General features: G+C 46.4%; 4 protein-coding genes across 8 annotated transcripts in view; 3 read left to right on the top strand and 1 right to left on the bottom strand.

Moving 5' to 3' along the window:
* Nucleotides 1-32449: 32449 nt before the first annotated feature.
* On the bottom strand, nt 32450-49738 carry DIPK1C (divergent protein kinase domain 1C; the record flags this gene model as incomplete). Its single annotated transcript, XM_080684124.1, has 4 exons — nt 32450-34445; nt 37605-37769; nt 42594-43259; nt 49532-49738. 4 exons carry the CDS (start codon nt 49736-49738, stop codon nt 34239-34241), a joined length of 1245 nt encoding a protein of 414 aa, XP_080540250.1. The 3' UTR covers nt 32450-34238.
* Nucleotides 49739-62106: 12368 nt separating this feature from the next.
* On the top strand, nt 62107-84882 carry CNDP2 (carnosine dipeptidase 2). 5 transcript variants are annotated; one of them, XM_080686245.1, is made up of 13 exons: nt 62126-62180; nt 62385-62933; nt 64752-64873; nt 66123-66266; nt 68352-68514; nt 70267-70355; nt 71789-71989; nt 73190-73274; nt 81082-81242; nt 81746-81910; nt 82876-83017; nt 83262-83409; nt 84257-84882. In XM_080686245.1, exons 3-13 carry the CDS (start codon nt 64814-64816, stop codon nt 84324-84326), a joined length of 1428 nt encoding a protein of 475 aa, XP_080542371.1. In that variant the 5' UTR covers nt 62126-62180; nt 62385-62933; nt 64752-64813; the 3' UTR covers nt 84327-84882. The 5 variants fall into 5 exon arrangements, with proteins under 5 accessions (XP_080542372.1, XP_080542371.1, XP_080542375.1 ...); XM_080686246.1 differs by lacking the exon at nt 62385-62933 and having other exon boundaries at nt 62107-62180; XM_080686249.1 differs by lacking the exon at nt 62385-62933 and having other exon boundaries at nt 62135-62180; nt 64785-64873.
* A 3705-nt stretch (nt 84883-88587) lies between these two features.
* CNDP1 (carnosine dipeptidase 1) lies at nt 88588-118119 on the top strand. The gene is made up of 12 exons (XM_080684540.1): nt 88588-88768; nt 100979-101104; nt 103253-103402; nt 104101-104263; nt 104940-105028; nt 108052-108252; nt 109796-109880; nt 112507-112667; nt 113634-113798; nt 115066-115207; nt 117345-117492; nt 117677-118119. The coding sequence occupies exons 1-12, from the start codon at nt 88745-88747 to the stop codon at nt 117744-117746; spliced, it is 1524 nt and encodes a 507-aa protein (XP_080540666.1). The 5' UTR covers nt 88588-88744; the 3' UTR covers nt 117747-118119.
* A 9802-nt stretch (nt 118120-127921) lies between these two features.
* The window catches only part of ZNF407 (zinc finger protein 407), a 403634-nt gene continuing 388181 nt past the window's right edge, over nt 127922-143374 (top strand). The window contains exon 1 of the mRNA XM_080683401.1: nt 127922-128048. The gene's annotated coding sequence lies outside the window, so the exon portion shown is untranslated. The remainder of the gene's footprint in view (nt 128049-143374) is intronic.

Below are 143374 nucleotides of genomic sequence, written 5' to 3'. Positions count from 1 at the left end.
GATACATTTACCAGTCCCTGCTCATTGACACTTTAGTTCTTCCAGACTTTTCACTATGATAACAGTGTCATGTGAATGAATAGTCTTGTACAGATGTTTGCAAAATAACCATTTATATGATTAGTTTTGTTAGTTAAAATATTTTTATTTTGTCCTTACTACTTTTATTATTGAAATTTTCAAATCACACAAATTATAGATAATAGTATAAAGAACTTCTAAGTACCCATCATCTAGCTTCAACCATTATTAATATTTTGTCACTGTTTCCTCTGCTTCTCACATATACTTCTTTACTATTGTAAAGTACATTACAGATAGCAAATAAGGGGTAGCATATTTTTTAAAAGAATGTCTGTGTATGTGTATATATATATATATATATATATATATATATATATATGTTCCTTTGTAGTGTCTGCCATATTTTTATTGACTCACTAAGTTTCACTTTAGTTTAACAAAACTAATAGGAAGCCTTCAGTAAACATTTCAGAGAAGAACTAGAACCTTCTGGCACATAGCAAACAATTGGAGTAGAGGTGTCTTTGTTCAGACATGTCCATTGCTTGTGCTCTGTGCCGGGCAGGAGGTGAAGCGGGGTTGCTGAAATGACAGCACCGCCATAGGCCACAGTCTGCTCTCAAGCAAACCCCTCTAGGTTCCTGGCAAAGACGTGAGAGCACCTGTGATTTGAAGCAAACATTAAGAATGAACTTTCGGTCTGTATTACAAATAAATTGAACATGTAAGATGAGAGAAGCAGAAATAGAGCTGCTCACTAGGATTATTCTGGCTTTCAAATATTTTAGATGTTTAATTTACAAAATGTGATATAATTGTTGTGGTAAGATACTTTAAAAAAATCTCAATATTCCACTGAAGTAATCCTTCATTAAATTTTGAAAAAAATATCAGAGTCAGCATAAGTGTAATTTTTATTTTTTAAGTATGATTTACTGTTTTTGCTATTTCACTAAGCCATTTCAATTAAATGCAAATGAACATGAACTCTACTTCAAAGCTATAATATCATTCTTCCTCTTGAAATTGTGCTTGGCTAACTAATGCACTACATACATTTACTGTAATAATTGCTGTTTTCCAGATTTATCTCTATTTTACAGTATTTTACCAGTTTCATAGGGAAACACATCTAGTATGAAGCCCATTCCGAGTGTGCCTTTCTCGTCCTGAAACTTGTATGGTAGATCATTAGTAGACTGCAGTCAAGATTGGACTGCCATCTTGTTTCTGGGGCTATGGTGAGAACATGTTTTACAAAAGTGCAGTTGATAAGAACATATACTGGGTCGCTCAGTTGTCCGCAGCATGTACTCATTCTCAAAACCGGTCTTCCCCTGCTCCTTGTGTCTTGGGTGCCCTCCTAGGACTGTCCAGCCATCATACTGTAGGTAACGAAGACTTACATCGTTAGTGCACTAAATAGAATAATTAAAAGGTAAACCCACTGTTGAACTAGTGTGTAGTATCTTTCAATTCAGAATTTATAATGTAGTATTTCATTTAGACAAATGTTAACCTACATGACAAAGCCTGTGTTAGTATCTGTCTGTTTTCTGGTGTAGAATTAGGTTTGATATATATATATATATATATATATATATATATATATATATATATATATATATATATATATATTTATTTCAGAGAGAGGAAGGGAAAGGGAAAGAGAGAGAGAAACATCTATTGGACCCTCCTGCATGCCCCCTACCAGGGATTGTGCTCTGACCAGGAATTGAATGGTGACCTCTTGGTGCCTGGGTCAACGCTCAACCACTGAGCCGGGCAAAATAGGTTTTATTTTTTTCTTAGAGTATTTATGCTAATGAAAGTTTACTCCCCCCAAAAAATGTATACACACTTTACAGCTAATAATTCAATTGATGTTTCTTTTCAGATTTAACCTATTGGAATTAATAATTATTCAAAGTTTGTATATATTTTTGGGGATACCCAGTATATGTATGATTTACTGTAGAGATACATGGACAGATTAATTGCTTATTTACTATCCATGTTCAGATTATTTACTCTCCATGTTCTAGACCAATTTGATATGCTAGGATTCACTAGAGAAATCAAGGAAAACTTTGGTTCATTTTAAAGATTATAATTTTAAAAGCCAGAATAATTCCAAATCTAACTAAGTAAAACTAATTGCACTTCAAATTTTTGGTGATTCATATGCATGTGGACATCCCCCTAACCTGCTGCCAAGTCATTATTTACATCCGAATTGTATGTTAGTTTTATAAACATTATAATTTTAAAGCCATAAATAAGTTATTTTTATTTATCAAGAATCTTAGATCAGCATTGCATTTAAACTATGGCAGTCTGCCAAAATTAATGCTGAGAATTCATCTTTATAGGAATGTAAAAATACTGTACATATACTATTCATATTTTAATTTTTATAGTATTTGTTGATTACTACATTTGTATTTGTTTTTATTTAATATTATCTGTAATAATTATACATTATTATATTTTTTATTTATTGCTTACTATAACAAATTGGTAAAAAATACGGTTTTGTCAATTATTAGCTTTTATTTGACTAACCAGTTCACTAACCAGGTCTTGCTCTTTTTCAAATTGCTCATCATCTGGCGTTATGCTGGAACTGTATTGGGTATTTATTGATACTTAAAAATGGGCAATATTTATAAATGTTTAATGATGTCATGGTCATTACATATTGATGCTTAAATTGTGTTGTGTCCTACATACTGTCTTATTTTAAATATAAAATAAAGATATTTTAAATAGACATATTTTTCATATGTCACAGTGTCTACATAGGCATGGAAAGGCTTGGGTAAATTACAGTTTTTACCTCTGTGGTTGCATTTCTTCACATGCATTTGCTGCTGGAATCAGGTAAACTAGTTGAAGTCTCCACCACTTCGCAGAACTTTTATTCTGAAATGCCCTTCACTTTTCCATTGGACTGGTATTTATTTAATGTCTGCTATGTGCCAAGCATGACTGTAGATGCTTGTGATGTATCAGTGAACACTAACCTTATATTCTAATGGGGAGAGATAGACAACAAGCAAAATAAGTTTCATATATATATAATAGGTGTGTGTGTGTGTGTGTGTGTGTATGTGTGTGTGTATATATATTAGAGGCCAGTGCACATATTCATGCACCAGTGGGGTCCCTCAGCCTGGCCTGTGGGATTGTGCCAAAACCGGCTCTCTAACATCCCTCGAGGGGTCCCGGATTGCGAGAGAGCGCAGGCCAGGCCGAGGGACCCCACTGATGCACGATCGGGGCTGGGGAGGGACTCAGGAGGTTGACCACTGGGGAGGGACCGCAGGAGGGCTCCAGGGCATGTCCGGCCCATCTCACTCAATCCCGATAGGCCAGACCCCAGCAGCAAGCTAACCTACTGGTCAGAGCGTCTGTCCTCTGGTGGTCAGTGCACATCATAGCGAGCAGTTGAGTGGCCTTAGCATATCATTAGCATTAGCATATTATGCTTTGATTGGTTGGATGACTGGACACTTAGCATAGTAGGCTTTTATTATATAGGATATATATAGTAATATATATATATATATATATATATATATATATATATATATGTGTGTGTGTGTATATATATATATATATAGTATTAGAAAGCAACAAGTATAAGGGAGATGGTCATGGTAGGCTTCCTTGGGCAAAGATGTGAAGATATGAGTGAGCCACATGGCTGCTTGAAGGATGAGTTGTCCAGGCATAAGGAACAGGCTCTATCATCAGGAAGCCCAGAATGACTAGGAGAAATATCTGATCATATTGGGCTATGGCAAGAACATTTACTTTCATGCCGAGTAAAATGGGGTTGAGACAAGAGGGTGACATAACCTAACTTAGGTGTCAAAAGGACCATTCTGACCACTTCACTGAGAATAGACCAGGGGTAGAGAAGAGTGCGAGAGGACATGGGGACCAGCTGGGAGACATGGCAGCGCCCAGGCCGAGATGAAACTAGCTGGTCCACTGGTGGCGGTGGGGATGAACAATGACTGATTCTGGCTGTGTTGTGAAAAGTAGGGCCCCCTCAACTGGGAAATTGAGAGGAAGAGAGGTGTTTGGCTAGATCACATGGGAGAATGGCGGTATTAGCATGAAGAGGAGCAGGCTTTGAAGTTAGAGGAGGACTGGGATCGAGTGTCAGATTTCACAATTCAGAGGTGATTGATACCTGAGGAGCAGTTTCCTTGAAGCAAGAGCCTGACTGAGTTTAAAGGAAAGGGGAAGCATGGTTTGGGGTTTGGAAATCACAACTGTAGAGAGCTCTTTTGAGAAGGGTCACCAGTGGACTTTTCTAAATCCTTGCTTTCATTTACCCCTTGACAATATCGTCCTTTGATTGCCCCTTTCTGTAAATGTATTCTCCCATGGCATCTATATTTCTTATGTTTTCGGACGCAATTTCTCTGTTTCCTTTACTGGTTGAATACACCAAAGACCTTGAAGGCTGAACAGTAGTTATGCCAGACACACTGGGGCACAGGAAGACTGGAAGAAGGGCATTCCAAAGAGAAGGAACACGAGCAAAGGCTTGAGGAGGTACACACAGGACAGATACTTGGTTCTCTGATAGTTAGAACAGCATCCTGTCTGCTAAAACACATTGCTCTGTGCTGTTCACGGACTCTTTAATGCAAGCATGTCAAACTCACAGCCGGCGGGCCGCATGCCTCATTTATTTGGCCGAGAGTTTGACATGCTTGCTTTAATGTGTGACATAAAAGCAGGATTTACAAGACATGTTGACCTGATCATTTTCATGGGTATCAGTCATCTCCATATACATAAAACTTCAAAAACCTTTCTTTAAATAAGTTCTCACATAAAGTCACTCCCTTAGGAACTCACTCAGGGAATCTCAAGATAGAGAGTGAGGGTTTGGGGTGGTGTGTGTAGCTCATATGTTTGAAGAAGCCCTTCAAGAACCGAGGTGTGTAGGTGGGGAGCTCCTTCCCACTTCTCCTCTGAGTACTTTAAGCATCACTTGATTGGTCCGGGCTGATACTGGCCTGAATGAAGGTCTTCCCAGTTTACCCAGAGAACGAATTGAGAAGTCAGTGTAAATTCTGTTATTATAAAGGCCTGTCCTCTCGGAGATCATGGTCAATTACTTCCAGAGTCTATCTAGTGTCAATATATGTCCCATGCTAACTGTTCCCAGGCGGTGCAATTGCTTTGTAGATAGTAAAGCCACAGGGCTGGTAGACCTTCCCTGCCCCCTCACAGCCCATGTGACGTCCCATCTCAGGAGATCCCTGCATTCAGCGAGCTTGCTGCAGCACGCAGTATAAATTGGCGTTAATGATTATGACCTAGACTTTTATGACATATCTATAAAACAAAGAACTTTTATATGGTATAAAATTGAGTAAGCTCTGTGTTTCCCAGAGCAATAAATTCAGCCTGCCTTTTTCCTCCTAAGACTAGTTTTAGTACTTTGTAAACTAACATAAGCCACACTATATTTGTGGCTGCTGAGATGAAACAAAGGAAAGCATTTTTAGTCATATTTCTCTTTAACCAGATTTACTGCATTTCATTACTTTGCTGCCTACTATTGCTCTGTTGTCCCCAAGGAAATAACTAGATGAAACTGAGAATAAAAGCACCATAAAGTAGGATATTTAATACCCCAGGTTACGTATAGCCAGCTAATCAGGTCACATGATGATTAAATTTAGCTCGAGTTAACCTGATTTCAAGCACAGTTCAGTTCTGGGGGTTATGAGAGATAGAATGCTTGTTCTACCTTATCAGAAAATATTTATATTGAGACATATGGTTTTGAGTTTCCCTGCCACGTAGGAACATTAGCACACAACACACATATCACTGAATATTGTGTGTGAACTACCAACTTGACAAAGACTTGATCTGGCCAGCAAGAGCATGAGCCCAGTGTGTCTTGCTGCTTCCTGTCCATATTCACATGCTACCTTAGCTTCTCTGCCTGTTGTGCTCTCAGAAAGGGAACACAGTTCCATCTGGAGGTTGGGAACTATAACATTTCTAACAGGCAGTGTATTTAGATTTCATCTCCCCAAACTTCAACCTTGAAAGTATTGTCTCGTTAGAAAGAGGCCCCAAAGTGAAGAGCATCTGTGTAAATCAGAAGAAAGAATTTTCAGACATTTAGAGTTGATTATGTAACAAGGCTGTGTAATTTCTTCCTGGGGAAAGGGAGGGTAGAATTTCCAAGTCGAATCAGTTCATTTTGTCTGGACTGGTTTTAATTAACCATTCTGCCGGAAAGTATAGAGATAGACCAGATGTCCTCTCAAGGTTCCTTCCAACCTGCCTACTTTTTGCTTGGCCCATAGTCCAGTTACCTCACTTAACAGGGAGAAGCTGAGATACAAGGAGAAAATGCAGTTTATACTCATAATTATGAAGAAAAAATAACTATGTTGCTTTATGGTCCCATTTGCTCTTAAAAACCCATTTTTGTGAAAAATATTATGAATTCAAAAATTTATCAAGTCTAGATGTGCAACATAAAGAATAAAAATGAAACAAAGACCTTATGCTTTTCTTTTTTAAAAATTATTTTTAATAAGTTAAATACACATCTGTGTTCCGTGTACAGAAACTTCAGGAAGAAGATGCATCAGAACATTACTGATGGCTACTCTCTGTATCATTTTAGGTGATTTTTTTCTTTTATATACTCTTTTTAAATGTCCAAATTGCCCATATTAAACATGAATTATTTGTATTATCAGGAAAAAAACAATTGGTGTTATTTTTTAAAATAGATGGAGAAAGACACAACATTATCTCTTTTAACCAGACAGCCATTTCCTTTAGCTTCATATATAAAAAATATCATAGGAGTAATATCATCGGAGTGTTTAGAAAACCACTTTGGTTTTCCTTTTTTATTCTTATCTGTTTCATCTCGGACATGTGCCAAGTTATTGCTGATGCTTTCTAGGGCACTGGGCAATCACCCAGATGATGTTAAATAGCCCTACCAGAAAAGCATGATGGGAATGCTGCCAGGACCTTCACTCAATACCTTTTCTAATAGGAAGATGACAGAATGTGAGGCCCTGGAGTCATATAGGGAATCCCAATAACTTATTTAATTGAGAAATTGCAGTTTCAAACAATTGAAGCCACAGAGAAGATCTGCTTTCTCAATGGTGAGTATTTATGTAACTACTGGAACCAGGGTAAGTACATGCTTTGAAGGAACCACACGGATCCTCAAATAGAATCCAGGGCTGTTGTTAAGTTGGAAGAGCAAGTGAATGCCAGGAAATGACAAGTGTTGACAGTGAGCTATAACCCAAAAATCCTGATCTCATCGACCTGTAACCACAAAGACCACTAAGATCACTGCTTCCTCTCTATACTCACATGCTTAGTGGTCTTATTTCCACTAAAATGCTATCATTCTGCCCAGCTGGAGTGGCTCAGTGGTTGAGCATCGACCTATGAACCAGGTGATCACAGTTCAATTCCTGGTCAGGGCACATGCCTGGGTTTCGGGATCCATCCCCATTGGGGGGCATGTAGGAGGCAGCTGATCAATGATTGTCATCATTCATGTTTCTGTCTCTCCCTCTTCCTTCCTCTCTGAAATCAACAAAAATATATTTAAAAAAAATAAAAGATAAAAAATGCTTTCATGCTGATATTGTATATCTGTGCCCTAACATCTATTACATGCCAGGAACTGTATTAGGGTACAGATATACAATTATTAGATACAGAAGACTCAATCACTGTTCCCCACTCCACTGGGGAAGAGAGACTATGAAACAAGTTGAGACAAGATGTTAACTGCTAACACAAGGAAAGTACAGTGAGCTACTATAGAAGCTATAGCAGAAGCAGAGCTCCCAGAAAGAAGAGAAGTGTAAGCTGGGTTATTAAGCTTGGGAACTAGCAGTATAGTAGCTTGGAGGTAGAAGAGTGGGCGAGGCAGAAGAGGCTGTGTGAGAAGACCCAAAAGAAGGTATGATAGCTAAGAAACAAGAGGAGGTCAGTAGGGCTAGAATGCAAGGAGAAGTGGTAGTGAGCCATGTGGCTAGACAGAAGGAACTAGAGATTTGAAATTGGAGGAAAGCAAGACTGGAGACAGGGATTGGTTAGGAGGCTGTGGCAGCATGATGGAGAAAAGTAAACTAATTAAGAAATAAGTAGGGCCCAGCTGGTGTGGCATCAGCCTATAAACCAGGAGGTCATGGTTTGATTCCTAGACAGGGCACAGGCCCAGGTTGTATGCTCAATCCCCAGTGGGGACCTGTGCAGGAACAGCTGATCAATGACCCTCTTTCATCATTGATGTTTCTATCTCTCCCACTCCCTTCCTCTTGGAAATCAATAAAAATACCTTTAAAAAATATTTAAGAAGAAAAACCAACAAGACTTAGTAATTAACTGATGTCAAATCTTTCTCTTTTCTATAAGCATTTAGTGCTATAAATGACCCTCAAAGCACTTCTTTAGCTGTATCCTACAACTTTGATATGTCTTTTCATCTTCATTCAGTTTAAAATACTTTTAGATTTCTATTTAGAAGCTTGTTTAATTTCCAAATAGTTGTGATATTTCCAGATATCTTTCTTTTATCACTTTCTAGTTTAAGTTCACTTGGTTATTCATTTTGAATTTACTAAGACTTCTCTGGTAACCCAGTATACAGTCTAGTGGTGGGCCATCCCTAGCCCTGTTGATTGGCTTCCCTTTTTTTTATCTGTCCTTACCTTGCCATACCTGACTTTTCCTTCTTCTTTCTCTTTTTCTTTGTCAATGGTCTCTCTTCCAGTGCAGAGAAGTGAAGAAAAGGTCAGGTCTGCATGGATTTCCTGTAGTCTGGGGATCTTTTCTCAACACTGCCTGTGAGGAACTATGCACCCACTCAGAAAATAAGCAATAAAGTATTGGCACATTGTAGTCTAAATCCATATTTGGGAAAAAAAAATTACTCTAGAGAATCATGATCTGCAGAATGTGATTCCAAACACAATAATTACAACCTTTACATTATTATGCAGAGGAGTTTAGCTCCTTGGAGCCAGAGCCACATGGTTTCAAATTTCTTCTTCCCAGAAGAGGGTCTTTCCCATTGGGGTGGCTTCTCAGAAGAAACAGACATTTGGCCTCAAAGACAAATTCAGCCTCATCTCTTAAGAGGCAGGAAATTGCAGGAACTTTAAAATTGCAACTTTTTTTATCCTCTTCATTAAGGGTGTAGAATATACATATACATATATATATATATATATATATATGTATGTATATATATATAGTTATATATATATAGTTATAGTTATATAGTTATAGTTATAGTTAATAGTTATAGTTATAGTTTAGTTATATAATATATACACTGAGTGGCCAGATTATTATGATCTCTGAATGCATAATAATCTGGCCACTCAGTGTATTTGTATCTCAAATGGGTACCAAAAGTATTCTAGACTTTTGCTGGAGATCAATCACTTATTTGCCTTGAGCTTTCTATGAGCCAGTGCAAAGGGGAAAACTGATCAGGTGCATGATTTATAGTATCTTTGATATATCAAATAAATGAGGTACTCAAGAGAAGTACACTGAGTGGCCAGATTATTATGCATTCAGAGATCATAATAATCTGGCTACTCAGTGTATATGTCCTAATAATTTATATACAATTATATATATCCTTTTTAATATGTAATTTTTAGGTATATATATGTCAAATCTTGGTATGTGGTCTCACCCAGGGTCACTGTGTATTACTATTGTTCAGCAAGGAAGAGAAACATGTATTAAACTGGGAATTGTGGATTCTGCTTTGCTTTCTGTAAGTAGTTAGAACATAAAAATAACCTCTGGATCCCCATGGGTGCCTATTGATATCTCATGCCAGCTGATAACCCCTCCACCTTCTGCCCCTTTTCTCAGTACAGTGTGTCTAGGCCAGTGGTTGGCAAACTCATTAGTCAACAGAGCCAAATATCAACAGTACAACGATTGAAATTCCTTTTGAGGGCCAAATTTTTTCAACTTAAACTTCTTCTAACGCCACTTCTTCAAAATAGACTCGCCCAGGCCGTGGTATTTTGTGGAAGAGCCACACTCAAGGGGCCAAAGAGCCGCATGTGGCTCGGGAGCCGCAGTTTGCCGACCACTGGTCTAGACAGTGGTTGTTCCACTTAGTGCTTACAACACTGGACTCTAGTAAGTTTTGAGACCCTCGTCTTTTCTCCTTATAGAGCGTTGGAATCCTCTGTAATTGTATCAGAGGTACCTCTGGAGGCACTGCACAGGTCCCTGCCTTGAGAACCAATCATCGAATGAGCGGCTGAGACAAGTTAGTGAGCAAGTTCTGGGGTTGGTAGTCTGAATCCCCATAAGTCTGCAGTCACAAATTCTGGGAAATTTATTAATGTTTTTGTCATTCTGAATTCTGTTCTTTGAGAAAGGAAGTGGGATAGAGAAAGGATGTAAAATGGGATGAGAAGTCATGTGGTAGCCAGCAACTTTAATGTAAAACAGTTTGAGGGGACGTTTTGTTCTCTTTTGAAGGTTATTTCCTCCTTGGGTACTTACCATGATGTCTACCCATACTCCTACACTGGATGTCTCAGCCACATCTTCCCCACATCTGAGAAGGTCAACATCTTAAGTCGTTCTGGCCAGCTGTCTCACATTTTGTTCTATTGCTCCATCAGGCTCCACAGTCCTGATTTAACCACAGCCTAATGAGGGAAGCTGTCCCACATTTCTCTGGTCTCTCTAGTGAGTATCGAAACCTGCGCATCCCCTGTGGCTGCCAAGGCAGGGCCACAGCTCAGCTTCTCTCCAAATGACTATCCATAGCTCTCCTCGAACAACCGGCTCAGTTCTGTAACGTCACCCAGTAGTCACCAGCTGCCACAGTCATAGAGGACTTCTACTCACGTTTTCTAACAAGGTTGTTATCTCAAGGTCACTGTCAGCCAGGCCCACAGTTCAGAGCTCTGGGTTTTAGTCTGCATTTGTACCTTAAGATGTCCTGCTGCCTTTCTGCCGAAACTTCGTGTGCTCTCCAGGTGGGTTTGGGGTTTCTATCAGCACAGGGTGAAATGCTGTGGAATCTGACAGTTTATTCAAGATGATTATGCAGCAGAAATTAAGAGGAGAGCATGTTTTAAAGAAAGCAAATGTGGAAATTACTGGCTAGGGTTGGGTTTCCAGCAAGGCAGGCCATTGAGTCTGTTGTCTCAGTGCCTGACAACTAAGAGTCATCCACCCCAGACACCAAGAGTGCAGAGGTCGGGGGCCCTGAGCTAGGGAACTAGGTGTACTTCTGACCTTCACTCCCAGGGGTTACAGCATTACGAGAGTTACATTTCCTCTAACCCAGAGTTACAGAGAAGTGGGGCCTATTCCACAGGATATATTTGCCTGAGGAAAGTAACCATGACACACAACAGACCTAACAAAGGCTGATGAGTGCTCCAGGGTCAGGGGACAGAGTTCCTCTTGGGGTCTGTGCCGTGTCTGGGGTAGTTGGGGAATGCTACTCTGTGAACTTTAGATGAGCCTTGGGAAATGGACCGGAGAAGTAAAAGAAGGTCACTTTTGCAAGTGCTGCTGTAGAGTGGCAGATGCATTTGTGAGCAGAGGGCGGACCAGGTGGACAAGAGTCAGCTGGTGAGAAACTGGGTTAAGGTTGCAGTGGTGGGCTGGGGTCCAATTTGGACTTAATTCATCATGCTTATATGATAATTAGTGAGCAATTTTCTCCATTTTTAAAATAAATGACTTTATTTTAAAACAGTTCAAGCCCAGGAGCTTTGTGTACTTCCTCTAGACCAGCGGGGCTCCAGATGCCCCGGGTGTGAGCCATGCTGTGTGATGCAGTTCCCACCCCACCCCCATATTTTCTGTTTGCTGGATTTAAACTGATTAAATGAAATTATTTAGGGGAAAATTTTATGGTAAAAAGAGACTCTGAATGGCTTTGTGTTTTGTTTTCAAAGAAAATTCCTAGGCTTTGAAACCTCCACCTTTAAGACGGAACGGTATCCACACATCCCTGGTGAGTGTCTCCAGCTCCCCAAGCGACGTGCTCTTTTTCTGCCTCCCAACCTTAAAATTCACATTTCCTAAGCAACCACGGAGCTTATCTTGTCTTCCCAGCCACAGAATTACATTACATAAGGGCTGTTATTCTTTAAGGGAAGAGCAAAGAACTATTAAAGAGCCCAGTCTAAAAGGGAAAACCATAGGTATGGAAATGTGACCTCCTACCACATTCCTGCGCTTCCCAGAAACCTTTCCAAAAGCTCCACCTGCCACAACACCACCTCCTGACTCTTTACCCACAGCTGCATTTGGGGAATCAGCCAGAAGAAACTTCGCCCCCCGAGGTCCTTCCTTTCCCTTCCTCTGGAAAGTTCTGGGAAGTTTCTCCTGCAATCAAAGAAAAGGTGAACGTGAGTTGGGAGGTGGAAGTTGATAATAGAGAAGTCGAGGTAAAAACCAAAGAAGGTGAAGGGGCACATGGCCTTTCTGAAAGCAGACACATCTCTCTGTTGGTAGGTTAATCGCCTGAGGATATTTTCCCATTGATTTTTAGAGAGAGGGGAAGGGACACAGAGAGAAACATCAATGCGAGAGAGACAAATTGATTGGTTGCCTCCCACACTAGCCCAGACCAGGGCCTGGGATCAAGCCTGAAACCGAGGTATGTACCATTGACTGGAATTGAAACCAGGACCCTTCAGACCAAGGGCCAACACTCTATCCACTGAGCCAAACCGGCTAGGGTGAGAAGCTTTTTATGAGACTTAGTGAATTCCCACTTGACTTGCCATCTTGTCATTGGGTTCAGTGCCTGTGTTGGATTTGGGGGTGGGAAGGGCAGAAACTAAAAGGGTCAATACAGGCCTTGCTATCAGGGTCTCAGGGTGCTCAGGGAGGGTGGTAGACAGGACAATGGCCCCACAAAGATGCCACCCTCCTCATTCCCAGAAACTGCGGATGTGTTACCTCATCAATATATATAAAAGGCTAATATGCTAAGTGTCCCTCCACCCATCCGACCGGTCGCTATGACACGCACTGACGATCAGGGGGCAGATGCTCAACGCAGGAGCTGCCGAGCTTGGCAGCGGCAGTTCTCCAGTGACACATCCCAAAACCAGAGAAGAGGGAGCCCGATTCCTTGTGGGGCCACGCAATTCCACCTTCAGCCATGGGTTATGTTGTTGCTGGGGCATTGTCGGCCCTGAATCTGGTTTACTGCACACTTGCATTTGTGTTCCACACCCTGTACTACAGCAACTTTGCAGAGTGCCCTCTTACACTCCGGGACCCCTCAGGGGATGTCGGAGAGCCAGTTTCAGCCTGATCCCTGCAGGCCAGGCCGAGGGACCCCACCTGCTGGAGGGACCCCGCTCACTCTGCAGATGCCTTTTGAGCCATGGTGCTACCCCAGGTGCAGCAGGCTGGGAGGAGATGCGGGAGGTTGGCTCCAGGATGTGTCTGGCCCCGTCTCACCCAGTCCTGCCCCACGAGCCACCTTCTAATTAATTTCCTTTCAATGTGCACGAATCTGTGCACTGGGCCACTAGTATGGCATAAGGTACTTTGTGGTGTAATTGAGTTAAGGACCTCAAAATGGGGACATTACCTTGGGATATTTGGGTGGATCCAATGCAGTCACAAGGTGACTTTTTACTTCTAAGGGAAAGAGAGAGGGGCAGGAGAGTCAGAGAAGGAGATGTGAGGACAGAACTGAGGTGAGAGAGGGATTTGAGATTCTGTGCTTCTGGCTGTGAAGGAGGAGAGAGCCATGAGCCAAGAGACATGGGTGGCCCCTAGATGCTGGGAAAAGCTGGGGAACGGATTCTCCCCAAGAGCCTCCAGAAGGCACGCCACCCCCCAACACCTTGACTTTAGCCCATCGGACCCTTTGAGACTTCCCCAGGACTGAAAGACCATTATCTGTGTTGTTTCAAGCCATTCAGTTTGTGGTAATTTGCTACCGCAGCAGTGGAAAACTCAAACAGAGGAAGAGGGAGTTAGAAAACATGCGACAGCCTGGGCCCGCCACACTCAGCCCCAGAGCAGGGCCTGGGCATAAGAACCCACCCTCGCCTGCAGCAGGGGGCACTGACCTGGATGTTCATCTGGAGTGTGGGTAGCTCTGCCCAAGGGTTTTCTTCAAAACATGGAGTTGGTTCCTTTACCCCCATCATTGACCACAAATCTTTAGGGACTCAAGGGCCTCATGCTAATCTGGCCCTGAGACATTAAAGACTGTGAAAATTCCAGTACAGTGTTTTTTAGAGCGTGCCCTCACTGTAAAAATGGGGTCTGAGAAAGGGCCCCTGCATCAGATAAGTACCTGGAATTCTCCGTGGAGCTTGGCAAACAGACCATGTCCAGCACCCATGAGTGGGGAACTGGGTTAGGGACCAAGATTTATGAACCAGAGACACTTTCCAATAATATTGTGAGTACAACATGCAGACAAGCCCTATATTAAGCATTCAGAACAGAAGAAATTGATTTAAAGCCATGCACTGAATGAGCCAAAAATAATTGCCCCGGAGGCTTGGGATAAAGCCAAGAAAAGCACAGGGCAAAGCCCACAAGAAGTGCATGCACTTGCGCCAAGATTAGTAGCTTGCAGACCCACTGAAGTTGGTCCTTCTTGTCCTGCACCCTTTTTTGAAGGAAAGCAAAGAGGAGGTGATATACAGCCCCCAAGTGCAAGTCAAGAGGAGTGAAGAACTCTCAGCAGCTCAGAATTGGACCTTGGTTCAGCCAGATGCCTTATGTGGCAAAGAGATACCACACATCATAGACTTTGGAAGCTGCAGTGCAGGGTGTGGCAACCAAAAAGAGGACCAGGTGTTTTAGAATTGAACTCTACCCATCACCCATCCTACATGTGTGCCAGATGCTATGCTGGGCATGGGGATGCACTTCAGAATCCCACTTTGTTAGGGGGGTAGGATGTGGAGGGACTGGAAAGATGTAAATAATTAATTACAATCTAAGACTCAAGGCCCCAGGAGCACATATGTGGTGAGCAGTTGATGGTCTTGTCTGCTGGGCAGACAGCTGGGCTGCAGGCCGACAGAACTCTGAGGGTGGGTTGGGGAAGGAGTAGTTGGTTAAACTCAAGAGGAGATTTGGAGGGTCTGGGAGAGGACTGGGGATAAAACAGCTGCTAGAGGGAAAGGAATCTTGGAGAAACAACAGAACTGCTTTTAAGGGGATTTTAGGAATTCATGTGCTTTGTGCTATGACATCCTTCCCCACAATTCAATAAAATCAGCATTACCCGAGCTTCTGAAACTTGTGGGGGAATTTTGGGGTGCAAGGATATGCAAGAGTTCCAGTCTCTTCCCAATGGATACACCCTTTAGTAATTCTTCCAAAGAGGACCTGACCTCACAAATGTTATCATAATGAAACAGTGAGTTTTTTACTTTTCCTATTCAGGACATTGTGTGCTTCTTCCACTTAAAGATTGTATTTTTTAAATTCTAAAGTCTCTCAGCCTTTATTTCTTTAAATAGTTCACCCCATGCTCTGCTCTGCTCTGCTTCCTTCTGAAGGAACCTTGGTGAGTTCAATCATTTCTGAGCCAGTTCATGCATCCTATAGGCCTGTCCTGAAGGTTTTCATTCTCTCTTCCATGTTGCTTAGGATCTTTTGCATTTTCTTTCTGTTTTGCTCTCTGTTCTGTAGGTGACTTCTTCAGACCTATCTTCCCATTCATTGGTAATCTCTTCCGTGGTGTCTGGCTTACTGTGCTGCCCATCTACTCGGTTTTCATTATAATAACCATACTTCCTATTCTTAGAATTTCTGCTCATTTTTTTTCTAAATCTTCCTGTACTTGTCTCAGTGCCTCTCCTCTCTTTTAAGACTATGAGCATGTTGGTGTTGATGTCCCTTCCAGATGGCTTCATCACCGGTGCTTCCTGGGAGGTTTCCTATTGCAGTTGCTGCACCTGCTCGTGCTCATGTGGCAGTTTGTTCCTTCGCATGGTGCATACCATTGGGCCGTGAAATCAGCTCCAGGATCAGCTGTTTCCACAGGTGGTCCTGCCCCTGTCCTGGGATGTGGCCATCCCTCAGCGCTCTCTGCTGGTTGAGTGTTGCCATTTCTGGACCCGGTTGACATGTTAACTTTACAGTTCAGGGTTTCTGTACCTCATGGGTAATGAGATTTAGGCCCTACCCCTGCAAGTGGCCCAGAACTTTGCTGACTCTTTTCCACCCATGACCTAGAGTGAGGAGTATGCTTCTGAGCCATGTCCCTACGTCAGATGGGCAGAATTTTCTTACCCCTGCTCGCAGATGAGGCAGCTCTGCCTGGCTCCCTGGAAAATGTCAAAGCACAGCTCTGAGCTGAGTATAGGGCTATGGTCTCAACTCATTCCTTCTTGCAGGTGGAGGTGGCATTCTGAGAGCCTCAGAGTTTCTATCCTGGTTCTCAGCTACGGCTTTGAGTGCCCTTCATTCTGACACTGAGGAATTTTCAGCCTGGACCTGAATGTCCAAGGTATTGTCATTTTATTGAGTTTTTTTAATGTATTTGGAGCAGGGCCACTATGTTAAGGAAAGGGCTCTCATCTCAGCTCCATCCACCATGTCCTATTGACCAGAAGTCTGAGATCATGGGGCAGAAGAGAATTTTTCAATTAATAAAACAACTAAGCAGCTTACAGAAACCCAAGGATGCTGTCAAGGTCCCAGCAGTTCACTCTCCCACCTGGAAACAGCTCTGCTCCCCTGGACCACTCTGCTCTCCTGAGGATCCAGCACCTGTAGGCCCAGCCGAAGTGCCCAAACAGCCAGCAACTGCTCCTCACTTATGCCTCACAGACATCTCCAGGGCTCAGAACTTCCGAAGCAGGTATGCTTTTAACCCCCATTTAAAAATACAGTGAGAAGCCCAACCTATGAACCAAAAGGTCACGGTTTGATTCCTAGTCGGGGCACATGTCTGGGTTGCAGGCTCGATCTCCAGTGTGGGGCATGCAGGAGGCAGCCAATCAATGATTCTCCCTCATCATTGATGTTTCTCTCTCCCTCTCCCTTCCTCTCTGAAATCAATAAAAATGTATATTTTTAAAAATACAGTCAGAGGAAGTCACTTGGCCAGGGTCACTCAGCCAGAAAGCAGCAAAGTTGGGAATTCTATCTGAGGTCTGTCCGAGTCCAGAGCCCATGTTTATTTTTTAATCACGACTGTACTCGGGAGCCTTCCACTTGTTTGTTGAACAAAGGAGTGTGGAAGAAGGAAGACTTACTCTACTTGGCCTCAGTAATAAAATAGATAAATGGGTAGAAGCTAAATGGAAACTGATCTTGACTCCGATGAGGACTTTTTATAGGAATTAAAGCATCCATCTGGGCCTCCTGGATGGTCCTAGTCCCTCGGGGGAGTTCAGACACTGACTGGAGAACCCGCAGGGGTGATGCCAGAGGGAAGGAATTCCACCGATTAGCTGAGCTGAGCCGCTTTCTGCCCTGGACTCTGGGACTCTGGCGAAAGCTGTTTTCACATCTATTCAGAGCCTGCCAGTCAATGGACTATAATGCCTCCTTTGATCTAATTGATGACCCAAATAGCTTTAAGTGGCTCTCAGCGGGTGGCCCCAGCATTATGCAGGGAATCCGGATCCGAGCTGCATGAACTGAGTAGGTTTTCTCTCCGTGGCGGCCCCCAAGGGTCAGGACAAAGGAGGTCTTTGGCTGGTAGGGCCCCAGCCTGTCCCCAAGTGACAGTCTCAGGACCTGGCCAGGGAACCAAGGGCAGCAGGAATGAGAAGGAGAGGAAGGAAGAGAAGAAAGGAGAGAAGGGGTGGGGGGAGGGCAGGAAGGAGAGAAAGCCCTTGGAAAGTGTTGCCCTCCACCTGCACCTCTGCAGAGGGCTCATTATGCATGTGCTGACACAGGCTCGGCCAAGGTATCCATGCCGTTACCCCCCAGCCAAGGAGGGCGATTTGCTTCCTGCTCCAGGGCCTTGGGCAGGACATGCCAGTCACCCAGGATTAGTGTGAATGCCCACCCCGCCTCACTAAGGAGCGGGGCTGCTAGGTAAGCTCGCTCTGGAAGTTTCTTTCAGCCACTCACACAGCTCAGTTCCCTGACTCAGCCCATGAGGCAGGGCCTAGTGGGAGCAGCTAACAGGTCCTCCACCTCACCTGTCCTGTCCTGCCTCAGTCTCCACACGGTGCCTTCACCTGACAGCCCTGCCTCACCTGGGGGCCTGGGTCTCAGTCCCTCCCCTACCTACCAGCCAGGGGCCTCGCCACTGGGAATACTCTCTTCCTGCCTCTAAGGAACCTCATCTCAGTCCCTGTCATATGGGTGCCCCAACCCCACAAGAGGCAGCAGGTGGAGCACAAGCAAAAAGCAACAACAACAACAGGTAACAGCACAAAAAGGCTGCTTTTGCGGATTATCTATAAAGAACTAGAATTATTACAAAATAGCTGTTGCTGCTGCAGTTTTTGCCATAACTTCCCCCTTCCCCCCCACCCCAGTCCTTGCATTTCCCCTGAGAGCAGGATGGCTTGGCTCCACGTCCTTCCTCCCAGCTCAGATGTGTTCCACACAGGGAGGCACACCTGCGGCGGGAGGAAGGCCAGAGATGATGCTGTGGTTCTGGCTCAGGACGCTCTCCTTCCTGAATCAGCTCAAGGATGGAAGCATCAAGGATTAGCATTTTAAAGAGGGGGATCTGAATGTTTGTGCCCAGGAGTTAAACCTAACCTCCAAGGTGATGGTATTAAGAGGAGATGAGTTCATGAGGGTGGCGCCTTCATAAAAGGACCCCAAAGAACTCTGTTGTCCCTTACCATGTGGGGTCACAGTGAGAAGACAACACTGTGAACCAGGAGGTGGGCTCTCACCAGACACAGAATCTGCCTGGATCTCAGCCACCAGCCCCCAGCACTGTGAGAAGTCAGTGCCTGTTGTCTACAGGGCCCCAGTGAGTGTGGGCGACTTTGTTCCAGCAGCAGGGACAGACAAAGGGTGACAGGATTTCTTTATCCCCGATACCACTCAACCTCAGGCATGGGGTGTGCTCCAGAAGCCTGTAAACAGCCTCTTAAATGTTGAGCAGGTTTCTCTGCTCATGGAGGCCAGACCTCCGCACCAAGTCAGCTAGTCCGAGTCGTCCTGACCCCAGCACCAGCACAGCCGGAAGAAGAACAAATACACTTCCCAAGATGGGGCAGCAGGCAGGAGATAGGCACCCTCTCCTGCTGGCCCAGGGAAGAGAGGGAAACAACGCTCTCTCATATCCTTTCATCTTATGACCGAAGGAGTCCATCTGACCTGGGGGGTCATAATCTTGACAGAAGTCACTCCTTGCCACAGGTTTTCCTAAAGAAAAAGACACAAGTGGCCCGAGGTACACTGGGCAGCCTCTGGGGTTGGGGTTGGGGTCGGGGTCATGGTCCCCTTGGCCTTTGCTGCCCCAGGGCTGGCGTGGCTCTGAAGGAAGGGTGCCCATGGAGCCTTGGCCTCTTGGTCAGTGGAGCAGAGACAGCTGTGAGGTTGTGATGGGCAGCCAGGTCCCCATGTGGCCCGTGGCCCATCTCTACGACAGGAGAGCTGGTCAGTGTGGGCATGAACGGAAGTTAGACCCGTGGGGGTGCTGGTTTTCCACACGGCATTATGGGCATTTCAGATGGCACAAGGTCCTCACTCTGGGGCTCCCGTGGTGGCTCGTTGGTACGTTACAGGTTCCCCCAAATACACGTTCTTAGGGAGACACAGTACTGTGACGGACTCACAGAGCGTGAGGGGCGCAGCCCTGCATTTCTCAGGTGGCCCCCTGCTCTCCTAGGAGGGCCCAGTGGATGGGACGCCCTTGCTGACGCTGCAGACACCATCACCTGACTCTTGCGAGCCTCTCTGTGGGCTCCTCATGGCTCCGCAGCGATCTCCCCTGGCCCCTGCTTCTCTCTGACTCCTACTTGAACTGGTCGAGGTCCGACCCAGAGCCTCCCCGATGTTGTTCTTGGTGTTCGGCCATGGACCCGCTTTCCAGATAAAACCCCAGAGCTCGGAGCCAGGATGGAGGGGCAAGAATCCCCGGCTCCTCCAGCGGATCCTCGGCAAGGCCCCAACCAAAGCAGGGCAGTGGGCAACCAGAGGGAGGGCCGGCACCCAGCTCCCATCTTAGAGGCCTGGGGGCGGGGGAGGGGCAATGTCTGTGTTGCTTAGTTTAGGGTGAAACAACCGTCCTCACATTACTGTGTGGTGTAGAGATGATAACCACCCATTAGCCATGAAATTAGTTAGTGGCCATTCCTTAGGGGGAGAGTCAAGTCCTGGGGTTCACAGCACTCCCGCCAACACCTTCCCTGCTTCCCGATCTCGGAGAGCTCTGCCTGGGAAACTGCATCCACTCGGCGCTCAGCCTACCTTCATTTGAGTGCCACCTCATGCCAGGCTCTATGCCGCCCCGGGGTGCAGACAGCAACAGGCCGAGGGCCCCGGCTTTGTGACAGGCTCTGATCCCAGACGGGGAAACTGAGGCACACGTGCACGTGTGGTGACGTGATTTGAATCCACCTGCACATATCAGCACTCTGCTTGATTGCCCTCAGGCCCCATAAAGTGTGGAGGCTCGATACAACGAAACCAACAAACAGAAACAGGGCTCAGTGGGTGTTTTCATCAAGGTCAGCTCACAGCCAGCTGCAGCCTGATGAGGGTCTGCTCCACTCAGCACAGGGCGACCCCAAGCCCGCAGGTCGGTGAGGGACCTCTGTTCTATGGGAGGGACCAAGGTTGTGTGGGAGAAGGGCAGAGGCTGCCTTCCAGTCCCGTCCACATGTCATCATTCTGGCACATTCCTTCCCCAGCAACACACAGAGCGTTTCTGGGGATTGTGCCGCTCTCCAGAGGCCCCGATGTGATAACCTCCCTGGGATCTGTCTGGGCGTCTTGCTGGTCCCACAGGAGAGAGAACACATTCCCAGACCCTCGGCAGGGCCTCCGACACTCATTTTTCAATCCATTCCAAGCATTAGCAGCTCAAAGCAGTTTTTCATCTTAAGTGACTTTATTTGGTGTCAGAGACAAAAACATGATTCATTTATTGCTTTAAGGAAAAGGATGTCTCTTACAAATCAGTTATTTAAGCTCAGTGACTTTCTATTCATCATCTTGAGGTGCTTTTAAAAAAGACTGCCTTCCTGCAGCCTGACCAGCGAGGCCTCGCTGGAGGCTCTGGGTGATCTGTAACCTGCTGCCTCTGCCTTCACATCCGCAGCTGCCCCGCTTAGGAACGCTCCGAGAAACACTCTCCGCGTGTTCACGTGTTCACGTTGGCGAAGTCGCTTCGCAGGAGAAAAATGTTTCTCGGAGCAGAGTGGCTTCAGGTGAAAAGGACAGAATAGACAACGTGAAAATAGAGCCTTTCTGTTGGGGACCCTGATAGCTCGTTGTAGGAATGAATGGTCCTTGTGTGCAGGTTGAAGCAATGATGATAATAACTAACACGTGGCTAAAGGTCTCTGTTCCCCAAAACGCTCACGACCCGTCCTGTCCTGGGTGCAGAGATGCGTCTCCCCCTCACACAGGTCTCTGGGGGGGGGCCTGAGAGTGGCTCTAGTGCTTGCCTGCCTCTCCTCCCCACATTGCACCCTGGGCTTTGCTTTCTCAGACCTGGGAGTTCCCTAAAATCTGGTGGATACAGCAGCCTGGGCCTCCCCTAGCAAAACCCAGCCCTCCCCTCAGCTCTTCAACTCTCCTTCTCATCAAATGAATACTCATCAACCATGCAGCTGGCTGTAGTTAAATTTAGAAAGTCAGTGGACTTGTTACATGACTGACCTTGTGGTAGGCAACTGGTGAAATGCCCCCCTCTCCCCCAGATATGTCCATGTCCTAATTCCGCAACCTGTGAACAAAACTTACGTGACAAAAAGGACTTTGCGGGTGCAATCAAATCAAGAACCTGGAGATGGAGAGATCCTCCTGGATCATCTGGAAGCCCTACCTGTAGTCACAGGTGTCCGTAGAAGAGGGAGGCAGATGGGTAATAGACTACGGAAGAGGAGGCGGTGATGTGAACACCCAGACAGATAGATGGGAGTGCTGAGGCCACCAGCCAAGGACTTGGGCAGCCACCCGAAGCTGGAGGAGGCCAGAGAGATCCTCCACATAGCCCTGCCCACACCATGAATCCTGCTCAGTGACAGTGACCTTGGACTTCTGTCCGGGAGCAATTTGTATGGTTGTCAGCCGCTGGGCTTGTGGTACTTGGTGACAGCAGCCCCAGGAGGTGAGCGCAGGTTACTGCATGGTAGTCTAACCTCCTGAAATGCAGCCTTTGCTTCTGCACAGAGGAGCCCTTGGAATTGGGGTTGAGTCTACAGATCACGGGGTACAGCAGTGAAGGGTAGACCCTACCTCAGCCCTTGGCCTCCACAGAGAACTACACCAAAGGCACTTTGAACAGACGGGCATTGGCTCATTTTTAAAGACGTTCCACTTGAGTATTTTTCCAACACTGGCAAAGCAGCCTGGCCCCAAGTAGGGATCACATGGGAAACTTAAAAACAGCAATTCCACAGTCACCCCAGAGAGTCTGATCTGGAAGGTTGGGACGGAGCCTGAGCATTTCTCTGTTGGAAAGTCTCACGAGCCCTGCGTATTCCAGCACTTATCCAGCACTGAGCAGTGCCTCCCTCTGTTCCCACAGCCGGCTGGACCTCTGCCGCTCTGCTCTCCTTGGTCAGATAATGCGAAGAAACCGTCACTCACTCTGAACACCCCCACATTTCTCAGGAAATGTGTTGACGTGGACCCACCTTCCCAGATGTGATTTCCTCCAGAGGTAGGATTTCGTGGTCAGTTCCTGAGGCTGAAAGCAGCCTCGGTAGGAAAATCCTCCACACTCAACTTAAATTCCTTACTCTGTAGATCATGTCTGGCTCATTCATTCAACTTATATTTGTTAAGCACCTATTATGTGCCAGGCACTGGGAATTTAAAGGTGAACTAAATGGACAAAAATCCCTGCCCTTCAAATCTAAATTTGATTGCTCATCCCATCCCCCACCAGTCTGAAAGACTCCTGGAAGGTGTTGGCCATTGTGTCTCAGATTTCCCTTCTCAAGGATGAGGAACTCTAACTCACCCTTTTCTTCCCTGGCATCTTCCAGGCCTTCCCTCCCCCTAGCCCACTTATCATCCTATGGCTCTTCTCTGCGTCCCTCCACGTTGCCCTTCTTCCTACACAAATGGACATAGGGCAGTAAACTGACTCTGGTTGATGCTGTAATAGTGGATGCATGCCATACATTTGTCCAAACCCACAGAGTAAGCATTAATGTAAACTCTGGACTTTGATGATAACAATGTGTCAGTGTTGGTTCATCAGTTATAACAAACGCACCACTCTGGTGGGGATGTTGATAATAGGGGAGACTGTGCATTGAGGGTGGAAGGGCAGAGAGTACTTTCTGCTCAATTTTGCTGTGGACCTAAAACTGCTCTAAAAAACAAAGTCTATAGATTTTTTTAAATGGCATTACTTGGTGCAGACCTAGAATAATTCAATTCAGAGTGTGAGCTTTCAGGGGAATCAGGAGACCCAGCAGGATTGTGTGAAGATAGCACTCCCCCCCACACACACACCTAATTGTTCCCAAATCATCTAACTTAGCAACATGTGGGACCTGCAGAAGAAGTCCTTCACAGACCCAAGGAAAGCCACCGTCCTTCTCCGTGAGCACTGAATTTTGTCACAGATTCTAGGCATCTTCCTTTGAGAGGAGCTTGTTCACATAGGTGAGCCCCACCGTGCATTAGGGAAATCCACTGAGACGTCTTCAGGTGTGCGTGACAGCAGTACCCACTTATACCCACTTACGACGGGTACTTTGCCACCTCCTTATGAGCGAGGGTTACAGTGGGCTCCCAAAAGGGTCTCACACCACCCTCACTGTCCTGCTCAAGTGTCTGCTCCACCATTTTTCACTGACTTTTTAAGTCTTTCTTTCCCAACCAGTTTCTTTGTTTTGGCCCCAATGAGTCTTCTTTTATCGATTCCCATTTATTTCTTGCAAGGAATGGTGAGGCTTCTTGTCAATTTCCACTTCCAAAGCTAGTTGAAATGGAGTAAAGTGCTTTCTTCAGATCAATACTCCTTCCCGACTTGACACTGAACTATCAGTAATTACGTGGTCTGCGATTTCACCAGGAAAAATAGAGGCCAATAGGATGACAGTACATGTATATAAAACTAGCTGGTCTTCTCTGAGACAGGTTTTACCGGGAAGCCCCAAATGCTCCAAAGAAGCAAATAGATGCTCTCAGCCACGGCATCCCCATTATCACTAAGCATGTGATCACATCACCGGGAATTCGGTCCATTTGGCAAGAATCCCTTCAGTGACTTGTTCTGTCCAGTGTATATGAACTCCTTATTTTCCTCTCTGATTTCAAATGGATGACTTTGCTGGCCAATTCAGCAATTGACTCAGCATTGTAAATTATTTACAGCCAATAAACAGGTTTCTGGTGATTCTACTCAAAATGTAAAATTCCATTACTCCTCCAGGGCTGCCCCTCCCCCCTCAAGTTTTCTCTCCAGAGCTCCAATCCCAGCCTTGGGGACACATCAGCTTCCTCTCCGGGATCCCCCTGCCTTCCCACCTCCGCCCTCCACTCTCCACATCTCCACCACAGGAAGTTGAAATTCTCCCTAAGGCAGTGATTGGCAAACTCATTAGTCAACAGAGCCAAATATCAACAGTACAACGATTGAAATTTCTTTTGAGAGCCAAATTTTTTAAACTTAAACTTCTTCTAACGCCACTTCCTCAAAATAGACTCGCCCAGGCTGTGGTATTTTGTGGAAGAGCCACACTCAAGGGGCCAAAGAGCCGCATGTGGCTCATGAGCCGCAGTTTGCTGACCACTGCCCTAAGGGTTAGAACAATAGCTAAGGGGAACTAGTACATCCCCCACTGGTCCAAGAGGAAGAGCACCAAGAAAAGTTTTCACTCTTCTCTGGCCCACAAAGCTGAGGGATCCAGGTGTTACCCCAGTGGTCCCCATCCCTCTGCTGGAGTCCGCCTTCAGAATACGCCCTGAGGGTGTTAGAGGACCAGTCCAGGCTGGTGTGGCTCCCTCAGTGGCCCCTCAAGGTCTTCTCATCTTTTTCTTCCAAACATGGAACTGGTACCAACTGGTACAGCACTCACACATGAAAACACATGCACACAAATGCACGCACATGTGTGCACATGCATGCTCACACACACACCCAATTTCAGCCTCAGTGAGGAGCCAGAGTCAGAACCGTGTGGAGGAATGCAAACACTTTCCTGAGTCCCACAGCTCCCAAGGTCACAGTGCCTGGGAGACACCAAGTGCATTGCTGATCTTTGGCTCAGCGTATTGGCTCGTCCCCGCCCCCACCAACCCTTTTCAGATTATGCTTCCCTGGGCCTGCTGAGCTCAAGAAATGGGCCCGTTTCTAAGAGGTCACCCTCTTATGGACTGCTGCCTTGACCTGAGGAAGACCTGGGTAGAGCTCTAAAATACCTGTGTATGCAGGCCTAGGAGGCTTAGCCATCTTCCTCAGGTAGAGGTGAGAAAGGAAAATTCTCATCTAAATCATCCTACCCTGACCACATAACTGGTTCCTGCAATCTCACCTGACCACTTCTTGGTTACTGTAATCTTGCCTGCATCAGTCAAACTGCCCAAACTGGAAGGCTCCCTTAATGACTGGAAGCTTAGTCTATATGTGAGACACAGGAACTAGGGACATGTCCATATTTGGGAGACAAAGGAGCTAGGGGGGATAAAAGGCCAGGCCCCACTGCATTCTGGCTCCGCCTCTGGAAAAGACTCCAATAAGCCAAGCATCGTTGCGAATAAAACAGTCCTTTTCTGAACCTCCCAGTGCCTCTGGTTTGTCGCTTCCCACCAGCCTGACTTCTGCCATAACAGAGGGAAGTAGGAAATTGGGGGCATGTGACTCGTTCTTTCACTTGTACATGGAGGGTTTGCATTTTAAAGGAATCCCTCCTGTGCTGGGAAGAGGACTCAGGGAAGATTTCACTCCTACCTCACAACTCTGCTGTCTCATTTCCCAGAACATGCTTTGAGGTTGCTCAACTCCAGTGCAGTTAATAAGACTTGGAAACCCCACTGTGAACAGTGTCCAGTTCCAGTGCTAATCTGTGTCATCTATACAGTGAGGATCTCTGTGGATGTTATTTCCCCCAACTAGTATCATCTCACTTCAGATTTTATTTCTAACTTCTGTGCAAGCTATTTCTTTTTTAAGGAACTACAATCATTCATAGATAGGTATGCATGGGTGGACCTGTGGATTAACAGGGTGATGAATAGCTAAGAGAACAGTTTTTCTATCCAAAGCTAGCACATGCCACCTATTTCCTTAGAGCAGTGGTTGGCAAACTGTGGCTTGTGAGCCACATGCGGCTCTTTGGCCCCTTGAGTGTGGCTCTTCCACAAAATACCACAGCCTGGGTGAGTCTATTTTGAAGAAGTGGCGTTAGAAGAAGTTTAAGTTTAAAAAATTTGGCTCTCAAAAGGAATTTCAATCGTTGTACTGTTGATATTTGGCTCTGTTGACTAATGACTTTGCCGACCACTGCCTTAGAGCAAGCACATAAACCTTCTGGCTTCTTATTGGTTGAAAATGGGCCTCTTGTTTTAATCTTCAGACTCGAGCTGGAGAGGAGATGGCTGCATGGACGATTTCACTAGGGATCTCAGGCCTGCATGTTCCAAGGACAACCCACATTAGAATTTGTTATGAGCCCACATGAACCCAGGGAAGGAGCAGGAATAGCTGTCTTCTGAGCCCCTGGCGATGGACCTGAAAATTAGTTGCACCATTGACCTCAAGTAAAAAGGTCTTCCCCGACCCTGCCAGGAACTTTCTAAGTCACCATATGACACTTCCTGTCCTCCTGTGAGCCCCTCCCATTCTGGCCCCACTCTGGGTTATTATAGTCCCAGGAAGCTTGGGAGAGCAAAAATGGATGCAAGAACAAAGGCATGGCCAAGAGCAGATGTGTTCGCACACATTTCCAGCAGCCTTCTGCACACACGCTAATGCTGGAGCCCAGCACACATGCTTAGTCAGACCTCTCCTCAGCCAAAAGGCTTCGGATGGATCACTGTGGTACACACAGCCTTTGCTCAGGCTTGGGAGTAAATATATTTTCTCAAGGAACCTTCAGTAGAAAAATCAAAAGCCAAACCAAAGCAAAACAAAGTTGATATCCCAAAGATTCACTTTGGGTGAATTAATGTCCCAAGTTCTACAAACCCACTTTCTTTAGCCACCATCTCTGTCTTTTCGACCTGTATCTTCAAGTCTGAAGAAAACACTTCAAGACTCCAGTGTCCTTGATCCATCAAGGACATGTCACTTGTCTCTATTTATATTTAGGTGTATGGGCTACTGGTCATTAAAAAATAAAATAGATTTCTTCAGAAAGCTGGAAAACATTAAAAAAAATATCAGAAGTAAAGTCAAATTTCATCCAGTCAACATACAAGAATGAGCACAAGTAGGTTAATAATAACAAATAATGCAATAATAAATAAATAATACAAGATTAAACTGTGTTTTGTGTACTCACAACTGTAAATCTATGTTTGCCCACCCCTGTACTTGAGTAAATAGTACCTTGAATTGCAAAGAATTTCAGGAATGAGCAGTGGATTCAAATAATGCAGTTTTCTCTCAAAATGAGCATTGCCTATTTTAGACACTGTGTTTATGTAGGGTCGTGTTCACAAATATAAAATCCAAGTTTCAGAAATCCAGCCCCTTCCATGAAAAGTATGAGAGCACCTCCTACAATACTCACAGACAGGCAGCACATATTTTGAGTGTGAGAGTAGAGTTGCTTTGCTTCCCAACTCACAGAGGAGTTCCGTAAGGAGGATCTGAGCAAAAATAACCTTGATTTTTATAGACTTGTACTTTTTTCCGAGGCCTTGGCCCATAATCTTATTAAATTTAACAGTTCCAACTAAGTTTCCCTGGGAAACTTTGAAAACCAACTCTTGGAAAACTTTGGAATCATTGACTTATAAAATATATATTGTTTTTAATTTTCAATGACCAAAATGATTATTACCCCAAAAATTAGAAATACACGATGCAGAGGGATATAATTGATGAAGTAAATTTTCACCTCCCCAAGAGGGTCACAGTCAGCTTCTTGTGCAGAATTTTAGACTTTCATACATATGGTTTTATATGTGTGTGTACACACCCATGAACAGATGTGGTTCTTTTCTTGAACAAAAAGTGATTTATATGCTAAGAGACAAGGTCTTTATTGTTCCTGCCACAGAAAATAAATACATAACATGATAGAGATGTTAGCTAATGCTATGGTGCTAATCATATTACAATATGTAAATGTATTACATAACGTGTTGTATACCTTAAACTTACACAATGTTGTACACCAGCGGTCGCCAACCTTTCGGACCTCATGGACCACCAGTGGTCCGCGAACCACCAGTTGGCGACTGCTGTTGTACACCAATTATATTGCAATGTTTTTAATGTGAAAAAAATTGAATTATAAAGTACCAACTGTTCTGCAGCCTTTTGTTTTCATTTAACAATTTATTGAGGATGTCTTTCCTGGGTGGTGCAATAGGGGATGATGATGTTGTGCAGGTGGGTGAGGACCTGGGGCTCTGAACCCAAAGGGAACAGAGCAGGTGAGGAGACTGGGGGCATTTGCTGCCCATGCTGGCCTGAGGATGCTCTTAACTGAGATGTTTCTAGAAGTGATTATGCCCTGATCCAGGGACTTGCCCAGTTTACACGGCAAACGGCCCTCAGGTGGAATGGGACTCCAACATGGGTCTTTGATCCCAAACCAGGCAAAGTGAGCTATGATCCAATTGGAACCAATACTCCATAGGGTAGTGGTGTGTCCACACAATCCAAATCTATTCTGCCATAAAAAGGAATGACATTTTGGTCCATACTACACCATAGGTGAGCCTCAAGGACATTATGCTCGGCGAAATAAGCCGAACACAGAAGGACAGATACTGTAGGATTCCACTTATGTGAGGACCTACAGGAGTCAAATTCACAGAAACAGAGAGCAGAAAGGTGGGTGCCAGGGGCTGGGGAGGAGAGAGTTCAAGTTTAACGGGGACAGAGCTTCAGTTTGGGAAGATGAAAAGCTCTGGAGATGGATGGTGGTGATGGTTGCACAACATTGTGAATGTATTTAATGCCACTGAACTGTTCACTTCAAAACGGTCAATTTTATGTTGTATGTATTTTACCTCAAGAACAAAAATGGAGTGCATTTGCTTTTCAAGGACACATATGTAATACCTTAATCAATAAAGAAAAAGAAAAAGAAAAAAAGGACAAGCTACATTTCTTCCTGTTCTTGGTCTCTTTTCCTCTCATTTTACTGTAGAAATTGACCCTTTGTAGAGAACGGTGTGGGTGTGAGGCCTGGCCCCAGGGGCACGGAGCTCCACAAAACGACTGTTCAAGAAACACAATAAATCTGAATTGCTCTTGAAAGCTTCTCAGTTTGTTTTCCCAGAACTGAGAGCCTAGGACGTTTGCACACTCGGAACAAGATGCTCCAAGACAGGAGAGGCCCTGGAGGCCCATCAATCCCCAGCTGTTGCAGGCAGTGCGACTCCAGCAGTGACTGTGAGAAACACTACACACTAGGGTGTCACACCCCATGGGGGACACACTCGGCCACCGCCCCCCACACAGAGGAGGCCGCTCGTGGTGGCGCCTCCACAGTTCTCTCCCCCAAACTCCATGGGATCCCTTCGTCTCTGTCGGAATCACCATGGGATTTGGAGAATCCCATGCACGTGACTCAGCCAAATGTTTTCAGAGAAAGCAGCAGAATAAAGAATGCAGCAAGAGAAGTTAAGCAGGAGTGTTCACAGTGGGGAGAGGCATCGACTAAAAACACGAATTTGGAGAATTTTGTGGCTCCCTCAAAATTACACAACTTCTTAGCCTGCACCCTCCAGTTTCATCTCCAGCCTTCAAAGGAGGTTGGGGAGGATAAAAGGAAAAGGGACTACAGAGCAGGAAAGCTGCAGCAAAGAAGGAAGGTTTGAAAAGCTGTGAGTCTGAGAGAGGAGGCTTCAGAGTCACATGGTGCCTCCAGGGGGCCGGCCAACTCTCTGAGCCCAGGAGCCCTTTCAAATGCCTGAAAATGGGTGAGGTGCCTGGAAGGCCTGGCCCTCAGATCCCAGCCTAGGGCCAGCCAGGTGCTCTCTAGGTACACAATCATTTCTTCAACACCCGCAGCTGTGCCTGGCTCAGAAGGGCAGGAGGGCTCTGAGTTTCAGGACCTCATCACGGGAAGACCTGATCCCAGGGTGGAAAGGAGGGCACGCCGATGGAAAGTGGAGTGGAAATGTCACTGGAAAACCCCACTCCAGCGATTGAAACGTCATGCTCTCTGGTTGACTGTGTTTTGAATGTGACTGCTGGGAAATGTGCTCGCACTCCGAGGCCCCATCAGGGGCTTTGTCAGGTACCCCGAGGCTGGCGATGCAGTGGGGAGAGAGCAGGAGAGTTGAAATGATCTCAATGGAGTTGCCCAGTGACCTTTCCCAATTAAAATTCGCACACTTTAGTGAGACAGATTTTCTGTCCCTGCCGTGAGCTATGGTGTTCTTTTAGGACTGGGAGGGGCAGGGAGCAAGGAGCTGTGGGAGGGGGACGCTTCCCAACTAAACGGGGACAAAATGGCACTTGCTCTGCAGAGACAGGCAGCTAGACTCAGGGCAGAGAAATGCTCCAGGACCGCCTGTGGGTTCCCAGGCCCCTGGCCCAAGGACAGGGGTCAGAGTCAACTGGCACTTGCACCTGGGAGTTTGGTGAACAGCGACTGCTGACAAGTAAGAGATGGAATAAAAGTAAGAGAAGTAAGAAGAAGGAATAGAAGTTGTAAGAATGGAATTCATGGCCCTAACTGGTTTGGCTCAGTGGATAAAGCGTCAGCCTGTGGACTGAAGGGTCCCAGGTTCAATTCCGGTCAAGGGCATGTACCTTGGTTGCAGGCACATCCCCAGTAGGAGGCAGCTGATCGATGTTTCTCTCTCATCGATGTTTCTAACTCTCTATCCCTCTCCCTTCCTCTCTGTAAAAAAATCAATAAAATATATTTTTAAAAAAAAGAATGGAATTCATGCCTCCAGGTCTATTACCCAAAAGTGATTGGTTAGAAAGCCATTGCTCTATTTAAAGATTATATTTTCTTAAGAAAAAAAACAACAACAACAACAAAACCTGACTAAATGCCCCTAACCTAGGGGAGCATGCTTGAGGAAAGACTAGCTGGGGATGTCACCGCCCCCCCCACCCCCCCAGCTCAAGACCAGCCTGGGTCACCCAGGGATGGTCTTCAGAATGAAGAAGGACTGGGCCAGGCCTAGGGAGCAGTGTTCTCAAACGTTGGGGTGCATCAAAAATCTCAGGTTGGGGGCAGCCTTAGCCCCAAAGACCCTGCTTCTAATCTGCATTTAGAAGAAGATTCCAGGTGATTCCGAAGCAGCAGTCTTCTAGGACCACTGGTGGAGAGAGAAACTCTGCCCATGGTTCTCTGTATCGACCAATCTTGTTCAGATGCAGCAGCTTGCTGCTCCCGCCCCGTGAGGAGGTGAGAATGGAGAGGAGGGTTAGATGTAGCCACGTGGTACTGCCAGGACGGCCACCCCTCCATGGTACTGAGCCGTTCAGGAAGCACGAGGTCAGGAGCATGTGGCCTGAGCTGCCCACAGTTTCTGTGCAGTTGATGTCTGTCATCTATAACCAAGTGGGGCGTGTGATCTGAATGGTTTCATCGCAAGGTAATGTTAACTATACCTTATCAAGATACATTGTGAAAAAGTATCTCCGGGAAGTGGAGATGAAGTAAGCACTGATGACTGTAACTTGGATGCAACTGGAAAAGGCATAGCCTGTGCTTGCTGAACCCACTTTATAAGCCCCTGATTCCCATGCACATTTCTCTGAGAGTGTTCTGTCTACTGTGCGTGTTTTTATAACAAAATATAGAAATCACTTAGGCCAGTGGTCGGCAAACTCATTAGTCAACAGAGCCAAATATCAACAGTACAACGGTTGAAATTTCTTTTGAGAGCCAAATTTTTTAAACTTAAACTTCTTCTAACGCCACTTCTTCAAAATAGACTCTCCCAGGCCGTGGTATTTTGTGGAAGAGCCACACTCAAGGGGCCAAAGAGCCACATGTGGCTCGCGAGCCGCGGTTTGCCGACCACTTAGGCTGACACTTGCCCCAACCGGGAGGGTGGCTGCTCATCAGATAAGCAAGAAACACTCTCACTTGTCACATTAACAATATTAAATACTGATACAACCGTGTTTGTTTATTGTATTATATAAAAGTTTTATTTTGCAAGGGATTGAAAACTAAAAGCAAAAAAATAAAAAAATAAAAGCGAAACTTTACCACGGATAGTTCAAGAAACACTGCTGTAAATGCAGTTCCGCAGGCAGGATAGGAAAAGGGCGTGTGAGTGTGTGTGGGTGTGTGGGAGACAGAGGTTGGGGTGGGGGGAGAGGTCAAACGCAAGGGGAAAGGGATAAAACTGCTCCTTTTCAACAATAAAAACACTATTGTGTTGGGTAAGTACATATTGCATAGTTTCCATGATAAACAAAAACATTTGTTTCCATTCGGGTCGAAATGAGAACAAATCTCTTCCCTTTCTGGAGCCAGACCTCCCTGCCTGGCCAGGGAGCTCCGGGCCAGCACTCAGGGCGGCTCTCAACCCGGTCAACCCGCCTGAGACTCACCGCCCTCACAGTGCCAAAGCCAACAGACCCCGAAGCCTGCGGCCCCTCCCTCCTCGCCCTCTGCTGCACACTGTGCGCATGGAAGCCTTTGGCTCACGGAGACCCCGACCAGAGGGCTGGTTCCCTGAGACCCCCAGCACCGCAGAGCCTCGCGCTCCGAGGCAAAGGCCATGCTCTTCTCTCTGGAATCAAACGTTAGTGTTCATTTTCTTCTGCCACAAAGTGACGGCCAGGAGTCCTGCTTCCTGCAGGGAGTACCGATGCAGAGGGAGGCGTTCATGTTTATGATGAGGGGGCCCTTTACAAACTTCATTCATGTGAGACAGTGCAGGGGGCTGATGAGCGGCCTAGCAGGTGACCGCGGGCCTTCAGACGCCGCTCAGGAGCCACGGAACTTAGAGCTGCTGGGCCTTAGATTGTTCTCCGCCTCACATGTCACCGCACAGAGCCAGCCGAGGTGCCGACCTAGGAAAATGTGTGCAAACAACACAAGCAGGCTGTTCCCCTGGGCCTGGATCCGAAAGGGTGGGCAAGGCACAGACAAATAGTGTGGGGTTTGTCACTGCGAAAGCGGCTCCCCGGGAGGACGGACTGCATGAAGGGGCGTGGTGCTCCCTAAAACACAGCCCACAGCGTCCACGGGGCCCTCACAACCAATACCAGCACGAGGTGTCTCTCACACACTCCAACACAAACCGCACTGCCTAACAAGGCAACTGCTGTTTTTACTGCGTTTCATTCCAAAGGCAAGGAGACTTTCTTGGCTAGCTTGGCCAGCGGTCTCACAGGACACACCGGAGAAACCACCTTCCCCCATCCCACAGCACACACACCTCACCCGCTCTCACACACCTCACACACTCGCCTGTTCACTCTCACCTGTCCACACTCACCTGCTCACTTAGGCATGTGTGCTCACATGTGTGCACACACACGTACACACAACTATGTACACATGTGCATGTTTTCACCCGACAACTATCTGCAGCGAGAATAGCTGGAAACGTCTGTTTTGAGTATGAGCACTTTCTCGAGAGCACTTGCACGTTGGCATTTGTGCTGTTTCGGAGGGAGGGCTCTCCAACAGCAAAAAGCTCTGTGCCCACCTCCCTCATATCACCTTCCAAGGAGTGACTGTCAGAGGCCAGGATTGTCTCTCCAAACAAGGAATCAAGCCAGGACAGGACAGAAGGACACGCACACCACAACAGTGGACGCACGATGGAGACGGCGTTATAGGTGGCCTTGCTCTTTGGGAGGCCACAGTATCTCAGAGACCATCATTTACATAGTGACAATGTCTCCTCTTTAAAACCACACAGAGGTCACCTCTCCTGAGCAAGCATTTGAAAGGCCGTTGTGGCTACTTCTCCGCCTCCCGCAGTTCCCTCAGCGCAGCTTGGAGGAGGCGCTGAAGCCTCCAGAACATGGTGGGCGCTGCTCTCTGGGGGCCGCCTGGGTCTGCGCACTCCTGCACGGCCTCCCGCAACTGCCGCTGGAGCTGGAAGGAAATGGCAGAGCTCTGGAGAGTCGAGGGGAACCAGTGTCGGAATATTTTGTCACAGACGACCTGAGGGGAAGGATAGGGAGACATTCATTCGGGGAGCGCATCCCCTTGAGAACCCAGAGCCCGCAAGTGGTCCTTCTATAGACCTCAGCTCTGCTCCACATCCCCAGGGGCCTTCGGGGAGGGTCCTGCAGATCCCAGTAGGTACCTTCCCTTCTGGAAATTAAGCACTCAGCCCCACGAATAAACTTTGCATCAGAGAGAAGGCTACCTCATATCAAGTAGAAAATTCCATTTCTGGCCTCAGAGCAGATGAGGAAGTTCTAGGTGACACTTCACAAAGGACTGAGTACATTTCCAAAGATGAAGGGAGCAGGAAGTCAGAGGCAGTAACTGCTGGGTAAGGAGCAGCCCCACGGAGGACCTGAGAATAGTCACCCTCCCCCCTATCACCACATTGCTGAGGTTGGGCATTCTTAGCCATACATTGGTCACAGGAACAGTGATAACCAGGACAGGGTGTCCTGAGGGTCCAATGACATGTTGGTGAGAGTAGTATGCACATGTGATAGCACCTTGAGGCTCAGGGGGGAAAGGTGGTAAGGCCTTCGAGATGGTTTAGTTTAAGCCATTATCTTGTGACCATTCATTCTAAGCAGGTATGGAATTCACTGATGTTGGAGCTCTCTTTACATTCGCAGTTTACACCTTCTGTGTGTTGCACAGCTGTCTGTTTCCTCTCGATTGGGAGAACTGGACTAGGAGCGGCATAATTAACACAGCTTCCTTTTTCTATATCGGCTTTATATTAGCTTCATTTAACAAATGCCTCCATTTTATGGAGCTGCTGTCTCACAGAAACAAATAACCTTAACTTCTGTCTCCCAGTGCCTGCAAGGGCAAGGATTCTTTTAAAGAAAACATTCTCTTGTTTCTTTTTTTGAGTTGACAACACATTTCATGTGCAAAAATGTACACTGTCCCAAAAGACAGACTGCACTCTTAGTCTCCATCCCGTCCCGACAGCCAGACACTGAACTCCGGCTCTGAGAGACGACCCCCTCCTCGACTCCCCTTCTCGAGAGAGTCTGTGCACACACACAAGCCTGTGCGTGCAAGTCTTTCTCCTTTACTTTCCATAAATGGGGTATATAATGCCCGCTGGCTTACAGCTTCCATTCCCACTTAACCAAATATCAGGGAGAGCCTTCCAAATCAGTTCTTATAAGGATATCCCATTCGTTTCAATGGCTGTCCCTCACACGTGTGGATGTATCATAAAGTACTTAATTAGTTCCCCATGATGGAAATGTAGGTTGTTTACTAACTTTTGCTATTATGAACAATACTGAAATAAATACCTTGCATATATGTCACTTCTGTGAGTGACTAAATTTCTAGAAATGAAGTTTCTGGGCCAAGGGGTCTGTGCATTTTTTCCTTTGATACGTCTTGCCAAACTGACCCCCATAGAAGTTGTACTAAGTTACACACTCACAGCCGTGTACAATGAGAATGCTCCTCTGCCCCACGCCCTGGCCAGCACGTATGTTATCTTTCATGTTTGCCAGCTGATGGGTGAGAAGGTTTAATTTGCATTTCTTATCAGTCAGGTTGAAAGCTATTTCTGCTTCCCTTCCAGTGAATGGTCAAGTTGATACCCTTTGCTCACATTTCCACCAGGTGTTGAACTTTTTCATATTAATTTGTACATGTTCTTTATATCATAAGGACCGTTGCCCCTTGCTTAGGTTGGTTTCTTGGGGAGCAGACTCTAAGAGGGAGGTTTGTGCACGGAGATTTATTGAGGGGCATCCTCGGGGACCACACTTTCACACTGTGCTTTGCAAATGCCCCACCCCCACTGACCAATCACAGGACACTGCCCCAGGGATGTGGCAAAGAAGCTCTGCTGGGCAGGGACAATCCTGGGGATACTCTCGGAGCTTCAGAGGCTAAGGGATAAGGGTCATCACTTGCCTCAATAGATCTATAAGAGACCTTTATATAAGAGGTGGGACAAAAGTAGGTTTACAGTTGTGAGTACACAAAACACAGAATTTATTCTTGCATTATTATTTATTAGTAATTGTATATTTTCAATAGGAACAACTATAAACCTGCTTTTGCCCCGCCCTGTATTAGGGATGGGAACCTTAGTCTCTCATTATGGGCAAAGGGTAGGTGGTTGCTGTTGTAGTGTCAATCATCTTGTTCCCGCCACTGAAGCAGAGGCTTTCCCTGCAGACCCGCCTAGGGTGTGCGTGCACATGAAGTTAGAGGCTGGGACAGAGAAGAGGCCTCTGAAGGCCATATCACTGTTGCATGCTTCCCACCCAGAGCTTTTGTCTGGCCTGGTCCAGGAATTCCAGATTCACACCACTGCCAGGTCTCCCGAGAACAGTCCTCCTTTGTTGCATGACGCAGCAGCAAGCTCTGGCCTGCTCTGGCCCAAGCCCACATCGCCAGGTCTGCATACTGCATACGGGCACACTGGCCTTTGGGTTGGAGGACGGTAGGGAAGAACAGCTACAGAAAAGTGAGTGGGGTAGTGGGTTGGATAAGTGAATAAGAGAGCAGGAAAGAGGAGGTGAGGCAAGGGCACAATCATGACTGACCACAGGCAACCAGGTGGTGGGCCCAGCTTCTCAGCCATGGGCTCTTCCTGGTTGCAGTCAACACCTAAGAGCTCAGGCTCATCCATGCCCACCTGAGAGCCTCAGGGGAGGGCTGAGGGCAGATAACTTCTGCCCAAAGAAGAGGGAGTGGTGGGGTCTGGAGCCCTGCTTTTGGGACCTCCCTGACTCTAGACCCTATCTGAGAGCCTGGACCCAGCATCCTTCCTACTTATCGCTGATTCCTGAACTTGAGACACACTCTCTCTTCTTCTATTACCCACCTGCTGGCCCTAACCCATGCCTGTCGGGACTGTGGCATCTGTCCAACCTCTCTAATTTGGCCAGTTTCTCAGAATGGCTTTGCATTCCTTTTATTCTTAGTACTCATTCTCAGTGTGTGTGGCAGGCTGCGGGGGGAGGGGCAGGGAACCAGGCTGACTTTGCTGGGAGCTGTATCCATTGGACCTCATGGCCAACAACTTCATGGGGCAGACAACAAAGAATGAAAGACCACCACCTCGCACCATCCCCACCCTCGCAGCACACATCAGGCCCAGGTGGCACAGGGTGGGGTGCTCCAGAGAGCAGTCTCGCCGCTGCTTACCTGCAGGTTGCTGTTGACTCTCTGCGCACCACACTTGTTGACTCTGAGATCACACTTTGAGAAACAGTCAAAGAAATTGCAGTCTTCATCTCCCGTGCAATTCTGCTCGAGAATTTCCCTCATTTTAGGTTCAAAAAAAGCCATGTCCATATCGATAGCCACGACCTGTAACCAAACAAGCACAGGGTAATTAAGGGGGCACTGGGCTCAGCACAGAGGAAGCCTGGGCAGCACCTCCACCTCTGTGTTCCCGAGCCGGGGTCACAGGGGGCCGGTCACAGGGGGCCGGTCACAGAGCTCTGCAGCCAGCGGAGTCCAGGCCATGCAACAGGAACAGATCCTATCGCAAGGCTTTCACTTCTAGAAGGACCTTTGCTGTCCCTAGCGCCGTGGTCGGCAAACTGCGGCTCGCAAGCCACATGCGGCTCTTTGGCCCCTTGAGTGTGGCTCTTCCACAAAATACTGCGGCCTAGGCAAGTCTATTTTGAAGAAGTGGCGTTAGAAGAGGTTTAAGTTGAAAAAATTTGGCTCTCAAAAGAAATTTCAATTGTTTTACTGTTGATATTTGGCTCTGTTGACTAATGAGTTTGCCGACCACTGCCCTAGGAAAGCCTAGGATTTGGGACTGTACAGAGGAGCATCCCTTTTCATCCTTAAACCTTTTTCAGCTTTAAAAGTAGCATCTCTGCAATGTCTTAAAAATGAATTGACTCCCCATCCTTGCTTTACTACTTTGGTCTCTGGCCTTCAAGGGTCAAGATTACAAAGCAGGGAGAGACAGGTCATCCACCCGCTTGAATAGAAGCAATAAAAGGAAACTACGTTCAAGAGGCAGGTCTGTGGGTGTGAAGGTGAAAACAAGGCCGACTGTATCTAGGTTGTCTTCCTACGGCATCTCTGTTACCTGAGTCAACTGGCTGGCAATTGACTCTTTGGATAGGCATGTGGGGGGAAAGGACAGCACCAAAGTTCTCAGATTAGGGTTGATATGTATAGAGTCCGATCCAATATCATCAGACACTACATGTCATAGTCAGCATAAGAATTGTGACCCCTGGAGTCTCAGATTTATCTTCTTGGCTTCAAACCAAAGAGGCTTCAAAACAAGAATAATATCTAAATTATGCAGATTTCCTTCACCACCTGAATTTAAAAAAAAAAAAAAAAAAAAAAGACCTCAAACCTGTGAAAACCTGGAGTTGGCCCAAATCAAGCTGTTTATAGCTTCAAGGTATTAAACAGCTTATAAGACTTGATGAATTTGAGGGAGTCTGTGGCATTTCACAAGCCTTCACAGGTCAACGTCAAAACATCATCCCTTCCTTCTCCCATTGGTAGCATCTCAAGAAAGGGTTCATTTGTTTTTGTTTCTCATTCAGGGTTGATGCCAATGGCAATAAAGTTTCTTGGGGAGTATTTCTTGAGGAGGGAAAATAATTTACTGCAAAATATGGGGAAAATAATGAAAAAAAAAGAACAGGGGAACTTTTTCCTTGTTAATAGCTTTGCCTAATTACTAATTCAGGCACAGCAAATAGAAATTATCATTTTAATCAGTTTTTCCTGTCTCATTATTTAGCCAAAAAAAATAGCTCACTTCATTATTTGCACTGGTTAATAGACTGAAAAAGTATGAGGCTATGCTAATGATCTACAGCCTTTCTAGTGTATTATTGGGGCTACAAGATCCTCCTCTTCCTTCTACAGTTTCTGGCAATCCCCCCAGCTTCTTCTGGGGCCCCAGATGGAATCTCAGCTCCTTGCAATTTCTCTCTTTACCATTTCTGATGGTTCCCTTCTCAACTCCTAGGAGAACCAGATTTATCTTTTAATTTTTGTGCATGGCATAGGATGGATTACAGCCATTGTGAGCATAACTATAAATACCAAAAATAGGAACAGTGACCAAACAAATCAGAAGACCTGCAGGAGGTTTCTCAAATTGTATCAGGAGAATCCTAAAATTCTTCCTACGTGGAGTGACCTAACTCATGCCACCTTCAAACTTCATCCTGCACCAGCCCAGAAAGGATCGATGAGAAGCATTTCATTCTCCACTGGGAAGCGTGGCTCTGGGGAGGAAACATATCACCTGCTTGAAAGGAGCACTTGCTGGCAGCAGTCCGGGAGCATGAAGCAATGATGTACCCTACTTGTCCTTGTGCAACCCCGGGATAAATCGTCAGGACCTGTAAGTGGGGACCTGGAGGAAGTGAATGACTTTGAGTCATCAATTCTTCCTGTCATCTGAGCAACTGCAACAAGGCCCGAAGGGAGGACCCGCCTGCTGATCTTCTAGCTTGTTTCTCAAACTCAGACGGCCACATCCATCCTAGGAGGTCTTGGGTAAAGGCGGATAACTTGCATTTCTAACCCATTTTCTGGTGATGTGGACACGGCTGGTTTTTACTTAAAGTCGTAGGTAAAATGGACTTCTTGAACCTCAGCCTCGTGAGGAAGGTCAGTAATGTCAGGGTCAGTACAGTAGAATCTGGTCCTTCCCTCCCCATCCTCACCCTCGCTCTGGCAGCAGCCAGGGCTGCATGCTTCAGGGCCGAGTGCTTCAGGCACAGCAAGTCCAGCCCGGTCAGGAGAGCAGCCAGGACTTCATTGAACAACTCTCTTAGGCCTATGATGCAGAAGATGCTGGAAGGCCCAATGGAAGTGGCCTGCAAGCCAGTAATGCCCCATGTTGCTCACTCCTCGGGAAGACCCATCAGCGCCACCTCCTTCTAAAGCCTTTCCTGGGAACCCAGCCCAGACAGCCGCTGGGTTCCCTCGACTGCCACCACTCACTGACATGCCCTCATACTTGCTGGATGAATAAACAAATCACCTCTTAACAGGAAGGACGGACCCCTAACTGCCCAAAGCTGGTGGTTGTATGTGAACGCTCCATGCCTCCTTGCCCAAGGCCTCAGGGTGGCTGGGTCCCCAGGACGGCTCTGAGGAGAGCCACAGCCCTCTGTGTTCATTACATAACCTTCCTGCTCACAAAGTAAGGAAGCCTTGGCCAGGACCTCAGCTCTGAGAAATAAGCCGGTGAGTCGGGGCATCCTGATTTTCACAGCTCGTCTGGCAGGTCTCCTGGGACTTCCCAGAACTCTCTGGAACCTCAAGGAACCACCCCTAACCCCCGCCCCAGCTCTTTCCCTCCCACACTTGGAACTACCTGGCTTATCAGCCTCTCTAGGATAGCCAGGGACAGAGCATTAAGACAAAGAAGTGGGGGCAAAATGCTATGACACCCTTCACCATGAGAAAGACTTGACAGGAGAAGGGCTCTATATTGATTTCAGGCTGTTATACCAAGGTATTCCTGTGGCTGTAATAGTACCTTCTATTTGTCCCTTATGTTTTGACTGGGGTGGATAAGAGGAACCATATACTAAACCTGGCAAGCTCAGGAGAGGCCTGGGTGGTGGCCTTACAAACTCAGACACCTAAAGTAACCACATAGGATGCTCTGAAATGAAAATTTTTAAACTAAAAGCAATTCATGGCAGGTAGTCATGTCCAAAGGCAGTATTTTTCCCTAACAAAATTCAATCTTTACCTTAATTGAGCCTATTATCTTTTTGCATCTCAGATAACATGTCTTTGGAATGTCAAAGTAATTTTCCTTTTTAAAAAAATGTATCTTTATTGTTGAAAGTATTACAGATGTTCCTCTTTCCCCCCACCTCCTCCCCATCAGTCCCTTCCTACCTACTCCTTCCCAGGCCTTCACCACACTATTGTCTGTGTCCATGGTTATGCGTATATGCATATAATTTCCTTTTTTCTGGACCCCTCAAAGCACAGGCACTGCTCTGCAGAGACCACAAATCCCCTCATCGTCATTGAGTTAATTGTTGTCTGTTAACAATCCTGCACCCACCTAAGTGAAAGAAGTATGTGTCTATCATTTTACTTTTTATCCAACCCCAGAGGTTTCTCCACTTTGCTTTCTCCTACCTCCCTAATCTATCACCAATGGATTTCATGTAACCCACTTACGTCTTCTATTTTTATTGTAATGTATTTTAAAAGATGTAAAACTGTCATTCTCTGGAATATAATCTCTAACTATTGAGGTTTTGTCATCAGTTTGGCCCAATAAACTCATAAAAATTCTCTATAGGTTTGAACATTTCTTACGTTGACAGAGCATAGTCCACCATGAGCCAGCCTCCACAATGCCCAGCCCACTGAGGTGGCCGGAGTGAAGTTGGCCTGGCCCTTCACCTGCTGGCACTTGCAGTGTAAGAGATGACTCATTGCAACAGGGGTGACCCCAGGCAATGGCCCTTGGGATAGAGCAGCCAGATCAGATAGCATTATTGTGACACCTGGGTTTACCTAGGGAGGGGGGAAGGAGAGCGGGGATCACCTTCCAATGACACTGCAGTCCCTCCTGCCACTGCAGCTCCTCCTCATTCAATTCCCCAGAGAGGGAGCAAAACTGCACCTGCCCTTCAGAGCAGTGCAGAGGCCACCATGTCCACCTGGGCAGGGTTGTCCCTGCAGGAGGCGCCCCACTCGAGTCCCTCTAGAAATATTACCCATGGAAGGCAAGCTAGCTAGAACCTCCAGGGAGAAAGTGCTAGAAAAATGTTGCACACTGTCATGGAGCCTGGACAGTTTGAAGACAGCATTATTGTCCAAAAGCCCCAAAGGCCATCCTCCTCATCATCCTGTGTGGCCCCTCATCCCTGAAGACTGCTTTCTGCTCTCAACAAGAGCTTGCTTTCCAGAACAGCCCCAGGGAGGACACGCCTCACCTCTGGGGCCTGGGCTCTTGCTGTCCAGCCTTTCATTCCACCCACCCCCTGGAATGGGGTGAGGTGTATGTGTCCTCTGAATTCTCCTGAACTCAGCTTGGGCTGGGTGGGCTGTCCAGGCTACAAGGCAGCATGATGCTACTGTGTGCCCCAGGATTTCAGAAAAGCTCCCATTTAAAACCATCCGTTCCCCACATGATGTGTCCACTCTGCAAGGAGCACTCACCGTGAAGTCCCTCCTGAGGGCAAAGTTCTCGGGCTTGACATCGCAGAGGTGGAGGCGGTGGGAGAAGTCGTTGTCGAAATGTCTCACCAGGTCCAGGAAGCTGAGGGCCATGTCGCTGATGGCCTGGGCCTGGCCCCGCGAGGCCCCGTCCAGGGGGAAGAGAGCCCTGTGGTGGGGGCTGCCCGCTGCCAGGTACTCCACAGCGTAGAAGTGGCCGCAGGAGCCTAGCAGTGGCGGGGCGTGCGGGCTGAGGCCGTGCAGCATGCTGAGCAGCACGAACTCCTCCTGCTGCGCCAGCGACCACAGGCTGGCCAGCTGGCCCTGCCAGCGCGCGCCCCGGCGCCCAGGCCACAGCGGCCCCAGGCTGCCGGCCGCCAGCTCCAGGCCCAGGGCGCTCTTGACCTCCCCCGCCACCAGCAGGAGCAGCTCTGCCTCCCGGAAGCCCTGGCCTCCGTCCTCGGCCTGGTCCTCCATCAGGCCGGGTGGCCGGAAGCTGGAGAAGGCTTCCTCCTTGGACTTGAGGATGACGGGGCGGCCGCGCCAGTCCGCCTGCAGCACCTTCTTGCCCCTCTCGTAGTACAGGCAGCGCCGGTACCGCAGCCTCCCCGCCACACACAGGTCCTCGCAGAGGTCGCCCGCCAGCGCCCCGCCCTGGTAGTCCCGGCACTGGAGAGAAGGGACAGTAGGTCACAAGGTGGTGGTGGCCGCGGGAGGGGGCAGGAAAAGGGCCCAGGTTGGTCCCTGCGCTTGGAATGCTTCTCATCAGCCCTTGAGGGGAACCTCATGAGCCCTGCAGGGTCTCTGGGAAGTCAGTGCATAATTAAATAAAAGACTTCAAAGTGCCTCATATTTATGTTTCTCAATCAGACCCGGGGCTAGATTCTCAAAATCAAAACACCCAGAGCCCAGAAGTTGGTCTCCCACCGTCCAGCTGTGGTCACCCCACCTCTACCACACTGCAGTTATCCCTAAGAAGACAGTCCAGCCAGGACTTGCTAGAGCAATGGCCACAGACAAGGCCCACCTGCCTCAGCCACACCTGGCCAGCTTCCAGTTAACAATGCCACTTTCCGAACTCAGTCCAGCTGTACGAGAGCTGAGCCTCCATCCAACTACAGGTACCAGGCTCCAGAGTTCACAGAACAGTGGTGGCTGCCTTTGAAACTCATCAATGATAGCGGAGTATGACATGGGCAAGGTAAGTTTGGGAAGTGTGGTTTGGGAAAACTGGGTTTGTCCCTGGGTTCTGCCCCTCACTAGGTGTGGGGCATGTTTTCAAATCTGTAATATGGGATGATAATACTGTATCACAGGAGGCCTGTGGAGGTCAACCAAGGTCATGAGTGCAGAGGACTTGGTTATCTCAGGGAATGCTAGTTTTATCCAGCCCTGGTCCTTAGAAGTCGGGAGCCAAGGAGGCTTCTTCCTGGAGAGATGCATCTGAGCTCACTTTTGAAAGACAGATTGCAGGTCTGCTTAGCAGACAAGGAGGGGGAGAGCAGTTTCATGGCAGGAAATAGCCTGTGCAAAGACCTGGAGTTGCACAGTAGCATGGGATGTTCAGAGAACGAGACCAGTTCAGGATGTGGAGAGCAGGTCAGAGCATGGGCCACTGTGTGACGGACTGGGGTGTCCTATCAAAAATGCCATTTCTGCCCTGGCCGGTGTGGCTAAGTTGGTTGAGCATCATCCTGTGCACTAAGGGGTTGCCGTTCCATTCCCAGTTGGAACGTATGCTCGGGTTGCAGCTTGATCCCTCCCTGTTGGGTGTCGTGCAGGAGGCAGCCAATAGATGTTTTGCTCTCCCATAGATGTTTCTCTCTCTTTCCCCCTCTACCTTTCTCTCTCTCTAAAAAAAAATCAATTTTAAAACTGTAAAAAAAAAAAAAAAAAAAAAAGCCATTCCTGCATCTCCACCTGGCACAAATGCTTCCTACCCTGCAAGGGTCAGATCAACCTTCCCCTGAGGCGGCCCTACCTGCTGGTGGGGATGCTCCTCTGTCCAGGGCTCTCACTAAAGGACCCACCCTTGCGCCATCCCCCCTCCTGCAGGCTTTCCACAGCTCAGCCTTCCCTACAAAACTATACTGCACTGATGAAAGCAAATTCAAATTGAATTGAAACCTATCCAAGATTTGCCCCTGCAAATTTGGAAGGCAATTCCAAACAGGAGTTGCAAGATATTTTGAACAACAGTCTAATCATTGAATTTGGCATACGGCCTATGGATTTTGGAGGGGAACATTAATGTTGGCTGTTTCCTGCAGATCAGCACATTGAGGCATGAGGGATGTGGTGTTAGGCATCGGCAGGGACAGGGAGTGGAGCGAGATGCCCAGGTGAGGTCTTAGGTCTGTGACCTCATTTATCATAGGAGACCGCTTACATTAGAGCAAAGCACACACATTGCAGTTATCACCCAACTGTTCTCTGCTATCATCCTTTAGGATTTGGGGCATTTCGGTTCCCACGCCTCTTATGTAGAATGTAAACTTTGTCCACAGCAGCTATTCTGGTCACCAGTGCCAGAGTGCATCTGCAGAGTCTTCACATGTCTGTGCATACTAAACATAGAGAAAAGCTTCATCTAGCATTTAAAAAACAGCAAATTTAAAGTATAAATTATGAGGTTACAAACTAATGAGTAATTGTCATCATGGTAGAGACAATCATTAAATTATTTTATTTAGCAGCAGGTCCTATTGAAGTTGCTCTTCTTTTTTTTCCCCTTCAAAAAAGGGTGTGTTTTTTCTATTTTGAGATAAAGAGGAAGGGAGAGGTTGAGAGAGAAACATTGATGAACAAGAATCATCAATCGGGTTGCCTCCTGCACACCCCTCATCCCCCTCTAGGGATAGAGCCTGCAACCCGGGCATGTGCCTTAACCAGGAATTGACCCCTCAAATTTTCAGTGCAAGGGATGACACTCAACCACTGGGCCACACTGGCCAGGGTGAAGAAGCTCTTTTTTAACTAAAAAAAAAAAAAAGTGCTTTTATTTCCTTTAATTCCATTTTAAAAATCCGTTTTCTCTGACTATGAGGAGATCCAAACTGCCAGTTTGAAGACAGGTGTGTTTCTGTACCCAAATGTGTGTGCCCACAAAGTCCACAGGTATACACTGAGAAAAAAGTCTCATTGTAGTTAAGTGGCATTATCTACTTAGTTGGACTCACCGTGCATTTGTATTTCCTGTGGGTTGTGTGAGAATATGCAAACACACATTTTCAGCTGCCCAGCTCTGCAGGAAGGGTTCTTAGTGGTTGTCGCTTAGAATCTCTCCAGCTTCTGTCATGCTTCTCAGGCAAAAGCAAAGCCTGTCCATTCCAGTTTGGGAAATGGTTGACAGGTCTCAGGGGTCATGCCTAAGATCTGGGTTTTCTGTGTGTTTGGTTTTGTTTTTAAGGAGTGTTGAGTTCCTATGTGGTTAGCAATCGTCACACAATGAGGATCCTTCCCCGGCAGTGACGCTGTGCACTGCAGACTCTCAGAACAACTGGCCAGTCCGCTGGGCAGCCTTCCTGACCTGGATGAGCACTCAGGAGAATAGTTATTTTCTGCTATAAAGTCTTTCTGGGCATGCGCCCTGGATATGCGCTAGGGCCCTAGGTTTCCATCACAGCAAAAAAGACAAGTCTGTCCTATTAAACAAGAACCCCGAATGTAGGCAACTAAATTAAATCACATCAAGCCTAACTAGCCAAAAGGGAGTGAAGCCTCTGAATAACAGCTGTGGGAATAGTTGTGAGATGCTTTGAAAGCGATATGCTGTGGAGGGTTAAGTATACCCAGTTGTTACTGACGGTTCTCATTACTAAAGAAGCCACTCGCTGTCACAGGGTCTGTCCTATCAGACTGCACATGGTTCACCCTGGCTCCACACACACTAACTGCATAAATCAGGACAAGCTGACCTCTCTAGGGCTCAGTTTCACCATCTGCCAAATGGGGATAGTCAAAGCACTGGCCTCCCAGAGGTTGTGGAGGGGATTAAGTGAAATTATACATGTAAAACTTCTCATCACAGTGCCTACCCTGAGAAGCAGACAGGCACCCGGAGCCCAGCCCTCTCTGCCACTGCATGAAGAACTCCGCCTGCAGAATAGGAGCAGGGTGCAAGAATTACCAAGCATGGCCTAAGGCTCACCAGCCTGCATGACCTCCTGGCACTGTTCTCTGGAACAGTAGGGCTGTAGCAACCTTCCAGGGCAGTCTAAGAGGGCATGTGGATGTCTTGATTATGGGATGAGCTGAAAAGCCGCAGTACAGAGGAGCACTGCAGTCTGACTAGGAAAATCCAAAGCTCTCAGACCCAGTGCTCGACTCTTTGGAACAAGGCCAGTTGGCTCTTCCAGGGCTGGGGAGTGCGGTGGGCTCCCTCAGGAGGTGGGCAGCTTGGGGCTAGCAGCAGACCTGGCTCCTGACTCCTCAGCTTCAGCTAGACTTCCCCCGCAGGCCACAATGCCCCTGTGCACTGGGGGCCTGGGAACACTCCAGGCCTTGCCCACAACTCTGCTGCCCCTGCCAGAGAGAGAGAGAGAGGGCTCCCTTTGACTCAGTTCAGTTACTCCTTCTATGCTCTGGTATTCAGAGGGAAAGCTAATGAGAGTCTGGAGGCCAGTCAGAAAACTAACAGCCTGTTTCATTACTGAGGATAAAAGCCAGGCAGAATGAATTGAAAGTGCTTGGGGAGCCCAGAGACAGACGCTCGATTCAGCTCGAGTCCTGGGAGGCCACAGTGCCAGCCTCTGCGGGGCAGCCAGGGCCCAGCAAGCGAGGTTTGCAGACTGGGTCTTATTCAAAGCTTGTGCTAGGGTAGTGTCCTGGGTAAAAGGGAGCCAGCGTGCTGCGTGGGGCTCACATCAACAAGTCAGAATGGAGAAGGTAGGAAGAGAGGGAGAGAAAGCCAAGTCCTGATCACGTGGGAGAAACCATGGCCTCAAACAAGGCGTGCAAATGATGCTCCCCGAAAAGTCAGTTCAGGGAGACAATGGCAGGTGAACTTCAGCAAGAGGGACCTGGTATTTCAAATCATTCTTTTGGTAACAGGAAAGGAGAGAGCCTCCAGAAGCAGGACCGACCTCTTTGGCTTTAGGTCAGACTAAAAAATGACCCCCTAGGGCTGCCATTGGAGATATAGTGGTAGAACCGCTCATCAGAACTGGCTTTAATTTATGGGCTGAAACGCTTGGAAAGTTATGATTTGCAATTACTTAATTTATATTAGGCTATTCATTTCCATTTGGCCTTTCCCACTTAGTCAAAGGTAGATAAATGAAAAGTGGAATTCATCTTTTACTTTAATCTAAAAGATTATTTTCTATTATTTTTGTAAACAGAAGTATTCCATCTTGGTCAAACTATTAATCTTTGTTCACTATAAACAGTCGATCAGCGCCCCCCCCCCCCAAAAAAAAAAAAGAAAGGAGTTTTTATATGGGTTCCTGGGAAAATCAATGAGCTCATGTAACTTAAAGAAAACTTGATAGAACTTCAGTGTAACCATCAGTGGGTGGGTGGTAGATGCATAGATGCATGGATGCATGGATAGATGATAGGATGGAGGGAATCAATGATGAGTGTCTCATTTGCATTATGGTCCATTCATGATGACACATGTCAGACTCAATTAGGGAATATGATTTATTTTAGCTTGTACCTTTCACTCATTATTCCTTAAATTTTTCCAATCTCACTTTTTATATAAAAAAATCATTTACTTGAAAACCTTTATGCTACCCCGTTTTGAAAACCTACAATCTCAGCTCTAGCCTGTGTGGCTCAGTGGATAGAGCGTTGGCCTGGGGACTGAAGGGTCCCGGGTTCAATTCTGATCAAGGGCACATGCCTGGGTTGCAGGCTCGATCCCCAGTAGGGGTCCTGCTGAAGGCAGCCGATCAATGATTCTTTCTCATCATTGGTGTTTCTCTTCCTCTCTCCCTCTCCCTTCCTCTCTGAAATCAATAAAAATATATTTTAAAAAACACAAACCTACAATCTCAAAGGGTCCACCCATATATAAGCAATTGAACTAAAAACTTCCCATGTGTTTCTCTAAGATTTCTTAGAAAACAGATCACTTTCACACCAAATGCTTAGATGCTCACTGTTTGGAGAGTGAATAAACACTTCACAAATCAATGTAACAGGAGTAGCCACTATCTTCATCTTTCTTGGCTTTCCTTTGGGGGATTTCTACCTTTGTTCAAATCTCCTAAAGCACGTAACCTTCTGAACTAAAATGACAGTAAGGAGCAGCCAACGTTTGGGAAGCAACTGATGAGCATCTGGGGCCCAGTGCGCGCAGACCGAACCCTGCGGTTCTGTCTCCCCGCCCCGCCCCGCCCAGCTGAGGAGCAATCAGGCCCTCCCGTGGAGGGACAGAGACTGCAGCCACTACCCCAGGACTAGGGCCCACGGGGGTCGGACCGCCTCCCAGAAGCACGCTGTGCCTGGGGTCCCACGGATGCATGAGGCGAGTGTGAGGCGAGCAAAGCTTGGGGCGCAGAAGGCAGGGCCCTGTTAGCGCATCGGGCTCGGCGTGGTGAAGCCCAGATTGGAATCACAGAACGGAGCCTAGGCCAGAGAACAGGGACCCAGGGACCCGAGAGGCATCTTGGTCCGCATCCTGGCCCCTAACCCGGCTGCCCCACACGGGATGGGCCACCAAGGGGTTGTGGGGAGACTCAGAGCCTACAGCAAACTTTCTTTAGGAGCGCGGGCTCAGGGGCGGCGGGAGAGCAGTCCGGCAGGAAGACTCTTGGGACAAAGGACCAATTTTGGCGATGTGGGGAGAAACACCCCTGCGCGCCCGGAGGGCTCGGGTGCACAGTGCCCATCCCACGGAGACTGGGACCTGCACATCCTGCATCCCACAACCCGGGTCCCACCCCTTCACCCTGGCGCACCTCGCGGGGCAGTGCGGCAGCGGGACCTACCAGCGCGGCCAGGATGCGCCGGCTCTTCTCGTCCGTGCAGCGCTCAGAGAGGACCCCGGGGTGCGCGCGGAGCAGCAGCGCAGCCGCCAGCACCCAGACCACGGTCCAGGCAACGCAGGCAAGCAGCGCGCGCCTCCCGCACCTCCAGCGCCTCCCGCACCGCCCGCACTGCCCTGGCCGACCCCGCGCACCCGCAGTCTGCGCCATGGCCAGCGCGCGCCACAGCCTGTGCCCTGCACTCCTGTCGCGGCTCCACTGCTGCCGGCTCAGTGGGGGAGGGGATGCGGGGGAGAGGCCACGCGAAGGGAGGGGAGGCCCCGCTGCTGGATCCCCTGCCCAGCAAGTCCTGAGGTGGGTGAGGGTGTCCGCTGGAGCACTGGGGAAGTGGGTGTGCGCTGGCCGTTCCCTGGTCGGTGCATGCTGGACGCCCCACTCCACCGCAGCACCCAGACACCCTTTCCGCTTTTTTTGCACCTTTGCCCCCAGATCAGCTCTCCTCTTAAACAGAATCCGCGCAGATTCAAACTCCCTGGTCTAGACTCCTGGCTCCTCGGCCAACACCTCTTCAATTCAGACAAAACCCTCCCCCCCCTTCTCCTCTGGGCGGCAGCTCAGTGTCTCAGATCTAGACCCCGGGGTTGCTCTCTGTCCCAACCACCATTTGCCTCTGTTAGATTCCTCCCTCCCCTACATCACCCTGCCTTGAAAGGCCCTCCACAGGTGAGACCCTGAGCCTGCGTAGAGTCCTGGGTCCCGCACAGTTTGTCACGCTGTGGCCACTGTCGCCCACTTTTCCCAGGCAGCATCCTGAATCCTGAGTCCCCCACCCCCCTGCCCAGGCTGCCAAAAACTCCAGGGTGTCCTTTCCAGGAGAAAAAGTGCAGCACTAAACATTTCTGCTTCCCCCTGGCAAGGAGAAAGCACTCAATAAACGTGTCTAAATCTGCATTTAGGTCTGTTTGTAGCAAGGTCTCAGGGAGTGAGCTTCAATGCTCTACCCCAGCCATTACATAAAATAGGCGGGCACCTCGGCTGGCAGACCTGTCCCTGGTTCTTGTCTCCTCCCCACGCCACCAAGTTGCTGCTCCCTGAAAGCCTGTTTCCTGCCCCCCCCACCCCCACCCCAGTCCTGATAGGTGGTGCACCCCGAACTGTCCCAGCTGAGGGCTTCTGCAAGTGCAGGCCCAGGGCTCCTGCCACTCACTCTGCAGGAGCTTATTCTGGCCCAGCCGTGGGCAAACTACGGCTCGCAGGCCGGATCCGGCTGTTCTATCCGGTTCTCTTGCTCTCCCCTCCGCTCCTTTACTTTGAATTTATATTAGTTCACACAAACACTCCATCCATGCTTTTGTTCCGGCCCTCCGGTCCAGTTTAAGAACCCATTGTGGCCCTCGAGTCAAAAAGTTTGCCCACCCCTGTTGGCCTGTTAGGTGCCAGCACACGGGGTCACACTCCCACTTGCACTGTGCCTGGATTTCACATATCCATTTCTAAGTGTGGGGACAGCAGGAATTACTCTGGCCGGAATGAAGCATTCTGACAGTCTCCCCTGGAACTGGCTTCCTAATCTTGTCTGTTCTGCAATCACACGTTTAACTTCAAGTTTCATAACTCAATGGTAGAGGTCTCCAGAAATTGTGAAACACCACATTAACAAGGAACACTCTGGGTACACCTCAGATATTCCCTTATGACCAGCCCTCCCACTCCCAGGGCATACCCAACCCCAACCCCAAGCACCACGTGGGAATATTGTTCTAGGCGCTGTATAAACTTGGTCATCTCGTTTCAAAATGGTTGTGAAGCACAGAAAGCATCTTAGGACTGCTTTCAAAGCCTGACTCGATGGTGTAAAGTAATTGATTTTCTTTCTCCAAAATGTTATGGGGGAGGGGCACAAATAGGAAGGAGGATGAGATAAAGAAGTGTAAATATTTATGGTTTCAAACCTAAGAATAAAAACGGGGAAAGCAGAACTTGAAATCAAAGTCAGGATTTGCAAAATGAGCGTTACTGGTGTAAGTTTTAAAAATATGTTAATAATCACACTTCTTTTGGCATTTTTTAAATTTTTTTTTATTGATTTCAGAGAGGAAGGGAGAGGAATAGAGAGAGATAGAAACATCAATGGTAAAGAGAGAATCATTGATCAGCTGCCTCCTGCACACCCCACCCTGGGGACCGAGCCTGCAACCCTGGCACGTGCCCTTGACCGGAATCGAAACCAGGACCCTTCGGTCCGCAGGCTGATGCTCTATCCACTGAGCCAAACCAGACAGGGCTCTTTTGGCATTTTAAAAAGAAAAGTATACAGAAGAAAATGATAAGCCCACATTGAAGAGAGCCTTCGAACATTCAGCATTGTTTTAGTACAGAAATCACGGCCCTCTCTGGAGCCGAAAGCAAACCCCTGGGAGGCAGGACCTGTGCATGACCTCCTGCTATGCGGGTTGCACACTGCAGGAAGCCACGAGAGGCGGGTGGGGCTGAAGTCCACCAGAGCCCAGCTCACTAAGCCCTTTTCCTGGGGGTGGGAGCTCACGGGGGGTGGGGTGGGGAGGGGGGCTTTTAAAATTATCTGTCCAAAGAGGGCTTTTTTGGGGAATTCACAGGATGGTGACTGATAAGCCAGCTGGTACAAAAGATCTTTCCCTGGAGCAGCAAAAAGATAAACAAAAACATCATTACATTAACAACACAATGTGAAACTTTGGCTTAACAAACAAAGAAACAGGAGTTTGGTCTCATCTTCCAGGAGCCCTAGTTGCTGGAGTTGGTGCTAGCAGCCTTGTGGGGCCTGGTCAGGATAAGAGTATGGGTAGAGCTAGGAGAGGGGCCTGGCCAGGTGCTGGCTTCACATCAAGTTGATTTGAATGAGCTTTGACTCCTTAACAAAAAAACAACTATGAAATTCAGGAACTACTTTCCCCTACTCCCTAACCCAAACTATGAAAAGTGAAGTCCTATTACTAGAAATGGCTGAGTGTGATGATCCCTCCAATCATACCTCATTCACACAAAAACTCTAAGGCAGGTTTCCCTTGTTCTGAAGGAGATGGAAATTTAGGTCTGTAGAACCGACAGGGAACACCCTGTGAGCAGATGAAAGGCACCCTGTGCTCCAGTCCGGAACCTATGCCCCACGCCCAGGTTTCAGGCACCTACCACAACAGAGCAGAGCAAACATATCACGTAATCAGGGTTGTCTGTTTTAATTAAGCACGTAGACTAGACTGTTTATTCATTGATTTCTTCCATTAGACAAGGGGCTGGAGACTGTCTTGTTTCATGTTGTAATCCCAGCACCTAATCTGAAGAAATGAGCGGAAGATGCAATTTATCTTTTTCTCTGAACGATCAGAAAACTCTGAGCACCCTGTGGAATTTTTCTTGACAATTTTTCTTTTAACACATAAACATTTCTCTCTGATTTCCTGAGGCTACATTGAACAATGCAGACACATCACTGGGTTACGAATATGTTTGAACATATCCTTTGGATTCTGAACTAATAGATTGACAGTTGAATTTGTTGCTGAGAACCGAATATGAATATTTTGCTTGTAGGCCATTACTGGAAGAAAGAGTACAATTCTGTAGTTTTCTGACTCTGATTATACCAAATAGCTTTATTAATGCTTGATTTGTTACATTTCTATATACATCGAGCTCATAAAAATATTTTTCTTTCTACAAAGACTGGCAACAAACACACCTATGCTTGTATGTACTTAATATGTTTGCATACATTAGCTCACATAATTCTCCCAGCGCCCCACCCAGATGACTGGGTGAATGTTATTACCTAAAACCTCACAGAAAAGGGCATGGCCTTTTGTATCTGATCTGTTAGTAGGAGGGACAGGTTAGAGGCCCACTCACTGCTTCTAGGTTGATGCTCTGATTCCTCTTTCAATGTTGGGATTTCCCATTCTAGAAGTGAGAGCATGAAATATACACATGTCACAATCAATGACTGAAATAATCTGCCACAAGCCAAGCACGTTTCAAACGTTTGTCAGCGTTACCAGTCGTTTGTCATCCAAGAACAAGATTTTAACTCCGGCTTAGCTTTCCTACGAGAGTCTTTATTGCCCATCCCAGCAGTGACTACCACATCCGCAGGGTGGTGACAGCTCAGGAAAGGGGCGGCTACCTTTCAGAAGGAGGCTTGTTTCTGATCCCCTGTTATGGGGTCATGGGGCAAGGGAGAGTAAGCCTGAAGAAAATGAGGGATAGCCAAAGTCCCCTCCCCACTCAAAAAAATGTCTCTACTCACATTCCACAGAGAAAGGTTAATGAGACCATCATTTGGGTTTTACTTTATCATTTGTCTTAAGTGAGATCAGTCCTATTTATAAATGAGAGTTTTGTTTGGAGGGGAAGGAGAAGTTATTTCCTAGTCTGGGGATAGCCCGGGTGGGGGTCCAGGTGTAGTTCCCTCTGGGATCCTTTACAACCAGAGGCCAGGGAGCCAAGAGGGCAGGAGGCAGGAGCTTAGAATGGTAAAAACAAAACAGGCAACAACAAAACAATGACTGGCTTCTTTTCAATCTTGCTTAGAGTGCCCAAATCATCCAGCTGGTAAAGCTCAATACATGTTTACCTTGATTTAGGAAAAAGAGCAATTTTGAAGAACATGGGCAAAGCTGTCCAACAGTGTTCTTTACAACACAATTTATGACAGCAAGAGTTGGAAGTAACCTACACGTGAATGGTGGGGATGGTGGGGATGGTTCAGTAAACCATGAGTGGAAAGAGGTATACTGCCCTCAAAAACTGTGACATGAAGTGCATGTTGATGGGACACGCGCTATAAGGGGGTTCACTACAGTCTTTGCTGTTCCTCTAACGCCTCTGCTATGTATTGAGATTGGCCAGAAATCTTCGCACAAAACGAATTACTGCGTTCCTTAGGGACTCACCTCCGTTTATAAGCCCCTGGGGTTTCTAACCACCACCACCACCGCCCCGCCCCCTTGCACCGCATTGTTTGGGAGTGAACTTTAGTAAAGTTCTAACCTTTTTTTGGCCTCCTTGCTTGTATTTCAGCTCCAGACACAACTGCCTGTTGGGCGGTCCCCCAGCCTGTGGAGAGGTGGGAGTAGCCACCCTCATACCCACCTTTGTCCCTCTGTCCTGCGCCCTTTGCCGAGGCACACATCTCAGACACAGCTGGGTTCATGCACATGTGCGCACAGAGAAGGCTGCTTCTCCAGCCTGTCCTATTCCGTGGAAGCACCACGTGGGGAGAAAAAAATGTATCATGCTATTTGGCCTTGAAATACAGGGGCCCTTAGGAAAGGGTGACATTCCAGAATATGTTATTTCCCTTTTGGTAAACAACATGCAACTGTTTGCAGAGAGGAGCGATCCACTGTGAAGCTTGCCTGAAACCGTCTGCAGCCCCAACTGCTCACCTAACGTGGCACTGGGTCCAACTAGGAAAGGAGAAGGCCCCCAACTCTCTCCGAAAAGCCTCAATGCTGTGGATGCAGCTGCTTTGTCAAATAAACATCCTAAAAATACTGATAGCTCTGGAATTAGATTCTCCTTACAAAGGTTTATTAAATGTCAGCACATGAGAAGCCAGAGTGTCAAAACACCCCCACTTTCTCTCACCCCCATTAATCTCTCCAAGTGCTGCTGAAAGTACTTGTACCGGTTAATTTATGCATCACCTACCAAGGGACGCCGTGGTTGCTTCTAAGTGTTGGCAATCGTGGATAAAGCTTATGTAAATATCCACTTGCAGGTTTTTGTGTGGACATAACTCCTTTGGTTAAATACCAAGGAATTCAATTATTAGATCATATGGTCAGAGTATGCTTAGTTTTGTAAGAAACTGCCAAAATGTTTTCCAAAGTGGCTGCACCATTTTACATTCCCACTAGCAATGAACGAGAGTTCTTATTGCTCCACATCCTGGCCAGCATTTGATGTTTTGGATTTTGGCCATTTTAATAGGTGTGTGGTAAATCTCATTCTTGTTTTAATTTGCAGCACCCTGATGACATATGATGTTGAGTGGATTTTTCTATGAGCATTGTCAGGGCTTATGATGGCACAAAAACTCAAACTATTTGTTCAAAGTACTGAAAAATCATCTTATCCTGGATATTTCATGAAGAGCATTTAAATAATAATCATGGTGAAAACTGAATTTGTAGGGCTTGCATGCAGTTAATTTCTGGTCGGAGGTTGCTTTTATGCTGACTTAGTTTTAGGAGAGTGCCACCAGCCTGTCCATGCTTTAGGCACTAATGGTCCTTACTGGCCCTCTCAGTCCTCATATGCTGTTAGCAAGTCCTATGTGTGGACACCTGGGTTGACCCACCTTTTGGCTATTGTGACTAATGCTGCCATGAACATGGATGAATAAATATGAGTCCCTGCTAGAATACCTCAGGAGCTAAAAGAAAATATCAGGTGCTCATGAAAGAGAGCCTTCTAATGAAGCATGGCAGCTTCTGTGACATCACAAAGTGGATTCTCTATAAAGCACAATGATGGTTGTTCTGATCGCAACTAACATATCTTAGGCCAACAATGTCTTCTTAAAGTTCCAACAACTGTATTGTGCATGCTTGCCAAGGCACAGAATTACACAGGAAGAAAACCTCACACAAAAAATGCCCGTCAGCACAAGGAATCGAGTAACTCTAACAACAACAAGTTGCCCTTCATCACACAGACCAATGAACTCAGCATCCTTTTCACTTAATTTCCTCATGCTGCCTTCCTCCAACACCATCTCCCTTTCCAGCCAAGTTCTTTCATTCTATCATGCCATTTTTCCCCTTATTCACTCACCCTTTCTGCCAAATGCACTTGCCCCTTTTCTTTTACATATTGCACTTTTAATGGGAAAGAAGTGCTTAGTTATCCAAAAGCCTGATGTGCCCCTGGACATCATTGCTGTCTTAGGCTGCAAATCCCAAGAGGACAGGGAAGGTCCTGGCTTCATTGACTTTGAGTTGGGAGCTTGCCTGCATTTCCTGCTCCTCTGACAGAAGTGGACATGTGAATGTGACTATGGGAATCAGGGTGAGGGTCTGGCAGCAGGCCCTCCTACTCCCCGCCCCCCACCCCAGCTGCTCTGTGGCCTCTGTCCCATCAGAGGGTGAGCATCTCATCAGCATAACCAGCTAGCTTGAATTGTTACCTGCAAACAGGAGGCAGATTTCTGGGTGTTCTTTTCCCCCCACAACATGTAGTGTTTCCAATCCTCCTGGCTGCTGACATTTCTGGCCGCTCTCAGAGCTTAGTCACTTTCAGTGCTAAACAATAGCTTCTTTCTGGGCAGAAGAGAGTCCAGTCCTGTTTAACATTAGCACTCCAGAGTTCATTTACAAATTCTCTCTTTCTTGGCTCAGGTCAGCCTCCGAACAGAACATCTGCACTTGGGAGGGTGTGTGATTTCTTTTCTCTGTATTTCTCAGTTTCCCTGCTTCCCTACATACAAATAATGATGGTTTTATTGTCATCCTTCCAATCCTCATGTGTTTAATATTTTTAATCTCCAGTCAATATTGCTTAGAAGTTGAAGTAGTTAAACATCCATGTCTTGTCTTTACATTATTTGTGTTCCTATGATGAAACCAAATATCTTATTTGTATAACTGAAGAAAATGTGCACCTGGCATTGGGAGCTTTGAGGAATTCTGCTGTAATGGGGACCTTGCTGATACCAAGCATTTAAAGTTCATGATAATCATCTATAAAGTTCTACCTGCTATTAGCTTCTACAATTTTATTTTATTTTATTTGTTTACTAGAGGCCCGGTGCACGAAATTCATGCATGGGGCGGGGGGGTGTCCCTCAGCTCAGCCTGCACCCTCTCCAATCTGGGACCCCTTGAGAGATGTCCAACTGCCTGTTTAGGCCCAATCCCGGTAGGATCAGGCCTAAATGGGCAGTCGGACATCCCTCTCACAATCCAGGACTGCTGGCTCCCAACTGCTCACCTGCCTGCCTTCCTGATTGCCCCTAACAGCTTCTGCCTGCCAGCCTGATCACCCCCTAACCACTCCCCTGACAGCCTGATTGATGCCTAACTGCTCCCCTGCCAGCCTGATTGCCCCTAACTGCCCTCCCCTGCAGGCATGGGTCCCCCCAAACTGCCCTTCCCTGCAGGCCCCGTCACCCCTAACTTCCCTCCTCTGCCGGCCTGGTCACCCCTAACTGCCCTTTGCTGCAGGCTTGATCGCCCTCAAATGCCCTCCCTTGCAGGCCTGGTCCCTCCCAACAGCCCTCCCCTGCTGGCCATCTTGTGGTGGCCATCTTGTGTCCACATGGGGGCAGTCATCTTTAACCACATGGGGGCAGCCAACTTGTGTGTTGGAGTGACAGTCAATTTGCATATTATTCTTTTATTAGATAGGATTAGGTAGGACAGAGGCCTGATGCATGGGTGGGGGCTAGTTGGTTTGCCCTGAAGGGTGTCCCAGATCAGGGTGGGGGTTCCCTTGGGGCGTGGGGCGGCCTGGGTGAGGGGCCTGTGGTGGTTTTCAGGCTGGCCAACCCCATGGCGACCCAAGTGGAGGCCCTGGTATCTGGGATTTATTTGTCTTCTATAATTGAAACTTTGTAGCCTTGAGTGGAGGCCTGGGCCGCCAGGGTGTGTGGAAAGCTTGGCTTCCTCCATTGCCAGGAAAACCCAAACCTCCTGCTCTCTCCGTGGCCGCAGTCATTTTGGTTGGGTTAATTTGCATACTTGCTCCTGATTGGCTGGTGGGCAAGGCTTGTGGGTGTAGCGGAGGTACAGTCAATTTGCATATTACTCTTTTATTAGATAGGCTTTTTTGCTAATCCCCACCAGAGGATATTTTTCCCATTGATTTTTTAGAGAGACTGAAAGGGAGGGAGGGAGGGATATATAGAGAGAAACATTGATGTGAGAGAGACACATCCATTGGTTGCCTCACACATGCGTCTGGACCAAGGCTGGGGATTGAACCTGCAACCTAGGTACATGCCTTTGACCAGGAATCAAATCCATGACCCTTTGGTGCACAGGCTGATGCTCTAACCACTGAGCCAAGGCTTCAATTTTATTTTTTAATTAACATACAGTAGAATTGACTTCTGAGTGAGCCAGTGTACCAGCTTATGAACTTTATCACATGTACAGATCCATGTGACCATATATACTAAAGAGTTCCATCACCCCAAAAATGCCCTCGTGCTGCCCCTTTACAGCCACCCTTCCTTCACCCCTACCCTGGTAATCACTGGTCATGTCATAAACAATGGGGTGCCAGACCTACTGACCATGAAGTCCTGCAGTTCAGAGGAATACATATTTTTGGGGTTGGACAAGTGGAGTGGCTGATGCCATGGGAACGGAAGCAGGGCAAGAGAGGCTGGAGCCAAGGAAACAAGGAGGCCATCTGTCTTCGTTCCCCCCTAACCCGATCTCCCTTTTCTTCCTAACGCTGTTCTACTCGGCAGGCGTTCTCTCATTGGTTAGCTGCCATTTCTCTGCACCTGGGTTTCTGGAGAATCGGCATGCTGTCCACAGTGGCCACTTGGCCCAGGAAAATTCTTAGTTTTCCAGGGTAATGGGTGGGCCTGTGGTCTGGGTGTTGAGTTAAGCTTGGTTAAGCAGAACTGCCTCAGATTCTGGAGACCAAGCTCTGTGACTGGTGCTGGGGACTGAACACCATGGTAATTGGAAGCATGATCTAATGTTTTATAAGTGGATCTGTAAACAATAGTAACTTTCATAATGCTTACACTTCTTAAATTCTCAGAATACGTCATATCACTTCTCCTTCTAAAGCAACCAGCCTCTGGTCATACTGCTTTCTTTGTTTTCGCTCATAGTGACCCTGTTCCCCAAAAATCCAGCAGAGAAGAGAAACCTAGCTCCTTCAGCCAAGATCAGATTTCTCCCTACCGAGTTGGCTGCAAAGCATTTTTTGCCCAAGAAGAAACGGATTGCAGTGTCACCTGCTGGACATACTGAACTGTGCACACTTATGTTTAAACAGCTCATTTACTTAATAGTCAACTGAGATACTGGGGACACGAGAAAAATTTTAAAGGAGGGCTCAGAGAGCTTTGAGGGTACCAATTTCCAGTTGTTCAGACTCTCTGTGTACTCTCTCCAGAGCATATAGGCCTGGGAACATGCGGGCAGTGGAGCTACTTGCTGTCTTCCTTCTTGCCTTCCTGAAGGTTTATTTCCCCCAAATTCATGTATTGAGGCCTGATCCCCAAGGTGATGGTATTTGGAGGTGGAGCCTTTGGGAGGTGATTAGGTCCTAAGGGTGGAGCCCTCACAAATGGCATCAGTGCCCTTATAAAAGAGACCTCAGAGAGCTCCCACTGGCTGTCTGTGAAACAAAAAGTAGGCTCTCACCAGATGTGAGATCTCAGACTTCCAGCCTCCAGAACTGTGAGAAATAGATTTAGTTGTTTGTTATAGCAGCTCGAGCAGACCAAGACACTCAGTGCCAGGCATCATTCTAAGTGCCGCATGTTTATTAACTCTTTACAAGCTTCAAACAGAGGGACAGTATGAAATACCATAGTATATTATTGCAGAACACCTCCTTAATCAAGGACACCCATCAGTTACATATTTTGTATTATTTCAAGGGGCAAGAGGTAGAAAGTGATAATTAACATTATATTTCCAAGTAAAAGAGTTCTGTATCAAGAATAAATTGTGTAGTTTCTTACATTTTTTAAAACAAGACCATCCTTTATTTATTTACTTTTATTGTTTTCAGAGAGAGAAAGGTAGAGGGAGAGAGAGATAGAAACATTAATGATGAGAGAGAATTATTGATCGGCTGCCTCATGCAGGTCCCCTATAAGGGATCTAGCCGTAACCCAGGCATTTGCCCTGACCAGAACTCAAATGGTGACCCCCTGGTTCATGAGCCGATGCTCAACCACTGAGTCACACTGGCCAGACATGTAGTTTCTTACAATTTATTCAGATTTGTAGGAGAAACATTATCATTACCTGTTGTCAAATGATTATTGGTACTGTAAGTGCATATTCACTTTTTACTTGAACCCAAGCCTCCTTGCTCTTGTTTATCAACAGCTTCTTTGCTAACTTAGTTATAACCACCACATAAATATAAAACTTCTATAAACTTAACAGGTAATGTGTTATAGATCCTCTAAATCCTTTTTGTTGTTGTATTTTTCCCTGAACCCTGTCTCATTCCAGCAATAATCTCATTTATAGAACCTGTGGACAAAAAGGGGCCAGAAACTAAACCTGATAAGCTTAGGGAAGGTCTTTGTGGCAACCTTGCAAACTCAGAGACCTCAAGTAACCACATAGGATGATCTGTGGTCATCATGGGCACTAAAAATATTTATAGGATGTGGGAAATTACTAGTACATCCTTTGCAATTGTTAAACTTGTTTAAAGAAAAAAACTTAAAGAATGTGGGAGGGGTATAAGTTTTGCCAAATTCTTTTGGAATTACTCAAATGGAGATAGTCGTTATGCCCAAGAATTGTTGTAAAATATAAGTAGCAGATGCTTGATAAATAAATGGTGTGTCTTGTGGAGGTGGAGCCTAAGAAAGAAGACACCTACCAAGAAGGGCTCCTGGTGGGTAACTGGGCTCAAAATTTTAAAAAATAGAGCATAGCAACCATTTTTAAACGGGGGCCTGTCACCCTAGCCTGCACTGCATTCCTGCTATCTTGAGCCAGAGGAGTTCCTGGAAGCCTGTTTCAACCAATAGGACTGAGACTTTCCCTGACCAATTGGAGCTACACAGGTATATTCTATTAGCATCAATCTGACCAACCAGACTGCAAGGATTTGGAGACCTCATTTACATGAGATCAAACCAATCAAGGACCAGAGATGGGACTTCTTTCTATATTTCAGCATCCCTTTGGGTAGACTGAAGATTGTGTTTCACTGCTGGAGCTGAAAGGCTGAAACACCAACCAGATGGGCAGAGTGGAATTGAGCTGAAACCCCACCCCAGTCATTTCACAGCGTGCTGTTCTTGCCATATTACAATCGAGCTCTTTGCACTGAATAAAGTTTCCTTATCCACTACACCCCAGATTGGCATTGAATTGGCCACAATGACCATTGGTTGGCAGTCTGCCTTCCTTGATTTCTGGGATTATTGAATTTATGTACTAAAATATTGGTAATGGTGCTGATGAAGGTTTTGTGAAGGAAATGCCAAAGCTACGTGAAAAGAAAATGTGTGTGACCAGTAAAATGTGCACTGCTCAGGAGCCCACCGGGATGGGACACCCCACAAAGCCAGAGAGTTCAGGGGGTGAGGTGTGGGCTCCCCGACTTGAGACCTCAGAACCTCATTATAAGCCACCGGGTCAGATCCCAACATTGAGGCCCCAGTCCAAGGCGCCAAGTCAGAGAGAGCAAAAGACACAGAGGGAGGTCACGTCACCAGCAGGCGCTCAACTCCGGATTGCGCCCTGAGGAGGCGGGGCGAAGGCGGGGAGGGGCGGGGCTATGCCTGTTCCCGGAAGAGTCCGGGGATTGGTGGGCGGGCCGCGCCGGGGGCGGGGTGACGCTGGTCCTATAGAAGCGGGGATTGGTGGGCGGGGATTAGTGGGCGGGGCTAGCCCCGCCAGGGGCGTGACTGGGGCACGTGAAGCGGCCTAGGCGCGGCAGCAGCGGGCGGGTGAGGGACCTTCCCTGGCTGGGCGGGCGGGTTGCCACCGGGACCCCGGGAGTCGCGCCTCGCTAGGCATGCAGAATGGTTGTCGAGGCAGGAACGGAGGGCTCCGGGCGCAGCGGGTCGGGTTGGGGGGTTTGGAGGGGCGGCGCCCACCGCCTGGTCCGTGTAGCCGGCGGTGACTGAAAACCTGGTGTCTCGTTCAAACAGGGCCGGCGCAGAATCCGGGCTCCGCGGGCGCGGAAGGGCGCACCCTCCGTCCCTAGGCCCGCCGCAAACGGAAGCCTTTCTCTCCCCCGCAGAGCTTTTGGCGGTGGCTCTGGATAGTGCTGCATGGCCCGGCCCCGGGTCAGGGGTCTCTAGCTCTCGCCGGCATTAAAGGCGAGGGTTGCAGCTTGCGGGTCTGAGCAGGTCGGGCTCAGTTTCCTTACCTGTAACATGGAGGTGATCCCTGGTCCCAGGACACTGGCACCATGTCCCTGAGGCCTGGGTCTCGCAGACAGGGCCACCAATCCGCCCCCGCCGCCAACATGGGGTCCCGGGCGTCATCCTGGAGCTGAGTCGGTGTAAACTCGTGGAGCACCCGCACCTGTACGGGGACCTTCCATTCACACCTTTGTCGTCCCTGGTGTTTGCACGGAGGAGTGCGGAAAGATAAATTGTAAAACTGTGTTTGGGATAAAGCTCTAGATGGGGAAAATTGGACGTTCCTGCCCGTTTTAGTGGAGGGTTTTTTGCAGACTCGAAGCCATGATTCAGGTATTGATATATTGTAACGTATGCCGTGAGTTAATGGGGACAAAGATTGATTTGTAGGTATTGTAGACGGTTCCAGGGGCTCCCAGGGTCACTCCTTCCGTACCCACTAGTTTCACTAGTGAAATTTTGTTACTCCCCAGGAACTTCAGGTTTCAAGAGGGGAGTGAAAAGGGTACTTATTTCGAAAGGATATTTGCTTTTGTTCACTCCAACTCAGCGCTTTCACCTTAACAGATTCCCATCAGCAGGTCCCAGTTGATGTGGGGGAGGGGAGGACAAGAAATACTCAGAAAGTGAGTGCGAGGGAGAAAGTAGCTTTGACTAGTAGTTCAGATGATGCTTTTGGCCCAGCCCTGGAGGGTTGGCTTCGCAATCTGGTCTGTTGACTCTCCTTTGATGAAAGGTGCAGTGTAAGTAGTTCCGTCTTCCAGTGGCTCTACTGGAAGGCCATGGGTTAATTTGGCTGCAAAGAGCATACTATGAAAGAGAAGATACCGCAGTGCGTTTTGGACTTGTGGTATTTGATGACCAGGAACCCAAATAAAAGTGCCCAGCATAGCATGCTGTCATAGACATCCTCCTGTTTACATTTTTGGTGATAGATGGATGAAAATTTGACTTATTAACGACCGTGAAATCCCTCTGCGGCATTCATGGACTGTCTTGCTGGGCTCTTTCAGATGAGAGCCTCAGCTGAACCCATCCGAGTTGGCTGGGAGGTTTGTAATAATTTATGGCTGGTATTTGAGGAGGAGGAAAGAGGCACTGAAAATAAGCACTTTGATCTCTTCTCACTGAACTCACACTGCACAGCTCTGGCAACTTCCTCAGTTGCTGAGCAGCTTCCCGCTTTATGTCACAGCAGATACAGTCACTCCCCTTTCCAGAAATCACTTTGGATTCTGATACTAAACAAAACATGCTCTTTAACCAGTGTGTCAGTGCCCAGGCATCAGCACTCCTGCATGTGGTGGGATCTTGTGAGTTTGCAGCTCCGGGTCTGAAATACTGCCTATCTCTGGGGTATAACTGAGCCCTTTCCAACCACTAGATGGGATTCAAATTGTCAATTGAAGGAGGGGACAAGCAATTTTGAAAGTCCCAATATATAGCAGAATCATTTTTGTTTCATATGCATTTCAGATTTTAAGGTGAGGCATCAGAGGATTTCTCCCCCCCACCCTCGTATTTGTGGGGTGGAGTGGGATGTGGTGGGTCTCACACATGGGAAACTGGGTGTTAGAAAATGCACAGGGGGATGGGTGCAGGTAGATGGAGCTGCTTATTCTAATCGGGCCTTCTTTCCCATGTTGCCTTTAGCAGTTTCTGGACTCAGATTGTCAACTTCCTTAAACAGGGTTTATCAGCCTCTCCTGGGGCTTTTCTGCTATGTTGTGCCCTTGTGACTGTAAGAGGTAGGCTGTGACATTTTTGCTGGGATCCTTGGAGTGATGGTTGCCTCTGTGGTCATAGTAAGTGAAAAGTTCTCTATGTGCTTCAGGAGAGTAAAATTAAATTAAATTTTTAAGTGCTGATAAGTCAGCATTACTGAGAAGTACCTACTTTTGGTTTTCATCAGATTATCTTCAACCCAGGCCCTTGCTTCTTTATCTGCCATTGTGACACAATCTTGGGTACATTTTCCTTATGAAAAAGGTGGGAGATCAACCCTAGCCTCTCACTGCATCCCAAAGCTTTCATTTCTGCCTCTGCGGTCACTTCCTGGAGTCCTCGTGATGACTGCTGGCCAGGAAGGTGGGGTAGGAGTTCATGACCCTGAGCAGTCGAGTGACTTTTCCTCATTCCGGCCCTGTGTAGAGGCAGGATTGACAGGTCGCTCTTCCCTCCAAGAATCTCCAAGGCCTGCCCTTTGGTTGAAGATGTCGGTCCTCGCTACTCTGTTTAAGTATGTGGATGAAAATCAGGATCGCTACATCAAGGTAAGGGAATATTTATTTATTCTAATGAACTTAAAATCCAGTTTAGTCCTTTGGGGCAGGGGAACTAATGTGAGTTATGCTGTTTAAATCAAGTATTAAAGACAGACAAACACTGCATGATCTCATTTCTATGTACAATCTGAACAAGGAACTCAGAGAAGCAGAGGGTAGAATGGCGTTTGCCAGGGGCTATGGGAAGTGGTGAGTTCCTGATCCTAGGCAAAGGGCATACACTTTCAGTTATAAGAAGAGTAAGTTCAGGAGGCTTAATGTACAGCATGGTTACCATAGTTAACAATACTATGTTGTAAACTTGAATCTGCTAAGAGAGTAGTTCTTAAGAGTTCTCACAGAAAAAGAAGTGTGTGTGTGTGTGTGTGTGTGTGTGTGTGAGAGAGAGAGAGAGAGAGAGAGAGAGAGAGAGTGTATGTATTCAGGGTGGGGCAAAATAGGTTTATAGTTGTTCATATGAAAAATAATACAATAATAAATAATATGAGAATAAACTGTTTCCCTTACAACTGTAAACCTACTTTTGCCCCACCCTGTATATATAAGTCTAGAGATCTTTTACTTTACCTCCTCATTACAGTGTAGAAGTTATAATTTTGGCTTTTGACAGAAAGTCTTAATATATGTTTCTAGAAATGGCAGAGCTAATTGAAATTTTTGTTTAATCTTCATCTATAATTTCTTGAGGTAGATTAAAGACCTCTTTTGCATTTAGGATGTTTTCAATGATTCAGTAGCATTATAGATTAATCTGTTACTTGAGTTTAATTTAAAGAATCATGCTTTAAAGTTATTCTTGGTAGCCACATTTCAGATGAAATATTTAGAGTTCTCATTCTAAAACTTATACTTTAGAGAACTTGCCATTATAAGGATGATAACTAAGCTAACCTGAACTGAAAATCTTGGGTAGTTTCTGTACCCCTCATTTGTAATTTTGTTAGATTCAGATATAAAGGTATTTATGGACTCTGTACATTTTATATTCACCTCATGCTTAATGGTTAAAAATACGCATTCTGACATGTTTCTGTTATGCTATATAGTTCTTGCTACAGGGTCAGTAAAAGTAGGTTTTGATTGATCTATTCTTCCATGTGTGGTCAACATGTCAACATGGAGTGGCCACAGGTAGCAGGTCAACATTGGGTGCCTGAAACACAGCAAAGGTATGGATGCCTTTCTTCCTTTAGGAGTATCTTTTGAGAATTCCTTTTTGCTTATTGTCCACAAACAGAAGCTTGCGGAATGGGTGGCCATCCAGAGCGTATCTGCGTGGCCCGAGAAGAGAGGGGAAATAAAAAAGATGATGGAAGTGGCCGCTGCGGATATCAAGCAGTTGGGCGGCTCCGTGGAACTGGTGGATATTGGAAAACAGAAGGTATGAGTGTATGCTCAGATACCCTGCTTGTCTTTCACCAGAAAGGCCTGATTTGGATATAAATCTCTGTGTGGTTTCTTCAGTTGGACTGGGGCACAGGTTTTTGTAATTCTCGGCATTTCTCTCCAGGAAGGAGAACTACGGAGGGTTACCCAATAAGTTAGTGTAGAGGCTGTTCTTAGAAAATAACTGAGATTCACCAGAAATCAGTCTCCTTTCAAACTAGGCAGCTACACTCTATCCACGTAAGTGTAAAAACACGAAGACTCCCATGGTCCCCACACTCTGTCTCCAGCATCCCGACTGCGAGGAATAGCACTTTTTCTTGAAAAAGAGGAACTTTGTGTGTGAGCTGGATTCTGACAGGAAATTGGTTTCTAACTGATGTGAACAGTCCACTCATGCTCAGTCATTCCAATGATTTCAGTCCCATGTGAATTACATGTTTCATGCCATGTATTTTCGAAGATGCAGTATCATTTTCTATTGCAGGGTGTGGCAAGGTTTGCTTTATCTCAGTTTTCTTGCCTGATGGTGTGTCAGTTGAGGTCATTGTTTCTGGATTTTACTGTGGACAGTCAGCTCAGTCTGCTCTTTTCATGAGTGGAAGCACCCGAGGCCCAGGTGGGCTTTGCCTCCACTGGGAACCACACCAGTTCCCAGTGGAGATAAAACCTGGGCCTCCTGATTCCAGTCCAGCAGTGTTTGTGAGGGCTGCACAGGGGTACCTGTGGGGTTACTGAGAGTTACTTACGCTGAGTATTTATGAGTGGAGTTTACTGGAAAGACAAATCTGAGGACCTGCAAAAATCCCGGCAGCCTGGTGCGTTCCTGAATGTATGGTATGCCTAGGGGTGCTCAGAGCCCCTGGAGCTTGGGATGGACACTTTCATCAGCCCATCACTCATCCTGATAGGCTTGTCATTTTTACTAGTTGCTCATTTACCTCTTGATTGTAAATTGTTAGTTTAGTTTCATTACCAGTTTAGTCTGTGAGTTTATTAATGTTTATTTCACAAAGACTGTGTTCTAGTAACTAGACGTGTGTGATGGTTCTAGCATGAGTAATCCTTACCCAGCAGCGACACAAAATTATGTGAACTTTTCACCCTCCTGCAACCCTCCCCCCACCCTCCCCCCTGCGTTTTGCTGGTGGTACTTTATAATGGTGACAGGTTTCCCTGTTGGAATAGAGGAGCTGGCAGAGCTGTTACAGGGTGCAGGGCCGGATTTTAAAGTGTCGGCTGGAGAGTTGAGCTGGTGTAGGCATAGGAGAAGCACTGAGCCTGCCTTCACTTCCTGCATTGCTATTCTAGAGAGAATACCATGGTTAATGCATTGGCCCCGTTCTTACGGGATCATTGGAGACCAGAAAACCTTCCAGAGGACCTGCTCCAGTGCCTACTCGTGCACTTTCCTATGACTTAGTCACTGCATCCTGGTCTACAGCCCTTTCTGTGCAGAATGAATGTGATTTTCAAATACCCATCTTCTGCTTTAAGATCATAGTAGTTTTTATCCATTATTTAGAAAATACTGAACTAAGTTGCATCCCAAACTCGCCTCTCATAACATGTTTTGTTGTATAAAAGTTAGAAAAAACAATCTGCCTTTAAAAATTTACCAAATTGCCGAAACCGGTTTGGCTCAGTGGATAGAGCGTCGGCCTGCGGACTGAAGGGTCCCGGGTTCGATTCCGGTCAAGGGCATGTACCTTGGTTGCGGGCACATCCCCCGTGGGAGGTGTGCAGGAGGCAGCTGATCGATGTTTCTCTCTCATCAATGTTTCTAGCTCTCTATCCCTCTCCCTTCCTCTCTGTAAAATATCAATAAAAAATATTTTTAAAAAAATTTACCAAATTGCCTGCAATTGGTGAACATAATTCAGTCTTTGTACTCTGGGTTATAGCAAAGTAACTTCTTGTTAATTAAATGACTCAGTTGAGCAATATGATCTTAAACCCTACAATAGAGGGAGGTTGATGAGAAGGGATAAGAACGCTTAAGGTATTTTAATAATATCTGCCATAAACACCAGGTTTTTAAACAAAGGCTGTCTTCATATGCTTCCCTTTCCTCTTACAGCTCCCTGATGGCTCAGAGATACCACTTCCTCCCATTTTACTTGGCAAGCTGGGCTCCGACCCCCAGAAGAAGACAGTGTGCATCTACGGCCATCTGGACGTGCAGCCGGCAACCCTGGAGGACGGCTGGGACAGTGAGCCCTTCACCCTGGTGGAGCGAGACGGTAAGGACGTTCTCCTGGCAGAGCAGTGCTTCAAATCCTGCTGATTCTTCACCAGCAGAATGACCAGTACTCCCTTGGCCATCTTCCCAGAACAGGCTCTTGTGACCTAATGTAGAAATCGGCTTCCAGAAGTTTACACGTGTGCACCAGACAGGAACATGAGAAAGCCTTCCCATCCTGTGGAAACGGGGGTTTGTGGCCTTGGGTCAGTGAGGCTTCCCCAGCTCTGAACTGAGGCAGTGCAGCCCTCACATGCTGAGTCTTTACTTGACAACTCTCTGGAGACTTGGTGGCACTGGGACCCCTGCCTCCTTGAGTTGTCTTCCTCATCACTCCTCCCGCACCTGCACCGCCAGCTTAGAACACAGCCCCTCCTGATCGCACCAGACAGAAGGCTCCCTCAGCAGACTCAGCATCGAGGACACTGGAAGAAGCCGGGGGGTGCATGCCTTTGTCTTGTACACCTCTGTGCAGCGTGGTCCACACACATCTTCTGCTTTAAGATCGTAGTAGTTTTTATCCATTATTTAGAAAATACTGAACTAAGTTGCATCCCAAACTCGCCTCTCATAACATGTTTTGTTGTATAAAAGTTAGCAATCACCCCCCTGTCACCTCGTCAGCATTCCTCACAGAACAATGATGCTTTTAGGAGAGATCTTTAGCTTTTGTGAAAAGTTGGGTTCAATTTAAAAGTAAATTCCCAGGGTAGTGATAGCTTTAAGCCTTGTACTACTTTGGGGTGGATCATGTTAAAACTGCCAAACATTTGAAAACAGTCTTAGGAATGAGGAAGTCAGCTGACCAGGACAGAGGGAAGCTGAGCCCCTGGCAGGCATGGCCATCTGTGTTCTGCTCTGGTCGCCCTCAGGTGCTTTGTGTCACATGACAGCAGGCCAGGGGGAGGCCTTGTTTCCCCAGGAGGGTTCCCAGGAGCAGGGATGCAGAGGGGAGGGACTGACTCCTTACACTGAGGGGAAGCAGTATTGTGCTGTTAGATTTCAGTGATACCCTGGAGCAGTGGTCGGCAAACCGTGGCTCGCTAGCCACATGCGGCTCTTTGGCCCCTTGAGTGTGGCTCTTCCACAAAATACCACGGCCTGGGTGAGTATATTTTGAAGAAGTCGCGTTAGAAGAAGTTTAAGTTTAAAAAATTTGGCTCTCAAAAGAAATTTCAATCGTTGTACTGTTGCTATTTGGCTCTGTTGACTAATGAGTTTGCCGACCACGGCCCTGGAGAAATAAGGGACAAGCATAAGTCCCATTATTTATCAGATTAGATGTGAAATTGGGGTGGGGTGAGATTTGTCCTTCTCTTGATAAGGGCATATCATGCTTCCCAGCCCTGCCCAGGTTTTCCACCCTTATTGATACCAGCTGGTTATGGAAGTCGATTTTAACCACTGGCCCACTGATAGTAAGCTCCTGGACCTGGGTCTGAAGTTTGTGCCCTGAGTCAGCAGGATCGTGAGCACTGGCTAACTGCCACATCCGTGGGGGACGGGAGAGGGACTTGGAGGCATTCACGTGGCTGCCTTCAGTGACGGCAAATTCTCCCATCATTTTAGCAATAGTGCTGGGTAGAGACTTGGGGCTCCTGATAACAGGAAAATGGGCTTCCAATGTCAAGAGACTTTCTCAGGGCAGACGTATGTGGATTCGCTAAGATGTTACCAGATGTTCACCGAGGGTTCACTCTCCATCTGTCTCCTTGTCATTGTAATGCTATGAATTTGCTGATTGTTTTTCCAGGCAAACTGTATGGGAGAGGTTCGACTGATGACAAGGGGCCAGTGGCCGGCTGGATGAATGCCCTGGAAGCCTTTCAGAAAACAAGTCAAGTATGTCACCCTCCTTGAGCCTGGTTCACCCCATTCCATCTGAGGGTAACAAGGCCGGGCTTCTCAAGATCAAAGATCACTAGGATGTGAGACAGCAGGCTCCCCCCAAAGTGTCAGCCCAATGACTCAGATTTTAGATGAGAGGTTGTGTTCCAGCGTCAGGAAACACTGCAGGTGTAATTGTTTTACAGCATTCAAGGGTCGCACTATTGATGACTCGGCAGGAACCCAGGCTACACACAAATGACCCTCCCACCTGGACTGTGATAGCGGACAAACCCCTTACTTTCTCTGCATGGTTTACAGCCTCCTGAAAATACATTTATTTTTAGAAATATATTTTCTTAACTAGGAAATCTCCACTCCTTGTTGAAAGTTTGTAAACTTTAGAGAAGTAGAGAGAAAAAGTTGCCTAGAATCTCAACCCTAAAAGACTTAATGTTTTGGTACTTACCAATCTTTTCAACTGTTTTTAACCTAATTGTGATCAAGTGTACAGATGGTTTTTGCATCTTGCCTTTCTCTTGTGTCATGATCAAATTAGAATTGTAAGACAAGCGTGTTTGTTAGAGCGTGAAATGGTAGATCCGAATAGGGCCCAGGGGTCCATTTTGCACAGGAGAAAGCCATGGCCCAGAACCACTGGATGGCAGTGCTCCCATGGCCGCCACATGCTGGGCACAGGGACTGAGGGCAACTGAGAGAAGGGGTGGCCGTGTGCAGGGCAGAGCCACCCAGAGCAGCTCCACCTACCTGTTCCATATACCAAGGTCCCCAGAAGAAATCCATCTGAGGGGCAGAGGAGGGGAGGTATGCCTGAGCAGTGCCATCCGGGGGCAGTTCTGAACAGGACTGTGCAAACTTCAGTCCCAGTGAGGCCCTGCCACGCCACAGCCTTCATTTTCTCATGTGTGAAAGGCCACCTGCCTCACCGCACAGCACTGGGGAGACCTGGTAAACTGCAGAGAGGAGCTGGATGGACAGATGGCAGCATCCACTCTTTAAGAAAAGGTACTTTAGTGCGAGCAGGAGGTCATAGTGCAGGAGTACCTTCTAAATTAGAAAGAGGCTTTCCTCCCTCGAGGGCACTGGTGGTGGCCACAAGGGTGTAAATGAAGACACCTGTGGTTTCTTTGCTGGGTGAGCACATAGATCCCTGTGACTCAGAAGTGTGGTCACCTGAGGAGTTGCTGGCAAGGAGCTCTCAGTGAGGATATGGCTGTGACTGGAGTCAGGCTTGTCCCCTGACACAGCCCAGCACCTGGGGACTGAGGGTCACTGGGAACCGCACACCTCCTGCCAGAGTGCTTGGTCTGGAGGAAGTTGGGTATTTGAAATTGGTGATTTCACATTTGGTGACTTCCTGTCTGTTGTCTCTAAGAACTAAACATGTGTGAAAGCTAAATGCCTGCGACACTCTTTTCCTATCACAGGAAATCCCTGTTAACATCCGATTCTGTCTGGAGGGCATGGAGGAGTCGGGCTCCGAGGGCCTGGATGAGCTGATTTTTGCCCAAAAGGACACCTTCTTTAAAGACGTGGACTACGTCTGCATTTCTGACAACTACTGGCTGGGGAAGAAGAAGCCCTGCATCACCTATGGCCTCAGGGGCATCTGCTACTTTTTCATCGAGGTATCGGCCACGTTTCCCATGTCCCATGGTGATTCCCCTGTGGTGCTCCATGCCCAGTGCCATCAGAATCAGCGTCATCCACCTTCAAGCTAGGGTGTGTTCTTTGCAGGATTGTCTTGCACAGTTGAGGAAAGCTGAAGTGCTAGTCCATGTAGGAAGACTGAGACTTACGCAGAGCATTTTAGGAAGACTTCCTTTCAAAAGTGACAGTGTTCATATTTTAGCCCCTAAGTGATCTTAAGGGAACTGGGACGTTACCCTCAACACAGAAGCCCAGGAGGATGGACGTACCACTCACTGGTGGGCTAAGCCTCGGTCTTCTCCTCTACACAGAAAGGTGGGGGGTTTCTACTGCACAGGTGATTGATGATTAGTTCCTGCATGTGAGGGTGGTCTATAGACTCAAAAGTTCTGTGAATGATCATAGTTGCTGTGCTGAGCACTCACCCTGTGCAAGACACCTTTCTACCTGCTGTACGAATAACCAAAGGGGACACAGTAGCTGGGAGGTGAGCAGTCTTACTCTGCTACAGGCGAGGAGGCAGAGGCCCAGGGCTGTTACTGCCTTATCCTGGTTACATAGCGTGGCAGCAGTGGGGCGGACACTGACTTCAGGTCCTTGAGCTTCAGGTCCCTGCTGGCTCTTTTTCCTGGTTGTTGTTGCCCTTATAGTAGCTCTTGGAAGGTATCCCTGAAACCACTGCAAAAGGCTCTGAGAGCTGGGGGAATTGCCCTACTCAGTACTGCTAGCTCACCTGTGCTCAGTACTCCTATTCACCTGTGCTCAGCACTCCTAGTTCACCTGTGCTCAGCACTCCTAGTTCACCTGTGCTCAGTACTCCTAGTTCATCTGTGTTCAGCACTCCTAGTTCACCTGTGCCCAGTATTCCTAGCTCACTGTGCCCATCGGTATTCCTGGTTCATCTGTGCTCAGTACTCCTAGTTCACTTGGGGTCAGTATTCCTAATTCACCTATGGTTATATTCCTGGTTTACCTGTGGTTGGCATTTCCAAGGGTATTTTCTGTTGTTTCAAGTTTTATAATTTAGGAAATGCCTTGCTTTGCTCGTTGAGGGAGCAAATTTTGATTTTAAAAATTGCCTGTCAGATCTTGTGAATGTTCTTGGTTCAATTTACTGTCACATGATAAAAATAAGCTCCCGCTAAGCAGCCCAATAGAGTGGTCTTTGTTCCTTCCAGGTGGAATGCAGTGACAAAGACCTGCACTCTGGGGTGTACGGGGGCTCAGTGCACGAGGCCATGACGGATCTCATTACGCTGATGGGTAAGCCGGGTTTCAGTCATGACTTGGTGATTTGGGAGACCAGCTGGTGGGCTATTTCCAGGCTGTCATCAGCATTTGGTGCATTCCAGCGTTCTTCATGAACCACTTCCCTGTTACTCTGCGGCTCCCTTGCTCTGCTCACTGTTCCCTTTAAAAGATTGGGTATGGATGCCTGGTTTCTGCCTTCCTCTTCCTCATACCCTTACCTCCCTGTGTAGCTAAATTCTGTCTCGCCTCCAGGACCCAGCTGGGCACCCCTGGCTCCTTCATCCCTGTCTGGCCCTGTCCATCCTGTCCCCTAGATTCCCACAACTGTCCTTCCTCTGAACATGTACTAGGTGTACTGGTTAATAATGCAGATTTTTTTCAATAGATGAGTTACACATATGTTGATAAATATGCGGTGCGATTTTTTAAAAATAAATCTTTATTGTTCAGATTATTACAGATGTTTCTCTTTATTCCCCCCATAGCACCCCTCCTTGGAGTTTCCCCCCACCCCCACCCCATGCCTTTACCCCCGCCACTGTCCTCATCCATAGAGTGTAAGATTTTTGTCCAATCTCTTCCCACACCCCTCACGCCCCTTCCTCCTGAGAATTGTCAGTCCACTCCCTTTCTATACCCCTGATTCTATTATATTCACCAGTTTATTCTGTTCATCAGATTTATTATTGACTTGATTTTTAGATTCACTTGTTGATAGATATGTATTTGTTGTCACTTTATTGTTCATAATTTTTATCTTTACCTTTTTCTTCTTCTTCTTCTTCTTAAAGAATACCCTTCAGCATTTTATATAATACTGGTTTGGTGGTGATGAACTCCTTTAGCTTTTTCTTATCTGTGAAGCTCTTTATCTGACCTTCAATTCTAAATGATAGCTTTGCTGGGTAGAGTAATCTTGGTTGTAGGTTCTTGATGTTCATCACTTTGAATATTTCTTGCCATTCCCTTCTGGCCTGCATAGTTTCTATTGAGAAGTCAGCTGACAGTCATATGGGTACTCCCTTGTAGGCAACTAACTGTTTTTCTCTTGGTGCTTTCAAGATTCTCTCTTTGTCTTTTGCTCTTGGCATTTTAATTATGATGTGTCTTAGTGTGGTCCTCTTTGGGTTCCTCTTGTTTGGGGTTCTCTGCACTTCCTGGACTTGTAAGTCTATTTCTTTCACCAGGTAGGGGAAGTTTTCTGTCATTATTTCTTCTAATAGGTTTTCAATATCTTGCTCTCTCTCTTCTTCTGGCACCCCCATAATTCGGATATTGGTATGCTTGAAGTTGTCCCAGAGGCTCCTTACACTATCTTTGTATTTTTGGATTATTTTTGCTTTTTGCTTTTCTGGTTGGGTGTTTTTTGCTTCCTTGTATTTCAAATATTTGATTTGATTCTTGGGATCCTCTAGTCTACTGTTAAATTTCTGTATATTATTCTTTGTTTTAGACATTGTATGTTTAATTTCTGACTGGTCCTTTTGCATTTTTTTTGGCATTCTCATTAAGATCCTTGAAGGTCTCACTAAGTTCCTCGGAGGTCTCACTAAGTTTCTCGGAGGTTTCTAGAAGATTCTTGAGTAACCTTATAACTGTGGTTTTGAACTCTATATCCAGTAGTTTGCTTTCCTCCATTTCTTTCATTTGTGACATGTTTCTTTGTCTCTGCATTTTGGTTGCTTCCCTGTGTTGATGGAGTGGCTTTGTGTGGTAGGTGGCCTATAGGGCCCAGTGGCTCAGCCTCCCAAATCACCTGAGGTGGACACTCTTGGTGCACCTCTTTGTGGGCTGTGTGCACAGTGTTGTTGTAGTTAAGCCTTGATTGTTGTTGGTGTCACTGGGAGGAATTGACCTCCAGGGCACCTGGCTGTGAGGACCCGCTGTGTCTATAATGGAAGAACTGCTGTGCTAGAGATACCCTTATGGGGCAGGACTTGCTTCAGTGGGGCTTTGGTGCTCACTGAGTCTGCCCCCTGAGTGTGTCACTTATGGATGTGAGGAGTTGAAATCTGGTATTGTCTCACACTGACCACTAGGTACACTGGTTCCTGGATCTCCAAGGAGGTGCAAAATCAGCTACTGCCTGAGGCCACCCAGCAGGAGCTACAGGGAGATCTGCAGATTTCTCCTCTTTGTTTGGGGTTTGGAAGTTTTGGAGCTCTCTGACCCAGCTGCAGTTTGTTAGGTTAGGCCAGTGATCGGCAAACTCATTAGTCAACAGAGCCAAATATCAACAGTACAACGATTGAAATTTCTTTTGAGAGCCAAATTTTTTAAACTTAAACTTCTCCTAATGCCACTTCTTCAAAATAGACTTGCCCAGGCCATGGTATTTGGTGGAAGAGCCACACTCATGGGGCCAAAGAGCCACATGTGGCTTGCGAGCCACAGTTTGCCAACCACTGGGTTAGGCTGCAAAAGGACAGGCCATTCATATGCAAAAGCCGCTGTGCACAGCTTGGCTGGAGTTGTAAATTGGGTGGGGCTGGGGTCTCAGGGAGGAGCAAACAGCGATGACTGCCAATCAGCCGTCTCTGCATCTCCATGCCCCTGTGTCCCGCGCCTCCACGCAGTAACAATGATTCCTGTGAGCACCTCTGCGAGAAAGCCACCCTCGCTTTCCAACCCAGCCAAACAGTCCAGTTTCTGCCCGTAGGAGTCTGGGTCCCCAGAATATCGCCAGAAACTGGAGTTCAGAGCAGTCGGGAGCTTGTATCTCCCTTCTGATTGAAAAAAACAGTGCACCCAGTTGCCAGCCTGATTCATGTGCCTCTGTACCTCTGCTCTTCCATGCCTCTGCACCTCCAACTCAGTCTCAATGTACTTTTTTCTTTCCTTCTAGTTGTAGAACTTCTACTCAGCCAGCTTTCTCGTGGTTCTGGATGATAGTCCTTTTGTCTTTTAGCTGTAGTTTTGGTGTGGTTGTGAGAGGCAGCTCGTACAGGTGTATACCTTATGCTGCCATCTTGGTTTCTCATGCGATGTGATTTGATATGTATGCTATTTTGTTGTATTGACAACAAGCTTCAAAACTTCATATGTCAAATTTTCTGAAGTTGTTAACATCATAGATATTTTTACACTTAAAAATGTCGAATTTCATGCCAAAAAAAGAGCATTTGTGGGAAGTTTTAATTCATTACTTCATTTTGAAGAAAAGTGCTACTGAATACTTCGGGAAGCTTATGGTGAACATGCTCCATCTCAAGATACTTGTGAATGCTGGTTTAAATACTTTAAAAGTGATGATTTCAATGTGAAAGACAAAGACGTCCAGGTCAACCGAAAAAGTTTGAAGACCAATAATTACAAGCATTATTGGATGAAGATGCATGCCCAGTCTCAAAAACTACTTGCAGAAAGATTAAACATTGCTCAGAAAACAATTCCCAATCGTTTACAAGCAATGGGAAAGATTTTATTTTTTTTTATTCTTTTTTTTTTAAATAAATCTTTATTCAGATTATTACAATTATTTCTCCTTTTTCTCCCCATATCTCCCCTCCACCCATTTCCCACCCCACCTTCTGCCCTTACCTCCCCCCCACTGTCCTCATCCATAGGTGTATGATTTTTGTCCAGTCTCTTCATGAACCCCCCATACCTCTTTCCCCCTGAGAATTATCAGTCCACTCCCTTTCTATGCCCCTGATTCTATTATATTCACCAGATTATTCTGTCCCTCAGGTTTTTAATTCACTTGATTTTTAGGTTCACTTGTTGATAGATATGTATTTGTTGTTCATAATTTTTATCTTTACTTTTTTCTTCTTCCTCTTCTTTAAGAATACCTTTCAGCATTTCATATAATACTGGTTTGGTGGTGATGAACTCCTTTAGCTTTTTCTTGTCTGTGAAACTCTTTATCTGCCCTTCAATTCTGAATGATAGCTTTGCTGGGTAGAGTAATCTTGGTTGTAGGTTCTTGCTATTCATCACATTGAAAATTTCTTGCCACTCCCGTCTGGCCTGCATAGTTTCTGTTGAAAAGTCAGCTGACAGTCGTATGGGTGCTCCCTTGTAGGTAACTAACTGTTTTTCTCTTGCTGCTTTTAATATTCTCTCTTTGTCTTTTGCTTTTAGCATTTTAATTATGATGTGTCTTGGTGTGGTCCTCTTTGGATTCCTTTTGTTTGGGGTTCTGTGGGCTTCCTGGACTTGTAAGTCTATTTCTTTCACCAGGTGTGGGAAGTTTTCTGTCATTATTTCTTCAAATAGGTTTTCAGTCTCTTGCTCTCTCTCTTCTTCTGGCACCCCCATAATTCTGATGTTGGTACGCTTGAAGTTGTCCCAGAGTCTTCTTACATTATCTTCAACTTTTTGGATTTTTTTTTTTTTGCTTTTTGCTTTTTCGGTTGAGTGTTTTTTGCTTCTTTGTAATTCAATTCTTTGACTTGATTTTTGTGTTCCTCTTGTCTGTTTTTGGGTCTCTGTATAATATTTTTTATTTCAGTCAGTGTATGTTTAATTTCTAGTTGGTCCTTTTTCATATCTTCGAGGGTCTCGTTATATTTATCGGCCTTTTCTAGGATATTCTTAAAAAGCCTTATAACCGTGGTTTTGAATTCTATATCCAGTCGTTTGTTTTCCTCCATTTCTTTCGTTTGTGATCTGATTCTTTGACGCCGCATTTTCACTGCTTCCCTGAGTTGGTAAGGTAGATTTGTGTGCTAGGTTTCCAATATGGCCCAGTGGGTTGGCCTCCCCAGTTAACCTGAGGTGGACACTCTTGGTGCACCCCTTTGTGGACTGTGTGTATAGCCTTGTTGTAATTAAGTCTTGATTGTTGTTGGTATCACTGGGAAGAATTGACCTCCAGGCCAGTTGGCTGTAAGGATCAGCTGTGTCTATGCTGGGAGAAGTTCGGTGCTGGAGACAGCCTTATAGGATTAGACTTGCCAAATTGCAATAGCCTCTGTGCTCAGCTTGGATGGAGTGGAGCCTCAGTCTTGGCTTCCTGTCAGCCTTGCCCTTGCGCGCACGTGCGTGCCTTCAGACCTCTGCCTTCCCGGCTCCCGAGTCTCTGCCCGAGAGTCCAGACTCCCCCCACAAGAGCGTGGGTCCCCAGGGGCTCGCCTGGAACTGGGGTTCACTGCAGTCAGAACTGGGGCTCAGTGCATTCAGGAGCCTCTGACTCCCTTCCACTAGGGAAAGCCTGTGGCAACCTCCACAGCCTTTGTGCGCACTGGCGCGCGCACTTTCAGTCCTCCGCCTTCCCCGGCTCCCAGTCTCCGCCCGAGAGTCCAGACTCCCCCCACAAGAGCGTGGGTCCCCAGGGGCTCGCCTGGAACTGGGGTTCACTGCGGTCAGAACTGGGGCTCAGTGCATTCAGGAGCCTCTGACTCCCTTCCACTAGGGAAAGCCTGTGGCAACCTCCGCAGCCTTTGTGCGCACTGGCGCGCGTGCACTTTCAGTCCTCCGCCTTCCCCGGCTCCCAGTCTCCGCCCAAGAGTCCAGACTCCCCCCACAAGAGCGTGCGTCCCCAGGGGCTCGCCTGGAACTGGGGTTCACTGCGGTCAGAACTGGGGCTCAGTGCATTCAGGAGCCTCTGACTCCCTTCCACTAGGGAAAGCCTGTGGCAACCTCCGCAGCCTTTGTGCGCACTGGCGCGCGTGCACTTTCAGTCCTCCGCCTTCCCCGGCTCCCAGTCTCCGCCCAAGAGTCCAGACTCCCCCCACAAGAGCGTGGGTCCCCAGGGGCTCGCCTGGAACTGGGGTTCACTGCGGTCAGAACTGGGGCTCAGTGCATTCAGGAGCCTCTGACTCCCTTCCACTAGGGAAAGCCTGTGGCAACCTCCGCAGCCTTTGTGCTCACTGGCGCGCGTGCACTTTCAGTCCTCCGCCTTCCCCGGCTCCCGAGTCTCCGCCCGAGAGTCCAGACTCCCCCCACAAGAGCGTGGGTCCCCAGGGGCTCGCCCGGAACTGGGGTTCAGTGCAGTCAGAACTGGGGTTCAGTGCATTCGGGGGCTTCCTTCCCCCTTCCGCCAGAGAAAGTCAGCCAGGCTCTCAGCCGCCCTTCCTCTCTGCGCGCACAAAGACCCTTTGCCGTACCTCCAATTCTCTGTGAGCTTTTCTCTTTCCTTCTAGTTGTAGAATTTTCACTCAGCCAGCTTTCCTGTGGTTCTGGATGGTGTCCGTTCTGTCTTTTAGTTGTAGTTTTGAAATTGTTGTGCCAGGCAGCAGTTTAGGTGTTTACCTATGCCGCCATCTTGGTTTCTTCCGCCGGGAAAGAGTTTAAAGGAAGGAAAATGGGTGCCACATCGACTGAACGAAAGGCAAATGGAAAACCAAAAAGTCATCAGTAAAATGTTGCTTCAAGGGAATGAAAGAAAGTCTTTTTTGCATCAAATTGTGACTGGCGATGAAAAGTAGATTTATTTTGAGAATCCCAAATGCACAAAATCATGGGTTGATCCAGGTTAACCACCAACATCGACTGCAAGGCCAAATCACTTTGGAAAAAAGACAATGCTCTGCATTTGGTGGGATCAGGAAGGTGTGGTGTATTATGAGCTTCTAAAACCAGGTGAAATCGTTAATACTGATTGCTACCGAAAACAAATAATCAATTTGAACCATGCTTTGATCGTGAAATGACCAGAATGTTCCAGAAAACACGGCAAAGTAATTTTGCTTCATGATGACGCACCATCACACACTTCAAAACCATCTGCAGGGGTCCTCAAACTACGGCCCGCAGGCCACATGCGGCCCACCGAGGACATTTATCCTGCCTGCCGGGTGCCGCTGCCTGTCCTGCTTAGCAGCCAACTTGTCCCGGGCCCGCAGTGCACATAGGAATTTGTTCATAGTTTTTTTTTTAAACTATAGTCCGGCCCTCCAACTGTTTGAGGGACAGTGAACTGGCCCCCTGTTTAAAAAGTTTGAGGACCCCTGAATTCTAAAGACACGTTAAAAGATCTTGCCTGGGAAGTATTTACCCACCTGCCGTATTCACCAGACCTTGCTCCTTCAGATTCCTACTTGTTCCAATCGATGAAGAAGCAGCACTTTCTGAGCAGCACTTCAAAAAGTACGAAGAAGTAGAAATTGGGTCTCTGAATGGTTTGCCTCAAAACAAGAAAAATTCTGTTGGGACGGTATCCACAAATGACCTGAATGATGGGGGAAATGTGTAGCTAGCGATGGACATTGCTTTGAATAAAGCACTTTTGATGTTTCTCTTGAAATTATCGTGTTTTCTTTGATTATAAAATCCACTATTATTAACCAGTACACCTAGTATGTCATGTCTCTCAGACAGCATCTGCTTCAGCCCGTTTGACATTGTAACTGGCCACAGTGAGGGCTCTTGCGTGGTCGGCTTCTTGAGAGTGAGACCCCAGCTCACTCTCCCTGGCATCCTGTTGCCTCACCATATGGTTTGTTGTGTGTTTCCTTCCCAGATGAATGGTGGCTGCCATCTGTGGAGTCTATTGCTCCTGGGACTGGAGTCTACCCTGTCCCTCTCTCTAGTTCCCTCTCAGCTTGGGAGCAGCTATTTTCTTGTGGAAAGTGCATTGAAAAGGCAATATTGGAGAGTGTCATGGTTTTTAGAGGAGGCCTGGGACCACTCTGCTCAGTGTGTCCTGGTCTGTGACCGTGGCCAGTTCACCTGCCCCTTCATATCTAAGTCTCTTTGTCTTAAAATGGGAAGATGGTACTGCTCACCTCACTGGGTTATTACGGTAGTTAACTGACATGAGCACAGGTACCTGAGTGCTCACGTGTGCCCAGGAAAGGTGACCACAGGGCTCTTGTGCCAGGACTCCCTGCAGCCTGTGCGCTGAGCACCCACCGTTCCCTTTCTCCTCCAGGCTGCTTGGTGGACAGGAAGGGGAAGATCCTCATCCCCGGCATCAGCGAGGCTGTGGCGCCCGTGACGGAGGAGGAGCTGAAGCTCTACGATCAGATTGACTTTGACCTGGAGGAGTACGCCAAGGACGTGGGAGCACAGACCCTGCTGCACAGCTGCAAGGTGCTGCCTTGGCCATGCCAAGACCTGTCCGTCCCCAAGCCTCCCAACTGCAGGGGCCCCTTGGGAAGGAGCAGAGGGGCTGGCAGAGATCTGGGCATTTCTGTGGGCACCTGAGTCATCAGAAGGTGCAGACCATTCCCGGGCTGGGTGCTGAGAGGTTGTTAGAAATGTCGAATACTGACTGGTGACCACATGGGCCCTGGAATACATGCAGAGAAAACCTAGAGGCAGGTAGCTCTCACCTGTTTACGTGTGTGGGATGATCTCTAGGACAGGCCAGAGACGGTGTAAGGCCTACCTGGCAGAGCCCGCTCAGTTCCTGGTTTATGAAGTCTGTATGTAAGCTCACATTCAGGTCAGCCAGCATTAACTGAACTCCTGTGGGGTCTGCATCTCCTTCCTGTGCTCAGGAAAAGGCCAGCTGTGACTAAGAGGGACCTCCCAGACGACATTCCTGTCTCCTCTGAAAGCTGTCCCCTGAACTTCTCTGTCATTTTTTGCAGAAAGATGTTCTGATGCACAGATGGCGGTACCCGTCCCTCTCTCTCCACGGGATCGAAGGTGCCTTCTCCGGCTCAGGGGCCAAGACCGTGATTCCTAGGAAAGTGGTTGGCAAGTTCTCCATCAGGCTCGTGCCCAACATGACTCCTGAGGTTGTCAGTGAGCAGGTACATGGGGCAGTGGGACTCGGGGAGGGGGCTGCCGTGCACCGTCAAAGATTCGGGGGCCAAAAGGTTTTCCTCTGAACAACTGAAAAACACAAACCCAAAACCATATGTCCCCACCTCTTGGCTATGGCCAACTCAGTAATTACTAGAATAAGCAGTTCAGAAACGTATCAAAGATAAAGGCCACATAAAAAAGCATTCTGTGTAAGTGACCTTTGTCAGTGCTGAGGCATGCCCAAACCTGATCTCTGACTTCAGGTCAGATGCTGACTTTGGGTCCAATATGTTATGGTGAGGGTACAAGGGAGCACCCTCTGGGCTGTGGTGAGGAGCGGAGGGGAAGACTCCTGTCAGGGAAGATTTCAGAGGGGCAAATTCTGATTGCTACAGGCCCACCAGGCTTCCCAGGAGCAGTCAACCCGATGGGAAGGTTTGGAGGATAGAAGCTTCCCTATGGGGAGAGGACACTGAGGACTGGCATTTTGTCATCAAGAGGTCTCCCTGAGCCAGCACCTGGCTCTATTTTTAGTCTGGATGTGATCTTTTTTATAAAGCAAGTCAAAGAACAATTTTGAAAACGTAGTTTAAATATTATCATTGTATGGGAACATCTACATAAAGGATGAATTGCTTGACATAAAACATTACCTTTTACCTGCAAATAACTGGCTTTTGATTCTTGATAAAATCCCCTTTTCTATTATCACAGTTATGCAGATCAGCATTTAGCAGCAGAAAATTCACTGTAGACTCACTCTAGACCCATTGTAGACCTGTTATAGTCTCACTATAGATTCATAGTGGACTTACTGTAGGCTAATTGTAAACCACCTGTGTTGACTCACTGTAGACTCCTGGTAGACTTATGGTAGGCTACTTACAAGCCATGTGGACTCACTGTAAATCTGCTGTGGGTCAGGTGCAGAGCTTTATAATACTTTGTGTCTCTTGTGTTTGTGGTTCAGGTTACAAAGTACTTGACAAAGAAGTTTGCTGAACTGCAGAGCCCCAACAAATTCAAGGTGTACATGGGCCATGGCGGGAAGCCCTGGGTGTCTGACTTCAACCACCCTCATTACATGGCTGGGAGAAGAGCCCTGAAAACAGGTCAGACATTCTCCTGGGACGATGCCAGGGCCCGCAGAATGTCTGCTAGGACTCTGCCGTATCATATGACACGTAGCTATATAGTCATGCTCTGAGGAGCATCGACGCTCAGGCTGGGCCGCACCACCAGCCATCCTTGAGAGGGGCTGCTGTCCCAGGGTTCGACCTTGGTGCTGCAGGTAGTAGGTATGCGGGGGAGCCTCAGCCCCCAAGCTAACTATTTCTTTTATTTCATTCCCTCCAGTTTTTGGTGTTGAGCCGGACTTAACCAGGGAAGGTGGCAGTATTCCTGTGACTTTGACTTTTCAGGAGGCCACAGGCAAGAATGTCATGCTGTTGCCCGTGGGGTCCGCTGATGATGGTGCCCACTCCCAGAATGAAAAGCTCAACAGGTGAGGCTCTGGATCCTCAGTCCTGAATCTGGGTTAGTTTCCTTGTGGATACCAGTGAGAAATCCTGTGAAAGCCAGGGCGTCCCCTGCATCCCTTCCTCCTCCACACCTGCCCCTTTCCTGCTGCTAAGAGGTCATTTCTGGGGTCCCCTCCTCCTGTGCTCTCTACTATCTGTCCTTGGTGGAGGGAACACTGGTGGGAGGTAGGGAAGGAAGCCTGTGGGAGGTGGCGGTTCTTTAGAACAAGGTTCACCCAGTGGTTTGTTGATCTTTGTGCTTCCCCGGCGACTCCTGAAGGACCCCTGCACCTTCCTTTTTGGAAGTCCTCATGTCATTACTGGCTCCATAAGCTACTTTTCTCCTTCCTGGCTTATACAGACATGATGGGGTCTTTAACCAACAAAGACGGAAGTTGATCTCTGAGTTGGAAGCTGTGAGGAGAGACCCAGGAAGAGCAGAGGAGGATAGGAAACAGGGGTCATCTTGGGGTCAGGGACTAAGAGGCAGAGGCCCTGCATGGAGGGTGGAAGGGAGAGACAGAGACCTGCATCCTAGGACACCAGGTGGCGGCTTCAGATCCAAACATAATGGGAGGGCCATGATCAAGGCAAGGCCTTTCGTAGTCAGGGGCTAGGTGAGATCCCATCTATTCGATGAGTCCAGGGCCAGGACTGGTCCCTGCTGGGACACTTGGGCTGAGCCTACATTTGAGAACCAGGTGCCCAAATTCTAAAGGCAAGCAAAACTCAGGGCCCGCACACCAGGATGGTGGAATGCTCCCAGAATGCCACATGTGTGCCTGGACCTCGGGACACCAGCCAACACTATGACTTGTTCTTCTCCATCAGGCACAATTACATAGAAGGAACCAAAATGCTGGCTGCGTATCTGTATGAAGTGTCTCAGCTGAAGAACTGAGAGGCCCCGTGTACTATGGAGCACCTCTGAAGGCACCCGCCCTCCACCCGCACCTTCTCTGATCGCTCCAGAAAGCAGTCTGTCTTCCTCCTCTCTTGTCATACCACACACAGACATCCAGGAATGGACACAGGAGCACCAGCCTATCCCTGAATGACATGGCCTACACTGGGCAATTACACACATTCAGTCCTGGGATATCAGTGACCCCGAATGTCAGCTGAATTCTCCGAGATGCTCAGCATGGCTTGGTCTCCAGGACTCACAAGAGTTGTTCTGTAGAAGGTTCTAGTTGACATCTAGTCAGACTAAACAGAGGCCTTGCTGATCCTGGCCCTACCTCTGCCTCTGATTCAGGATCAGGCACACGGTGTATCTAGGTGGGGCGTATGACGAGTGAGGGCCTCCCTTTCTGGTCCCTTGCTGCCCTGCGGTTCTGTCCTTTACTGAACACTGTAACCCTCCTGTCTTCTTGCTAACCCTCCAAACCTGAACCTAACTGGAAGGATCATGTGGTCTGTCTGTGCCGATGAATAAAAAGTACAAATGGAGCCTCTGGATGCGTCCCTGCCCCCTGACTTACCCAGGAGCACCCTGCGTGTGGAGGGTGGTGTGTTGTGGGGGCTTCAGGTGGGGGTGGGTCTTCTCTCTCAGCGCCCCAGGAGGAGTGGGGACTCACGGCCCCTCCATAGCTGTTAGGGAAGTGTCTATCCCCATCCCCATGCTTTATGCTGCCTAGACACCAAAAATCAAGTCAGATTGGTTTAAACCAGTGGTTGGCAAACCGCGGCTCGCAAGCCACATGCGGCTCTTTGGCCCCTTGAGTGTGGCTCTTCCACAAAATACCACGGCCTGGGCGAGTCTATTTTAAAGAAGTGGTGTTAAAAGAAGTTTAAGTTTAAAAAATTTGGCTCTCAAAAGTAATTTCAATTGTACTGTTGATATTTGGCTCTGTTGACTAATGAGTTTGCCGACCACTGGTTTAAACAAATGGAGAGTTTATTGGCCCAGCTGGTAAAAAGCCCAGAGTAAATGGGAAGCAGGGCTTAATTCATTTCAAAGTCTATATAGTTTGTCCACATTGCTGACCATCTTAACTCAGATCAGAACTGGGATGTGAAAAGGGGCTGCTATATATTGAGCCCTCATACCCATACTGATGGAACAGAATGATGACATTAAAAGTCTTTGTTTTAGCCAGCCAGTGTGACTCAGTGGTTGAGCGTTGACCCATGAACCAGGATATCATGGTTTGATTCCTGATTAGGACACATGCTCGGGTTGCAGGCTCAGTCCCCAGTAGAGGGCATGCAGAAGGCAGCTGATCGATGGATGATTCTCTCTCATCATTGATATTTCTCTCCTTTCCTCTCTGAAATCAATACAAATATATATATATATTAAAAAATAAAACAACAACACTCATTGTTTTGGCCCCCATGCCTTCTCTTGACACCTTCACTCCCCAGGTCCTCCCCTGCCCTGGAGTCACCTCCACAGCGTCCTGAAGCCTGTGTTCTGCATTCTCATCTTCCTAACCAGCCATCCTTCTCGTCCTCAGGGAGGCTTACCCTGGGAGTTGGTGCTCATCAGCAAAGTACTGTGCGCAGCGGAGGCCTTCCCAGGATTGCCTATTCTAAAGCTGTCCAGGAGTGCTTCCCTGTTACTCCACCAGGAGCTGGCCATTGACAAAAATACAGCTGCCTATTATTTGGAAAAAGGCAAAAGAACTGCTGGGCTGAGGAGAGGAGGGGCTGAGAGGAGCTTTTGGACCTAAGAGAGAGAAGTTCATCTGCTCTTGTTGGTATCTGGGTCAGAAAGGTGATGTTAGGCATGTGAGGATCCTTAAACCACAATGTGTTCACTAGTGAGGATATGGCAAGGCTAATGTGCCCAAACCAACCAGGGCTTCCCCCATTTCTCTGCTACACGGCCGGGGCTGGAGTGGGCGCCTCTGCCCTCAGTGTCATGGCCCATGACCTCTGCTCCGCACCTTGCAACCCTACTGCAGTCCCACCCAGAGACCAGGAGGAGGCAATCCAAAATGAACAGATGTTTCTTCTTTTGGCATCTTACTCAGAAAGTGCTCCCAGAATGGGCAATGGGCCTGGCTGACATTCCTACCACTCTGCAGGAGGGAAACAGATACTAGGGAGTCAACCTTTAAGTCTATTACACCATGATGATACTATGACATTTGTCCCAAGGAAAACAGAAAAAAATAAACAGTAGGTAGCATTAGCTAAAGGAAGGACTCGTGGGACTTCGTTTATCACTTTTCAGAGAAAATTGTAACATCTGTGTCCACCCTGAGGCTTTGGGGAACACCGCGAGTGGTGAGGGAGGCAGTATTAGTCTGAAATAGGCCTTTTTTGAAATTGTTATTTTAAGCTGGGTATCTTCAAGAAATAAAAGACACAGGAAGAACCTTTACCTTCCCCCTAACTACCTTTGACCTTCACCCTACCTGCCTATAAGATTTAGACAGGAAGGGAGCTAGCATCATGGGCAAATACAATTCACTATGAACTAGGTGTGATAGACAGGAAAGAATCTGGCAAGTCCTTGACCAAAGTCCTCTCTGTTCCCTTGTTCAAGGTGGCCTAGCAAACATTTACTTACCAAAGTTTGCTCTTCCATCTCCTTGTGAATTACTTGCCTGCCCTTTGAAGTTCCAAACCCACCCCTCCTCTTCTCCTTAGCTCTAGAGGGCACACAAGCCTGAACTGCCCGATTTATCCTCAGGTCTCATATTCTTAGGAGACATCATACATACCTAATAAATATGCTCATTTAGTCCAGCCCAAAGAACTTAGAAGGGTAGAAGGAAAATTAATTTTTCTGTCACTTTGGGACTGTCGGATGAGACCCTGGGCATCTGACATAGGTCGGCACATGGTGAGTAAGAGTTCTTCCTGTGTCAGAACCCCCAGAATCCCCGAAAGTAGGGTCCATAGAGCGAGAGCGGTAAGAATCTTTTCTTCCCCTCTTTCTAAATTTGGATTAGCAGGAGAAAATTTGTGAAAGAAGTTTCTTGAGCAAACATGGTTCCGGTGAAGGTTTGAATAGTCTTGTTTTCTGCTGGTCCTGTTCCCCTTAGAATGGTCTGGATTTCTATGTCTATGCCATTTGTCTTGTTCTGTTTTAAGAGCTTGGTTTTGATCTTGTCTTTGGTCTCTGGCCTCAGAAGGTGCATATATCCGCGGGCATTTGGCAGCCAGTCAAATAGACTGGGGCTTCCAGGCAGCTGTAGCCAATTAACTGTCATCTTTTTGCCCAACTGTGCCAGCTCTTGGGGAAATTGGTCAGGAAGGATCCCAGTCCATAGGGGCCTTTGCCATCTCAGACTTCCTGTGTTACTGCTTGTAGCAGCAAAGGGCTTTTACTGTCTTAGACTATCCTGGGAGTGAACCTTTGGGTCTTGTGGAAATGTCTTGCTTCCTTGGTTAAACCATAAAAGGCTAGGGGATTTGGAAGTTCACAGCCTATTGGGGTTGAATTATATCCCCCAAAATTTGTAGGTTGAAGTTCTAACTCCCATCACCTCAGACTGTGATGATTTGGAAATAGGTCTTTGCAGGTGTAGTCATAATGAAGCAATTCTGAGTAGCCTGGGCCCGACTCCAGGATGCCTGGTGTCCTTGTGAAAGGGGGAGTTTTGCACAGAGATATGCTCATAGGGAGATGCCGTGTGAAATGAAGGCAGGAATCAGGGATGCATTTGAAGGCAGTAAACCCAAAATTGCCAGTGACTGCCAGAAGCCAGGAGGCCAGGGACCGGCTCTCCCTCACTGCCCTCAGAGGAACCGGCACTGAGGACACCCTGGTTTTGGATTTTTGGCCTCCAGAATGTGAGACAATGGGTTTCTGCCCCACTTGTGGCAGCCTGAGCAACACAACACATGGCAAGTAACCTGACCTAGCTGCTAGGTGGCATTCCATCACGAGGGCCCAGCCATAGAGCAGGGCTCTGCCGACTGCTCAAGGTAACAGTGAGCATTCGCATCACCTCTATCTCAGCTGTGCTGGCCTGGGCCGTGCACCCACTCACTCTTAGGGTGACACCTGCACATATGCACAGGGATGCTCCTGGGTTGTCATGCGCAGCCTGAGCGGGCCCCGATGGCCTTCGGTAATATCAGATGACTTCCAGGCCACTACCTCATTGCATGCCTATGCATAAGAGACTCATTGTTTCTCCTCCCCCAAATTGGCTGACTGCCTCTGAAGCATCTTTGTTTTCCAGTGTGAATGGCCCACTATCCCAGCCTTGTCTTCCTTTGAGGCAGATGGTGGAGCACCGACAAGCATTTGCAACGCGTTATATAATGTGACCGCTGAGGGCCTTGGTGAGGTTTTCTCTTCCACTCTTCACTGAGGTCCAGGGGAACTGCTAGAAGCTTCGGAAATCCTGCTCGATGGACCCCAAACTGGGAAGAATGGTGAGTGAGCCCTCCGGTGTTCGGAGAGCAGGGACCAGAGTGCTGGATGTGTATTTGCCCAAAGAGTGGGGGTGACATGCGGGAGCCAGGCAAACAGAGCAGGTGCTGCATGAGGTCCATGAGCTGCTGCTGTTTAGAAGTGCTCTCAGGTGCCACTGTCTCTTCTGAGAAAGGAGCCGTGTGGAGGTGGTTTACGGCGTGCTCTGGGTGGCTCCCTGTTCTTATAAACACGTGGCATTCTTTTCAAGTGGTTTCCTAGTGCTGGGACGCAGTCATGCTAGGTGGATGGTGGCAGCCAGAGTGTGGACTCGAGGCCCAGGCAAATTCTCTAGTGCACTGGGACCTACCACAGCATACTTGTCTGTGCTCGGTTTTTCTTCACACAGAAAGCAATATTATTAGTAAAACTGTGGCAGAACCTCTAGCTGCTGAATACAAAGGGTGAGGCACGACTTAGAGGAAGAGGTGGAGAATAGTATGCATGCAGGTACAGTTGGTGCCTTTCTCACTAAACCCTGAACTCTGCTCCCCCACCCCAATCCCAAACATTAGTGTGAAGAGTTTGGGGTGGGGCCCAGGAATCTGCACTTAAGTGTACGATTGCATCACTTTTACCCCATTCACAGATGTGTGCAACAATCACCATGGTTGATTTTAGGATATTTCCATCTCAGAAAGGAACCCTGTGCCCTTAGCATTACTTCCCTCTTCATCCCTGCTCCCAGTCCTGAGTGACCACTAATCTCCCTGTGCTTCATTTAATAAGAAGCATTCCCAGGGAAGTAAAAATAAACATTAATGATTAGAACAAACTCCAGACTCCATTTTTCAGTCCAGAGGGCAGTTGGTCAAAATTTCTAACCCTTACCAGTAGTTCAGTTGGTTAGAGTGTCGTCCCGATACACCAAGGTTGTTGGTTTGGTCCTGGTCAGGGCACATATAAGAAACAACCAATGAATGCATAAATGAGTAGAACAACAAATCCATCAATTTAAAACAAATATTTCTAGGTGTTGGGCTTGAAGCATCTTTAGACAGTGGTGTGAGGGTGATTTTGATGAATTTCCCGGTTTGTGGGTTCAATGACTCTGGGATGTCATCGGTGTTCCAGTGAACGTCCCGAATGGCCCTCACAGCAGCAGGCACCAAATGTGACTGCTGAGGGCCTCCATTTACTGTGGTCCCTCCATGACCCATTGCAGTGACGCCTCTGGAGTTTATATCCAGTTGCCCAGCTTCAGTGTGGGCTTCAGGAAAAGGGGCAAGAGAAGACTGGTAACATTAGTGTGGAGAGTTGTAGCCAGACATTGGAGGAAGACTGAAGACTCCAGGACCTAGTCCAGTTTACAGGCAGATCACATTGCCTCACAGACAGTGAGAGGGCTGAGATCCAATAATGGTGCACTAGAGTTTTCAATATAGCCAAAGAACATATTTACTAACAAACCCAGACACCTTTAGTCTCTGTAATGAGAAGCCATTAAAGTTTCAGTATTTTATCTTATCTAGAAATGATCTGAATATTTATCGAATACCCATCATTTAACTTAACTGAGTATAATTTTAAGGTTTCAAGTTACCAAAAATATTTCGAAACTAATTTTAAGCAGACATATTTTATGAAACATTATCATTCTTTGGGTGACTGGTGCGGCGAGGGGGCTCCTGGAGATGTCACCGGTAGACACGAGATGGCGTGTGCCAGCCTCAGTCCTCTGACCTTGTCTGGGCACCCAGACTATAAGTGGGGTATCTTCATTTGGGGGCAGGTCAGGGAAATGCTGGAGCAGGACCGTAAGGACAACCCTACCCCACGCCTGCCCTAGTCCTGTGCACAGGACATAGGTCACCCCTACACATCAGGATGCTAGGCATCTGTCCCCAAGCACCTCTCCCTGCTGGCCCACAATGCTTCAGTATCCACCCTCTCAATAGCTCTTTCAGGCAATTACAATCTGCCCCATTCAGAAGCTCTTTGGTTGGGACAGAGGTGCCTTTTGGGAGGCATGGCACTGACAGGGAGCATATGCAGCTCCCAGCAGCAGCACAAGAAGCTGGGGGACTATCCCCATGGACCCCCAAAGAGTGGGATCCAGAACACCTAGAGGGATTAGGGACTTTGAGAAAGGAGAAGAGAAGGGAGGGATGAGCAGAGCTGGAGCTTTTGGAAGATTGTGGGAGGGGGGAACCCTGCATGGCCTGGAGCCCCCGTTCTAACAGGTAGCAGCCTTCAGTTTGCCTGGGGCATCCTGTTCCCTCATAGCACACTCTGCCCTGCAGGTGCGCTGCCGGGGCCCAGTGCCTCTGCCTGCCTTGCACCTGGGTCCCGACCCTGAGCTTACCCTGCTGGGCCGCAGTTATCCATCGGTCCTATGTCCTGGTCCTAGAGCCTGAGGATTTCTGGGACCTGGGCCTTTATGCCGGTTAAGGTATACTGGCAGAACACACAAGCTTTTAAGGGAGATTTCCCCCTCTTTAAGCTAAACCTGCTTCCCCTCATTTTGGGAAAGTGTGTGGGACACACACACACACACACACACACACACACACACACACACACGAGCTTGTACACTGCAGCTGGCTCTAGGCCCAGCTGGGGACTTTGCCTCCCAGAAGGGAGGTCACTGCAGGGATTTCAGATCAACGCTCAGGAGTTCAGTCTTAAACCTCCCATCCACTTCCATCAGCACAAGTACACATACTTTAAATGTCTAATTAAAAAGGTAGACTCAAAAACATAATAAATATCTCTACTGAACAAAAGCAAACAAAAACATTCAGTGGTGAGTGGGATGGGGGAAGGGCAGAAGCATCTAGAAATGAGGCTGCCACAGGGTCACAGGGACCCAGCACAGAGGGCAGCGGAGCCGGCACCACTGCCGGAACCAGGACAGGCTGGGTCTCCCGGCGGGTGACAGCTGGACGCCCACAGCATTTCTCCACAGAAATAATGACCGAGAGGCAGAGAATACAACTGGTGTTCAGGCAGAGCCTGCAGGTTACTAGTAAAAGTATACGTTAGACTAATAATATCAGACTAGCAATAAGAAAGCTCACAATATTAATTGGGAAGTGAGTTTACTGCCACTGAAATGCAAACAGTAGAACATGTTTAAATGGATGTGAATGAAATATGTTTACAACCTTCATGGGATGAATGAAGGACTAAAACCATAGAGAAGAGGCAGGCAGATGTGAGTGGAGAATAGGTGGACATGGAACACAACCAATTAGAAATCCTGAAAATGAAAAATCGTTATTGAGAAACTCAGTAGTTCATGTGCATTCTAGACCAGCAATAATCAAAGAGAGAATGAATCAGCTGGAAAACATGACTGAGGAATTTAGCCAGAAAGCAGAGAAAAAATGGACAGAAAAGATCAGAGAATAGAAGGATACATGATAGATCAAAAGATTCCAACTGTAGTAGGAGGTCTACAAAAAGAGAAAAAGTGAAATGGTGGAGAAGTGACATCAGAAGAAAATTACTAAGAATTTCACAGAATAAACAGACACAAATGAAAATGGGTGCTGAGGACTGAGTATATCAGTCAGACCCATTGTGACGAAGCTGAGAGCATCAAGGAATAAGAAAATGTGAGATCGGTTAGGGAAGAAATGGGTTAGGGAAGAGGGTAGTTGGACAGCCAGCCCGGATGCTCTGAATTGTGAGACACTGGTGTGAGCACCAGGGAATGTGTGGGATTGGAGGGGACGGGTGGGATGTGCAGAGAGGCTGCTGGGCTTTGTTGATGAAGGACTTGGGGGCCAGGAGGCTTTGGGTGGTGGAGAGAAGCAAGGACTCCAGGCAGGCAGCACAATGAACAAAGCCCCAGTGGTGTGTTGTCAGGAAGCTGGAGCCTCCTGAGACTGCTAGGAGGAAGAATCATCTGACTCAGTTAAATTTTGTGTTTTTTTCCCCCCTCATTCGTGCTTACAGCTCAGATAGTTTTGTTCGCCAACACGTTTTGCATTTTCTGCACAATGTTGAAATAGAAAGCATTACACTGGTGAACATTAGCTACTCCCGGTGTCTCTCCTCAGACTGTGCACTTAGCAAACACCAATTGGGGTGTTAGTCTAGGACAGGCACCTCTCCGGACATGAAAATATGGAGAACACGGCCTGGCCCTGATCCAGCTTAAGTTCAAGTGATTGAGGCGGAGAATATTAAGTGAACAAATAATAGAATATTGGTAACAACAAGGAAATAAAGAGCAGGGTGTGCTGGGGGAATGATGCCCCCAAAATGCATGTCCACGTGGAGCCTCAGAACCTAAGCTGACTTGCAAGCAGGGTCTTTGCAGATGTAATAAAATGAGGTTGTACTGGATTGGGGTACTCCATAATCCAGAAACTGGTGGTGACCTTCTAAGAAGAAGAGAGGACACAGGGACACACACAGGAGGAGGCGAGGTGAGCCAGGGCACAGACCTCAGCAATGCAGCTCTGGGCCAGGGAGCACCAAGGACCACTGGCCACCACCAGAAGGTGGGAGGGAGCTGGGTTTTGGTACCTTTGCCAGCTGGACCAGCCCGCAGAACTCTGCCCACCAATTCCTCTCTGACACTCCTCTCCCTGCCACCCCTCCTCTGTCCCTGTCTCCAAGTCCTCTGTGGCTCAGTTCCCACTGCCTTGTCCCTCCCCCCAACTCTCCATGTCCTCTCTGTTGTTTTGCCACCTGATTTTATCTGTTGTCCCCTGAGATCACTCAGTCACTCCTGCAGGTATCTTAGGTTTATCCTGCTAACCCTTTTACACCCAAATCACACAAATGAGATTTAAAAGAAGGAAGCAAAGGCAGTAGCTGTGGCCCAAGCATGGTTAGAAGACCTGGAGCTGGCCATGGGTCTTGACTCCAGGGTCTGCACCCAATCCATGGTTTGGGGTTCACACCTCTCACCCCTCGAAAGGGAAGGGTGTCCTGTCCCAGGCTCAGAGCCTAAGACAATGCAGGCCTTGGAGGAGCTCAGGGTCCAGCTCAGTGGTGACACCTCTCTGTGTGACTTCACCGCAGTTAGAGACCTGCCTGTGGGAGGAGCAACAGGCACCTCTGGCCATGTCACTTTTTTTTTTTTTTAAAGGATGGTTATAGTGTTTTTTTTAAAGAGACTTTTTTTAAAAAATATATTTTTATTGGGAGAAACCAAGATGGCAGCATAGGTAAACACCTAAACTGCTGTCTTGCACAACAATATCAAAACTACAACTAAAAGACAAAACCGACACCATCCAGAACCACAGGAGAGCTGGCTGAGTGGAAATTCTACAACTAGAAGAAAAGAGGAAAGCACGTTGAGACTCAGAGGAGCTGCAAAAGGCTGAGGTATGGAGACTCGCACACGGAGAGGACGGGCAGCCGTGTGCACGGGTGGCTGAGTGCGTGGCTGGCTGTCTAAAGCGGGAGGGAGAAGGAAGCTCCTGACTGCACTGAACTCCAGTCCCGGGCGAGACACTGGGAAACGAGACTCATTCAGGGGGAATCTGGACTGTCAGGAAAAGAGAAAGCACACTGAGACTTGGGAGCTGTGGAAGGCAGAGGTCTGGAGACGCGCGCGCGCAGAGAGGACTGACTGCTGAATGCACGGGAGGCTGCGTGTGTGGCTGACTTTCTAAAGTGGGAGGGAGACGGAAGCTCCCGACTGCACTGAACTCCAGTTCTGGGCGAGTTTCTGGGAACTCCGACTCATTTGGGAGAAAATGGACTGTCTGGCAGCAGGGGAAACTCTCAGAGGTGCTTGCAGCAATTACCGAGGGACACTGAGACCCAGGGGCCTCATAGGGCAGGGCTGATGGGAAACCAAGGCTGTCTGCTCTGCCCTGAAACTCCACCCCATCCAAGCTGAGCACAGAGGCTTTTGCAATTTTGCAAGTCTTGTCTCATAAGAGTGTCTCCAGCACAGAAGTTCTCCCAGCACACACACAGCTGATCCTCACAGCCAATTGGCCTGGAGGTCAATTCCTCCCAGTTATACCAACAACCATCAAGACTTAACTACAACAAGGCTGAGCACACAGTCCACAAAAGGGTGCACCAAGAGTGTTCACCTCAGGTAACTGGTGAGGCTGAGCCACTGTGCCCTATAGGACACCTACCACACAAAGCTACTCTATCATCTCAGGGAAGCAGAGAAAAGGCAGAGACAAAGAAACAGATCACAAATGAGAGAAATGGAGGAAAACAAATGACTAGATATAGAGTTCAAAACCACGGTTATAAGGTTTTTCAAGAATTTCCTAGAAAAGGCCAGTAAATTTAGCGAGACCCTCGAGGATATGAAAAAACCAACTAGAAATTAAACATACACTGACTGAAATAAAAAATATTATACAGAGACCTAACAGCAGACTAGAGGACCGCAAGAATCAAGTCAAAGATTTGAAATACAAAGAAGCAAAAAACACTCAGCTGGAAAAGCAAAAAGAAAAAAGAATCCAAAAATTTGAAGATAGTGTAAGGAGCCTCTGGGACAACCTCAAGCATACCAACATCCGAATTATGGGGGTGCCAGAAGAAGAGAGAGAGCAAGATACTGAAAACCTATTTGAAGAAATAATGACCGAAAACTTACCCCACCTGGTGAAAGAAATAGACTTACAAGTCCAGGAAGCGCAGAGAACCCCAAACAAAAGGAATCCAAAGAGGACCACACCAAGACACATCGTAATTAAAATGCCAAGAGCAAAAGATAAAGAGAGAATATTAAAAGCAGTAAGAGAAAAGCAGTTAATTACCTACAAGGGAGCACCCATACAATGTCAGCTGATTTCTCACCAGAAACTATGCAGGCCAGACGGGAGTGGCAAGAAATATTCAAAGTGATGAATAGCAAGAACCTACAACCAAGATTACTCTACCCAGCAAAGCTATCATTCAGAATTGAAGGTCAGATAAAGAGCTTCACAGATAAGAAAAAGCTAAAGGAGTTCATCACCACCAAACCAGTATTATATGAAATGCTGAAAGGTATTCTTTAAGAAGAGGAAGAAGAAGAATAGGTAAAGATAAAAATTATGAACAATAAATACATTTCTATTAACAAGTGAATCTAAAAATCAATTGAATAAAAAATCTGATGAACAGAATAAACTGGTGAATATAATAGAATCTGGGGCATAGAAAGGTGGGAAATGAGTGGAGGGGAGCTATGGGGGGAAAAAAGAGGAACAATTGTAATAATCTGAACAATAAAGATTTAATAAATTAAATATATATATATATAAATATATATATATAAATAAATATATATATATATATTTATATATGTATTATTGATTTCAGAGAGGAAGGGATAGAGAGAGAGAAATAGAAACATCAATGATGAGAGAAAATCATTGATCAGCTGTCATCTGCATGGCCCTCACCGGGGAATAGCGCCCGCAACCCGGGCATGTGCCCTGACCAGGAATCAAACCATGACCTCCTGGTTCACAGGTTAACACTCAACCACTGAGCCACACTGCCTGGGCAGATGATCAAGGATCTTGATGAGAGGTTCAAGGAACTTAGTGAGACTTTCAAGGATCTTAGTGAGAATTTCAAAAAACATGAACAAGGGCCAGTCAGATATTAAGCATACACTAACTGAAATAAAGAATAATTTACAGGGAAGCAACAGTAGAGTAGAGGATTCCCAGAACCAAATCAATGATTTGGAATATGAGGGAGCAAAAAACACCCAATCCAGAAGAGCAAAAAGAAAAAAGACTTAAAAAATATGAAGATGGTATAAGAAGCCTCTGGGATAACTTCAAGTGTACGAATATTAGCATTATCTCTCTGGGCCTCCCCAAATCATGAATCGGCTGCCACTGGCACACCCCCTACTGGGGATTGAGCCTGCAATGTGTGGGCATGTGCCCTGATCAAGAATTGAACCGTGACCTCCTAGTTCAGAGGTTGATGCTCAAACACTCAGCCACACCGGCCGGGCATCACTTACACTTTTTGGTCAGGTTTGTCATGTCTGCAGATGACAGTAGGCTCCAGAGGTGGTGCAGAGCCAGGGCAGAGTCTGGGGAAGCCCAGATCACTGGCCAGTATGGAGGGAACCAAAAGGATCTCAAGCGTCCTTTCTAGGTGACACACACTGACATTGCTGCTTTCTACTTGCCTGCACCTGTGCAGTCAGGGGCATGGTCCTCTGACCAGCTGGCTGCCCCTAGGATGGCGCACCATCCAAGCAGGGTCCTCGAAGGGCCGGATGCTGTGCATGCATGACCTCTGGCCTCCTGCTGCACAGGACAGTGCTCTGTGCCTGTGTCCAGCCTGCAGCTCTGGGCCAGGGAACACCAAACCGGCGGTCAGTGCGAGCTGAGCCTGGTTCCGAGCCCTACCTGCACCCAGGATTACACTGGGCTCCTCCTGCACCCCTTTATCCGGTGATGCCTGTCTCCAGCAATCTGCACCTGGGGAGTGGGCTTCACCTTGGGTTTAGGAGTGAGCCTGAGCTAAGCTCTTTTTTTGGGGTCAGACTGCCGGTCAGACCCTGACTAGAGGAAACTCCTAGCTCTTGGGACTTTCTGGGGAATTCTGTTGCTGGAAATTGTCCAGGCTGCTCTCCAAAAGCCACGCCCTGACCGCTCCCACTTCAAGACTGGCTGCCAGAGTTCATCTGCGCAGGAATGTTTGGCTCAGCCCAGCTCTGCGGGGGAATTAACAGAATCCAGAAAGGCTGTGGGGGGAGGGGAGGTTCGGCTTTTATTTTTAATCCCGGCATGGTGAGATAGACTAATAAGGCATTTTTCCTGCATTATAACAAACCCATCAGCTCAGTCCCGGGCAGAGCACCTTTGTAAAGCAATCCCATGGGACTCTAGGTGACTTGGTAAGTGGGGTCTTGGCATACAAGTGGACCCAGCACAAAGTTTCTCAGAGGTGGGAAAGGGTTTGGCTAAAGTGCACTGGAGGAACAGGCCTAGCCCAGGCCCAGTGAGGGGAGGCAGGAAGGCTTTCATTTGGATTCTTTATTCTGCTCAGCAGCAAACGGTGCAGGGGGGTGCTGTATCAACAGCACACCCCACCCAGCCTCCTGTCGGATGCCTGCTGCTTTCAGGGCAAGAGATAGAAGTGTCCTAAGTGTCATTAGCTCTGTGCCTGTGTCCAGCCTGCAGCTCGGTCAAGGCCACTGTCAGCTAAGCACACAGACCATCTAACTGTCCTGGTTGTTGGTGAGAGCTAGGAGAGGAGGAGACCCCGAGGCCAGCCCTGTGGGACGAGAGGCTCTTGGGATTGAAGCTGAATTGACTGGGAGAAGGACGGGGTCGGTGTGGGTCCACCGCAGAGGATGTGGACACGCCTTCAGAAAGTCTTAAAAGTTAAAGTATTTAAAAATAAGGCTTAGTGTAGGGGCACTTAGGGCTTTTGTTCCAAATCTAAGAACAATGAGCTGGAATTAACAGAATCTTATGGGGGTTGGGGGGTTCCTCTGTGAGGGTCCCGATGGGGGGCTTCTCCAGCTGGGCTGGGTTACCTGCCCCGCCAAGATAACACTAGGACCGGGCCTCCCGCTCTCCCTGCCCCCTTCACCTTCCTACCCTCCAGCACCTTCTTTTGCAAAGGCAAAAGCCAGGAATAACCCTTCTCAGTCTCCAGGTTGCTGCTGTGCAATTAATTCTAAGTCAAGTGTGACTGTAACCCAAGAAAAGAAACAGAAAGAGAAAGGGGTGTGGGAGACTGGGGAACTGAGTATGTATTGCGGGGACCCCATCCAAGATCTTACAGGCAGGATCAGTGGCCTCAGCCCATCTCTGTGGCAAAGGGACACAGGTGCTCGGTCCACTCTGCGGGCACTGTGGGGGAGTGCAGTCCTGCAGACCTTGTGTGAGGACCCACTACCAGGGACAATCCTTCAGGAAGCTGGGCCCTGCGTGTGCTGTTCCTGTTGGGAGGGAAGGGGACTCCTGCTGAAATAGGAACCATTCTTTCTCCTTAAAATTGCTGTTTTCCTTCTTTTCTTGTGGCTTCCTTTTCTTCAAATTTCCCCATTTTAGTTTTCAATGGAGTGGAGCACCAAATCATTTTTTAGTGGAAATTGAATGCATGAAAAATAAAAGTAACAGCTCACATATTAATTTAGATGGATTGCCTACAAAAAATACCCTACTCCATTTCAAAGAGCCTTCCCCAGGCGTCCAGAGCTTCTTTGCTGCTGCTGTCAGTCCTCAAGAGTCCTTTCCTCCTGATTTGTTTGCAGCCCCTAACCCTAACCCTAACCCCCCAGAGCTTAGCTGGATCCAGCCTCATTCGGATCAGAACGAGGCAAAGGATGCTCAGGGGCGGCTCATTGGCGCCATCTTCTGGACCAAGTTCTTAACCCGCTTATGAATGAGCAGGGTTCACCATTTTTCATATTCACGAATATATTTATAATTTTGAACAAGTGTTCATATTTATGATTATTATTTTTATAGTGACCACATTGCAATGTAATTCACAGAACTTACAATTTACCAATTTAAAGTGTGCAATTCAATGGTTTTTAGTATATTCAGAATTGCACAAATGTTGCCAAAATGAACTTTAGGACTTCCATCATCCCACAAAGGACCCCTTACTCATTATCATCAGTCACTCCCCTCAATTATTCCAGCCCTAGGCCACCAATCTACTTCTGTCTCTCAAGATTTAACTATTCTGGACATTTCACATAAATGGACTGATACCATATGTAGTCTTTTATGTCTGGGTTCTTTTACTCAACATAATGTTTTCAGGGTTCATGCATGTTGTAGCATGTATCAGTGATTCTTTTCATGGCTGAGTAATATTCCATCTTATGTATACAGCACATTTTGTTCATCCATTCATCCACTGATGAACACTTGGGTTGCAGCCATTATGAATAATGCTGCTGTAAACATCCCTGTTGAGTTTTTGTGTGGACACATGTTCTCATCTTCCTTAAAAACATATCTGAGAGGAACTGCTAGGTCATATATTTAATCATTTGAGGACTGCCAGACTGCTTTCCAAAGCATTTGCACCATCTTGCACTCCCACCAGCAATGTACGAGGGTTCCAATTTCTCCACATCCTTGCCAACACTTGTTACCTGACTTTTTTATTTTAACCATAGGAATAGGTGAGAAGGTATGAAGTGGTGACTCATTATTTGATTTGCATTTCCCTGATGACTAATGGTGTTGAGCATCTTTTCACATACTTAATTGATCATTTGTAGATTTTCTTTGGAGAAATGTCTATTCAAATTTATTTTATATTATTGACTTGTATAATTCTTTATAGTGACACACATCTTCACCTTGGCTCTGATGGTGCCCAGGGCTGGAGGCCTAGAAAAGAAACTGCGTAAACCTAAAATGGCTCTAGAAAATAAAGTCTAGCTTCAAAACGTGCAAAAATCCGCAAGGAAGAGCTGGTTCGGAAGAAGATGATGAATTAGTTCAGAGCCTGGACGTCCTGCCCTCTGATTTTCTGCTTTGCACCCAGCCTGGAGCTACCACAGGGTGGAGGGATGAGTAGGAAGAAGGTGTGGGGGAGGAGGAGGAAGTGGAGGGCGAAGATCGGGGTCATGGACAAGTCCCACATTTATGGGCCAGGAGAGGAAAGGAGCCATCAGGGAGGGAAGCAGAGGCCAGAGAGGTGGGAGGAAAGGCGAGCGAGCCGTGGACCAGGGGGCCTCAGGTGGGGAATGTGGCCAACCGTGCCTAAATTATCTTTAGTTCTTCCATGTTACATATCACACTGTGCTTTTATGTTTCTTTTTAAAGTGCTCTAGCCTCAGGAGCTGATGGAGGAAACCCCGCACACTGCCCAGGATTCTAGGCAGTCCTTACAAAATATTCTTTCTAATTAAGTGGCAAATCACACATAGAAATTTTGTTATTTTAAAAATTACATCACACTTCTCTCCCTTACAAACATTGCCCTTCACACCATGTGTGTGTGTTTTGATGTAAGGGGAAGTCAACCAACAGGAAAGATGATCCCAGGAACAGACTGAGGAAGGCTGCTTCCAGACAAGCTCGTCAGCTTGCTCTCTGCCTTATCACAATCCTTGAGCACTGAAAAGGAAGCACTTGGGGAAACGGAGCACAACATAGATTTCCCGTTCTACTACCTGGTGTTATTTTAGCCTGAGTGACTGCACGCAGCTGTGTCGGAGCACAGACTTCCTGAAGTATTTGCGAGGTCGAAAGTCCAGACCCTGGTACTTATTTTGCTTCCTCCCTTGTGCCTGCCCACAGGCGTCAGCTCTCCTTGCTCTTCTGCTGCTGCTTTTGGGAGGCATGTCCTCTCCATCCTCTCCCCACGCTGGGCTGCTTGAGAAGGTCTTCCGGTACATGGATCTGCATCAGGATGAATTTGTGCAGGTTGGAGAAACTACAGGCGGGACACTTGCATGAGATCCCTTTTGGTGTCTGAGTGAACCGTGGTTTGCTGGGAGATGTGGGGATTTTTGCCTGACAACTTAATTCCATTTAAAATGCCTGTGATTCTTCATTGAATTAAAATAGTCACTATTTGTTAGGTTGAGGGAAGAGATCTCTCCCAGCCATTCCTCCGGAAAGGGGCGCTCTGTTCCTTTCCAGCACACTTGATCTAGGGGGCTGTCCTTGGAGTCTGGCAAATGTTGAGCTCACATTTACTGGGAACCCTCCTCAGATTGCCGTGGTCCCCTCGCTGAGGTCCTCTCCTGGCTGAAACTCACCTCCCAAGGACACCAGCCCAGAATAACACCTCCCGGCTGCAGCAGCTATCAGTCCAGAGTTCTGCCAAGTTCAGTGTCAGAGCTCTTGTTTTGTAGTCCATGTGTGATGGACTACATCTCCTTGGCAACCCTCTGCTTTGTTCCTATCTCATCACGTGGGGGCGGGAGATGGGAGGGAAGCAGGAAAGGGCTGGACTCAAGTCTCCCCTGCAAGTCCCTCTCCTTCCCCACTTCTCTGTCCCCCTCAGGCCAGGCCTGCACCGCAGCCCCATCTCCCTGAGCTTTCACCAACTCTGTGCCCTGGGTCCCCATGTCTTGTCCGCACACGTGTTCAGTGTGTGGTTATTTGATCAACCAGTCAATGTTAGGACCCTTATTGGCACTTAGATGTGAAACCTCTGTGTTTGGTGCTAAAGCACTAAGCCTGACCTTCATGGATCCTGCCTCACATGGGAGTATTAACCTGCTGCCCACTGCATTTTCAAAACCCAAGTAGGGGTTCCCATGTAGGTTGGAATTAGTGTGTGTGTGTGGTGGGGGAGCTGTGTGGATTGGGGTGCTACAACCAGGATAAGATCCACCTGGAGTAAACTGGGGAGTCCAGAGTTAGTCACTAAGACACGAGTGGTGTCTGGTGAGACTGCTGTCCTGGGATAAGCCCCTCGGTGCCAAAACTGGGATGTGCCGGATTATTATTGTAACTCCATGCTGGCTGGTCTTCCCTGAGCACCCCTGGGGCCAGGCATTGAGCTAAGTCTCCATGCACCATCTCTCCCTTAGTCCTCCCTGAAGGGAAAGCATGTTTTCTTTCACTACTTCTTTCACTTCTGTGCCCAGGCGAGTGGGTTTCCCCACCATGAGCAATCAGGATGTTTGGGAGGCCTCATCACATGGCATGATAAGTATAAACTCAGCGTCCAGCCCTCTTCCCTCCGGAGGTGGGAGGCTGGGGCTGAAAGTTCGAGACCTCTCATCACAGCTCAGACTTTCTGGTGACCCCTCCCCACCAGTAGCCACCCAGAGTCACCCCATTACAACAAAATATGCTGCTCTCGCCCAGGAAATTCCAAGGGAGTTAAGAGCTCTGTGTTAGGAACCTGAGTCTGAGAGCAAATATTAGACCTGAAGATGACCCTGGCACCTCCGTCACTTAGGAAGTTGTGAAAGTTTTAGGAGCTCTGGACAACAGGTGAGACAAAGACCAAAATATATATATTTCCCATTGTATTGCAACCTCACAGTCACTGTAACCTGCGATGAGAAAGCTGAGGCTGAGAAAGTGTACGGAGTATTCTCCAAGTCCAACTCTGATGGGCAGACCAGGGTTAGGAGCTAAGGCTGCCTGCCACCCTGAGAGTCCTGGAGGAGCAGGTGGGGCTGACCACAAAATCTAAGTACGAAGGATGGTTCCAAGGAGCCCTGCAGCCTGCTGAAGCCGCCAGGGGGTCATGTTGGGTGCTCTGTGAGGTTCAGAGGCCTTCAGGGCATTGTGGGAAGCCAGCCCTGGTGGGGGCATGGCCGGCCAACCCTCTTAGTGCTAAAAACCAGAAAGGGTGGGTCAGGATCTGCCCTTCTTTGCAACCCTGGTGAACCCACAGGGGCACAGGCCTGGTGTTTGGGAGAACAGCCTTCCATCCCACCTGCCCTGTCCCATTATCCTTTTGACCCAGCCAGCTCTGGCTTCTATGTTCCTGATTACACTTTCAGCTTGGCCAGTGACTTTTGAATATCAAGGTCAAATGAAGGACATTGGGGATTCTGTACCGCCTGTGCTGTGTCATGCTAATCATCCTGTGGCCTGTCCTCACAGAGGCTGAAGGAGTGGGTGGCCATTGAGAGCGACTCCATTCAACCTGTGCCCCGCCTCCGACAAGAGCTCTTCAGGATGATGGCCCTGGCCGCAGAGGAGCTCCGGCGCCTGGGGGCCAGCGTGGACCTCGAGGACTTGGGCTCTCAGCAGGTGCTGGCGGTTCCTCCCTTCCCCATGAGCTGCCACTTCCCTGTGCATCAGCCATGCCCTCCCGTGGTGGTGGCAAGATCCTCAATACAAACACCCATAGAATTCCTCCTCATCCCAAACGAGGTTGCCACGATGATTTCTCATCATGTCAGGACTTGGGTAGGGATGGGAGGGAACACAAGCGGAGGAGGTGAGCCAAGGCGACTCATTCTGGAAAGGCCCCCGTGCTGTTCACACCCTGCATGCAAGCTTCAAACTTCCCCAAGCTCTAAGGCATCTTTCTGAGGCTCCAGCCTCTCATCAGAATCACTTCCTGTTACTGCCCCTCGGTCACAAATGGCGATCTTAAATCTTAGCGCCCAGGGCTGCCTGGCTTAGCATTGACAGTCTCCCATGGTTTGTTTCCAACACCCAATTCAAGGTAGTTGAGTCTGAGTTCCTATTGAAGAGCATGCTCAACTAAATTTCCTGTTTATCAATGTGTATCTGAGGAAGTGCTTTGCTTTAATTACACTTCATGTTTTAATTAAAAGTGTCTTATGGTACCATGTTAAAGCTGGATAAAGGGTGATCAGAAAATTATATGGGCTCTGCCAGGACCCAGGGGTAGAAGCAGGACTCCCAACATCATGTCTTTGAATTGTCAGGAAGAACTAAACAGCATTTATTTAAAACTACGACCCATTGTCCTCCTGCAGCTGCCTGATGGCCAGACTCTCCCGATACCTCCTGTCATCTTGGCTGAGCTGGGGAATGATCCAGGGAAACCCACCGTGTGCTTCTATGGCCATCTGGATGTGCAGCCGGCCACACAGGCTGATGGGTGGCTCACAGACCCTTACACGCTGACGGAAGTGGATGGTTAGTGACGTGCTGGTGCGCAGAGCTGGTGCTTCTGTGGATAAGCGATGCTCACAGGGTTAAGGATTTAAGACGGGCCTCCCATCACTGGCTCCAGGTCTAACCTGTTGTTGTTAAGAATGAACTAAATGTCACTCTCATGGTCTACAAGTTGGTCCAATGTGGCCAATTTTCTTTCATTTGGAAAAGAAACTTCGAACCTTTGTGCCCATGGGTGAATGAGTGCCCCAGGCTGGAGTCCTTGGGCTGTGAGGAAAACAGTTGTCTTGGTCAAACTGTCTTGTCTTTTTAAAATTACCAACTATAATTTATTTTTAAAGAAAAGAAGAAAGGTTAATGGAGCTACAGATACCCTTTTTTCATTCTTTTGCTAGTTGTAAAATCTCAGAATGAGAGGCTGTGTTACATGACCGTCTGTAACACAGGCCCTTTTCCATGAATTTGGATAAAGTACCTCATAATCGGTATATTTCAAGCGAGCTTACATTTCTGTCTAGCTAGTGGCCATACTGTCTATACATAAGAAATCACACTTTGCGATTTCAGTGCAAGATTTGTTCTTGGAAGCAGAAAGCCCTGTTCAAGCAATTACCCATAAAACAACGTTTGTTTTTAACTCACTCAACTTGGCAGAGGTACCCATGCTTTTCTGAAAATTCTTCCCCCATTTTTCAAGGAAAACTTTACGGACGAGGAGCAACAGACAACAAAGGTCCTGTTTTGGCGTGGATTAATGCTATGAGCGCATTCCGAGCCCTGGAGGAAGTAAGTAGCCAGTGGTGTTGGGGAGGGAGCTTGATGATGATGACTGACAATGACGGTGATGGTGATGGTGACGATGATGATGATGATGATGATGATGGCACAGGCAGTATGCTTTGAGTCCCTCACTGTGCTGCAAGCTTTCACCTGAATTTTGTCCTTTCCTCTTCCCAACAGTCTTCTTAGGGCTGTACTCTTATAATCACACCTATTTTGTAGATGAGGAGAGTGAAACTTGGGACAGTCAGGGACTTGCTCAAAGCCGCCCAGCTGTTCTGGGGCGGACATGGTACCTTGAGCCTGTGCTGCTGACCACATGGAAAAAACAAAACAAAACACATAACAAAAAGCATGATGAGCCTGTGGCTAAGTTACTCTCACTGGGACTTGCCTTTTTCACCTTTATCTTACTTTGACTTGTATTTTTTATTTCCTCCTCCTTATCATGAAGTTTGATTTTATTAATAGACATAAACATACACTTTAAAACAACACATTAGCTATTTTATCAATGATCAAGATAGAGATCCCTGGCATGTGACATCCTGTTTGAATCTTTAGGCCTCTCCATTCTTGTGAAATGTAGTTTTCATAGGTGTGTCAGTACAGGTACTGGGAAGGTAGGGGGCTGCCTCTCTCGGGCCATCAGAGGACATGTTGGTGGCCCAGGTGGAGTCTTTTACTGTCCCACTTGATGTTCTCACAAGGGTGGTCTCATCTCACACCACCCTACCTTCTTCTGATGAATGCACTTAGGCTCCAAACAGAGGAGTCAATCTGTGTGGCCCTGGGCAGGAGACCTGGCCTCTGGGCCTCAGATCCTGTCCTGTAAAAATGAGGGTGTTGGCTTCCCTGAATCAAGCACCTCTGTACACTAGAAATTGAAGAAGCAGGTTCCAGGTCGAGGTTCCTGCATGCTGGTCTCCATCCAGCCTCTTCCAGGAAGAAGCAGGGAAGCAGTGCTCAGGCCTGGGCGCTGTCCCAGTCCAGGCCCAAGGCTTAGATCTTTGATGGCGCCCCTTGCTCCCAAATCCTGTCCCTCAGAGCAGGGCCTGACTCTGTGGTGCCTTCCCCTGGAGGAGATTTCATTGGCTTCTCTTTTGTGAGTTTCTTTTCTCCCAGACATAAGCAGAAGGGGGAGGGCATGTGACTGCTCTGGACTCAGCTGCTTTATCTCACTAAGAAACAGAGTTTGAGTCAGGATAGTTTGCTGGCGGGTCCTTCGACCACCAAAACGTTGCCTTGTGATTCTTGACACTCACATTGGTCAGCCTGAAAGTTTAATGTGGCCTTGGTTTCTCCTCTCTCTTCCTCTCTGTCTTGAATTCTCTCCCTAGACTTCTTCTCTGTCTCTTTCTTCCCTCCCTCCCACCCTCCCTCTCTCCTCCCCTCTCTCTCTCTTTGTTTTTTTTCCCTTCTTTCTTAAGAGGATGGAAGCAATATTTATATGAAAATTCCTATATAAAGGCCAAAATCTGCTTTGCTTTTAAATTTCAACTCTGAAGCTTACATACTTACAAACAGCACATAAGCCAGTTAATTCTCTCTAAGCCTCTTTTTCTTCATCTGTGAGGTAGGAATGATCACTTCTCCCTCGGGGCACTGAGACGACTAAATGAAGTAACAGTCAAGGGACTCCAGTGCCTATGAGTGCTGGGCCCTATGACTTCTGGCTTCTTCTTTCCTGGTGCTCTCCTGCCCTCCGCCCTCTCACCCCCTTTTCCTGTATCGTGTGCAGATCATTAGCCATGCATCACCTCACCGACCCATCTCACCCAGAGCCAGATCGGCTGTCAGTGCCCATACCACACAGGGAGACAAATGAGGTGCCTGGAGGTGGACTAGCTTGTGCAGGTCCCTTGGGTGCCAAGGGACAGAGCAGAGACCAAAGCCCCAGCCGGCCTGCTGGTCTGCCACCCTCCTCCAACACTTAGTAGCCATTGGCTTGGATTTTATTAATCACCTTTTGCCAGAAAATCTTAGGCTTTCCAACTACTCTCAGTCATGTTGACTAAGTGTTAATAAAGAGCTTTTGAATATTAAGATTTCAGAACTGTAGCTTGACTTCCTAAGACACATAGAAATGTACACAAATGATACATTTGAACAAATCATTATCCCCACATGCCCTAAACCAACAGAATGGCCGAAGGTCATATTTTCTAATACATAATCCTCTGCTCATCCTGCCTTTGTTCATCTTTGGCCAGTCGGTCCTACTCATTAGAGCTAATTAGTATGTATGTGCTGCCGTTTGTCTGCGTATAATCACTTTTAGAGTTTCCTACGTGTGTCTTCTGCTCCGGGAAGAGACTTTGACCTCTCCTCTTCATGTGGCTCTCAGAGATAGGAAGTTATAAATTATAGAGATACAATAAGATCAAAACCAAATGGGGGAAGGGCACATTGTAAAAATTTTAAAGGAGTGATTCTGAGCCCTAATATTAACTGGAAAAAACTCATGTTTCATTCTGCTGCATGATCAAAGCCTTTGAATAAGTTAAAAGGCAGATTGAACTCATAGTTGAAAAATAACAGATACTCGAAATAAAAATTATCCTAGGGCTTAAATATTATCCAGTCTTTCAAAGGAAAGAGTTCTCGTTTATCATACTCAGAGTTATGAGTTCAGAAAGGAGATTTGTAATAGAATAACCTTTCTTGAAAAATTCGTTTTGGGAAGAAGGAAGAAAGCGCCTCTGTCTGGGGCAGCCCTGCAGAGCTCTGTGGTGTAGATGTGGCTGCTTTTAGGAATTCCTTCCCCAAATCCTTCATCAACATTAAATTGGTGGGTCACGCTGGAATGTGTACACTGGGCATTATCTTGAACTCTCCTTCACAACCTTGGTTGAAACTCCTTTGCTGTAACAGAGATGTTGGGAACGTGAATAATTCGCATATTGAACACATGTGATAATTACTGTACTTACGTTACATACACACTGTCCCTGGGTCTTACAAGGTGAGTGGGTGACTGTGTGGTTTTTGACAGATTGGTTTGTCCAACGTTTGACTTGTTAATTCAGGATCTCCCCGTGAACATCAAGTTCATCATTGAAGGGATGGAAGAAGCCGGTTCTGTGGCCCTGGAGGAACTGGTCAGGAGAGAGAAGGACAGGTTCTTTTCCAGTGTGGACTACATTGTGATTTCAGATAACCTGTGGGTGAGCCAGAGGAGGCCGGCACTCATTTACGGAACCCGAGGGAACAGCTACTTCACGGTGGAGGTATCGGCAAACCCTGGTGGCCTGCTGGGAGGAAGCCACCCTGGGGTCTGGGAGGGGCAGAGACAAAGCTGTGTGAGAGCACAGAGTTCTCCCAGGATGCTCACCTGCCTCTGGGAGGTCCTGGGACGAGGTGTGGGGTTCATGAAGCCCCCACTGTAAGCCTGTGAATTGTGCATCTTTCTGCAGACAGGATTGAGAGGGTTTGTGACTCACAAGCCAAGAGATTTAGGGACTGCAACTGTGGAAAGTGGAATCTGGAGGCAGACCCAGCAGCCTCCGGGGAGTTGGGGGAGGTATGAGCCTGCTGATCAGGTGCTGGGGCTCCTGGGAGGGCAACAGTACCTAATCCATGGGGCCTGCCTGCCTCTGGGACGGAGGACCAGGGGCGCTGGCATTGCGAGGCCTGCATCCCAGTCTGGCTCAGTGATGCACATACAGCCTGTGTAGGCCCCTTACCCTCCAACTCTTGGCATCCTTATCTCTAAAGTGAGCACAGCAAACCCTCCCACAAGCCCCTAGGGTTGTGTGATGGCTAAATGTGACAGCTAGTCTGCTTCCTTCTCCTCTTCCATCAATACAGACAGCCTGGGACAGAGCACACAGCTCAGAATCAGAGAGTCCCTCCTGGGAAATCGTCTGTTATTCAGCCACTTTAGTCTGTTTTCTCATGTGACAATGTGGACACTAATAATCGAACCCTGTGGGAACCCAGTGGGACAGAAACATTCCTGGTCACACCTTAAAGGTGCACCGGGCAGAGAAAGACCAGCTGGGCAGGAATGATGGGAGGGGCTGAATCAAAGAGACAATTTAAAAAAACACCTCACTGGACCTTGGTAACAGATTGGATATGGTGTGCATAGGAGGAATCCAAGATAATTTTAAGGTGACAGATTAACAGGACTGGGGACTATCCTTGTTTTAGAAATGAGCAAGTTGGTAGGAAGTCATCTTAGCAGAAGGTGTTGAGTTGACTTCTAGACCTGAATTTCAGAAAGTAGTAGCACACCAGGGGATCAGACATATAGGTGTGAACATGTAGGAGTGTGGGGCTGTGAATGAAGCCCAGTGAGCTAGTTCTTGGGGCTCTATGTATAGAGGAAGAATGTGCCCCAGAATAAGCGATGGGGGTGGGAGACAGAAGAGAAGTTACGAGGGGAGACATTAATAAAACTATCCTACAGGCAATAAAAGAATACAGAGGAGAAACTTGCTCAGAAACCACAGGAGGAGAATTTTCCTGGAAGGTGGGTGAGCAATAGATGGGGGTGAAACCAAGAGGAAGATGATAATGTAGCCATCAATAGTTTGGTAATGTTGGATAGAACCATATTAGTGAAATAGGTGGGGGCTAGTCAGACTCAGGGATTCAGGACACATGGGAAAAGAAGACATGGGAGCCATGTGACTGGACAGGAGGAGGAGCGATGTCAGGGTGCTCACCTGAGTCCTGAGGGACACTGGTTGGGCATGTTTCCCCATGTGAAAGCTACAGCTACAGCAACAGTGGTAGCACCTGTCTTCTCTTCTACCTGTCTTACAGGTGACATGCAGAGATCAAGATTTTCATTCAGGGACCTTTGGTGGTATTCTTCAGGAGCCAATGGCTGATTTGGTGGCTCTTCTCGGTAATGTCTTATTTCATTTCACTTTTTAAACATCAAGCAATCTCCTAAAATATAGTTCTATTTGACCCAATGTGTCTCTTCTTCCTTGGTCTAAGCCAGCTCTGAATAGAGGTGCAGTAGAAGAAAAAACATATTCTTAGCTTCCCCCTTGGCTAAATGTTCCTTGGGCTTATTAAGTTCATGTTACTTTTTTTCATGGACTGAACCTCTTCCTGAATTTGTCCCTTTTACCGGATACTGTGACACATCTGGCCATATGCAAAGACAATGTCATAGCATCCAGAGACTTCTGGGGAGGCTCTCAGAATGATGCCAAATATCCTGGCACCACTTGGCTTCCTTTTTCCACGTTGCTGTGCCCCCAGGTTGCACAGAGACTCCAATGAGTTTGGCGATTACACCTGCTTCTGACCTCCTGTGGATACCTGGTGTGCGCAAGCGAAGTTAAGGGTGTGTGTGTGGTATTCCCGAGAGCCCATTTGCCCACCTTGATTCACCCTGTTCACCATATTCAGGGGCCTTGCTTGCAGGAGCCCCTTCCACAGTCCTGTCAGGGATGTTGCTCTTTTGTGTTTGAATGTTGGTGTTCTTTTCAAACAGAGGTTCTCAGGCTACATAAGTTCAGGCCACAATACCGGGGTCTGCCTCACATGGCACAAAGTGTATCTTTATACAAATTTTACAACATGCTTGCTTGGCAATTTAAGACAGAATACAACAAGCCATTTCCCTTTCAAGTGTTCAAATTGTTTCCAGATGGATTCAGATAGCATGCAACTTAATATTTGGGGGTGGGCAACGGCCAGTTCTCTATTTTACTAGAAATAATTTTTTTTCTTCCCTAGGAACAACACCTTCATATCTTTATAATGCATTTCAATCTCCCTCTCTCTCAAATGGAATGAAAAGGATTTCACTTTTTAAAATTTTGAAACAATCCCTAACAAAGTGATACTGGATTGTGCCCACCAGGTGTTTTCATCTGCTGTGTATGTAAGGACGCAGGGTTGAAGCTCTATGAGGACTGATGCATTACACCTAGTCATTGGGCACCTGCTGTGTTCTAGCGCCTGGTGAATGCTGGGATGTGACCATACACAGACCCACCTTCTGTGAATGAGGGCAGTGTCTCTGACCACACAAGGCTAAGTAACAAGTGTGACCCCACATGAGTGGACCAACAAGTGGCTTGGCTCTAATTAAGCCAAGGAAAACCCCCTATGAAAATCTACTAGTACATGGATGGCAGTAGTGCAACGTGTAATGGCATTCCCAGCGCTTTAAGAGGACCACAGACAGCAAGGCCTGAGGGTTGAGAGTGTCAGGAGCAAAACGTGAAGGGAAGATGTCACTGTTCTGGTTTTCAACCACATCCTCCTCAGCCCCTCCTCTTGTCCCCCAGGACTTCACCCAGAATGTGTCACTGCACGTGGGGTACAGTACTGCAGACTGCTGCACAGCATCCATGGCCCTGAGTTATGGAGCTTTCCTCATTGAGCCCAATACAATATAGTATGTTAAGGTCATGATACAAACCCAGTAGTAAAGTTGAAGTCAAACATTACGTTGGGCACCGAGTGACTGGGACTGGCTGTCATTGATTTGCAGTCACCCTCACCAAAGTCAAAGCAGACCATAAATCCACCACCAAGAGTAGACTCACTCAGTGTCCCTTTAATGAACGTCCCCAAATTTCTGCTGACATCCTCCCATGCAAGGATAGAGCTGCCTGTGGACCTACAACTATTTCTTTACCGTGTGATTTGTGATTGCCTTAATGGAAAGATTTGAAAATGTAGTGCCTCACAGTAATTTTCTGGCATTGTCAGGTTATAATCACATTAGGAATGTGGACATAGTTTTATGAAGTGTCTTTACTTGAATGAAAGTCCCTAGATGGACTAAGGACAGATTTTGCTGCCCAGAGACGTTTTTCATCATTTATGTTCTCTACTTGCTGGTTGCATTGTATCTTTGATAAGTACTTTCTCGAGATAGTGAGAAATGTCTACTAAATCTCGAGTCTGCTTCTTTTATAGATATTCTTTGATGATTTCCCTGATTCCTATTAATCCCAAAATTCTTTCATAAATAACAGCCCAGTCGACTGCTCATCACCATAAAGGCTCTCATGGTCCTGATGGATCTCACAGACTAGACCCCAATATTATGCTTTTGATTAATGATGAGTATTAGTTATATTATTATGTGTAGAGGGGAGAGATGTTGAGAAGCAATGATGATTTTCAGTTTCTCAAGTATTATGTGTATATATATATACATATATATATATACACATATATATCTAAACATTTTTATAATGAATACATTACTTTTTAACTCAGGATATGATAAAACTTTTAAAAGTTGTTATGTTTATGCTATAACAGGTAGAGTTGGGAACTTGAATGTAATGCAGGTGAGTCAAACCCCATTTAATTGATTGCAAATCCATGTTTTCATCCTTCCATCCACAAGATAGACATTAAAGCAGTTCTGACACCGGCTGAGTTGGCCTGGTGACCTGCTCCTTCCTGTACCATCCCCCTCTAGGGGTCCAGCTGCAGGGCCTGAGCATCAGCCCAGAGGAACATCTATCTGTCTTTGTTTCCTGTGTGTCCTGTAGGTAGCCTCACAGACTCGGCCGGTCATATTCTGATCCCTGGGATCTATGACCACGTGGCTCCTCTCACAGAAGAGGAGAAAGAACTGTACGGCGCCATCGAACTGGACCTAGAAGAATACCGGAACAGCAGCCGGGTTAAGAAATTCCTGTTCGACACCAAGGTACAGCCACCAGCTGACGGCTCTCTGAAAGGAATGATGATACTAAACCACTTTCCCCATTGCCTGGTCTGCGCGCTGCTCATCTCCGCATCTTGGAACTGACAGCAGTTAATTCTGAGGCTTGTCATGGTCTGGAATCCAGACCTTCATCTGGGGGCCATAACACAGAGCATTTCCTTTCACAGCCCAGCCTTTCCTAATCCGTTTACTAGACTCAATCCCAACCAGCTGGGCTTCCTATTCGTTCCAAGAGTGAGAACAGCCTGCAATTGTTCAGCCCCAAGACCCCTCACTGTTCATTTTTCTAGACAAAACCAAGAGCCTTAGGACTCCCTGTAAATGGCTGCATCGCTGCCTCAGTGTAGTCAGTAAGCCCAGAGGCAGAGGCATTGTTTAGGGCAAATTCGGACTTTTTCCTTTGCCACCTCCTCCTGCTGTGGAGGGTGGGCGCTTGGCTGCTTGGGGAGGGGGGAGGGGAGGGGAGGCGGGGATACCGGAGAGGGAGGAGCCCTGCTGGACGCAGGGGCGGAGTTTACAATGAGGCGGGGTCTGTTTCCTCTGAAGAGCTTAGGTGGCCACAGCCAAAAAGAAAACGGCTCGGATGCCTGAAAAATCAAAGGCATTTACATGCAAGTTGTCACTGCGATGATTGGGGATGGAAATTTATAACTGAACTCAAATTTCTAAAAGGGCCCCTTTGCCATCTATTAATTGGAAACTTCAGAGCTCCGGTGAGGAGGGGCCTTTGCCATTGGAGTCACTTGGGGAGGTGACAGCCGCACAGGACCTCCTGTCCTGAGGGAGAAGGTCACTTGTGTTATGAGTTCATTATCGCCAAGCAGGGTGATAATGAACTTGTCACCAACGGTGTCGTGATGTACAGAAACTGGTGATGTAAGCAATCTAACTGAATTGATTTTAATCAGTCTTTCTTGTACATAATAAAATAACTTTATTTTAATTCAGGAGGAAATTCTGATGCACCTATGGAGGTACCCATCTCTTTCCATCCATGGGATCGAGGGCGCGTTCGATGAGCCCGGAACTAAAACAGTCATACCTGGCAGAGTTCTAGGAAAATTTTCCATCCGCCTGGTCCCTCACATGAATATATCTGTGGTGGAAAAACAGGTAAGAAGCCTGCATGGTTCTGCCTAGCAGCACCCTCCCGAGAGCCGCGCACCCCTGTGGAGTGAGCAGTGCAGGTGTTGGCATTGAAGTACCATTTTTTTTCCAATATAAAAGGGACTGCAACACATGAAAAAAAAAAGATATAATTTTTGTTTGCTAAAAATCTCTTTCCTCGATTATATTGAAATTACAGTAGTCAGATAAATAACCATTTGGAGTTGGAGTGATGGAAAAATTTAAAGAATTAAATGGTAGCTATAAAGGCGAGATTGGTTTTGTGTACAGATGAAGAAGCTAACTGGCTGGTTGGATGGAGCCAGAAAATCTCAAGTGCCCATTGCTTGTCCACCTGTCTGAAATGAACACTCTGATAGGAGCCATTTTAATGAAAATGTTATCTGGAAGGATTTGTATGTCTACATTATCCACCTGTCATCAGTAAACTTCAAGTTTAATAGGAAGTAAACTCTGAATAAATGAGCTCAAGAAATACCTCAGCCCAACTCTCTCTACCCCACATTCCTCTGTTACTGTCTTCTAAGAGATAATTACATTCTCAAGTAGGGTCCCCACCCCAACTGCCTCTCTTTCTCCCCTCCCCCATTCTCACAACACTCATGCCCTGAGGGCAGGACCTTGTCCATCTTGCTTACAGCTATATCCCCAGCACCTAGAACAGTTCTTGCCACACGACAGGTGACAGGTGTTCTATAAATGTTAGTTGAAGGAGTGAATGGAAGAAATATCTCAGGCTATGGAGTTTTTCTTTAGAGGATTTTTATAGTAGCAACATATCCAGGGGCAGAGAAGGATGCTAACAGGCCCTTTCCCAGCTCAGTGTGGGATTGCTCTCAAACTAAGTCCAAAAAGAAGGATTTTTAAACTGAGAAGTTATACTTGCATTATGTTACATAATCACTCAACTTTCATAATGTTCTTATTATTCATGTTGTCCATGATATTATTCAAGGTTTTGGTTACCAAATTCATAACAAGCAAATATTAACAGTCAGACACTGTGGTCAGGATGGGGAGGGGAGGGCCTGGGGATAGAAGAGGGTGAGGGCAAGTGTTTCTCCCATGGGGTGAAGCTCCATCCTAGAGACCTGCTCATTGTGTCATCATCCCTCAGGCAGAACCAAGGTCAGATCACAACCCTTGGACTTGGCTGGGTTGGGGTTTCCAAGTTTCTTGATGGAAGACTATAGTCATTGTCTGAGGGAGTAAATAGAAATTTTCTCTTACAATTGAAAACATTACCTTTTAGGTGCAGCAGCATCTCCAGTATGTATTTTCCCAAAGAAATAGTTCCAACAAGATGGCTGTTTCCATGGTGCTGGGACTGCACCCATGGATTGCAGATATTAAAGATCATCAGTATCTTGCAGCAAAAAGAGCCATCAAAACAGGTTGGACTTAAGATATTGCGAGTTTCCAGTGTCCAGTGGGACCAAGGGGTGGTGCCCAAGGGTGGGAGATGTGGATAAAACAGACACATTTAAAACTCCCAATATCGACCGTCCTTTTTACACAGGCTATATTACTGAGTGTGACCTGTGCAGGGGTCTTTATATACACTGTCTCGTCAATGTGGTCTCTCAAAACGTCTTATACTGTACTTACCCTTCTTGTGATGATGGGAATGACAAAATACTTATGTGATGAGATGAAGTGAGGCAAGTGATGTAGGCGTTGTTTATTTCTGGCTGTGGTTGACCATGGGTAACTGAGATTACAGAAAGTGCAGCCATGGATAGGAGGGACTACTGTATTACAGATGGGGCCTTAAGCCACACCCCTGAGGATGCCAAAGCTGGAGTTTGAGGTCCAGACCTTCTGGGAGGACCAACTCTCTGTGAGGGTTGTCAGGACAAGGGACGCAGGCATGAAAAACTGGAGAAGAGGCCCCATCCCAATGCCTCTAGGTGCAGCAGTATTTTACCAGTAAAATTTGGGAGTGAAGAAAAGAGGAAGATAAGTCAGGCAGGTAAATGTAGTACCAGCTGAAGAGAGATGTGTGATTGACATGTCGAGGTCAACGATAAAGACCTGAGATGCTCTTGCAGGAATGCAGGAGTCACCTTTGGTCTATTTGCGTGATAAACCACCAAGTACATCAACATTGTTCACATTCATGCCTTGCTCTGTGGATAAAGACCACGTGGCATGTTCTCTTTTCTGTCTTTGTTTTATTTTTCATTCCCACTCCATCACTGCAAACTTGTCCTCTCACCTGGAAGGTGTGAACCCATCTCTTTCTAGATCTTAGACCAGTGGTTGGCAAACTCATTAGTCAACAGAGCCAAATATCAACAGTACAATGATTGAAATTTCTTTTGAGAGCCAATTTTTTTAAACTTAAACTTCTTCTAATGCCACTTCTTCAAAATAGACTCGCCCAAGCCGTGGTATTTTGTGGAAGAACCACACTCAAGGGGCCAAAGAGCTGCATGTGGCTCGCGAGCCGCAGTTTGCCAACCACTGTCTTAGACCATTAAACTATTTCATGGGATAAATTGAAATCTCAGTACAAATATTCAGACAGTCAGGTGATAGTTGACTATAGCAATTTATTTATATACTAGAGATCTGGTGCATGGATTTGTGCACCGGTGGGGTCTTTTGGCCTGGCCTGCAGGGATTGGGCTGAAACCAATCTTGGGGTGCAGGTGAAGCAAATTCGAGGCTGACAGTGCCCCAGCAGCAACCTAACCCATGGCCAATTCCATGAGGACTCAGGCTCCCTCCTCTACTGGTCGGAACGTCTGCCCCCTGGTGGTCATTGCACGTCATAGCGACCAGGTGAATGGTCCAAGAGTAGGACGGTCACTTTAGGCTTTTATATATATAGATTGGTTATAAAAACAACCCCACAAAAACACAAAGTCCCACTTTCCTAATATTTAATTCATGAAACAACCATAAAAGTAGGTACTTCTGTGCTGCTCTTCCCAAAAGTGCATGACCTCTTCTAGTTATGAGAAAACAGACATACCCAAATTGAGGAACAGTTTACAAAACAACCGATCAGTATTCTTCAAGAGGGTCAAGGTCATGAAAGACAAGGAAAGACTGAGAAGCTGTCACCAGAGGAGATGGAGGAGCAGTGACAAACGCACTGTGGGATTCTGGATGGGATCGTGGCACAGAAAAAGGGGAAAGAGTCATGACATTCCAATAAGGTTGGAGTCTGGTTAATAATATTATTCTAATTTTAATTTCCTATTCTTGATAACTGCACAATAGGTATATAAGTTGTTAAAGTTAGGGGAAGAAGTGTTAGGGGCACCTGAGAACTGTACTATTTTTGCAACTTTCTGTAAGACTAAAATTACTTCAAAATACAAAATTTTTGAAAATATCTTTTTTTAAGTAGGTAGTTGTAAAGAAGGCAACCACCATTTTCTTCTGGATACTACTGACTATTTTAGAATATAAATTGCATGATAGCAAGAAGCTTACTTACCCCATGCACCAAATGTAATGGTGATTACTGGGCATAGTCTTGTCATTATGTTATTCAAATGCCTTCTTTTTCTGTTTTAGTGTTTGGAACAGAGCCAGATATGATCCGGGATGGATCAACCATACCAATTGCCAAAATATTCCAGGATATTATCCAGAAGAGTGTGCTGATGCTTCCACTGGGTGCTGTTGATGATGGGGAACACTCTCAGAATGAGAAAATCAACAGGTAGGCTCCTGTGGGGGCTACGCCCTCACTGCCCAACCCCTGGTCTGCACACATTGGAACCTCCCGACATGCTGCATACTTTAGATTGAATTGATATCCTCAAATATTTCTGTTCACATTGTAGACTAGTTTTCCTCCATCATTTGAATGGAAATAACAGTGTTTCTCTTACTTCTCTCATTAGGCGGAACTACATAGAAGGATCCAAGTTGTTTGCTGCCTTTTTCCTAGAGGTGGCTCAGCTGCATGAATAATGGCAGGAACCTTCCAGCTTAGATCTGACCTGCTAATACCCTGGACAGGAAAAGAATCTCAATATCCAGAGAATTTCGGTCCAGAAAATAATGTTTTCCCTTCCAATAAGTATAGACATTGGGTCTAATGTCCCATAGCAAGCCTTTCTAAAGTCACAGCTTCCTTTACCAACCTGATCTCCCCAAGTTCAGCTGCAGTAGCCCAGAACTGGACCTCCCCTCACAATGATTGGCGTAGTCACTCTAGCTTGCTTTCTAGGTCCAGAAGTACTCATGACACATAATCATTTCATGCAGTGACTGTCAGTACTCACCCCAACCTTGTTTGTACCATATCTTCCTTTTATCTTATTAATAAAAACCTTCGTCTCTACCACTGACTACCATGATTTCCCTGTGGGTTCATTTTTAGAAGAGTTACTAGAGCTTGATACCATGTTAACCTCTTGCTTCCCCTTCATTTATTTTTCCTGATCTGAAAAGTTCTGAAATAGAAATGATCAATATGCATAGCCTCATGTCACTTGGGATTCCTTGTGTGAAGATGAGTACTTTTTTTATCCCAAGCCCCTTTACCTTTGTTGTGATAGATGCCAACAGATCACCTGATTTCTGCTTTCTTTTTCCTCATCAAGAAAGGCCCCACTCGTTCTTTCCAACGTCTGTGCATATGTAAATTTGCTACAGCAGAATCAATCCTGATAGTTCACTCAGCCCATTGGAATTTTACTCAATGACTACATCTAAATTGCTCAAAGCTTTTAATAGCATCAGTGATAGATAGAGAACTAATCAACCCTGACATCAGTAACACACTCTATATTTAAAGCCATCAGCTAGTGTGCATCCATTAATCATTTCAGTTAACCATCTTGTTTGCTTGATTGGATTTGATAGTGTACACAAACAAACAAGAATGTAATTTTTCTAAGGTTGAGAATGTAAACAAAGCAATTCAATCTTTATGAATTCATTATCTAAATCACATTAATGGAGAAGAATTTAAGGGTTTATTAAAAACGTTTCTCTCGTGATTCAAAATAAACCAAAGCATAAGGCATTCGATCTTTTTGTGGGTCCTTGAAATATCAGTGTTAAAATTTTCACATCTGAAATGGCTGGGTCATGGGGCCAGTGATCCACTTACTCTGACTCTGGTCACAGAAATGGGACCTCACTTAGGCTTCAGCCTGTGTGTGGGGAGGGACACACACAAAGGGTCCACTTGTCTGAATGAAAGAACATCAAGTCCTGGCAGTTGACAGTTAGCAGGTGTTTCATATTCTTCAATATTAAGTTTGGTTTGTCCTTGCTGGATTACATTGAATCTTGTGACATTTGGGATTTTGTGGGACCTACCTGACGTATTTGTCAGAGTTCCCAAGAACTAATTGTACTAGAGGTCTATGATGCTAATTTTATTTTTAAAAGTGTGTTCAGATAAGTCAACTTACCAAAGCAGGTTGTAAAATACTATATTGTCACTACTTCTGAGCAATGTAACATCAGTTTACCAAGTTACTGAATAATAAGATGTATTCTTTGATCTTCACTCCTGCTGAATCTGAGACCTTCAGTGTCTTGGTTAATTATTCAGCTGCCACCAAGTGAGAATGGAGGAGGACGAACAAGGTCACTGAATCTAGAGATTCTAACCCTGGGATGCCTGAGTCCAGAGCCCATGTCTTTCTGCCTCCCCATCACCCCAGCTCTCATAAGTCTCTCTGGATTGTCCACCTGGCCTTGAGCTATCTAGCTGCCTCAGTTCTGCTGTGATAAGCATAATCTTCTACGTTGGTTACATTCAGAGGTAAGAGAAATCTACCCAATACTGGCAAGGAGACAAATTAATCAATTGTGAGAGGACAAAGAAGTTGAGGATAGGGAAATTTAAATATTTACTTTAAGAATTTCATTGAAGCCCTAACCTGTTTGGCTCAATGGATAGAGTGTCGGCCTGCGGACTGAAGGGTCCCAGGTTCGATTCCGGTCAAGGGCATGTACCTTGGTTGCGGGCACATCCCCAGGGGGTGTACAGGAGGCAGCTGTTCGATGTTTCTCTCTCATCGATGTTTCTAACTATCCCTCTCCCTTCCTCTCTGTAAAAAATCAAATACATATACATATATATATATATATATAAAGAATTTCATTGAAGAAAGATATACACATGGGTGAAAAGATCACCCAGTGTACTTGTTGGGGTATGTGGGGACAGCTCGATCAGGAAGGAACATAATTGGACCAGAGGAGGGCAATGTGTCGAGGTTAGGGGTTATGACCATCAACTGGATTTGGTAGATGTTCTTAAGGAAAACACTGAGGACTGTGGATGTTTTTGCTTTCTGTTGTAGTCATAAAGTGTACTGGCTGGGAAACCTGTGTGCGTATGCACTGGACAGTGGTACACATTGCCTACTTACTGCCTGAGGAGGGCAGTGGACAAGCACACACAGAGGACCTGCTCCACGCCTCTTCTCACTCCACAGCTCATCCCAGTGCACCCCTCCCCAGGCCTCTGTGTCAGCCAGAAGCCAGGGACACCCAGCCCAGTCCCCTCTCCTGAGAACCAGACCCAGATCCTCCTGCGTATTTCATATCAAGAACTCGACTCTTCCTAAATGGAAACTTTCATCTATCCTCCCAAACCTGTTTACCCTCTGAGGTTCCCTGCTGTGGTAAACGGATTGTGAGAATCTTGAGTCTTTTTGAACACTTTCGTCTTTCAAATCCAATTCAATATCAAGACCAAAAGCCACCACTTCCTTCCATCTGCATTGTTACCTCCAAGATCCTGTGAGCCAAATCCTCTAACTTTGGTGGGTTATTGCAAAAGCCACTATCTAATCTCTGCTTACCTGGCAAACCTCACCAGTGTACCTGTCACACAGCCTGTGTGTCCCTCCCACTTGCTTAAAACCCTGGAGTGGCCAGCTGGTCCTAGGGTGAAGCCCCCATCACAACAGGGTCTACAGAGTGGCTCACTCTATTCTCCGCTTTTTTTGCTGGCCTTACTCTGTCTCACTACTTAGGCCCTTACCTGCCCCAGATCCTTCTGCTACCTCTCCCTGTCCCTGGCACATGACCTCTCCTCTTGGTCTGGCTCATCCCCCACCACCCTGGACTCCATGTTGTTCTTCAGATCTCGGCTTAGTTGTACTTTTTCAGAGAAGCCTTTTCTGATTCCCCTAGTGAGTTTGGTGTCCCTACTCACCATCATATTCTCTGTAGTTCTGTTGTGCCGTTTGTTATCATTGTATTTAAGTACATATTTGTATAATGAAGAAATAGCCAGCAACCCCGCTAGATTGTAAACCCTTAAGTTCTGTCTATTGTGGACTCTCCACAATTCCAGACGTGTCATGGGTCTTCAGGAAACATTTACATAATAGATGAAGATCTCCACACTTGTGTGACCCATCTACATGCTGCCATGTTTCCCATCATTTAAGCAAACTTTAAGCTCCTTACATAACATCAGATTCCATTTCCAACCAATCTCTGTACTTCAAGGCCCAGCAAAATGCACTGCATACTGTAGCTATTCCTTATTTCTTGCTAAAATCATCCTTTTGATTCTGCAGTTGCAATTTTTGGGGTGTCCCTGCCTGGTGTCCCACCTGAACTTCTATATTTTTGTTGTTGTTGTTAATCAAGGATATTTTTCCATTGATTTTTTTTTTTTTTTTTTTTAGAGAGAGAGAGAGTGGAAGGGAGGGAGACAGAAAGAAACATCGATGTGAGAGAGACACATCAATTGGTTTCCTCCCGCATGCGGTAGGGGCCAGCCAGGTATTGAACTTGCAACCGAGGTTATGTGCTCTGGGCCAGAATCAAACAGGTGAATCTTTAGTCCATGGGCTGATGCTCAATCCACTGAACCAAACCGGCTAGGGCTGGACTTCTATCTTTATGCTCTTCAGCTCACGTGTTCCTTGTTGAAACCGTCTTGGGAGCAGCTAATCCTGGGAAAAGTACATAAAACAAGTCATGCTGATGTGATAACAGCTCATGTGTACCCTCCCAGGCATCACCTGTGTCTTCAGAGGGGTCATGCCTTAGTTCAGAGGCCACAAACCAGCAGCATGAGAGCCCAGAAGGCTCCTCACTGTGTCTCATGTGGTCTTCACAATGTCCAAATTGCTTCTGAATTGAATGCCAGCATTTCAGAATTGGCAGGCTTCAAACAAATGATTTATCTCGTGCAATCAGAAGGTTGGGCAATACTGACCTGTGGTTCCTGCAGGGTGACAGCCAGCTGAGCTGAGAGGTTGTGCTGACTACGCACAGTGTCTGGCCCATAATTTGTGCTCAACAAACATCTAAGAAGTGGACTAAGAAAGCAGGTCAAGAAAGAAAAAAATGCTATCTATTTGGCTTTTCACTTCTACTGATAGCTACTTTCACTTAAAAAACAAGTCCCCAAACCAACTCCATTTTATGATAGGGCCAAATGACTTTTAAATACTATGCTACTTTAAATATTTAATTTTAAATGTATACAATGTTATCTAGCTATCATTTTTAATGTTACTTTTTAATTCAAGTTTGAATATTAATTGAACATGTAATAGCTAAATAATTAAATAATGATTTGAGATCTTGATTATATATTTGTTTCTGTGATAACGTAACTATGGTTAGATCTAGCATAGTTATGTTATCTGTCTGTAATACCATTCACTGCCTTATATGATGAGCAATAAAATTTACATTTTTATTTATTTATGTATTTTTAGAGGGAGAGAGGAAGGGAAGAAGGGGTGGGGGTAAGGGGGAGAGAGAGAGAGAAGAAAACATGGATTTCTTTGTTCCACTTATTTATGCATTCATTCCTTGACTCTTGTATGTGCCCTGACTGGAGATAGAACCACAACCTTGGTGTATCAGGATGATGGTCTAACCAACTGAGCTACCCTACCAGGGCAACAAGCAATAAAATGTAAACCAAGGCCTAACACTTGCACATTTTCCTTCTGTTCTCCCACTGACCAACACGGTAACACCTACCTTTTATTTCGTAGAGTACTTAACATGTAAGAAAGATAATCTTCCTCCTCACTGCCTTGAAAAGAACTTTCCTCTCTAGGAAGCAAGTCCTGGGAGGCAGGGGCTGGGTTGAGTACATTCTATACTTTGCTCAGCTATCCAAAAGTTCAGTCAATTGATGAAAGACAAAGGCAGAAATACAGAAGATTTTCGGCAGCAAAGTGATGTTTCTTTTCTTTTTTTTTCAGCATGATGTGAAAGAGAATGGATGGTAGGTGTAATGACTATAATTTCTTAACAGTTATGGTAGGTAAATAAATGCTTCTGAGCTTTTTAAATTTGGGTAGTGTGAAGAAAAAAATTGTCATTATGTGGAAAAATTATACTTAAAACCACTGTTCTAGTGTAATTTTTTATTCAGAATGAGAAAAGATGTCAGATAAATTATGCCTTTGAGTATAACAGAAAATATGAAGTTTTAAATCATTTCACCTCCCACACTGAAATTCACCAAAAGACATTTAAAAAGAACTTATATTTAAAATTCTAGTGTGGGTGGTTAAGTGTTCATAGCATACCATCACTGTTATTGTAGGTGGGCATTTGAATGTAATGACAGAAAATGCTAATTTAAAGAAAATTAGAACTTCAAAAGACACTATTAAAGTAAGTTAGTCATCAAAAATTAGTCACCCCAAATGACCTCAATGTTTCATTTCAAATTTTATGTAATTATCCTATCTAATAAAGAGGTAATATGCTAATTGACCATCACACCCTCATAAGATGGCGGCGCCCAGTCCCCTCAGCCCCGCCTCATCCAGCCAGAGTCCCCCAGTCCCCTCAGCCCCGCCTCATCCAGCTGGAGTCCCCCAGTCCCCTCAGCCCCACCTCATCCAGCTGGAGTCCCTCAGTTCCCTCAGCCCCGCAGGGGAAGGCAGTTGGGGGCAATTGGGCTGGCAGGGGAGGGCAGTTGGAGGTGATCAGGCCAGCAGAGGAGGGCAGTTGGGGATGATCATGTTGGCAGGGGAGCAGTTAGGCATCAATCAAGCTGGCAGGGGAGCGGTTAGGGGGCTATCAGGCAGGCACGCAGGTGAGTGGTTAGGAGCCAGCAGTCCTGGATTGTGAGAGGGATGTCTGACTGCCGGCATGATTGGAGAGGGTGCAGGCTGGGCTGAGGAACACTGCCCCCCTGCTGTGTACAAATTTTGTGCACCAGGCCTCTAGTAATCAATCTTTGTTTAAAACCCCATTTGAAGAACCAGAAGGCAGAGCTCTGGCCTATTACATCAGCACTAAGTGAGGGAAGGAAGTTTTAAAAAGGAGAGTCCCAGAGGGGAAGCACCAAATTCTGCATATTCTGCCTAAATCTCTGGATGACTTCTAAACTATGGATGTGTGAAGCAGATGAAAGCCTCCCAGCTAAGGCTGAGGGAGGATGAATACAGCCCAAATAACTGTCTGTTAGAACAGTAAGTACAATCAGCCTCTTCGGAGGAACATAACTAAATTCAGAATCTCTACCGATTACTCAGATGTCTAGGATACAAATCAAAATTACTAGACATTTAAGAAAGAGGAAAACATGATTCATAACCAAGAGAAAATCAATGTAGCTTAACCACAGAGAAATAAGGAAAAAAACCCTAGCTGCTTTGAATAGATGTTTAGAGATGACAGAAGAATCAGGGAACATATAAGATAGATAAACAGAAATGATCCAATCTGCAGGTCTGAGAGAAAATAAAAATAAAAATAAAACAAAGGATAGCTTCAATGCGCTGTGTATAATATCAAGATGTGTAATATGTATATTTTATTGGCATTCAAGAGAAAAAAATAGGGACAGCTCTCTCCCTCCTCTTAAGGAGCCTCTTTACTGGGACTACATCCTAGCCACAGGACCAGATTGGTAGGAGTAGTCTATGTGTGAATTTGGGACATTGAAAGGGGGAAATAGTCACCAACTTTACCCAATATGGACAGAACCAGAGAACATGACATCACTTTGAGCTTCATTTTTCTTACCTGTAAAATGAAAATAATATCCCTATTTAGAGAGGTAATAAGAGGTAGTGCATTTAAGGTTTTAGCATAATGCCTGTCATTTATGGAAGTTGGTATATCTCTTCTTTTGTACATTCTCCTTTTAATTTTCCAAACTGCTACTGCAAAAATGTTTACTACTCATATCTAATAGGAAAAATAACATATACCTAAAAAATGATGTAAATCTATTGCTTTACTTCCTCAAATATGATAGTGTATACATATTTTACTTGTGAACTTTGAAAAGTTGCTCTGAGTTTTCCCTTTATACTTTCTTAGACTGCTACTATGATAGATTTGGTAATAATCCATCTGTATCATTTAAGTTGCTTCTTGTTGCAAGTAAAAGAAAACCTGACAGACAATAACAGGACTTTTTTTTTTTTTGTGGCTTATGTGAGTGGAAAGGTCCCAACAGGGCTGGCTTTGCCTGAGTCCTGACCCAGGCTGACTGTCTGAGAGCCCTAGGCCTTCACCAGGTGTCTGTGCACTATTCATGTCAGATATGACTCAGCCAGAGGAATCCTTGCTCTGAATTTCACCCTTAGAATCAAAAAACTAGTCCTTAATCAGACCAATGGAAACTCCCAACTGGAAATGAGGGACATTGGGTGGTTGGAGAGATGATCAATCGATCTATCTATCTATCTATCTATCTATCTATATAAAGCCAGCGACCATAACGCCATTAACGACCTGAACGACGAGTCGCTATGGTGCCCAGTGTGGCCAGCGAACTGGCCTGATCAGGGGGTTGGGCCACTGGCCAACCTCCCACGGCCCCTCCACTAGCCAGCCCATCCCTGATCAGACTCTCCCACCCCAATCAAGGGCAGGGCTGGTGGCATAATACAAACTTAGCACACCCTGATAAATCCACACACTTAAAAAAAAAAAAAAAATATATATATATATATATATATATATATTGATTTCAGAAAGGGAGACGGAGAGATAGAAACATCAATGATGAGAATCATTGATCGGCTGCCTCCTGCACACTCCCTACTGGGGATGGAGGCCCCTGGCCAGCCCTGCCCCCAATGGCACCCCCCACCCCAATAGGACATGGGGCCGGCCAACCTCCTGCAGCCCCTCCCCCCAGCTGGCCCCACCCCCTATGTGCTCCCACCACCCTGATAGGCCTGCAGCCCCTTCCCCTGGCCGACTCCACCCCTGATCTCCCCCCAAACTCAATAGAGGGCAGGGCCAGCCAGCCAACCACCCATGGCCCCTCCCCCAGGCTGCTGGCCCCCAATTGGCCCTCAACCCCAATCGGGGGTGGGGCCTGCCAGCCAATCACCCGAGGCCCCTCCCCCCAGCTGGCCCAGCCCTGATTGGGGCAGGCCGCCTGGATCCCACCTGTGCATGAATTCGTGCCTTGGGCCTCTAGTACAATTATAACAGAATTGAGTTGGCTCTCTGATGAGTGAATAGTAGTGACTGTTCCATATTATATTAACTTTAATTAAAGACCAGCAGTTTTTAAAAAATATATTTTTATTGATTTCAGAGAGGGAGAGGGAAAGATATAAACATCAATGATGAGAATCATTGATTGGCTGCCTCCTGCATGCCCTCTAATGGGAATCGAGCCCGCAACCCAGGCATGTGCTTTTGACTGGAACTGATCCTGGGACCCTTCAATCTGAAGGCGATGCTCTATCCACTGAACCAAACCAGCTAGGGCAAGACCAGAATTTTAAAACTAAATATGAGGAAGGCAGTAACCAATGGGAAATTTGTATTCTTTATAATACGCAAGTAACTACTTTTTTATGGTAGAAATATTAGGATAAATATGAAAATTTAAATGGTTTAAACCATCTCTTCCACCAATTATGTGTGATTGTTATCTTAAAATTCTATTAGGTTCCTCTGGTCAAATATAATATCTACTCATTGGCCACTTCTCTCTCCATCACTGCAATTGTTTATGGGCAGGGCCACTGTGGAAAAGGCAGCATGGAGAGGTCGTAATACAAACTTAGCACACCCTGATAAATCCACACACTTAAAAAAAGTATATATATATATGAATCACGGCTCTATCCTAATTAGTCTGATCTAAATAGCACTGAGCTGAAATTGGCCTTGAGAGATGATGTGGTAGGAAGCCCATCATTATAAGGGCATTATTTCAAAGCCTACTCACTTTATCTTCCTAAATACAATTCTGATTACTTAACAGGTGCCCCTGTGCCTACAAGAGAAGTTATAATTCTTCGCCATCTAACCCCACGTGGGGTACCGCTGCCGATCTCTCCATAAGGTGTTGCTGTCCTTGCACTTTTCAAGTCTGGTCTTCCTTCCTGGGTCCTGAGTTTCCAAAGGCAGGGTTCTGGACTCGAGGCCCTAGGATGTTCCCGCACAAGGGGCAGAGGGGCTGTGACTGGGGCGGATGGTGTCTTTCTTCGGCCAATCCTTGTGCGGTTAACGTTCACAAACAGTCCACGCAGGAGCGTTTTACACACCCGAGGCGTTTTTGGTTCCGATTGCCCAACTGAACCACCACACTGAACTCCTCTGCCTAGGAATTCGGCTCCTGGCTCCCTTCGGCTTGTGACTGCGAGGACCCCAATTTGAGTCACCGGAGAGCTTTTTCTCTTAATCTGGAGGGGCGCACGCGCCTGGCTCAGCAGAAATATCTCGGTCCTCTAAATGTGGGCCTCGGCTGCGGCACCACTCGGGCCGGGTCAAGGCCCTTCAGGCCTTCGCAGCGCCCGGGGCGCGTCGGCTTCTCCCGCGTCACCCTCGGGGTTTTCCAAGGCGGGCGGCGAGGGGGTAGGAGGAGGGACGAGAGGCGAAGGCAGAGTCGCCCGGGAGGAACCCGCTCGCGGACCCTCTAAGTCCCAGGTTGCCCACCCCGGCCGACACCGCCAGCCTTCCAGCCAAACCACTGTCTCTTCTTTAGACTGACTCCCTCGGCTTTCCGTTTTCTCTTGGGGAGGGGTGGGACTTCCGGCTTTATCTCCGAGCGACTTCCGGCAAGAGATGATGAACGAAAACAAGACGGCACACGGATCCGTTGGCCATTCGAGGTGAAGAAAAAGGGTACTTGGAGTGGGTTTTACTAAACCGGTCCCGAGATCCTGTATTTTGGCTCTAGCGTCCGGCGGTCGGTTCGCGACGGAGTTGTCCAGGGAGCCGCCGGAAGTCGCTCAACGGAAAGGCAGGATGTCCCGCCCCTTCCTCCCAGAGGGAAGACGGTGAGCCGGAGGAGTCAGTCGTAGGGGCAGCAGGAGCGATCCTGTCGGCAAACAGGTAAGTTACTGTCTGGCCGGGGCGGGGGGTTTGGAGGCGGGGACCGTCCAGCGTCAGCGCGGGGCCTGGGGGCGGTGGCTTGCGGGCCGGGGCGCCGGCGGCTGGACGCCGGGAGCCCCGCCAGGGCCCTTCGCTCTTCCTCCTCCCCCTTCCCCCCGCCTCCGCCCCTCCCGCTCGTCTGTCCCTCCCGACGCCTCCCAGACTCGCCCCTCACACGCCCGCGGGTGCTCGCCACCGCCGGCCTCCGCTCCCTCCCGCCCCTGCTTGCTCCGCTCCCAGCCCCGGGCAGGCTCACGTGCACCCGCGGGCTTCGGTTTTCCCGCGGCGCCAGGATGTCAACGCTGAAGCGGCGCCTCTTACCGCCCGCTGGCTCAGGGACAGACCCAAACACGCCCGAGCGGAGCCGCCCGCGGTTGTAGTCTGGGCGGTGGTTTCCTTAGCCGCCCGCCCACTCGGCCTCCCTAGCTGCCACCCTACCTCCTTCCGTTAAGGACGCTGGGCTGGCAGCGGCCCCACGCTGTGATCACTGTCGCCGTGGCTAACGCGGGGGACCAGCTTCTTGGGGTTTCACCCGCCCCAGCACTTGGAGGGAGACCGCTGGCTGCCGCACGCCGCTGTTCTGGCTGCGCGTCTGCCCCTGCAGCTGCACAACTCCCAGTCCGCGAGCAGTCCCGCGTGTGCCTGCCGCTCTCCGGACCTTAGTGAGCCGGGCGCCTGGAGCTGCTGACCTCTGTCGGTTGCGTTGCATTTTGAACAGCCCATGTATTTCATTGGGGAGTTCTGGAATAGGATATGTTGGCAGGCTGGACATCCATAAACACACATGTAGGATTTATTTGTTTTATAGGTAATCATAGCCCTAATGGTGATTGAGGTGTAACTTTACCGTCTGTGCGGGTGGATCGCCTAATAGTGTACGCGTGCTTTGCGGTGAGGTGTTTGTACACTTGGAACACCATATAGATATGTGGGGAAGGGCACTTGCGTGTGGATTAGAACATCTTTAGGAGAGCACAGCAATCTTTTAGGAATTAGTATTCCCTTTTTTGCCAAATGAGAACCAGATTAAATACTTTGGCCAAAGTTAACATCAGGATTCAAATCTCAAGGTGTTCATTACTCATTCTTTTTCAAGTTTGTTACATGTAATATTACAGACTCCTTCTGGCACGTCTGAAAAATGTTAAGGCAGGGCTGTCAAGTAGCAAATGTCTTATTGCCTGATACCTAAGGCAGTTGTGATTATTGCTGTTAACAATTGCTACTGGTGCCTTAAAAAAAGTTGTTTAGGAATAATTTAAGATTTACAGAAAAGCTGCAAGATAGGACACAGTTTCACTGGTATTCACTACAGTGGCTACACTTCAACAAAATTAGTTCCTGCTCTATTCCAGACATCATTCTAGGTGCTGGAGAGGGTGACATACTGCTCTAGAGGATTTCAAGGTCTGGTTGAGGAAACAGATACACAAACAAAGAGGATGCCTCTTGAAAGTGCTGAAATGGAGATACAGGAGCACAGAGGATAGTGTGTCAGATTGCCTCGAAAGGAGTGGTGAGAGCTTTCAGGATACCTGTTTGAGTCTCAAGAATCAGTGGGTATTCATTTGACTGATGGGACATTTTCCCCAACATTCAACCTTATTAAGTTTGTTTTCTTCCAGGAGAACTCTCTAACCTTCTAATTTGATTCCCCCCATCTCTGAGATTCGTTTTGCAAGTTGTGAGAAGAATCCCAGTTTAGAAATCTGTGAGAAGGAGATTAAATGAAACTTAATGTTTCTTATGCAGTAATAGAGATTTCTAGATCTGTACCTTTTTAAGTTCTTTATTTTTCATACTTGTTAAATACTTTTAGTGGTCTGGTCACACATATTGTTTATGGATAGGAGTTCGGAACTATAATTTGTGTTAAATTCCCACACCAGAGGGGACATTTGAGTGTGTGTCTTAGTCAGCTTGGGCTACTAAATACCATAGTCTGGGCGGCTGAGAAAGCAGACATTTGTTTCTCACAGTTCTGGAGATTGAGAAGTCCAAGCTCAAGGTGCATGTTCCTAGTGAGGGCTCTTCCTGCCTTGCAGATGACACCTACTTGGTGTGTCCTCACATGCCAGAGAGCAAGAGAGAACTCTGGTCTTTGTCTCAAAGGATACTGATCCCATCTTTGGGAGCCAACCCTCAATGACCTTATCTAAACCTAATTATCTCCCAAAGGCCCCACCTCCAAAGACCATCACATTGGGAATTAGGATTTCAACATAAGACTTTTGTGTCTGTGGTAGATGGTTTTTTTGGAATTTTTGTTATGTGTAATGAATTCCTCCAAAATAGACTTGATCGAGAACTAAATAGGAAACTGTGAAAGCATTTATATGGCTTTCACTAAAGAAAACACAATTTTATTTAAGTTATTTTAGAGTTATTAAGTAAGATTCAGAGACCAGTGGATGAAGAAATTTTGTTTCATTTTAATGAAAGAAATAAGTGGTGATGCACAGTGGTGCTCTTTTAACTTTTAGGTCTCATAGGAATGAATGCCCTCACAGAGTTATCAAGGAGGGCATGAGGACTGGCATTGATCTATTACAGTTCCCTCATTGTCTGATAGAGAGGCTGAGCTCCACAGAAGCTAAGTGACAAATTAACCCCAGAGATTAGTGGCAGAGCAGGGATTAGAATCTGGCCTTCTGATTTGCTGGCTGGTTGTTCTGTTCTTTCATCACTTATTCTCAAACTTACAGTGCTTCAGGGTCACCTTGTGAAAAGAGGGTCCTGACAGAGGTTCATTCAGTAGTCTGGGCTGGGACTGAGAATTTGCATTTCTAACAAGTTCCTGAATTCTGTTGAAGCTGCTGGCTCTGAGACCACACTGTGAGAAATGTGGTCTTACACTTCGTTTTTGATCTCTTATAAGAAGAGAATAAGTAAACCTGCATGGGTTTATGCCAGCCTAACCTTTTCCCTGGTACTCAGAGACTCACATTTTTATTTCTTTTTTAAATATATTTTTATTGCTTTCAGAGGTGATGGAAGAGGGAGAGAGAGAGAGAAATGTCGATGATGAGAGAGAATCATCGATTGGCTGCCTCCTGCACGCCCCCTACTGGGGATCCAGCCGGCAGGACCCTTCCATCTGCAGGCTGACCCTCTATGCACTGAGCTAAACCAGCCAGGGCTGAGATTCACGTTTTTAAATTTTGAGTTACAAACAATGCACCAATGTCAAAATGATTAGATGACAAAAAGGACTAGAAATGGATTATTTGTCAGAGCGAGTCATTTTCAAGGATAATTTTTGTAGATAATTTTAGAGGTCAGAGCATGTTATTGTTGAAGGGGACACACTTGAGCTGTAAGGGTCCTCAGTCTTATCAACACTGACAGTAAAGAGGGTGTCCAGATCGATTGCCAGATTGTTTAGCAGTGAGCATCAATTACTTCCAGTTTTGTTACGTGATGCATGTCTCTGTTATCTTGTGTGTTAAAATAGAGATCCTTTCTTATATTTAAAAATCTCATGAGGCCCTAGCACAGTTACATGCCCATAGTAGATGTTACATAAATGAAAATTGAACCCAATTAAAAAAGAGGAAGGGTGGGGCAATAAGGTAGTTTATTTATTTGGAGAGATTTCAGTGCCCTAGGAAAGTTACTCTGCTCTCTAGTCATCCCAACTATAGATTTTTATTGAATAAAAATTCCAACTTAAGCCTCATTTGTAATTATTGAAATTTTTTTTAGAATAATTACTGCAGGAGATAGTGTATTTTTATGTTAGTATTAATAAGTGGTAACCTATACTTTTTAAAAAAATCATTCATCTGAAATGATTTTTAAAAACTTTTTACTTTGAAATAATTTTAGAATTACAAAAGGTTGTAAAAATAGTCCAGGGAGTTGATATATACCTTTCAACCAGCCCCCCTTTGTTAACATCTTTAACCACTAGAGGCCTGGTGCATGAAATTCGTGCATGGGGGGAGGGTCTCCTCAGCCCAGCCTGCACTCTCTCCAATCCGAGATCCCTCTCACAATCCGGGACCACTGGCTCCTAACTGCTCACCTGCCTGCCTGATTGCCCCTAACTGCCCCCCCTGCCAGCCTGATCACCTCTAACTGCCTCTGCCTGCTGGCCTGATCGCCCCCAACTGCCCCCCATGCCAGCCTGGTCGGCCCCAACTGCCCTCCTCACCACTGGCCTGGTCACCCCTTACTGCCCCCGCCCCCCCCCCCCCGCCAGCCTGGTCGCCCCTCATGGCTGCCTCTGCTGGCCTGGTTGCCCCCAACTGCCCCCCCTGCTGGCCTGGTTGCCCCTCACTGCCCCCCTCTGACAGCCTGGTCGCCCTTCACTGCCCCCTCTGCTGGCTTGGTTGCCCCACGCAGCCTGCTGTTCAGTTGTTACTGTGAGGGTGTCCTGACCAATTTGCATATTACCTTTTATTAGTATAGATAGTGTAGTCATTGAGACCAGGTGGTTGATAATCTAATGTGTTCATTCGAGTTTCACCACTGATGTCCTTTTTCTGATCCAGGATCCAAACCAGTATTAGTTATCATGTCTATTAGTGTCTTCAATGTGACAGTTCCTTTCAGATTTCTTTATCTTTCAGGATCTTTTGAAGAGTACTGGTCAATTATGGTGTAGAATGTTCCTTGGTTTGGATTTGCCTGATCATCATTATTAAGTTGAGGGTTAAGCATTTTTGGCAAGAATGCCACAATGGTGAGGTTGTGCCCTTCTCTGTATTGTATTGGGATGCACGTGTATCATTGGTTGATCTCTTGGTTGAGGTGGTGTCTGACATCCTTCTGTGCTCTAAAGTGAAAAATTTCCCGTTGTAATTAATAAGCCTCATAACTTCACTGATTTTGGTGCAGAAGTTTAAAAGAAATCCTATCTAATAAAAGAGTAATATGCAAATTGACCATACCTCCACTACACCCACAAGCCATGCCCACCAGCCAATCAGGAGCAAGTATGCAAATTAACCCAACCAAGATGGCTGTGGCCATGGAGAGAGCAGGAGGCTTGGGTTTCCCCGGCAATGTAGGAAGCCAAGCTTTCCGCACACCCTGGCGGGCTCAGGCCTCCACTCAAGGCTACAAAGTTTTAATTATAGAAGATAAATAAATCCCAACAAAAATGGCTGCGGCCACGGAGCAAGCAGGAGGCTTGGCTCCACTCAAGGCTACAAAGTTTCAATCATAGAAGATAAATAAATCCCAGATACCAGGGCCTCCCCTTGGGTTGCCGGGGGGCATGGCTGGCCTGCAAACCACCACAGGCCCCTCACCCAGGCCGCCCCACGCCCCAAGGGAACCCCCACCCTGATCCGGGACACCCTTCAGGGCAAACCAGCTGGCCCCCACCCGTGCACCAGGCCTCTATCTTATCTAATAAAAGAGTAATATGCAAATTGACTGTCACTCCAACACACAAGATGGCCGCGACAAGATGGCCAGCAGGGGAGGGCAGTTGGGAGGGACCAGGTCTGCAAGGGAGGGCAGTTGTGGGCAATCAGGCCAGCAGGGGAGGGCAGTTGGGAGGGACCAGGCCGGCAGAGGAGGGAAATTGGGGGCAACTGGGCCTGCAGGGAAGGGCAATTTTGGGGGACCCCGACCTGCAGGGGAGAGCAGTTGGGGGGGACCAGGCCTGCAGGGGAATGCAGTTAGGGGTGACCAGGCCTGCAGGGGAGGGCAGTTAGGGATGACTAGGCCTGCAGGGGAGGGCAGTTAGGGGTAAACAGGCTGGCAGGGGAGCAGTTAGGCATCAATCAGGCTGGCAGGGGAGTGGTTAGGGGGTGATCAGGCTGGCAGGCAGAAGCGGTTAGGGGCAATCAGGAAGGCAGGCAGGCAAGCAGTTGGGGGCAATCAGGAAGGCAGGCAGGTGAGCAGTCTTGGATTGTGAGAAGGATGTCTGCCCGTTTAGGCCCGATCCTACCTGGATCGGGCCTAAACGGGCAGTTGGACATCCCTAGAGGGGTTCCAGATTGGAGAGGGTTCAGGCTGGGCTTAGGGACACCCCCCCCCCCCCCCCCGTTCACGAATTTTGTGCACCGGGTCTCTAGTGAACATATAATGTTAGAATCCCTGGTATGTGACCCTAACTGTGAACTATTTCTTTTGGAAGGAGACTCCATTATTTGTCAGACCCAGGAATAGCAGAGGAGTGGAAAAGGAATAGGCACTGGGCTAACAGTTATTTGCTCAACTTGGTTTTGAATTGGAAGCAATGGAAACTGTTTGCCCCAATTCCTTTGCCGTGGTTCTTCAGTGTCTCACATCTGTCTTCCAGGGTATAGCTTTCCATAACTGAATTTCTTAAAATTCACAGCTTTTCTTAAAATTTGTAGAAGATGAATACCCTTCAGTTCTTCGGCAGTTGCATAAGGAGTTGCTTATCCACTCGCTAGTCCGTAGAGCTGGGTGTGTTCTCTTTGTAGGCCATGCTGATGAAATGCAAGATTATTACATATATACACATATAAAGTGTCTCTCTTTCAATATGCTTGTGCCTTTAATATCCCAACCAGAGTAAATTGGAAGATATTAATTCTGTTCTATCTCCCTCACAAGCTCTTAAGCTCCTTGGAGGCAGGGAACAGATCTCTTTTTATTTACCAATGAGTTGCTTGATACCTGGCACACACAAAGCACTCAATAAATGTTTGTTAATAAATGAATATTATGTGTCTGTTTTGTTATTTGCTTTTATAAGTTCCCTGATTATTGTGAATACCTTCTCACAGTAACACTGCAGTGTACTCTGCAGGGCATGGAGTCTGCAATTTACTACAGCAGCTGTATCGCTAACCCATCTGTACTGTTGGGTATTAGCTTGTTTCAAGTTTGTTCTCTTATAAAGAGATCTATGGTGAATATATGAAACACATTTTATCCAGGTATTTTCTTAAGATAAATTCTGTGAAGAGTCATTGATAGCTCAAAGAAGATACATGTAAGGCTTTTGATATAGATATTGCAAAATTACTCCCTGGAAAGGTTGTATAGGTTGATAGCTCAACCACACTAACCAATGCTTACCTGTCTTAATATTGTTTTTTTTTTTTAGAATAAGACTAAATTATGGGTTTTTAATGTTTCTAAGTAATATTCGTGGAGTGTGATGGAGTGGGGAATCATAGTCTGCCTAGTTTGATAATAACGTTCAAAGTTTCACATTGAAAATTTCCGCTTTTTGTTTGCCTCGGTGAGAGAGCCGAATAAACCTCAATAAAGTGGTTGACACCTAATCAGTATTTTACTTGGGGCACTTTTTGTATTTTCCTAAAGTTGCAGTTGGCGATATCTATGACCCTTAACAAACAGGAAACTTTGAGAACGGCATATATTTCTAATTCATATCATTCACAAAAATCAGCTACAAAAGTCAACAATTAAAGGCTTAAATATGGAAGGCAGAACTATGAAACTCTTGGAAGACAATGTATATCAGTAGTTGTATGACTGATGTATGGAAGAGAGTTTAAACACATCACAGAAGGTACAAACCATAAAGAAAAAGATCGGTATGTTTGACAACAGTATTGACTACTTGTAATTTTTTTTAATGGATTTTTCTAGCTTTTTAAAAAATTGTTACTGATTTCAGAGAGAGGGAGAGACATAGAAACATCAAGGATGAGAGAGAATCATTGATCGGTTGCCTCCTGCACGCCCCCTACTGGGATTGAGCCCACAACCCCGGCATGTGCCCTTGACTGGAATCAAACCCCGGACCCGTCAGTCCCCAGGCCGATGCTCTATCCACTGAGCCAAACCGGCTAGGCAACCACTTGTGATTATTAAACGAAACCTAGAAAGTCACAAGTGAGGATTAGATATTTTTAGTATATATTTTTGATAAAAGATTAGTGTCCAGAAGGGCAAACAACAACCAATCAATAAGAAATGGGCAAATAACCCAAATAGGCCTCTCACACAAGAAGAAACCTGAATGCAGAGATTCTTAACATCATCAGTAATTAGGAAAGGGCAAATTAGGACCAAAATGGTATATAGTTTCATACACATTAGCTTGGCCATGATGTAAAAATCTGTTTGGAAGGTAGGAAACAGCTGGAATGCTACACACAGATGGGAGTGTAAATTGGTACAATAACTTTGGAATTATCTAGTAAAGTTAAAGATGCACATTCCCTTTGACCCAGTAATCCTCCTCTCTCCCCCAAGGTCTTTCTCCTAGAGCAGTGCTTCTAAATTGTGTTCCCAGCATCTCAAGGGAACTTGTTCGAAATGCGAATTTTGGGATCCCACCCAGACCAATTGAATGGGAAACTTTGAGGGTGGGCCAGCTTTCAGTCTCAACTCGCTGTCCAGGTGATTTGCTAAAGTTGGCAAAGCACTGCGCTAGAGAAATCTATGCACAGGAGTGCCTGGAGATGTGGATGAGAATGTTTAAGGTTGCACTGCTCATAAAAGGAAAGCACTTGAAGAAATGTCTGATGGGGGAGAATGGATGAATTGTATATATTTCTGTAGTGAAGTATTCTACAGCAGTGAAACTGAATGGATTTCTACAACACTAAGGATAAGTGGCAGGAACAGCATTTTTTTTTTTTTTTTTTGGAAAGCTATTTCTAGAAGAATGCATATAGTTTTTTTTATTTTATTTTTTTCAAGTTTAGAAACATGCAAAGCAATATTGCAAATTGTTAGCAAACAGATGTGGTAAAGTAATAAACAGGTAAATTACAAAACAAAATTCAACTTACAGGGTAGCTCTATAAGAAGAAGGAAGGTAATAGGGACTTCAAAGATAAGAATTTAATTTTATGAAACTGGGATCTGTAGTCAGGATTTTGTTATGTTTAGTACCTTGCACATATTAATTTTTTGCATCTACCAAATTTTTAAGAAACTGGATGAATAAGTAATTCTATGGAAAGTAACCTCATAGGATGATCTCATCATAATTACTAACTGGGCAGGTCATGGTGGATGATCAGGCCCCAGGCCTATGACTTCTTTAGTAAAAGGTTTATCTTTGCTTTTAGCAAGTCCTGTCCATTGGTTTTGCTCATTTAAGGTTAACAAACCTTGGAATGGCCAGAAGTAATACCTCTTGAAGGCATGACCACCCTCAAGAGAGCACATAATCTTAAGTATCCTATAATCCTATCCTGCCTTGTTTCTCCACCACATCCTCTTCCTTAATTTCAGATGCATACAAGAAACTGCAAACTGTTATTCTTCAGAGCATTTGAGATTTTGCTTCCTGGCATTTGTCTGAAGTTTGGCTCAAATAAACATTTTAAACCATTATGGCAGGGCAGTCACTACTTGAAGTTAACAAGTACAGGAAAAATAAAAATATGGTTCTAGAAGTTCTAAGTCAAATTGCATGCCACTATTTTTGTTTAATATTCAGAGTGCTAAAGTTATCTAAACCACAAGAACTGTCAAGCATTTATTATCACGTCATACTTTGAATCAGAGTCAGTGCTGGGCTGAGAAGATGGCAGCCATGGTAGTCCCTGAAGAGCAGGTATGTCTGCATTTCAGGCACAGGTAGTGCTTGTCCGAGATCCCTTATGGAAAACTGTGGAATGTAGGCTTTTAAAAACAGATTGTAGGTATTTCAGCTTTTTCAGTTTCAACTGCACTTGCTAAAGCTTAGAGCATCTGTCTTAATTCTGAGTGCTTTTCATTGTGTTTGATGTTCATACTTCCCTTTTGTTTGAACTGATATGCTGTGCTTTTTTCTTATATTAGAAACACCAAACTAGTTTTAAATACAAACAAGTAGGTAATAAGAAGCCTACTAGAGAAAAGACATTGTTCGACACAGTTGGAGCAATACCAGTATAATCATCCAATGTAACTAAAGCCCAGCGTGATTGTTACTAAATATAATGGAAGCTGTTTTAAGCCCAGAGCAAGCAACACACCACTTCTTTAGAAGTGTACAGATCATTTGTGATTTCTGCTGATTGTGAATTATGGATCATAATTTGATATATAATTATTGGATCAATTATTACATAAAGAGTAATCACAGTTATAGGAGTACATGTAATTATAAAACCATTAGAATTTAAACTAAGGTGGTAATGTACTTTTAAAAATAGCTTAGAAAATTTAGATCATTCAAAGAGAGGTAGTAGAAATTATAGTCTTTCAAAAAATGAGAGCAAACGGTTTTCATTAAGAATCTACATAGTCCGTGTTTTAATGGCACTTAGTTATTTTGGTGTTCAAATAGTCCTAATAGGATTTGGCCAGTAGGAGCCCATTCCGGCTGACTCCTGTGTCCTTGTTGCATCATTATTTAAAAGAAGCACTTTCTCACTTTCTGACATAAAAAGATACTCTAGGCTTCAAGTGTACCTACCTTGCCCCTGGAATCTGTCATTTCTTGAGCTTTAGTGGGGTTGCTATGAGAGGCCAAGTTGTGGGTGTTAGCTCTGCTCATTGTTATTGGGCCTCTTCCCTCCATTCTTGAGGTTAGTGTGAGGTTCCATGAATCAGAGGTAAATTTCTTGATGTCTTGGGGTGTTTCGACCAAAATTAGACCCCAAGCATCTGTGACTGTTGTCTCCTTTTTATTTGTTTTGATTCTCAGTTTAGTGCAAGAACCACAATTATAAATGTATTTCTATCTTAGGAATTATTTTCTTTCTTGAGAGTAGTTATTTTCCATTACTTTAACCATGTATAGATAGTTTTTTAAAAGCTATCCTCTCAGTCTTCCTCCCAAAGTAATATATTTTGGAAAGTACAGAAAAGTACTAGGAAGAATAAAAAAACACACAACCCTATAATTTCACCACCCAGAGGAGGAAGATAAACCTATTAACCTTATAGTTTTGTTAGAATTATACTTTTAAAATTTAATACTGAAGTTCTCCTTTCTAAATATACTTTTTTCTTTTTTTAAATCCTCATCCACGGATATGTTTGGATTGATTTAGAGAGGAAGGGAGAGAGAGAAACATCCATGTGAGAGAGAAACATCTTTCAGTTGCCTCTTGTACGCACCCGGACCAGGGAGTGAGCCCAAAACCTAGGTATGTGCCCTGACGAGGAATCGAACCCACAACCTTTTGATGTACGGGATGATGCTCCAACCAACTGAGCCACCTAGCCAGGGCTAAATATACTTTCTTAACAACTGATATTTGATACCTAATAATTTATATTCCATATATCTTAAGGCTTGATAGTTTTACGTGTGTTAGCTTATTGACATTTGTAATTACATTGTTTTACAAATTTCTTTCAAAATTGATAGTTTAATCTTTGTTTCTGTAGTTCTTTGATTAGCCATTGTCTTCTATCTCTTCTCAGTGGACCTAAATAATCTAAAAGCAAGAACACCGGGGAACATGTCTTCAGATGTTTTAAAGTTATATTTCCCCCAGATTTACAATTTGGAACCATCCTTTTCTTCCTCTGTTTCTGCTGGGATGAAAAAGAAATTCCTGATAATACCTTTTTATATTGATTGAGTGCTCACCAATTCCTTACTGTATGATTTTTCTCCTTGAATCTATGACTCTTAGTCCTTCCTCCCACTTTCCAAACAAGGAAATGGGGGCTCAAAAAAGTTACATGGTCGCCATGTGCACTGCACATATTGTTGGTATAGTTGGGATGGAAACAAAGTCCTCCTTGTACCTTAATATTCTTTTTCAGTAGTGTTTAAAATTTTCAGTGTAAATATGTTTCTTTAATTTTATTCTCCTAATTCGCTTCCCTTTCCTCAGGATTCATATGCTGTATGCTTCATTCTCTTGCCTTTTGAAAAAGATGAAAGGCAAATTTAAGGAAAGTATACTAACTTTTATCTTGAAATGCTTTTTATGGCTACATTGTAAATTCTCAACAATAAAGGGTCTAATGGAAACACTTAATGAGGAAGTAGGGGCTCTATCACACATACACCCTACCCCCCTTTTGTAGTGAATAGACCCTTTAAAGTAAATTAAGTAAAAGAGATATATTCTGTTGTTTCAGTGTTAATATTTCATGGCTGATTTTATAGATGGAATTATATTTTACAATAAAAAGGAAGAAGAATTTATATAGCCTCTTCTATTTGATGTGAAACAGCAAATCCCATTTCTCTATAGCTGTAAAGAATATTCATTATAATGTCTTTAGTTGGAAGAGATAGTTTCATTGTGATTAGTTACATTGATAATAAAATAACCTTTTCAAATGGCCTAAGATACAAACAATCCTATGTGTCTACTTTTAATGGCATTGAAGTGTTCTTTCTCTACTCATAGGATCTTCTTCCTTTCTTTTATCCTGTTTTTCTGTCCCAATAAATTTTTTTTCTCTAAAAAATTAAAACAATTAGATGGAAATACTAATAAAGCATTGGTTTTGAATATACTTTGGAAAGGAGATATATTAAATTTTAACTTTTTTGTAAAATCTCTTCGACTATACAAGTACATTTGTCAGAGGTTGTTGATATAAGATTGTCATAAAATTAACTTTATTATTGGATTAATTTAATGTATTTGGAAAATAGTACTTGAGGTGTAGGAATTATTTTTTTGGAAAAAAGAAATAGGTAGGTAAGACGGCTGAGCTGATTTTATAGTTTATTTTAATCTCATTACTTGTTTTATATTGTTTTCATACATTTTCACAAGTAGTGCTGGGATGCTGGGGCTCTTTGGTAACAGAAGGAGTGACGTCTATCTGTTCTCTTCTGGTCACTATGGTTTGGTCCCTACTAGTATGGTTTACTGGTCATTGTTTAAGCTCTAATGTAAACACTAAGCAAATAATCTAATTTTTAACTTGCAGGCAAAATTGAATTGGATATTTGAACTAGAATAGTATCACTGGAATTAAAATAACATACTGTTCTGAATTGAGTGGAGCTGTTTTTCTCTATCTGATAGTGGACTTTGCTCTGGCCATTTGGGCTTGGAAGCACATAGTTGCAGCCTGCTTGTCTTCAGTGTGTCTTTGGACTCTGGCTAGGGGAGGTCCTTTTTTAGGGTTAAGCTAAACATGGTATGTGAGATCCTTTGGAGGTGGAAATTGGTCAGGTATGAGTAGGCCAGAGGCCCCTACGTGGCCTAATCTTAAATGCTGCCTGCTAGGGAAGGTGAGGGAGTTAAGCAGTCTGTGTGGCCAAAAGCGTTGTCACTCCTTCAGCCTGTGACTGTCCATGTGCTTGTCCAAAGGAACTCAAGGCTACTGTTAATTCTGAGGCAGGTCAGTTGCTAAACAATTACAGGGGCCTATAAAAATGGAAGTCTTCATCCAAAATGAGGCGGTGACTCAGGAAACATTAAGACATTTCTTTTATTCCACATGAATCTAAATTTAAAACGTTCCCCCCTCATCTCTTTATTAGTGAGCCCTTTACTAACTCTTGATTTTATTATATCAGTTTTTCATTGTAAGTTGTATCTGATCTGAATCTGATTTTGGTAGTGGGAGAGGCATAAATCTAAATGTCAGTTTATCAAAGTTCTAATATCCTACAGAAGTTTGATAGGAATTATGCATTTCAAATAGTATACTTCAGTTAACATTTATTGACCTCCTCCTGGATACTATTGTTCTGGTTCTGAAGATTCTTATTGAAGGTGGAACATATAGGAAAGGAAATATATATATATTACACATAAAGGAGGGGTAAACGTGAGCCATATTTATTCTAGACAAGGTGAAAGGACAGAGAAGGGCAATATATTAGTAATTTATTGCTACACTAGAGGCCCAGTGCACGAACTTCCTGTATGGGTAGGGTCTCTAGTCCTGGCCAGGGATCAGGGCCAATCAGGGCCTTCTGGCTGCCGTCCAGGGCCTTCCTTCCTTCTGTACTGCCCCCTGGTGGTCAGCACATGTCATAGCGAGTAATCAAACTCGGCGTCTCCCACTGGAACTCTCTAGGGGACACTTTGCATCTTAGCCTTTTATATATATAGATAACAGATTATGTCAAAACATAATTGTTAGGGCCTGGCCACTGTTGCTAAGTGGTTAGAGCACCAGCTCATGCACCAAAGAGTCTTGGGTTTGATTCTGGTCAAGGGCATGCACCTGGGTTGTAGGTTTGATCCTCAGCCCAGGTGGGGGCAGGTGTGGGAGGCAACCAATGGATGTGTCTCTGTTACATAGGTGTTCTCTCTCTCTCTCTCTCTCTCTCTCTCTCTCTCTCTCTCTCTCTCTGCGTCTCCCACACTCTTCCTCCTTCCATTTCTCTCCCTCTAAAAATCAGTGGGAAAAAAATATATCCTCAGGTGAGGATTAACAACTACACTTAGTGGGTTAAAGCAACAAGCGTTTATTACCTGGTAGTTTCTGTGAATCAGGGTTTGGGTTGGGCTTCCCTGGTGGTTCTGGCTGCAGGTCTCTCCTTGGCTGTAGTCAGGATTTAGTAGGGCTGTAGTCATCTGAAGTCTGGCCTAGGGCTGGCAGAGCTGCTCCCCAGAAGGCTCACTCACGTGGCTGTCGGCAGGAGTCCCCAGTTCCCATCTGGTGCTTGGTAGGAGGCTGACGCCCTTGTACAGAGGACACTGCACAAGTATCCTCAGGACCCGGCACAGGATTTTCCCAGGTGGGGGGATGCAAGACGGGGCATGCAGGGAGCACAGTGCCTCCATGACTGTGTCTCTTAGAGTCGGGTACCTTCACTTCACTGCTTCTGTCTGGTACAGGCAGGCCACTGAGGCCAGCCCACACCAAGGGGAGAGAGGCAGGGTCCACCCTTTGAAGGGAGTGCCAGAATGTGTGGACTCACCTTAAACCACCACAGGCATTTTTCTGGATGAGGAATGTACACGTCTACAAACTTAAGCTTGGGAATGCACTATAGCCTGTCCTGAGCATGAGTGTTAATGTTCTGAACTTACCACACCATGTTACTATCCATTGTGGTAAAACTGCCTCTGGTATAGCCAGTCGGTGGCTTTTAGGGTATTAAATCATACTCTTTTTGTCATGGAAGAGTTTATTCATTTTCATAAAAAGGTGATGTGTTTATTTGTAGGCTCAGATACCTTACTTTGTGGTCGCTGTTACAAATTGATGTTTCTGATGGGAGAGAATAGTGAGAGGAAATTACATAAAGTATATGCCATGGTGTTTTGTAACAACAACTAATATTACAGCTTCTCATTAACAGACTCTCTATATGGACTTGGTGCTACTTTATTAAATTAGGTAATAGTATAATGGTAAGACATAGTTTCAATAAAAAGTTCATTTGCAAATGGTAGATTAAGAAAGAGATATGAGTAGTCCACCAATTTTTATTGATTCTTGTCTCACTCAGCTGTCACCTCATAGCTCATAACAGGCTTGTAGGAAGTTTTACCTGTCCCCAC

The sequence above is a fragment of the Plecotus auritus genome (genome assembly GCF_963455305.1).
Source record: "Plecotus auritus genome assembly, chromosome: 8".
NCBI classification, from domain to species: domain Eukaryota; kingdom Metazoa; phylum Chordata; class Mammalia; order Chiroptera; family Vespertilionidae; genus Plecotus; species Plecotus auritus.
Note: the sequence above shows the minus strand (reverse complement) of the source record. Positions and strands in the feature narration are given on the sequence as shown.

Bases quoted from the DNA above. Each gene is read 5' to 3' on its own strand.
- CNDP1 (XM_080684540.1), top strand. From the start codon at position 88,745: ATGGACCCCAAACTGGGAAGAATG. The intron at 108,253-109,795 runs GTATCGGCAAAC...CCTGTCTTACAG, and splicing joins ACAGCTACTTCACGGTGGAG to GTGACATGCAGAGATCAAGA. The intron at 113,799-115,065 runs GTAAGAAGCCTG...ATTACCTTTTAG, and splicing joins TATCTGTGGTGGAAAAACAG to GTGCAGCAGCATCTCCAGTA.
- CNDP2 (XM_080686247.1), top strand. From the start codon at position 64,670: ATGACTGCTGGCCAGGAAGGTGGGGTAGGAGTTCATGACCCTGAGCAG. The intron at 68,515-70,266 runs GTAAGGACGTTC...TTGTTTTTCCAG, and splicing joins CACCCTGGTGGAGCGAGACG to GCAAACTGTATGGGAGAGGT. The intron at 83,410-84,256 runs GTGAGGCTCTGG...CTTCTCCATCAG, and splicing joins CAGAATGAAAAGCTCAACAG to GCACAATTACATAGAAGGAA.